At 35.7% G+C, this 144,179-nt stretch overlaps 5 protein-coding genes and 2 long non-coding RNA genes across 7 annotated transcripts in view; 1 reads left to right on the top strand and 6 right to left on the bottom strand.

Annotated features, from left to right (window-relative positions):
• Positions 1–2,105: 2,105 nt before the first annotated feature.
• LOC144436128 (L-threonine ammonia-lyase-like) lies at positions 2,106–12,022 on the bottom strand. Its single transcript, XM_078124829.1, has 12 exons — positions 11,710–12,022; positions 10,496–10,712; positions 8,998–9,068; positions 7,724–7,955; positions 7,188–7,243; positions 6,469–6,631; positions 6,222–6,312; positions 5,696–5,771; positions 4,971–5,096; positions 4,205–4,372; positions 3,683–3,740; positions 2,106–3,547 (listed from the first exon to the last, which is right to left on the bottom strand). Exons 2-12 carry the CDS (start codon positions 10,685–10,687, stop codon positions 3,443–3,445), a joined length of 1,338 nt encoding a protein of 445 aa, XP_077980955.1. The 5' UTR covers positions 10,688–10,712; positions 11,710–12,022; the 3' UTR covers positions 2,106–3,442.
• Positions 12,023–19,118: 7,096 nt separating this feature from the next.
• On the bottom strand, positions 19,119–42,545 carry LOC144437010 (arylsulfatase B-like). The gene is made up of 17 exons (XM_078125878.1): positions 42,466–42,545; positions 30,485–30,576; positions 28,502–28,585; positions 27,996–28,107; positions 27,202–27,253; positions 26,697–26,800; positions 26,101–26,234; positions 25,597–25,670; positions 24,570–24,671; positions 23,576–23,639; positions 23,275–23,372; positions 22,456–22,592; positions 22,220–22,278; positions 21,250–21,367; positions 20,323–20,387; positions 19,541–19,666; positions 19,119–19,291 (listed from the first exon to the last, which is right to left on the bottom strand). The coding sequence occupies exons 1-17, from the start codon at positions 42,543–42,545 to the stop codon at positions 19,119–19,121; spliced, it is 1,674 nt and encodes a 557-aa protein (XP_077982004.1).
• Positions 42,546–46,444: 3,899 nt separating this feature from the next.
• LOC144437009 (arylsulfatase B-like) lies at positions 46,445–55,687 on the bottom strand. Its single transcript, XM_078125876.1, has 17 exons — positions 55,634–55,687; positions 54,756–54,780; positions 53,732–53,794; positions 53,179–53,290; positions 52,544–52,595; positions 52,091–52,194; positions 51,357–51,502; positions 51,072–51,145; positions 50,563–50,664; positions 49,647–49,710; positions 49,109–49,206; positions 48,608–48,747; positions 48,122–48,180; positions 47,680–47,797; positions 47,190–47,254; positions 46,810–46,935; positions 46,445–46,617 (listed from the first exon to the last, which is right to left on the bottom strand). Exons 1-17 carry the CDS (start codon positions 55,685–55,687, stop codon positions 46,445–46,447), a joined length of 1,575 nt encoding a protein of 524 aa, XP_077982002.1.
• A 7,836-nt stretch (positions 55,688–63,523) lies between these two features.
• Positions 63,524–109,057, bottom strand: LOC144437008 (oxysterol-binding protein-related protein 9-like). Its single transcript, XM_078125875.1, has 19 exons — positions 108,949–109,057; positions 95,564–95,614; positions 93,758–93,836; positions 87,711–87,787; positions 82,364–82,540; positions 79,895–79,945; positions 76,720–76,813; positions 74,900–75,016; positions 71,433–71,616; positions 70,544–70,656; positions 69,659–69,818; positions 68,706–68,892; positions 67,795–67,879; positions 67,029–67,139; positions 66,515–66,719; positions 66,047–66,125; positions 65,404–65,495; positions 64,726–64,861; positions 63,524–63,940 (listed from the first exon to the last, which is right to left on the bottom strand). The coding sequence occupies exons 1-19, from the start codon at positions 109,054–109,056 to the stop codon at positions 63,524–63,526; spliced, it is 2,523 nt and encodes an 840-aa protein (XP_077982001.1). The 5' UTR covers position 109,057.
• A 273-nt stretch (positions 109,058–109,330) lies between these two features.
• On the top strand, positions 109,331–121,821 carry LOC144437007 (DEP domain-containing protein 1B-like). Its single transcript, XM_078125874.1, has 9 exons — positions 109,331–109,378; positions 110,494–110,765; positions 111,255–111,479; positions 112,301–112,479; positions 113,489–113,629; positions 118,038–118,204; positions 118,486–118,668; positions 120,640–120,813; positions 121,678–121,821. The coding sequence occupies exons 1-9, from the start codon at positions 109,331–109,333 to the stop codon at positions 121,819–121,821; spliced, it is 1,533 nt and encodes a 510-aa protein (XP_077982000.1).
• A 9,057-nt stretch (positions 121,822–130,878) lies between these two features.
• Positions 130,879–132,063, bottom strand: LOC144436162 (uncharacterized). Its single transcript, XR_013480937.1, has 3 exons — positions 131,989–132,063; positions 131,475–131,573; positions 130,879–130,978 (listed from the first exon to the last, which is right to left on the bottom strand). It is a non-coding gene; the product is annotated as an uncharacterized LOC144436162 (long non-coding RNA).
• Positions 132,064–142,284: 10,221 nt separating this feature from the next.
• LOC144436473 (uncharacterized) overlaps positions 142,285–144,179 on the bottom strand; it is a 10,969-nt gene continuing 9,074 nt past the window's right edge. The window contains exon 3 of the long non-coding RNA XR_013480960.1: positions 142,285–144,179. This exon is cut by the window's right edge and continues 266 nt beyond it. This is a non-coding gene — a long non-coding RNA (uncharacterized LOC144436473).

Genomic DNA, 144,179 nt, shown 5'->3' with positions numbered 1-144,179 from the left:
ATACTTTCTTGCTACATTTTGTATAAATAAAATGAATTGACATGTCATTTATGGAGACATCAAATGCAATGCACACATGAAAACATTGGCACCTGCATGTCTGTGTCTAGTTGCAGTGTGTTTTATACATGTTTTTGTTTTGTTGTTCTTTCAGACAAAATGTAACAAGAAATCTGGCTATCTAAAAGTGTATAATTGGCTTCCGCATGGTTGCATCAAACAGAGCCACTGAACACTAACATGACACAGGTGGTATATTCTTGATAAAACTGGCTTTATTTGTAACATGATAGATTCTGGGTGTCAAGTCCTTTATGTATTTTAAGATGATTTCTGTACTTCAAAAGGGGGTCTTATATATGTACAAGAAAAAGTACATTATGAAGAAATATGTATGTATCAATATCAAAAACATTCCCTGTTGTGTTCCATACATAGTACCACTAGAAAATGAATATGTTAACTCTATAATACTCAAATAGTTTTAAGCAGGATAAAATTTACATGTCTTTTGCAATGAAAAAATAAGTACATGTACATCACTGGAAAATACCCAAGAAAGTGCCTAAAGCACCATCACATCTCTACATGTACTGATAAGTTAATACTCTGAGTGAAGTTCAATGCTATTAATTTATGTGATTTCATAATTGATAATTTAATAATGTGCTAACATGATTCTTAGTGTGTCTAAAAATACCATGTTTTCAGATTCAGATATATTATGTCTGGAGTTAACACTAATAAGTAGATCTGTAGTAGTTTCTAGTTAATTTGCATGTTATCTGTAGTAGTTTCCAGTTAATTTGCATGTTATCTGTAGTAGTTTCCAGGTAATTTGCATGTTATGTGTAGTAGTTTCCAGTTAATTTGCACGTTATGTCTATGTACACCTGTATTCCTGAATTTACTTGCAAATACATGTTGATGCATGTCTATTGGCTATGAGTAGATTTATTGCTTGAATCTGATTGGATGTGACTTAAATGAAGTCATTTCAATATCTTCAGACAACTTCCAAGTACAATAATGATCCATGGAATCTACTGTGTTGTTAGAGAGTAAGAAATCCATATTTGACCCTGACTGAGGACGACATAAGTGTAATTATACCATCAAAAGGGCAAGGTGCCTGTTTCCCTGACAACTAACTTGAATGGAAACTAATAACTCCTGCAGTCGTAGGGAGTATAGCTTCTAGTTTGGATAAAAAAAAATTAATTTTCAATCACAAAGCTTAGTTCTGTTCGCCAATCTAATGAATTATTCATGTACGGTGTACAGTAAAGACTCTTCATTATTTAGTCACTGGATATGTACTACTACACACTATTTACCAAAAACCTTATTTACACCCAAAATATAATGCACAAATGAACATTCCACTTGGAGAAGGATGAAATCTGATAAATAAACAAAATGCTGACTCAGGTACATGCCAATATGTTGCATTAGTCGAGTAGTCTATTCTTGATGCTGTACTAGACACAATTACTACACATCAATATATCTCACACACAAATGTTTATGTATAAACATAACACCCAAAAGTTATTAGCAAAGAAAATTTACAAATTCTTCACACAGGAAAATGAAATCTGACTGAAACGAACAAAACATGCACTCACACAGGTACATAAGCCGGTATCTTAATGTGAGAATCCCATTGGTCCATATCCTTAGTGCATACAACAACTAAGCATGAATGTATTACACACACTTTAGTGATGACCATGAACATTTTATGATCACCATGAAATCTGACTGAAACGAACAAAACATGCACTCACACAGGTACATAAGCCGGTATCTTAATGTGAGAATCCCATTGGTCCATATCCTTAGTGCATACAACAACTAAACATGAATGTATCACACACACTTTAGTGATGACCATGAAATTTTATGATCACCATGAAATCTGACTGAAATGAACAAAACATGTATTCATGCAAGTACAGGCTAACATCTTGTAACCCAATCTCAGCGCTAGACTTCATATTATACATACATATACATGTCTGTCTGTCTGTCTGTCTGTCTGTCTGTCTGTCTGTCTGTCTGTCTCTCTCTCTCTCTCTCTCTCACACACACACACACACACACACACACACACACACACACACACATTCTCCCTCAAGATAAAAGCATTGTGACACACCTGTAGTTCCTTTTCCCGTCTCAAAATTGCATTGGTAGTATGGGAAAAAATGACCCTAACTATCTTTCACTGTAATTTTACCCTACCACGTGTCTGCTAAAGTTACATAATGAAATTATCTATAGTGATATAAAGTCAAACACAAAAATGAAAATCCACAATGTTAATGAAGTTTGAAATGCTGTATCCCCAATCCTAAGAAATACTAGTACTATATTTAAAAGAGTGTGACCATGACCTGCTTGGTTTCACATACCCTAAAACATTGACTTGGCAAATACTGTCGTTAGTACCTAGTAATAACTATTTACAAACATTGTGTAATTATCTATACATCATATCTACATTGATAGTCTACATGCTAACGTAGTATTCAATCATCTCTTCACTCCATCCAACTCAATGGGAAATCGTGAACCAAAAGTTGTTCATGCAAATGATAAACCCTCAACCCCACCCTACTCCCGACTGTTAGAATGATGTAAGCAATGTATAAGTAGCATTCTTAGCTGACAAATGTACCCTATTTTGACATTACATAATTGTCCCTAATTAACACTAACTTATCATAGGGCAGAATTCTGTGATTGATTAACTAACATACGATGTTATTGACTTTGTAGGTGACTTCGGTTGAATTTGGAATTTCACCTCAGGACCTCATTGAGCTAGACGTATAGAGAGATTTGATGCAGGATAGCCCTAGACTACTACATTGACTACATTTACCTTCACTCCACATATGACATAATGTAATCCCCAAATCTGAACTTTTTAAAACATAGACACACAACATTTATATCCTACATAAAGAAGGATATCATGACACATCTGTTTGCAGGAGCTTTCTAACTTTTACAACAATCTGGTATTGTTACTGTTCAGTGACATAGAACATTACGTTGTATTGGATGTTGGTGCTATACAAATTATTTTGACTGATTGATTGATACAGTTAATATAAAAAAAGAAGAATTTCAGTGGGTGAAAAGTCTTTTAGACTAACATTCTTTAATGTGCTCAAAATCTTAAGATCATTATACCTATGTAAATATTATGCTTAAGTCCGTATGTCAAATAGTGAAATACTACAGATATCAGGTAAACCCCGTCTGGGAAATGGGTTTAATTATTTTTATCCCATGCATTCTCTTTGTAAATTCTTCATTGCAGCACATTTCTTGTAAGCAAGATGTATAAAAGCAACGTTCGATGAGAAGACACAGTAACTGTTTTCCATTCACACAGAAATGATCACAAACATACGCGAGTTTCACTTTCCTAGGAGTTATGTGGTCCCCAGGTGACATGTTCGTAGCGGTCTCGGAGTGTTTTCTCTAATTCCTTGCCGTGTTCTTCATCTCTTGTTTCTACCACACATTTCACCTGATGTGAGTAAAAATACAGATAAAGTAAATTATGAAATACATGAACAAATCAGACAAATAACGGACACATAAAATGAGAAATTAATTGAGAATTCGTCTATCACACAGTTTTGGAAATTAAAGTCTCTCTCACCTGTACACTGAATATATCAGTCTTCAACCAGGCTCGCTCATGGAATATATCTTTCAAGCTGGAAGATATGTAAATCACTATTAATATTCATCATATACAGAAAATATCTGCTGACCTCTAACACAGAGTTTAAGTACAGACACAAGCTTACATACATACATACATACATACATACATACATACATACATACATACATACATACATACATACACACACACACACACATACATACATACTTTGGACTACTTTGACATTTGCATTTCTTCAGTGTGTAGAATTAGGTACAAACAGAAAATGAATAAAAAAGAAAAGTGAATTTTACATAATATGCGCACGATTATTGTGGTTCTTTCTATGTTTGTTTTTTCCCTGTCTGCCTGGTAGAAATTCAAGGATAGCAAACAAAGTATTTAATTGAAGGAGCCTACTATACAGGAGAAGACTCGCACATGAATTGACTGATTGATTTACTATTTAGAAATTCGACATTTACCATCTGGACAGGATATAAATGGACTCACCTGACACCTGCCTCTGCAATGATCTTTGTGAGTTCTGCAATTCCCCCAGGCCTGTCACTGACTTGTACAATAAACCTACAGAGTCTACCATCTGCTGCCAAACCACGCTCTATACATCGCCCTAATACAGCTGTATCAATGTTACCACCGCATAGAGGAATGACCACCCTGGAACGAACAGATATCTTGTTACAAATCCTTGTCTCCAGTTTTATCCTGACTCATTTGGTCAAAATTTCAAATTGAGTGAAAGACCAATCAATCTTTACACAATTGCAATTAAAGGATAACCCTCAAGTACTATGAGTTTTATCTTTCATTTGGCGGGGGTGGGGTGGATCTATGACAAAGTTTTGACCAGGAAGAGAAATATAAGGCAGAAATTAAGGAAAGAGCACATGGACGAGAAAACATATTTCAGAAAATAGGTCTTGTGTACTTACAAAGAACTAAAAGCATCAAAACTAAGACTTCTATTTGTTAACTAATTATAAAGTAACAAGAAATTAGTGCAAATGGAGTGTGACTCTTAAATGTACTACTAACACAAAAATTTCTAAGATTTCTAATAACACTTTTAACTAACTGTTTATGAACTATGAATAAACCACCTGTTGCTAGGTTATCCTTGCAGGAGAAGAGTACAGGGTATGACATGGAATTTTTCAAAACAACAGCAAAGCTAATACCTTAGCTATCCTCCACCATATATATACAACATTTACACTTTGAGTAAACCAGTTTGATAAATGCAACATTCACTTACCTTTTTCCTTTTAATTCTGGTAGACGACCTCCAAGTATGGCAGCTAAACCTGTAGCACCAGCACCTTCTACAACAGCTTTCTCTAACTCTATCAGTCTAAGAATTGCTAATGCTATGTAATCCTCACTGTAAATCCAATGCAATGACAGAGGAAATATTAAAGTGAAGTGCAAAAGTGTGTACATTCACAAGTTATATACATGTACACAATACAGTACAAACACAAAAGCACAAACACTTTGATAACATTCAGGCAAGTAATACATCAAAACATACACCATTTAACACCCCTTACAACTGAATCAAGTGCCAGGGTTTCACTCCCTCGTGTTTGGTGTGAGCTGTTGCAGAATTTGTCGACGTCTTGTGAGCTAACAACTTTACAGTAGAGAAATATGGGCACAACAGCCAAATTGCGAATAAGGAAATGAATATAAGGAAACAGGAAACGGGAGCCAACTTCACACATCCTTAAATAGTGCAAATGTACATGTGCATTCTGAGAAATCACCTTCAGTACTAATCTTGTAACCTATATATTATCTATACTTGGTATCACCCTATTGTGTTTTTGCATAGTTGGGTCTAGTCCATTCAATATTAGGTGTGGGCAACATACTTGGGATCATTTGGATGGGTGAAATTATCTAAAAGTTCGAGTCGTGATTAAGAAAGCTGAAGAGTAAATTTCCTACTCAAAAAGAAAGTTGAAGATTTCTTCTTACCTAACAGTGACTACCTTGTCTACTAATGGCCTGGCAGTAGCAAATGCATTCACACCAACTGTAGGAACTGCCAAACCTACAGGAAAAAGAAGAGAGAGGAGATAATGAAAATTTCCAACACAAGTTCCTTGCCCATTGCACTGAATAATAATTGTCAACCACCAGAAGACCACAATTTGGATTTATTATTCATCTCAGGAATGTTGAACTTTATTCTAAATATCAAAACTTGCTGTTGTGGGAGTATTCTTTCTGAAAAAATTACAAATGAACCATAATTCGGAATCAATAGAATCCAGGCATAAAGGCCCATGATTCATTCCCTGACTCTCTCATTAGTGTTATTTTATCAGTGGAGCTATAAGGATCACTCTTTAGTTCAGTATTTTTTCTATAGCTCTTCCATACAACTGTTTTTCCTCACCTACATTTCACCCTATTCTAAAATGTGTCTTTAACACCAAATCCTGCAAAGCTATTTGATATGACTAAGAAATCCACTAATGTAATAGACTGTGAAACCTACCATCAGCCAATGTTGACAGAACTTTTGTGTAAACTGGACTCCCTTCTTCTAAAGCAGCTTTGAAACTTGCACACCGCTCTGATTCCACACCCTATAAGAAACACAATATACCACAAATTTCAAATCAAATTCACTGCACTGAATATTGAAATACTTTATATAAAAAATATTGAAATAATTTATATTAAATTTGAAAAATTTGTTTTCATTTTTTTGGAAACATCTTGAGTTGACTAATTTTACTTACTATAATTTGTATATGTGGGTACAAACTCTTGACTGCTAAGGCTGTTCCAGCAATTAAACCTGCTCCCCCAACTGGTATGACCACCGCATCTATATCTGAAACTTGTTCAACAATCTCTAGTCCCATAGTACCCTGTCCAGCCAGTATGTGTGGATGATCATACCTGAAATACACAAATACGAACAATTACAGTGATTTGAAAATAGTAATTATTATTGTACAAACCGCTGATTATACTGCTGCCTAGTGTTCAACTGTAACTATGGACTATGTCATTCTGATGAGGATCATCAACCAAGACAGATTGAAAACTCAATTCTGAAAACTTTGAACTGTTTGTGTGTTATAACCTTTATAAATCCTTTCTATTCACAGCAGAGTCGAAATATTTCTTGGAAGTGAATGCCAAATTTTTGCAGATGCCAGGGTGTACCACAATGGGCTATTTCAGGATACAAGCATGGAGATCCCAGCTGTTTCTTTTTAAGCTCATTTCATCCATAGTCCATTGTAGTAAACCCCTGACAATGCTAAAATGATGTCAGCGACAATTTGGGATTCACTTCTAAGAAATATTTTGACTCTGTGAGTAGAAATTTCATTAGTGTAAATGTGTTTATCTATCATAAACTAATACAAAAATGTACAAAATTAATTTGTACAAAAAGATGTAACAGTTCATTAAAAAAGTTTGTAAAATCCACCAAAATCATACCTACCCATTGATATACTGTAGGCTTTTTTCTTTGGCAAGTTTCATGGCAATTTTTTTGGACTGTAGAGAGAGAGAGAATTTTTAATTGTTATCTATACTGACATAATCTCCTAAACATACTTTTTTAAATCATGGACTTTACAACCGTGTGTAGTGACAAACGAGGAAATAGATATCAGTCAGGACACTGGCTATATGTGTCATGTCCAACTATTAAAAGCACATGCTTCAGTCCCATGTTCTCATATTAGTATTATCTCATCAACAACAACACCATAAGGATAAGATAGAATTATTCCTTTGTTTCGGGCTTACTTTTTCATCTGCCAGACATCTGTTTTTCACACCATAATCTTAATCCTAATTCGACATGGTCTTTAAATATGAGATAAGCCAAACAGGGAGTACTGTAGTTTGTAAGGTATGCCATGACGGGGCACATCGTTCAACAGAGAGGAGGTCGATGAGGGCGAAACAACAGAATGTTTAGGATTACTGCTGCATGGTTTGATTTCTTTATGTATATACCATGATACCTACCTCACCAAGATCAGCACCATTGACAATAACATTAGCACCATGTTGCTTGCATAAACTGATTTTCATTATTGGAGCTATGATAGGCATCACAACATAGACTGGAATACCAAGATCCTGACCATGATAAGACAAAGCAAGGGCGTGATTCCCAGCAGATGCCGCGATGACTCCTCGTTGTTTTTGTTCTGCAGGCAACATCAATAACGTGTACCTTGCTCCCCTTTCTTTAAAACTGTGGATAAGATACACAGAATTACACTAGTATGCACTTTCATTAAACATAATGTATGTGCCCCAGCCTTCACTTGTAAATGATGTTACTTTCATTTTTGTTTGGAATGAGTCATGAGTGTGTCGAAAGCGTTCTCTTTATCTATCCATAGTGCAGTATTAAATTTAAAGCAGAAATATCTAAGAGTCGCCGAAAGACTGTGCGTATGATACACATTTTCAATTTAGATGCTGGTAGATAAGAAACAGGCTTCCCACAGACCACTCATTACAAATATAAACAATACCATACACAGTGACACACTTGTATATTCAGATTTGACATACTTACAAATTGAAACTAGCAAGAATTTGAGCCTGCTTGCATGGTTCCATATGGTGACATGTGTACACATACATGTACCTATAGCGTGTCAGCATGAGTGCAGTATTGTTTATATTTGTATCGAGTGGTCTGTGGGAAGCCTGTTTCTTATCTATCTAAATTGTTCGTGGGAATATAAAATGTGTATGATATGCACAGTCTTTCAGTGACCCTTCAATATTTCTGCTGTAAAAATTTATGTATGACACATAATAGTTTTGCCATTGCCTGATGACTGTACTTTGTAAAATGTAATAGTGTCAGTTGTAACAAATATTTTTTGAGCATGATTCTAGAAATATTGAACTTGTAACTTTACAATAATTTGTCTGATATGAAAAATATCACCTACATATTTCAAAACTCACATAGCTGCTACTTTTGTAATAACATGTTCTTTACATTATCTTAAAATATACGCCGGGTATTATCACCTTGACAAGTGAATCGACAGCAATCAAATTGTGCTGTCTGATCAACTCTACTCATACTATAAATACTAAATATGTGCCTATACACAGTACACTAGTATATACCAAACATGAGCTTTATAACACATTGCCAACACTTTTGTATGTATCAATGTAATTATTGTGAAACACATAACTTTTTATTTTGATATTGACCTCACAACACAAACACATTTACCTGAATATTATAACTTTCATTTTGCACTCACCTGCCAGTATACTGTAAAAATTCTTTCTTGAAAAATATCTCCACCCCTGTCACTCCTGACATGTGTGATTTCTATATTAGAAATAAAACATATGTATTGATAAATAATGGTAAATAAACAACAAAGGAAGCATTTTTTTCCTTTGCAGTAAAGATAGTAAAGGTCAACGCGATAGCAGCTACCAATACCTTTACTAATAAATCAACAATTTGTTTTACAACAGACAGGTGGAACTATCCGACCTTTGACCTTTGTTGGTAAATTTTGCTATTTTAATTGTTGTCTATGCAGTGATCCATTCCTTTTCACCTCTTAACAATTTAAATGATGCTAACAGTATTATTAGGTCAAAATTCAATTCGAGAAATATACACAAAAAAATATCTGTAATCTTCAGTGTTTTATAGTCACAAGTAGACAGCTCCATTTTGTTTCTATTTTTTTATTTCACTTTTTTTTTGTCACTGAATTAGAGGTTGAAGAGTGAATGTCTATGGTCACTGTCACAAACAATTTTTGAATTTGATAGTACATGTAGTTACATTTGCTGATACAATGACAATAGCCCAGATGGAGATATATTAGAAACACAGTAATATTGTTGATAACAAAGTACCCTCCCCCTAGCCACTACACTGCCTTATAGAGATATATACTTTCATGAAACTTTGAAAGTTATATACACAACTATTTTGGTCATAATTATGCTTCACATGTCACATGTAATTCTGTACAACATATGCTGGACTTGTATGTAGGTGATGATTTACTGTGGCTTTGGACAATATATATTTTGTACATGCAACCTATAATCATTCACAACTTTTGTCATAATTATTGAGCACACATCACATGTAATTCTTTAGAACATGCTCTGCTAAACCAATATATAATATGTGTACAAGGTGACTGATTGCAGCTGTGAACAACAATGGATGTACATGTATTAGTAAGACAACCATGGCACATTTCCATAGCAGTCTGCAGTGGTCTGAGTACCAATGTAAACCAGATCAAAGGTCAAGTGATATAAGCTGTGAATCAACAACAACCTTCTAAGGTTCATGACCTGAAGTATTTGACAAACAAATATTTTACTCAAGGTCACTCTTTCAGCTCTAAAACTTGCTTCCAAATTTCCCCTCCTTTAAAATGTCTTTAGATTCCATGATATGCTATCATAATGACTAAATAAACTACATGTTGCTAGAATCAGAATATAACAATAACAAATTTGCAAGATAAAAACGTCCTTGGTCTAAAAAAAAGTTGATAAAAAGTTGATACTTTGGCAGTGACAGTTCATTCCAAATCTAATCATTCAGAATGTTGTATACCAATCTGTCAACTATAAAGCTTAGAGCTCCTGGATTTACTTTGTACAAGTAAAATCAGATGATATGAAGGATCCACTTTGAAATGTCAGTGTTATCAATTTGTCAGGACCAAGGACATTTTATCTACAGTACCCAAGTTTTTACAATGTCATTCTACTCACCTGGCAAGGGGTTCTCTGTATTCCATTTTTAATTTTATAAGCTGCTGCACTAACATCTTGAAATCGGACAACGACAGGATTCTCGGGATCACAAAATTCATCTTTCAATTCTTCTTCCTCATTCATTATACTTTCTTTGATGGAGAGTCCGTTCATGCTGGATGTCTCAACGGAGTCTTGTGCTGCTGGCATCTTGACTATACAGAACAGTCTTCAACTAACATACATAGAAAGGAGAAATTCCATCTACAAATTATACTACTTACTACGGAAAACCTGCTACTGACAACCTAAGACAAAAACTATTGGTTGATTGCGGTAGATTACAAAAGTGGGTGATAGTTTTGCCTGGTCATGTGGATATTTCTGTAATCAAGATAGTGTAAACACTGAGGTTGAATGTGCAGCACTTGAGGAAAACTTGTTATCAGAGCCTCCAATCTACTGTGAGTGTAGTTACACCATTATCCATTCATAGCTTATGTCAACATGTCACCATGTCATACCAGAAATAGGTTTACTTTCTGTCTCAGCTTGCCAACAATTCATCTATAATTTAATCTCACATTTCATTTGTCTAAGCATGTCAAATAAAATGTATTACAAATAACATTACTTTTTATAGTCTTCCTGATATTGCCAATTATACAAAGAATGGATATTTATTATCTTTGTATTAGAAAAGTCTTATTATCCTCAAAAAAAAAGAAAAGAAAACAAGTTGACTGGTGAAACGAAACGTTTAAAAGTAGTGCCTGAGATCATACATACAAACATGTATTTCATCTTCATAAAATTACTGTCCCATCGTCTTTTCATGTTAACAGTGAAAAATGGCCAACGACCTTCCATATCAGGTAATATCAATTGGTGTCATTCAAGCAAATCTTCAATTGTTACGCTCCATATATCCATGGATGTATTAGTAATACATCCATGATATATCTAACATAAACATTCATGTTATTCAAACTCACACAAAGCTACTATTGCGACACGCAGAACTGCCTCCTTGATCCGCCCAATTCCAGTTCTTGTCGTAAATATTTTCCGCACAGCTGACGACATTTACATCATGAGTGCTAGTGACACAATTCAGTGATCTGTGATGAGTCTGACGGAAATATCATGTGCGGCACCTGTCACACGTTTTCTCTATTTGCTGTGATGCTACTACGAAAGACGAATGTTCAACAGAAAATAATGATACTCACCCAAAACTAAGGATAGATACCCGTTCTTCAAAGGCTTCTGGATTGAATAAGAAATGGCCTTGACTAACACAGCACTGTGCACAGTGGGCGAAATGTCAGCTGATTCTTGCTCAATAACAAACTGAATGCAGCTTGCCAGCGGTGTGACGCAGAGACAGTTTTAACCACTTTCCGTACAAGCTCCCGCCTTGATATTTCCCAGTGTTAAAGATATAAATGATACTGGCGTAAACGTAAAATACGATGGCGTAAAATCGTCGGTAAATAATAGATTTTTCGTTAAAATATAGAGACTGAAACGGCATACACCATAACAACAACACCGGCTTCACAATATGGAAGACACTGTAAGCTGATTGGATAGTGAGTGCCACTCCTGTAATATGATTGGTTTAGAGAGACAACGCCTTTGTAAGGTCACAGCTAGCGGTCACGTAAACCATAGACGTGTCTATGCTGTATGCGTAAACAATACATCGGGCAGTTTTCCAAGTACGTAAAATCACACCCCTTACACCGTATGTATGCATCATAGTTTTCTAAAGAACGAGCAAACATGACAAAAAGGAATCTCACGGCTTATACTTATTACCAAATGTGTGCATGCTCATGATATCCATGTTCTGTTGTGAACTTGTTGTGTTATTCTAGTTTTACATGAACATCGCAATACTTTGCCACGTGTTGCGTGTTTATTGCGTGCTGACACATTGCGTGCTAATACAAGATCTGAAATCTGATGCAATACATTTACATTATATCCATTACGTAACATACAGTGTGAGCGTCACCAAACGTCTCGGCGTTGGCTGTGATGAGGTAGCTAAATGGTCCAAAATTGAACAGTTGCGGGGCAAAGTGCTACATCTAGCACTTCGCCACTTTTTGACAAAGTGCTAGATCTAGCACTTCGTCAGTTTTCGCCGAAGTGCTAGATCTAGCACTTCGCCAGAAAACAACGAAGTGCGGGACTGTAAACAACGAAGCGCCTCCAACGGCTTGATATAACGTGGTCGTTCGCATCCACATACATGCGTCATGTCAGTAGTCCGTGTACGTGGTCGTGTGGCGCATGATCGACTCCAAAACTTATCTTTGGCCGATTGTAACAACGACACGATTTATCTGAAGTTTGTTAAATGTTTGCCGAGTAAAACGGCCGATTGAAAGTTCACGTTGCCGTACGTACGGTTGTGTCCCGGGGGTTGTGTGTTATGTTACAATTTACAAACATGCCTTGTCAATACCTCGCGGTGGATGGACTTGCGCGATCACAGAAACAAGTGTTATTATTTTACCCCTTTCATATACAATTGGCTAAAACACGTCAACGATATTATCGACATTGTATTTTATTCTGATAGAAACATTCTGATATCATACATATCTCGGGAGTGCCCGTGGGTGGGACTGTACTTCAGAATCTGCAATCTTCTCTGTAAACAAGGACTAGCCACTCAGTATTTCTTGTACCATGTCTATTTTAGAGCGGGAAAGCGGATATATCAATCATAACGTCTTGAAATAAATTTGAAAATCACTGAAATCTTTATCCAGTATCCATCTTTCAGTATAATCACCTGTGTGCTTATTTTCATTCTAATCTATGAAGTAGTAGAACAAGAATATTGTGCAAAATCATGTCATAACTCTGGTGATTTACACGAGGTAGAGCGCGCCTCTGGGGACACATTTATTCTATAAAATCTTTAAAATTTCTCCAAACTGTTTGAACGGATAGTTTTATTTTGTTGATCTCTCTGAAATGACAAATCAATATAGGGGTCATTGTGTTTGTTTTTAAACAAACCGACACCCCTTTCTTTCCCCGGATCCTGGATTTGGCAGCCATGCTGGATTCTAAAAAGATGAGTTTGATAATATGCACTTTATTTTCGCAATTTTTCTCGTATAAACCATTTCCTATCGCTATTTCTCGAACGGTCGTCATCTGTATTTCTTACTTTTGTTAATGATATGCAATCCAGTTCACGAAGTGACGTTTATTACTGCTCTACGATCATCGGCGTCACACTACGCTACCCATGGCTATTATTATTATTATTATTATTTCCCACATTGGATATAATTTCTGAGCGAACTGGAATTACATAAGGGACGATATTGAAGTTGGTGATTGTCTAGGAATGCAAAACAATTCCGATAAACAGTAATGTCGTGATGATTTACTTGAGATCTGGCGAAGTCATGGATTATTTATTGTCGTTGTTTTCAGTCAAGAAGTTGGCTGTACCAAGTATATTGAATTTACAAAACAGTAGCGGTTATCTATAGATTTCTATCAAAATATTAACAGCAATGAAGGGTTGAAATTAAAATTGTTCACACGAATATGTTTTCGCACTTATGTTTTCGATAGCAATATTTTTTATCATCTATTAACGATCTGATAATACTGAAAGAAGTGAATCTATTCAATAGAAATACAGTGAACGTGATATAAACTTACACCCAGACTTTATTTTCGTGTTCAACGATCAAGAAAAATCTTCGCTCTCGCATCTCAGACACACACTAACCCCCCCCCCCCCCAAGAAATTCAGTTTTCCTTTATATTATTTCTTTGTCATGCAATGTTACAAATGTCACTGCCATTAAATCTGCAGTATGAAGTCTGTGACGCACGTCGAACTAAATGTTTCTACTTCCTGAAATCTTCGAAGTTTCGAGTGCGGTATGGGAGTGCGTCTAGTATTTGACATGAACATTTGTCAAAATGGAGGTCTACGGTTGTTGGTAGTGGTGTCAAGCTGTTGTCAAGTACAGAGTACGAAACGTGGTACCGAAACGACTACGTGCTATAGTTGGAGTCTGTGACGCACGCCGAACAAAATTAAAATGTTCGTAGTTTCGACTGCGTTATTTGACGTGACAGCTGTCCAAAATGGCGGTCTGCGGTTGTTGGTAGTGGTGTCAAGCCGTTGTAAGGAGTACGAAACGTGGAAGGGAAACGACCACGTGCTGTAGTTTTCGCCGCATAGAACATCGAAAAAGTACAAAACTGAACGTTACTAAAAATTACGAAGTAGAAACTTGTTTGTGCATTGGCAAAACATACGGAAAATCAAACTCTAACACCGGAAGTAACATTTTACACTGAGAGTAATAACATGTCCAATACCGGTATAAGTTATAACATGACATATTTACCGATGACCTAGCACTTTGCCACACTTTGCCACTCTTTGTTGAAGTGCCAGATCTAGCACTTCGCCACTTTTTGACAAAGTGCTAGATCTAGCACTTCGTCAGTTTTCGCTAAAGTGCTAGATCTAGCACTTTGTCAAAAAGTGGCGAAGTGCTAGATCTAGCACTTTGCCCCGCAACTGTTCCGATTTTGAATTCTTTGTTACATGCTGTGATTATACACCCAGAATTACTAGAAACATATTACTATAAACAATGCAGTTTTACAAATTACACAAATAAATGCGAATACACCAAATCATGGCAAAATAAACTTTGTTAATGGAATAAACTATTGAATGAAAGTCAAAGTATTTGACATGGAGTCAAGGACAGAAGAGGAACATATCTTCTTTGGTGTATCTATTAAAAAGGAAAAGCCAGCAGAGATGGGATATTCCTTTACAGCAGGTGAACAAGACACTGAATCCATGCAGAATTATTGGAAGGTAATAAATGAAGACACTCCCAGATATGGACAGCCTTGTCCTGATGAAACTGTACAACTACATGACACTGAAAGACATCCAGACAGTAACAATGGATCTACAAGTACAGGAGTAAATGAACACATGGACCAAGACCTTGGAGAATCCTTTCCTATGAAAATAGGTCAAGATATTTCTGCTTCTTTGCCATTTGTATGCAATGGATGTGGTAAACGTTTTGCTAATCAGAGAAAACATATTATACACTCAAAAGGGAGGCCATTTGTGTGTGGTAAATGTGGTCAAGAGTTTGTTTGTAGGGTTCTTCGACAAAGACATATGGCAACCCACAAGACTAGAAAGACATTTCCTTGCAGAGAATGTGATAAAGTTTTTATATATAGAAGTAAAATGGAAAGTCACATGAAAGTTCATACAAGTGAAAGACCCTTTATATGTGAAGAATGTGGAAAAGGTTTTAAAGAAAGTAATTCTCTCGAGATACACATGAGTATCCACACCAATAGAAAACCATTTGTATGTAAAGAGTGTGGTAAAGGGCTTACACGGAAGTCCCATTTTAAAAACCATATGAGAATACACTCAACAGATCAAATGTTTCCCTGTGAAATATGTGGTAGTAGTTATAATGCGACATTTAATCTGAAGCGACATATCATGATTCACGCAAATGAAAGAAAATTTGTTTGTAAAGAATGCGGCAGGGGCTTTAATGGTGTGAGTGATCTGAAAAGACACGTGAGAATTCACACAAATGAAAAACCGTTTGTATGTGAAGAGTGTGGTAACAAATTTTGTAAGAAATCTGATCTGAAGAGGCACATGATGGTTCACACTAGTGAAAAACCATTTGTATGTGAAGAGTGTGGGCGGGGTTTTGGTCGACATGAGACACTGAAAAATCACATCAGAATCCACGCAAATGTAAGACCATTTGTATGTGAGGAGTGTGGTAAAGGTTATACCCAAAATAGTCATCTTAAAGAACACATGTTAATTCACACACAGGGAAAAGCATTTGTATGTCAAGAGTGTGGTAAAGGTTTCTATAAAGACACTGCTTTAGATAAGCATATGAAAAGACATGAAAAGTGATGGACTGACGAGCACAACCCCTCAGGAGTTCGTGACAAAACAATATTTTTAACGTTAAGAAGTTTTTAGAAGACATTTACAAAGAGGATTCACTCAGAAATAAAAAGAATGTTTTCAAGAATTTGGTGATATTTTTCACAACTGGACTGAAGTTCAGTCAGTGTGTTGTGTGTGAAAAAACAACAGATTGATTGCCTTGGTATTTGCACAGGGTACAGGGTACAAGATGAATACTAGTATATGCAAAGATTTACATGTTTTTTTTAGCACAACTGAACACTATGGTAGTTCAGTAGTGCTATAGGCATGAAAATGTATGTATGTATGTATGTATGTATGGATACATATGTATGTATGTATGTATGTATGTATGTATGTATGTATGGATACATATGTATGTATGTATGTATGTATGTATGTATGTATGTATGTATGTATGTGTGTGTGTGTATGTACATTTAAAAAACAGTATGTGTGTGTATGTATGTATGTGTGTATGTACATTTAAAAAACAGTATGTGTGTATGTATGTATGTATGTATGTATGTATGTATGTATGTATGTATGTATGTATGTATGTATGTGTGGAAATGACAAATTAAAAACCACAAACGATTGCCTTGGTATTTGGTGGGGTTATTGGTATGGGTGTCTAGAAGGGAAATTGTTGAAAGCAAAATCATCACCTAACAGGTGTGTGATTTGAGTCAAAAATGGTTGGGATGGTTCTTTGGGATGTGTAAATGAATGATTGTTCATGACATGGTGATATCAAGAGTGATAGGCTAATTATAGGCCTGTGGCATGTGGTATCCGGTATCCGGTCAAGAGTCTTCAGTCTATAACTACTTAGCAGATTGGGCTGAAATTTAATGGGCATACATCAGGGGGTATATAGATAAAGAAGTATTCATAACATGATGATCACATCATTGATACCATATTCTTTCTAAAAAAATCTCAATTTTGGTCTAAAACTTATACTGGTATCCCAAATACTATCTGATGAATAGGACAGAAATTTGGTTGGGATGTTTCTGGAGGCGTTATTCTGCAGCTTTTGTTAAAAACAAATTGGACACAAAGATAGCAATTTTGGTTGCACAAGTGAATAAACAATTTAAATATGTATGTAATTTTGCCCAGCAAGAATATGTGCCTGGGATTATGATGTGTTATGAAACATTTATTGTCTGGCCTTATTCGTGCAGTGGTCGACGTCATATAAGCCTTGTGATGTTACATAGCAACTATTTGATTTCAGCATCAAGGAAGCAGTTGCCATACAACAGCCCTAGGGTTAATCGACGCCTACTAGCTAGTGCACTAGTGTGTCCTCATAGCCAGGCAATATGTGTGTAATATTCCTCCACTACCCCGTGGTATTTGGTTGGGACATTACTTGGGTGACTATTTGAGAGATTTTTAAAAAATTAATTCTTCAACTCCAAACGTCTACTGAACAAATATATTGAGATGAACGAAGCATCCGCTTCAAGAGAAAACGCTTCAAGAGAAAATTAACGTTAACAGATTCTATTTCCTTTTAGATCTTCACTTTATTGACATGTAAGTATTTCTATAACAAAAACACCTGACACGTTTGAAATCGTGATATATTTATAGCTGCTCACAGAATACAACAATTAAATAAACATGCAGTGCATATAGACCTGCTACTTTGTCAGTATATTTCAGAACAATGTTGACACATTTGTGTTTCACCGTATTTGAATACGGATCGTTAACTACATTTCATAAGCCAATTTTGTTTTCAAAATTGTTGTCAATGGCGTAAACTGAATACCAAGAAGGCAAGCAGTGTAGTGTGTTCAATGTATACTATATATAGCTTGCCTGTTTCCTCTAATTCCAATGTTGATATTGCCTTTACACTGAGGATAAGCCTTGGCGCGAAACGTCTGTAACAAGGCAATGAAAATGTGTGTTTCTGATAACCGCTGATCCTAAACATTTTTTAAACATTAGAAAAAATTGTTTTGCCTTCTTGACCTTCTTGCACGTGTTTTCTTTCCCCAGTGATACCGGTACATATTTCACCAAACCTATAACAGAAGGGGTATTCTAACCGACATTTCATTTGTTTTTGGTTCGAAGCAAAAATAAAAACAATTTAAAAAAATAAAAAAATAAAAAAATCAAATCAAATCAAATCAAATCAAATCAAATCAAATCAAATCAAATCAAATCAAATCAAATCAAATCGGGACCTGTCTACCCTATTGTCTGAGGTCATGTTATCGGTAACACACATTTCTGCCTAAACTTGATTTTCAAGGACTGAATAATACACTTCTATACTTCCTATACCAAGAAAGTGTCAGTTATAACCGGATAATCCATAAATTGTCATTCAACAGTCATGATATGATGTACCATAAAAAGCTAGTTTTCTCAAGAAAACGCGTCATTTTGCATAATACATACTTTTGATACAAATATATACTAGTATATTGATGATAACTCAGATTAATGATAACTTAGGAAAGACATTTATCATTATATGAGAAGTGAGAAACAACTCAGTTTATCACGAAACACAGTCTTTTATATTTTATATATTTAAGTTATTTTTCTTCGCATTGAGCTTAAAATTCATGACCCACTTTTTTTCTAATTATAAAATGTCAGAGAGTTTCAGCACCATCCTGTCCTCCAAACACCACCTGTTTTGGCGGGATCAGCTGCCATATTAGGAGGAGGGTTGAAAGCTGGCATCATTTTGGAGCGTTGGTTGTTTAGACGATCAAGAAGTTCGGTCACTTTCTCAGTCTCTTTTTGGGCCAAGTTCTTTCGTTCGGTCGGATCGTCTGTAAAATATCCAAGTAGAAATTTAGATCAGACAATTACACAAGTTACATATAGTAATATTGCGTCTTGCGGGTGACGTTTGTTGCATCCTCTCCATTGTTGTCATCATCATCACCACCACCACCACCACCACCACCACCACCACCACCGTCATCATCATCATCATCATCATCATCATCATCATCATCATCATCATCATCATCATCATCATCATCATCTTTCATTATAATCATTACAAATGGCATTACCTTTTAAGTTAAACAAATACAAGACATCAGGTTTCGGTGGAAACTCTTGACCTGGCTGACTTGTTGGTATAAATGGAGTTGCAACGACGGTCTGGTTTTCCTTAGTAGCAGGTTTGTACCATGAATCTACAAAATAATAGGAAATGACTACATGTCATACAGTCTACATTGTTTATTTAAATTTTTTAAGTGTGATGTCCCTTTGTTACAACAATCAAATATATAAGTTACTGGCCCTTATCATGTAAAAAAATATTATGTAGACGTTGAAGTAGACAGCAGAGCACAGGGGTCAGGCAGAATAAAAAGCGTTTTTTATGATTTCTCGGTTTCGGATATCATTTTCTTGAATGTTTTTCCCCTATATTTGGAGAGAGGTTTTAAATATTACCACCATAACTATCATTTCCTCTGACTGTCTTTTCGTATTTGCATGTTCTATCAACGTACACAGCGAATCCTAGAACTAACTTATAGGCTGAGCTCGCTCTCTCTCTCTCTCTCTCTCTCTCTCTCTCTCTCTCTCTCTCTCTCTCTCTCTCTCTCTCTCTCTCTCTCTCTCTCTCTCTCTCTCTCTCTCTCTCCCTCCCTCCCTCCCTCCCTCCCTCCCTCCCTCCCTCCCTCCCTCCCTCCCTCCCTCCCTCCTCTCTCTCTCTCTCTCTCTCTCTCTCTCTCTCTCTCTCTCTCTCTCTCTCTCTCTCTCTCTCTCTCTCTCTCTGCCACAGTACGATTTTTTTAAATGTTCACAGAAAGATTTTGTCTTACATGGCACCGTTTCTTACCTTGATTATATATTATGGGATAGAGCATCTGATGGTTCCCCTGAATAAGTTTCCAATCACCTACTCTAAAAACAACAAAGAGGTGTATTGTTGTCATATAAAATTAGTCATATCAAGTAAGATTTAGGTATAGGTAAACAGACATCCTAAATTTAAGTAACTTGGAGAAAAAAGTGAACATTAAGGACTGGGTTGTCGTTGCGAGGAATATTAGTATTATAATCAGTAAACCTAAAACAAGGCATTGCTTGACCCGACAAAAAATGTAGTAGTTTAATGATATTTCACCGCCCGGATCAGAAAGAGTTTTATGAAATCAGCACATCCCAAGATTTTCTGGCATAATAAAAAGAAAATTGGCCTTATTAGTGAATTTCAATCAGATTTTGGTCAAAAATTGTGATATTTTTATATGAAAAGGTGTCAATTTGTATTTTATAAGTTTAATACGATTCCGTTTGAAATGCAATACCTGGATAAATATTAGTACGTTTTGCACTGGTTATGTAAAGTTGAATTTCTTGTATACTTTTCAAAGCTTTTATTACGCAAATTATCAGACTTAAGTTTTGGTTGAAACACAGGGTAAAGGATGAATATAGAGAAAACATGAAAATAATATTAGAAATCCGGAAAACAAAATTAATTATTCGAGAACAAAATTAATTATTCGTTCTTTACCCTGCGGTTGAAGCTGAAAATACCTGCTCCAACAGAATTTTATAATATTAAAGCAAGCTTATTACGAATAATGTCATGGTGGGGAAGTTGTCATATTTTTAACAATAATTTGGAATGTTCTTCATTATTGCAGCATATCAGGAAATATTCTGAAGAACAGATAAATGATGAAAAAATATGTGCAATCATTGACCTAAACTGTTAGTGAGGTTTCTGTACCGGAAGTGACGTAATAGATTTGCTCACCTGATAGCAGCACCTTTCACAGGCACGATGTCATCTATGTTGTAGACGATTTCATCCCTTGGTGATGGTTCATCTTTTGAAATCATATTCCACACGTCCATTCCGTCCATATCTGGGTCTGTTTGAAGATATGGATATTAACAAATTCATTTGTTTCGCCCATCATGTATAGGTCTACTGTCTCCTGCATGATAGTGTAACTCAAAATAAATTAACTGTTTTAACCGAAGAGTACAAAACACTAGAAAATGTAAAAACAAACCTTTAAAATGTATTATTTTTATCCTGTTCTTAGTAAATTAAAACTTGTATAGTGTCCTTTTTGAAAAATGAATAAAACTGAAATTCCTTACGATTGTGAAACACAATATTTACCAACAAAACGACTGACTGGACGATTTTGCAACTGCCTGGTTGATATTTGAATATTCATTCGTCAAGTTCCTATGTAACGGACAAAGTCGTCATGTCTCCATGGAGTCTGAGAGGTATTCTAGAAACTTTAAGATAATAGCTGGCTGAAAATGACTTTTGCCCCCCCCCAAAAAAAACAACAACAACAAACCCCAACAACAACAACAACAACAAAAAAAACAAAAACAACAACAACAACAACAACAACAACAACAATCAAACCAACAACACAAAAAACAAAAACAAACAAACAACAACCTAACTTATGACTTAACATGACTGGTGGCTGAACTGATAGGAAGGTGCAGTCAACAAGTCAGCAATGTAACTTATGACGAAATGGTAATAAGGTTACAGAATATATATCAAATTTACCTTATCACTTTACAGAAGATGTAATTGAGAGGTGTGAAATTAAGTACATGTTATGTGATGTGGGAAAAGTGAGATTCAACACACCACAATATACGTATAACAAAGTAGGCGTGAATTTACCTTTAGGGCTAGATCCCTTTGTTTTATGATCTTGTATATAATTCAACATTTCTCTACTCACCTGGCTTACCACCAGCTAGCGATACAAGGGTTGGATACCAATCACTCATATGCATGAGTCTGTAGAGACAATGAAGAAATTAAACCAAAGTATATATGATTAATTTTGAGAAAAAAATTATCATAATTAGCCAACAAGACAAAAGTGTTACGTTACAGTTAATGACAAGACAGGTGAGTCAATGCTATTGCTTTAACCACAGAAAATTAGAATAGAATTTACAAATACAAACTAACCCATTGTTTGTATAGCCCTTCTTCTCAAGCATCGCACCATGGGCAAACGTAACAACTCTGGAACCTCCTTCGAACAGTGTTGCTTTGGATCCCCGTAAAGGAAAGTTGGAGCCGCCATAATTAGGTGCGCCACCGTCCTGCAGGACACATATAGATACGAATACTTGTTATAAACTGAATTATCCTCTAAGAAATTATATATTACCATCTCAATCCTCAACAGGCACACACTCAAACCCCAATTTAATTTCTCTAACACATAATCTTAGAATTTTAGCCCCGAACTACTTTCTTTGTACTCTTAATTTACGCATCAGTTGTAGACATGTAACTAAGCTGAGACTTGTCTTGGTGTAATTACCTCAAGAAGCTATCTTAGTTTAGAGAGCTTCTTGAGTCGATTAAGCCTCTAGGCTATTATAGATGTACCTTGAATTGTTATGTACTCAAGGTCAATGTTTTATCACTATTTCCCCAAAGACTAGAGACGAAAACAGTCCAATTTGAAACAAGAAAAGAGTCGATTGTGGAACCTGCCTAAGACTAGAACCAAAGCTAGTTTTTTCGTTCTTCACTTCAGCGATCATATGCATATAACCTATTGGCGATGTATGTTAGAAATTATGTCAATTAAGGTGTGTGTGTTTCTGTGTGTGCGTTTTTTAAATAGAAATTATCTCGTTGATTGTTAACCTTCGTAATGGTGAAAATTCTTGGAGCAAAACTCAAATGTATTTCCGAATATTTTCAATGTAATTGTCTAAACAAACAGACGACCCTGTCTATAGCAATATAATGCATGACTTAACAATAACTCACGTCACTCATAAACACAAATAGTGTATTCTCCCACATTCCCTTCTCCTTTAGCTTGTTGGTGATATTCCCGATAATTTCATCCATCATGGAAACCATACCTGGTGTCAGAATACAGGCGTAAATGAATGTCAAACAGAAAAGCTGCACGGTATTGTGAAATTCACCGTACAAATAGTTCACACGATACAATGAACAAAGGGTTAATTGACTATAGTTTATGACGGTATGTTATCATTCGCAGGTCACTTTGTAAGTCGAAAATTAGACAATAATATATGTATTTGATATGAGCTACACTCACCATTGTAAACTCGTCTGTCTCTATTTTTATGATTTGGATATAGTTTTTCATATTTCTCTGGTACCTGAAAATAGACGTATTAATATTAATTGATATTAATTGTATAACAGGCACAGTATGGTTGGTAATAGGGGTAGGTTGAGATGCTATTATATATCCGATATGCGCCCTTGTGTATTAAATGTGGTGTGATATATGACATGTTTGTACATATCACGTGGAATGTTGTAACGTGGTATTACGTTACTAGAGTGGAGTGGAGTGGAGTGGAGTGGAGTGGAGTAGAGTAGACAAGAGTAGAGCAGAGTAGAGTTATTAAAAAGAGTAGACTATAGTATAGTGGACTGACTAGAGTATATTTAATTGTAATAGTAAGCTATATTATAGTGGAGTAGAGTATAATAGAGTGGGGTAGAGAAGAGTATAGTACACTATAATAGAGTGGAGTAGAGAAGAGTATAGTATACTATAATAGAGTGGAATAGAGAAGAGTATATTACACTATAATAGAGTGGAGTAGAATATAGTAGACTATACTAGAGTGTCGAGGATATTAGAGTGGAGTGGCATAGAGCAGAGTAGAGTAGAGCAGACAGAGCAGAGTAGAGTAGAGTAGAGTAGAGTAGAGTAGAGTAGAGTAGAGTAGAGTAGAATAGAGTAGAGTTGAGTTGAATATAATCACTGTGATATATTATTGTTTATCAAATGTTGTGTTACACATATAATGCTATGATATGATATGGGGTTTAACAGCATGCATTAAATTGCATGCATGCATGTATACAGGTCAATTTATATGACCAATACTACGTAATATGACATGATGTGATGTGACGTGTTAGCAATATTGTGACGAAAATAAAGACTCATTTCTGCTTGATATTATCCTGTCAAAACAACAACAACAACAACAACAACAACAACAACAACAACCACCACCACCACCACCACCACCACCACCACCACCACCACCACCACAGAAAAACAAACTTACCTCGAGAAAGAAATGTGGAAGTGCTGCTGAATAGTACATAAACATTGGTGTGTCTGGGTTGTGTTTTTCAATCAGTTTCTCAGCTCGATTGTTGAATAGATACTGAAATATTTAAAGACCAGAGGAACCAAATCAGTTTCAATACTCCAGACCACACTACAAGTGGAGCTGAGCTGTTCTCAATTTCTAACTACAATCAGTATGCAAAACACGAGTACAGTGGATGTTACACATCGAACATCCCTGTGATGTTTCCTCTATTTACAGGATGATACACACACTTGACTTAGAATTGACAAATGATATATAAGGCCACTAAAACGAGAGATACTTTGTCTGAATATTTCACGTTTTATTTACTACGGTAAGAAGGTATAGTAGATAGTCAATTGACTAGCAGAATATATTTCATGTTTCATGCCACAAGTTTTTCAACGACTCAAATAAGACCTCAATTGTGTTGTCTTTTCTTACTTTGGATGTTTGGCAGTGATGTCAATATTTATTTGTTTAGCAGGCAGATAAAAAATACAACATTTAAGGTCAAAAAAATAATTGTTTCTGGTCAGGTCATTTTGTCTTAATGTGGTGCGACGACGCGATTTTTAAAAAAAAATTTATTCTCAGCAAATTTATCACTCAGTCTATAATTTATGGCAGTTACTGTTCTCTTTTATTTAGTAATTTAGAACAAGACTTAGCTGTTAGTGTGTATGTGGGGCAGATGTCATTTGCTTGTTCATGATTGACTCTGCAGTTGCCTTCACTAATGAAGTAGCAAGTAATGTAAGGAATGTTATTTTGTGTTTTCCCCCAGGTCTGTAGACTGCATGGGCTGGACAAACACGAAAAAAGTGGTGCGCACGGTGATCAGAAACAATTATCCTTTATTGGCCTTATAAGTGTGCATTCTAGCATCGTCTGTATTTTTGACGTAAGTAAATACCGTTGTGGAAGGCAAATGACTGAGCTCTAACACCCTACCCACTTTCCCTAGAATCACACAGAAGATACAGGCTCTACTTACACTGGCGTACGTGCTGTTATCGAGTATCATACCAGTGTTGTCCCAGAAATCATATCCATTCAATTTGTCGGAATCTGAAACAACATATTGTACTTTCGTTTAAATGTAGTCAGAAATTGGAGTTTGGGGGTCAATAACTCTTGAACTGTCTGTCTGTCTGTCTGTCTGTCTGTCTGTCTGTCTGTCTGTCTGTCTGTCTGTCTGTCTGTCTGTATGTCTGTCTGTCTGTCTGTCTGCCTGCCTGCCTGCCTGCCTGTACATATCTCTGTCTCTGTCCTTCTCTGTCTGTTTCTCTGCCTCTCTAGTCTGTCTGTGTCTGTGTCTGTCTGTGTCTGTCTGTCTGTCTGTCTGTCTGTCTGTCTCTCTGTTTGTCTGTGTGTGTGTCTGTCGGTCGGTCTGTCTGTCTGTCTGTCTGTATGTCTGTCTGTCTGTCTGTCTGTCTGTCTGTCTGTTTCTCTCTCTTTCTCTCTCAATAAAATCACAGGGAAGTAGACAATGCCATACCTGTTCCTAACAAACCATGGATGTCCTGGTTTTTATGATTATAGTATTCGATATAATTATTCCAGTAACCATAGAATGTATCAAAGCCACGATTCAAAGGTAAATAGTCTTCTTTACACATCCCTAGATTCCATCTTGATAATATTGAAAGTTAATATTCATTATATTCATCTGACATCATTTGTAAATATATATTTGTACTCTGTGATATGTGTACCTATTGTATAGATTTTGTTTTTAAAGAGATTTTAAGAGCGAGGGGGTTCTGAGGTATCTTCTTCCATCAACTCTTTGCTCATGGCTTACAACGACTTTCCTCATGATAATAACATTCTCAACATCAGTCCGTCTTCTTTACATTTCCGTCGTGGTTTAATTTTAAAAATAAGGTCTTCGTTTGTCTGTTGGTCGCAACCTGATATTTTCACTCTCGAAAGATGAAGTATTTATTCAGATACCGAACAAATTTTGATAACGAACGGTGATCATTAATACATGACCTTTGAAAAAAAGAGTTATGGATCACAAAATGCATCATAACCCTGAGATTGGTCTTATCCAATCTTTCAAAAAAAAAGAAAAAAGTACAGACTTACTTTCCAATCATATGTGTTGTGTATCCTAGAGTTTTCAACGTTTCTGGTAACGTGGTAAAATTTAAGGGCAATCCGTAAGGAGATAGCTGCTGTAACACGCTGTGCTGTAGATAGAGGGAAATGAAATTGCCCAGTTTACATAATTATAAATCACTTAGTTGGTAAAGGGGGGGGGGGGGTAAAGCAGTGACCACTACGAGTCAAGGTAGCTTGGACGACAAGCTATCCTACAACACTATAAAGAGTAATGACACAAACTCAGGTACTCAAGGGCGGTCCTTTGTTTTCATTTTCGTCGATTATTTTTCAACATTGCTCATACACTTGGGTAAGGGACGGATTGCATGTCCTTATGCTACATTAGTTCAACTACAACCAATATGGACTTGATACAATGCATGCGGGATGCCCCATTCATCTTCATTGCCATTCATAATTAATAATTCATGTATGAAAATATATGTAAATTTCTATTCCATATATGGTCGTGGTAAATTTTACTAACCTGCATTCCTGTTTTGAAAGCATAATAACCACTCATAAATGCTGCACGACTCCTGCAATGTGATGGGAATGTTTTATTCGCCTGATTTGATTCAGACTGCGATATTTGACTATGCTTTATTGTCTTTTTCTTGCGACATATCTACAGAGAACGGTACGGGTTTTTAGTGGATTTCAGCCACGTGAAATTTTTTTGTCGTGTGCGGCTGCACGTCAAACCAAAACGTTCGTATGACGTTTTATACCTTAGCTTACTGGCAAACCGAAACCTTTTGATATAAGTTGTGAACGTGGGTCAAGTATATACTGATGAACTTCATTATAGTAACATGCAAAAACATAGAAATTAATAGCACCTCAACAAAAGCTGATCGACATCTACATTTTTGTTTAACACAATCCATGGACGACAAAAACATATTTATCAGCTTGGTAGATCAAATGATTTACAAATATTACACATGCACAATCAGTTCAAAGATTTTAACATTGAGCTTTTGATCTGTCTTGGTCGACGATCTTCATCAGAATGACAAATTCAATAGTTACAACTGACCACTAGGTGGCAGTTTGATCTGTCTTGGTCGACGATCCCGAATGACAAATTCCATAGTGACCAACTGACCACTAGATAGGTGGCTGTTACTATAGCATTTCTCATTCTGATGAGGATCGTCGACCAAGACAGATCAAAAGCTCAATGTTAAAATCTTTGAACTGATTGTGTGTTATTATATCTTTGTAAATCACGATCCTTGGAAAAAATTGCAAGTCAGATAGTAATAATTAACTCACGGAGTACAAGTTGGATGTGTGTACGACTGGTTAAAAATCACGCCCCCAGCGGCAAGCCTATCCATGTTTGGCGTCAACATTTCAGGATTATTGTAGCCAACATCATGCCAACCTAGAATAATGAAACAAAAATGTTCAACTTAGCGTCTTTTTATCGATTAATATTATTGTTGTTAATAAAACTGAGGATTGAGAATCGCTCAAATTTTCTCGAAGTCTTCCGGAGATGTACAATCACTCATGACGAATTCGTTTAATAATAAAAACCCAGAGTGGCCATTTCCCGCCATTTTTGCAGTATGCGTCAATGATCACTGTCATTTTATTATACCAAGCTGGGTCATTCAGAGGTCATTACAATTACATACTGTATTATTATCATATTAGAATTAAGTATTCATTTCTTCGAGGCTGTTCAAAATACACAGATGGGTCAAGGTCTTCCTTCCTGAACAAAGTACTTTTTATTCCCAGTGTAAAACTAAGTTGGCAAATTCATCACTAACCTAGATCATCCGCTAGAAAGAAGACTATATGTGGTGGATTATGTCGTTGAGGGCGCACTCCAAATTTGCCACTACCGTTCCCATCTATTGATGACAAAGATGATTATTAACAGAAAAGACACAAATTAACTAGAGAAATGGTATCTTTAATACAGCATACGGCGCATGCACAGATCGGACTTGACGTGGGGATTAATATAATTGCGTCTCAGACCACGTGGTCTGAGATTGTGTTTACCGACTGTGTTTGCAAAACATAAAACCATGATCTTTTTGGGGTTTTTTGAAACTGTATCACTGTAACTTGATGATACCATCATATCATATTGATGTGTCTACACCTTTCAAATGTAAGACAAAAATAAAGTGCATAGATAAATAGGCAGAAAATGAAAAGTTAATGAGAATACAGTTTTGAAATAAAGACAGGGTTATTCTGGCAAGTCCTCGGGCACAATTTACGTTGAACATGTTTGTCAGCGCTACCTATTTTTTTTTCAATCGTGCACGAGAAAGCATAAACTTATAGAGTTGTTCAGTATAAAATGAATTTATTCCTACTGTAGAGTTCCAATTAGACTGTAAGATACGTGGTGTCGGTCCGCCCTCACTGGCCTCCTCACTCCCGGTTGACCGACGTGTGAGGGCGCCCCGTCACGGCGTACCTTACAGACTAGAGTTCAAATCTATACAAACATAAAAATTACTGTCACAGGAAAAGAAAACAAGAGGATGGTCATGGTATCAGACTAGAAACGATGGCTTATACCACAGGGACATGTAGTATTTCTTAGGTTTTTATTTTACTTGTCTACAGGCTCAAAATAATTAGTGTTGTAACTTTCACTACCTGCATCTATGGTATAGTACAGAGCGTACTATTGATACATTTGTAGTACCAGGATTCGTGTGATATTTTCCACAAGAAAAGAACAATCTAACAAATACTACATGTCCCTGTGGCTTCTACCGTAGAATAGAAATCAAGCAAAATATCCGCAGTGGGAAAAGATAAACATGTATTTTACTGCACCTGAAATATTTTCGCTTGGATGAGTGAAGCTGTCACATCGAACTAGGAAATATACAAAATGTATGTACAAATGTCATGAAATTGACATAAAATGTGAAATAAACATAGCTTTGTGTGTCTTCTAATATGATTTACTGGATTAGAATATCGTTAAGTCAGACTGTAATGCCAAAAGGTCTGATGTATTTAAATACAGTTGATATTCGAAGCTCAATTTCGTTCGTTTCAGACACATATTTCGACGTTTTAGATGTATTGGTGTTGGTATAAAGACCTTGAATGTCTATTGGCCACTCTTCAAACATGACAATGTTTTTTAAAAATAAAATAGTAATTATGGCCTTGACCTCTTGATCTTCAAGAGTGATATTTATAGCTTAGAAGTTTTGCTAAACAAAATGGTTATCCAAGCCTGTATGTACACTTAGTCTACCATATTGGATATTATTCGGATTAAAATGCCAATGTTTCGATTCAATTCCAGGTTTTCGTATTACTGTTATCTCATAAGTGGAAACATAATTAAGGATTATACAGTGCCATTGTTTTGTTCTCAGTGAACCAAAAATTTTCTATAGCTCTGCCAAACAACTAAAAGTATAACATTTACCCAATGAAACTAGGTACAGGGTGGAAATTGGCAGAATGTTTTCACCGAAGCGGCTGACCGTCCGTTTCAAGTTACCATTCACCGGCTATGTTTGACACATCTGCATTTGATGTCTGCATGGTGGCACACTAGTGCATTTCATCATAGACGTTGGAGAAAAAAACTGTATTCAATCATTCTACCTACATGTAGTATCTTAAAGTGTAGCACGTATAGTTTCTTAGTGGTTTTGATTGCATCAAACAGATTCAGTGACCGGTAACTTGAAATGAGCTGTACAACAACTTGTGTAAATTGTGTAAAACATAAAAAGAAAACGGATTACTATAATATTACTCACGTATCAGTGTCGTTGCCAGTAAGACTGCAACTGTTGCAAACACGAAGAACATCAAAATGGATACTGTCAAACATCCTCCGTTTCTTATTCTCCTGTTGACAGTCAATAGCGAATTATATTCTGAAAATATTGGGTGTTCTTGTTTGCTCATCTTCTATCTTGGATATTCCCCGTGATCAATCTGAATTTATCAGAGTTTTAGATCAGTCTGTCACAATGTCGCTGTTGTCACCCACTGTCGTTAGATTTATTACACTTGTTGTCTTTGTTGCCTTGAACTTTTTTGAGTCTGTTTCTTTCATAGAACAAACGCGACGTTTGACCTTCAGTTATTCCAGGTAGCACTGGGCAATGTAGCTGTGAGATCGAATGAAAAAAAAGGGATGAGCAAGTGGTGATATTTCGTGGAATTTTAATACTTGTCTTACAATCAAAATCGATTATGGTGCTTCGTAAGAAAGTGAAGGCCAGGACTTGTCCTTTGACATCTGCCTCTTGCACAACTATATCTAAAGTTCAAAGGTCGTTCACTTTGGCAGGACTGTACCTGGACCATCATTTTATTGTAGCATTTCGTTCTAGCAAAGAGTCCCACAAACATCATCGAGTAGATTTTGATAACTAATAATAAACATTTTTTTTTATTTGAAATATCAGAAAGGCAGAGAGTTTTAATTTCATTCCTGCGGACGACTTATAAGCGTTCACTAGATATTTTTGCTGTGTCATATACAAGGCCATCTTTCTTCAACTGGTATCTTTCCCCACGGAAATAATTTTTTTAGAAACGTTTTCTGACAGTTATTTTGTTCATTAAACTCAACCCCATTCCCAGCTAAAATCAGAGGAGGGGATCTAGCGTGTAAAATGTACATATTTTTTAAATAGAACTCAAAATGATAATATATCAAAATTAAGCCAATCTACAATTCAATATGGACGCCGAATAAATTGTTTAACTATATGCTAGAAGAAAATATTTATTATTTCCTTAAAAATAAAGATGGTGAACCCCGAAAGTATTTTATTATTTCAAAAGGACCAGAAACAAATTTTTCTTTTAAATTTTCAGGGAAATTGGTCCCCTGGGCGAATTCTATCTTAACTGGGAACATTGTTGTTACTTTTAAGGGACTGTATTATCAACAGATTATGTATAAGAACACAACACATGCACTAGCTGTAAAATTAGCGTATTATTTGTTATTTTTTCAAATCAAATTGTCATGAAAAAAGACAATAACTGCCAATACGGAATGTGACATACCTGTATTCTTGAAGTCCCTGTTATCCAATTGTTAGTCTTTGCTTCACAGAGTTTTAGAGTTTATAGAAAGTTCAGTCTATATACAGGACTAAGACCAACTTTATAATATAGTGTTTATCATTGTTTGGTCGAGATGTTGAAATAGTACATATACATCTGCCCACTATATTATCCAGACTGTGTCTGATTGGGGTGAAGCGACTTTGCTCCTTTTTATACCTCGCGTATTTGGCGTGTGACCGTGACTTTTTCTTGATTGTTATCTACATGAAGGACTAAATCTGACCTCTAAACCAGCTAATTTTGCGTGCCTTCAGCCCAACAACGGAATAACACGTGTTTTTGTATGTTTACTTGCAATTCTAATTCTATGCCATTCCGTGAGGGGTGACAATTTTATGACTACTCGGGGGGAGGTGTTACTTTTGCACGGATTTGACTCATAAAAGGGATTGTTTTACCAGGACATTCATGACATATAATGTATTATGATCGTTTTTGTTGCAGATAAACGAAATTGATTAAAATGTGAAATTTTGCTAAATGCTGGTTTTTGGTATCAAGTTGATGTCATTCTTAAGGTATTTTCATATTTTTTATTCCTTTGACAGGGGATCGAGGGAAGACACAGAATTATTTTGTCAAAAGTCAAATCAACAATCAAAGCTAGAATTGATGTTTAACACTGAATATCCCATCACAGGATCACAATTTTGATTAAATTATCAGACTTTAGACGATTTTTTTTTGAATGCACGAGAAATGCCAAAGTAGAGATATTACTTGCAGTTACACCTGCATGTAATGATATGATTTGTCCTCGTTAATAATTTGTTTACAAACATATTTGTTTATTGAAGATTACGTTTCCTTCATGTACCATTAAGTGACATACCAGACAAGATTTATTCCTTCACTATATTATCGGTTTTATCAGATGACCCTGTCAGAACGAGGTTAAAGGTTAAAGGGCATTCTGGCAATGGCAGGCAGTGATAAATAAACGTGGTGTGGTTTAGTCCTAACTATTAGATTAGTTCACAAATAGACTGCTTATAGACGTCCACAGTGCGTTTTGCTTGAAAGTTACATTACGTAATTTACGTATTACTAATTGTCATATCGGGGGGTTGGGTTACCTTTCACGTGAATGGTTAAGGCATTTTTTTAAAAACGCGTGAATGGTGAATTGGTGAATATTGCATTATTGGTGAATGATCGTTATCTTCGAACGTGAATGCTTATGAAATAAACGCCTGAATCGTAAATTACATAATTTTGCGTGAATGAAAATTTTTAATTTAATCTCAACAGTCAACTGGACACTAGTGGCGACTTCTAACTCGGTGCTTTTCGAAATGACCTGTTTGGTCTGATAGATGTTTACTTCCTCTGATCTCAACCTTTAAATACGGAATGTTCTATTGGTTCACACGAATGGCCTTGAGAAATCAAAGATCTATCACCAAACCAGGTATCAGACTCCAAGTCTTGTACGGGGGCGGGGGGGGGGGGGGGGGGTAGGATTCCGCGAACGTTATTTTCGACATACAAGTATAAAGCTACGTACGTGTCTTAAATCGATATGCCCCATTCGCAGTTATACGTTATTGACTCTAAAAATCACCACATACCAGTTTATGTTATCATTATATTGTCAGTTTTAACAATGTACTTGAGACAAACGAAGCGAGAATTACAGAACCTTATAGCTAGACTAGCACCAGTCCCTCGACAGATCCTTCGTAAGTTTCATATATATTCTTCAACTGTTTTGAGTTTGGCATTCATTTTTGTGAATGAAAATGTCTTAACTTTTTTCCCCGCGGTTACTAGGACTATATGTGTTCACCCGACTGTTTCGCAATCCCTTACTCAGATCATTGTTTCACATGCAATACATTGTTGTTGTTTTTCAAAGAAATTTTTATTCAAATAAAGAATTATTCTGGTTTCAGTGTACGAGGTCAAAGTGAATGTTTACAACAAAAATGGTTTCCAGACATTACCGCAAAGGTAATAGAATGAAGTGATGAGTCCATGTGAACTACTATACCTGATATTTAAACACGGTCTAGTACAAAGTGGCCCATTTATGTCACCTATATAATTATATGCATTTTAACAACGTATTGCCTGTGACATTGAAGATGAGGGTCAAGGTCAAAGTGTCATTAGAAAGCTTACGGATGTAGGCACTAAAGTAAAGTCTATCTCCCAAGTTTTTTTTTATTTTACTGGGGCAAAATGTTAATTTTATGACAAGATTACATTGAAGGTCAAGGTCAATGCCATTAGAAAGCTTGTCATTGAAAATATAGGTGTAGACACTAATATAAAGTCTATATACTAAGCTTCCGATGTTACTAGGCAAAATGTGAATTTTGTACAACAAAAAAATGGTCGCCATTTTGGCAAGAGTCAAGAAATGAAGGAACGTGCATATGCACAGGATAGCTATACTATTTGATGTTTACTGAATGTTTGGGTGAAATTGAAATGTGTGTATTTGAGATAGAGGTGGATCCGGATGGACACACACACACAGGATCCTATGGCGTGCCCCCCCAGCTTTGCCATTGGGGGCTTATTTAGATGTTATTGAAATAAAGTGATGTGCTTACGTCACCTACAGTGCACAAAATGTAGGCCAGGTCTGATTGAAATTGAATTTATGTATATCAGGAATAGGACTGATAGATATCAGCCATTCCCTTAGCCCTCTACTGGCTTTTCCTAGTGGAAGCAAATAAGGATGGAAACAGTGATAACAATGAGTATAATAATGCTTTATTGAGATTTATAAAAATGTAGTACTTTTCAAAAGCAAAATAACAGTTGAAACATTTACATGTCGATATTAATAATTAACACACATGTCTTCTTATAATTAATATATATATATATATATATATATATATATATATATATATATATATATATATATATATATATATATATATATATATATATATATATATATACAAATATATAATATATAGTTACCCTACAGTAAATAAATGATCAAATATAATACTGTTCCCCAATCAAAGTAAAGTGTAACTGTTACCAAATCAAAGTAAAGTGTAAGTGTTCCCCAATCAAAGTAAAGTGTACCTGTTCCCCAATCAAAGTAAAGTGTAACTGTTTCCTAATCAAAGTAAAGTGTAACTGTTCCCCAATCAAGGTAAAGTGTAACTGTTCCCCAATCAAAGTAAAGTGTAACTGTTCCCCAATCAAGGTAAAGTGTAACTGTTCCCCAATCAAAGTAAAGTGTAACTGTTCCCCAATAAAGGTAAAGTGTACCTGTTCCCTAATCAAAGTAAAGAGTACCCGTTCCCTAATCAAAGTAAAGTGTAACTGTTCCCCAATCAAAGTAAAGTGTAACTGTTCCCCAATCAAAGTAAAGTGTAACTGTTCCCCAATCAAAGTACAGTCTAACTGTTCCCCAATCAAAGTGTACCTGTTCCCCAATCAAAGTAAAGTGTAACTGTTCCCCAATCAAAGTATTAAGTGTAACTGTTCCCCAATCAAAGTAAAGTGTAACTGTTCCCCAATCAAAGTAAAGTGTAACTGTTCCCCAATCAAAGTAAAGTGTAACTGTTCCCCAATCAAAGTGTACCTGTTCCCCAATCAAAGTAAAGTGTAACTGTTCCCCAATCAAAGTATTAAGTGTAACTGTTCCCCAATCAAAGTAAAGTGTAACTGTTCCCCAATCAAAGTAAAGTGTAACTGTTCCCCAATCAAAGTATTAAGTGTAACTGTTCCCCAATCAAAGTAAAGTGTACCCGTTCCCCAATCAAAGTAAAGTGTAACTGTTGCCCAATCAAAGTAAAGTGTAACTGTTCCCCAATCAAAGTAAAGTGTAACTGTTCCCCGATCAAAGTAAAGTGTAACTGTTCCCTAATCAAAGTAAAGTGTACCTGTTCCCTAATCAAAGTAAAGTGTACCTGTTCCCTAATCAAAGTAAAGTGTAACTGTTACCAAATGAAAGTAAAGTGTAACTGTTCCCCAATCAAAGTAAAGTGTAACTCTTCCCCAATCAAAGTAAAGTGTAACTGTAACCAAATCAAAGTAAAGTAAAGTGTAACTGTTTCCCAATCAAAGTAAACTGTACCTGTTCCCTAATCAAAGTAAAGTGTAACTGTTCCCTAATCAAAGTAAAGTGTACCTGTTCCCCAACCAAAGTAAAGTGTAACTGTTCCCTAATCAAAGTAAACTGTACCTGTTCCCTAATCAAAGTAAAGTGTAACTGGTCCCCAAACAAAGTAAAGTGTAACTGTTTCCCAATCAAAGTAAAGTAACTGTTCCCTAATCAAAGTAAAGTGTAACTGTTCCCTAATCAAAGTAAAGTGTACCTGTTCCCCAATCAAAGTAAAGTGTAACTGTTCCCTAATCAAAGTAAACTGTACCTGTTCCCTAATCAAAGTAAAGTGTAACTGGTCCCCAAACAAAGTAAAGTGTAACTGTTCCCTAATCAAAGTAAAGTGTAACTGTTCCCTAATCAAAGTAAACTGTACCTGTTCCCCAATCAAAGTAAAGTGTAACTGTTCCCTAATCAAAGTAAAGTGTAACTGGTCCCCAAACAAAGTAAAGTGTAACTGTTCCCCAACCAAAGTAAAGTGTAACTGTTACCAAATGAAAGTAAAGTGTAACTGTTCCCCAATCAAAGTAAAGTGTAACTGTTACCAAATGAAAGTAAAGTGTAACTGTTCCCCAATCAAAGTAAAGTAACTGTTCCCCAATCAAAGTAAAGTGTAACTGTTCCCTAATCAAAGTAAAGAGTACCTGTTCCCAAATCAAAGTAAAGTGTAACTGTTCCCTAATCAAAGTAAAGTGTAACTGTTCCCAAATCAAAGTAAAGAGTACCTGTTCCCAAATCAAAATAAAGAGTACCTGTCCCCTAATCAAAGTAAAGTGTAACTGTTACCAAATCAAAGTAAAGTACAACTGTTCCCCAATCAAAGTAAAGTGTAACTGTTCCCTAATTAAAGTAAAGTGTAACTGTTCCCCAATCAAAGTAAAGTGTACCTGTTCCCTAATCAAAGTAAAGTGTAACTGTTCCCCAATCAAAGTAAAGCGCAACTGTTCCCCAATCAAAGTAAAGTGTAACTGTTACCAAATGAAAGTAAAGTGTAACTGTTCCCCAATCAAAGTAAAGTGTAACTCTTCCCCAATCAAAGTAAAGTGTAACTGTTCCCCAACCAAAGTAAAGTGTACCTGTTCCCTAATCAAAGTAAAGTGTAACTGTTCCCCAATCAAAGTAAAGTGTAACTGTTCCCCAATCAAAGTAAAGTGTAACTGTTCCCCAATCAAAGTAAAGTAACTGTTCCCCAATCAAAGTAAAGTGTAACTGTTCCCTAATCAAAGTAAAGAGTACCTGTTCCCCAATCAAAGTAAAGTGTAACTGTTCCCCAATCAAAGTAAAGTGTAACTGTTCCCCAGTCAAAGTAAAGTGTAACTGTTCCCCAATCAAAGTACAGTGTAACTGTTCCCCAATCAAAGTAAAGTGTAACTGTTCCCAATCAAAGTAAAGTGGAACTGTTCCCCAATCAAAGTAAAGTGGAACTGTTCCCCAGTCAAAATAAAGTGTAACTGTTCCCCTATCAAAGTAAACTGTACCTGTTTCCCAATCAAAGTAAACTGTACCTGTTTCCCAATCAAAGTAAAGTGTAACTGTTCCCCAATCAAAGTATTAAGTGTAACTGTTCCCCAATCAAAGTAAAGTGTAACTGTTCCCCAATCAAAGTAAAGTGTGACTGTTCCCCAATCAAAGTACAGCGTAACTGTTCCCCAATCAAAGTAAAGTGGAACTGTTCCCCAGTCAAAATAAAGTGTAACTGTTCCCCTATCAAAGTAAACTGTACCTGTTTCCCAATCAAAGTAAACTGTACCTGTTTCCCAATCAAAGTAAAGTGTAACTGTTCCCCAATCAAAGTATTAAGTGTAACTGTTCCCCAATCAAAGTAAAGTGTAACTGTTCCCCAATCAAAGTAAAGTGTGACTGTTCCCCAATCAAAGTACAGCGTAACTGTTCCCCAATCAAAGTAATGTGTAACTGTTACCAAATCAAAGTAAAGAGTACCTGTTCCCAAATCAAAATAAAGTGTACCTGTTCCCCAAAGTAAAGCATAACAGTTCCCCAAGTAAAGTAAAGTGTAACTATTCCCCAAATAAAGTAAAGTATAACAGTTCCCCCAAGTAAAGTGTACCTGTTCCCCAATCAAAGTAAAGTGTAACTGTTCCCCAATCAAAGTAAAGTGGAACTGTTCCCCAATCAAAATAAAGTGTAACAGTTCCCCTATCAAAGTAAAGAGTACCTGTTCCCAAATCAAAGTAAACTGTACCTGTTCCCCAAAGTAAAGCATAACAGTTCCCCAAGTAAAGTAAAGTGTAACTATTCCCCAAATAAAGTAAAGTATAACAGTTCCCCCAAGTAAAGTGTACCTGTTCCCCAATCAAAGTAAAGTACAACAGGTCCCCAAGCTAAATAAAGTGTAACTGTTCCCCAAATAAAGTAAATGTATAACTGTTCCTCAAATAAAGTAAAGTGTAAGTGTTCCCCGATCAAAGTAAAATGTACCTGTTCCCCAATCAAAGTAAAGTTTAAAAGTGTAACAGTTCCCCAAGCAAAGTAAAGTGTACCTGTTCTCCAAATAAAGTAATGTATAACTGTGCCCCAATCAAGTAAAGCGTAACTGTTCCCCAATCAAAGTAAAGTATAACTGTTCCCTAATCAAAGTAAAGTGTAACTGTTCCCCAATCAAAGTAAAGTGTAACTGTTCCCCAATCAAAGTACAGTGTAACTGTTCCCCAATCAAAGCGTAACTATTTCTGAATGAAAGTATTAAAATGTGTAACTGTTCCTCAATCAAAATAAAGTGTAGCTTTTGTGCAAACAAAGTAAAGTACAGCTGTCCCCCTTGAGGTAGTGATAACTGTCTTAAAGTAAAGTACTCCCCCAAAATGAAGTATAAGAGATCCCTCCCATAAAATTAATATAGTTGTCCCTCCATGAAATGAGTGTGTAGTTGTCTCCTCATAAAAGTATATTTGTAGAGTTATTCCCCCTCATGAAAGCAGTACAGGTGTTCCCTCCACAAAAATCAAGTATAGCTGTTCCCCTAATCAATGTATAACTGCCCCCAATAAAAAATGTATGGCTACCCCCCCCATTATATTAAAAATGGTAGACCAAGTTGCTTTTTGTCTTTGCGTAAGCTTAACCACCAAAAGGTGATTTGTGTTAGTCTTTACAGATATGGTTAGGAATATAGTTAAATCTATTAGTTTGGTTAATGGTTAGGGTTAGGGTTAGGTGCCTAGGCTAGAGGTGACCAAAGCATACGCAAAGGGACTGGGCAACAGTCTACCAAATAAATTAAATGAAGATATGTATGGGTTATGCATTCTTCAATTGTAATGAAATGATTATAATACTATTCAAATTCTTGATAAATATGACTAGCAATTCATATTTTATATGTAAATGCCCAGCAAATACTTTCCATAATCAAATAAGTGAGAAAGCATTTATTTAATTTAGAAGTAGTATTAGGATATTACAAAATGGCACTAATTAAGTAACATTATATCACAATTGCTGTACTGAAACTATTTATGTCAGTTGATATAATTGCAGAGTTTAAAGTTGCACCTGCCATTATCATGTTTGCTGGGGATTACATAAATTAGAATAATACCCAATTAATCTCACTTCTTCTGACCCCATCAATTTGTAATATGTTGCTAAGAATATTGTGGTTGTGGTGGCTATGTTTCTCTTGTCCCATTTTATATAAGACTCATTGGACATCCCCAATAAATACACAAATCTGTCAGCCACTTCAGGGTGCAAGCCCCCTAGTAGATATCACATTTTCCCACTAAATTTGCACATCATCTTTCACTGAACAGGTTATCACCATTATTACATCAAATGGATTATCACAGTCTAGTACCAAACTTATCAACTAAGCTGCATCTGGGGTTAATTTTAAGTCTTTTTTTTTACCTCGGTAGGTCCCTCATCAGGTCAAGTCCATGTAAAAGACAATGGCCATGGCAGGTGTTTAGGGCTTTGCTAATAAGTAACCCCAAGAATAATTTAGAGACAGCTTGTGCTGGTTATAAAGGATACCATATTGTAAGTGATTTTCACAAATTATAAAATATCTCAGAATTTACAAATCAATGATTCCTTAACAATTATATTCCCCATAATAGCGTTATATACCAGGTAACCCACAGAGTCTTCAAGCCAGTATGCCTTTTAAAAAGAAATCTCAAATATTTAAACCCCAGTAGCTGTAATCATTTTTCATTGTTTTTTTTGTTTATCAAATATATGTTATTTGAGAGGGGGGACTGCTATACTTACTAACTTGAGGGAACTCACTGGAAACGGTTTATATAATGGCTGAATTTAGTAATTGTTTACTAATAATTGTTAATAATACTGTACTTGGGTATGGATTTGATGACAAATAATAAATACATGCTTCACATGAAAGTTGACAATATGAACAAGAATTAGGAAATATAAGTTGTTCATTTTACACCTTCCGGTTCTTACAAAGACTAGCCCTATGTTCTAGGTCACTCATTTAATATGTCATTGTTAGCGCAATTGCTACATAGTCTTCCAAATGACTTGTTAAAAATTGTTAATTCTTACAAAGACAAGCTGACCAACCCTGAAAGTAACTAGTGGACTTCTTCCTCTTCCTGTACAATATTTACATCTTGTGGTGGATTGCGACAAGTGTTCTAGGTGATATATAATGGTACATTGTAGTCTTGACTACTTCTTCCTTCTGTGTAATGTTTTCTCTGCTGTGGACTGTGATGTGTTCTAGGTGATGGACCCAAGTCTATGACTGTATTTCTGCACCAACTGTAGCTAATATTGGGCATACATGTAGAGTTCACACTTGAGGTGCTCTGGTCAGAGGACGTTGCTGCCTACAATTAAAAAATCATTAACACCTATATATCAATGAATGCAAAATTAAGATATAATAAGCCATGTACATTCTCAAATAATGTGTTCATTAAGGAGAGACATGTCATGAGCAGAAGGGCAGTGGACACCAATTCTGGCAGCTGTGTACCATTGAGGATGCATTTTGTGGTTTTTAATCTGTAAAGAATACTATCTGATAATCAAATCAAAACCAACTGTGGTAGAGAGCAAGTGTTTCTTATAGAAACAATGTGTGTTGATCATGCAAAACTAGATCAAGACTAGCACAGGTTTAGAAAGTAAGAAGGAGATATATGAAAAAATAAGTAAAACAACAATCAGCTCTAAATACCTTTTTCATATAGTTTGTAACATATTTGAATACTGGCAGGTGTCTATTGCACATTTTGATTTTGTTGTGTTGTCTGAGTAGAACGAGAGAGAAATATAGGTAAGCCATATCATGGTAATGCTAAAACAATAAATTGATTATAACCAATCATTGATTACCTGCAGATTACCATTCTGTCTTGGACATTAGTTTATAACTGGTGAACATAATATAGATGAATGATCACCGATTGTCATTCAATATCTTCAAAATATCATGCTATGCAGCTGGTGATTGACACAAGATGAACACTTTGCAAATCTGGACAGAGAGTAAAATCAACTTGCCTTGCAGACAGCATTTTGCAACTCGTGGACAAAGGATGTCACAGTGGTTTGTGAATAAAAAATAAAAGTCTGCAGGGCAGTATGCAAATTATGATCAATACTTTGAGACTGATCATTAACTGTGGCTGGACAACAGGAAACAGTTCCATGAAGTACTAACTTCAGTTCACGTGGAGAAACACATGGATGGCTGCATAGTTAAATGAAACAAAGAAATGGCTACAAATGTTGCCGATATATCCATACTCCATCCTTTGCATTGTGACCAGTGCTTTTCACTTTTCAATGTAAAAATCTAATTTCTTTGACAAAAAATCAACATGAAATTGGCAAAAAAAGATACGGTGAAATAAATATGAATTTCACCAATCATGGAGCAAGTTATCTTGGGTGTGTCAGATGAAAGTTCATGCCATGAACATTGAGACAGATATATATAGGAAATATGACATTATTGTTTCAATACATTGACAGTTGAAATTGACGATATACCGGAAAGAGATGGCAATGTGACAAACTCTTTCACACTGAATTGGGCACATCAGTTCATTTAACACTTCCATAACTTCACCAGTATGGTTACTCCATCAATTTGTATAGCCTGGCCTAATGAACAACATATCTGGATATTAAAGGCATCAGATTTTGATCGATTTGAATAAACATTTTTTTCATTGAAGTTGCTAGAAGTGTACAAAAGAACCCCACATCAAAGAGGCTAGAAAAGAAAATTTTTGACCTACCCATGGTGTACATAGTCACAGCACCCTCTAATCCAATTCAATGCATCATTGATGTACAACAATATTTGTGACCCACAAAACCAAACAACAAATAAATGGACTTGACAAGCAAACCAACTAACCGACTAACCAACAAACCAAACAACTATAAACAAGATAATAAATAACAACCAGTAGACAACAAACCAACCTTGATAACCAAAAAACTCCTTAACAGACCAACCAACTCATCAACCAACCAACAATACAAACCAGAGGGTGATGTGTTTATATAAACTGTGGGTCTGTCAGAACTTATTGATAAAACAGAAATATTACATTTTCTTACTGGACTTCAGGACATCTGATGTATTCAATAATTATATGTTGTTGATCAGGCTGTGCCATAAAGACTGAGGGTTTGACCATACTGTTGAAGTTGTGGAAGGTTTTTGAAGTGTTGTGCATCATTCAGTGTGAAAGAGTTGGTGATATATGTCGTCTTATTCCAATATGTCTTCAAAAGAAACTATCGAAGTATTGCCCCAATAATCCCCTACATCCAATATATATCTGTCTCTATGTTCATGCCATTACCTTTAATCTGACACACTCAAAATAATATGCTACATGACTGGTGAAATTCATTCATTTCACTGTCTTTCCAGCCAATTGCATGTTCATTTGTTCTCAATGGAATTCGATTTTGCAAGGAAAGGTAAAAGGTATTGGTCAAAATGCAAAGAACAGAGGGTGGGTAAATCTACCACATTTGTGGACATTTCTTTGATTCTTTTATTGCATGCAACCCTCCAGGTGTTGCACCATGCACACCAACCTGTATAATAACTATATATGCACATCAACAATTTCCAAACATGAAATTTAAACATTGTCTATTGTTTTTTAGTTTTCATAGATTTGGCAATCTGGACATATTTGCTTGTGTTCCACTGTGTGTGCCTTTGGCAAATTATTAATGTAAGTGAATTAAAAAAATACATTGTACTGTACAACTTAAAGAGCGGTCAACTTCCATATTTAAAGTTGAAAGTTACTAGTATTTCAACCTAAACAGAAGGTCATGGTGAAGACATAACTCCAGGTGATAAACATTACATGTACATATCCTCAATCAGATAATTCTAACATCTAGTGAACTTAAATCAATTTTGTGTATGTGCAATCTGACTGCAGCAAAGCTTTAATGGTTGAGAATTCTAAATAACAATTAGCAGAACTTATCTTGGTTGTCTTAAATCTTCATCTCCTTTCAGGTTGCTGTCAATTTTGTGAAAGATTCATTGATTGTCATTCATTGGTGCATCCATATGTTCTCGCCTGAAAGGAGAAACAAATTAAAAGATTAACGTTAAAAGTGGAACATTAACTAATCAATGACAAATTCTTATAAATATATCTCTCTGAGCTTTTGCATTCCTAAATCCTTCAAAAAATGTTTCTTGATGAAGAATAAAATGCAGTTTGGAGTGATTTGGGTCAGACATTTCTCAAAGCTTACAGGCAGTTGTTGTTCTGTGTTGCCTGCCTGTGTAATTGTATCATGACGATCAGACATACATATAGCTGCCTGAAAATAACTCTTTGTGACAGGATGACCTGCTAACATCAATAGTAGATAAGCTATTATGCAAGTTGGTCTTTTGCAGTCAAGTGAACAAAATCTTCAGACAGCCTACCACATGAAAAAAAGATTGATCAGTCTCTCTAATTACTTCAAGCTAGGTAGTAGGTGGCTATTTGTTCAACTACTATATTACTTTCAGCTTTTGACTGTGTTACATGTTTACCCCTACATCTGAACATTACTTGTCAATGAGAATTGGTCAGATGTAGGGGCAGGTAATAGATCGAACTGAAATACAGAGGACCACTACACCACATTGTTAATTAATCCTGCATGGACTGAAGGGTGAATGCTTGTTCTTAACTAGTACATGTAATAAGCTCACTAAGAAGTAAAAAGCTATCTAAGTAGTAAAGAGCTAACTTAACTAGTAATAAGCTAACATAGCCAGGAACAAGCTTAGATAAAATTCCACTGGCACTGAATAATGGGGTCAATGACAGGGAAGGTGGCTTACTATCACACTGTAACAATTTTTTGAAAACTTTAATGAAATAGTGTAATAATTTGTTTTGACTGAGAGTATAGTGAAAATTAAATGCACCTACTCTCAGGGGTGACTGTGGTGGTGGTGGGGGGGGGGAGAATTAAATAAATTTACTAAATTCTTTTTTTTTTAAAAGATTGAAATACTTTTATTTACCTGTAATTTGGTTTCAAAATGTAAATAAACACGGGCAAATTATTTTAACAATTAAACTGGGGATAATAAAGAATTTGAGGCAAGCGGGTGAGGAAAACTGCTATTGGAAGCTACAACTAGGGACTGAATATAATTTATTCAGCGCAGTGCTAATTTATTCAAAGAATGTTTTGCACAGAACAAATTTGGAAAGCTTCTGAATATGTTTTAGCACAGTCAAAGCTACTTGAAATTTGCTGTAACTGCAGATAATACCAATAAATAAAGTTTCAAATTGAATTAAACAGGTGACAGGGTGAATTGTGTGAGCTGGAGTAGGGAGCAAGGATCGACAACGTCAGCACTCAACCCTGCAGTGACCTGGCCTTTTGTTCACGCCACAAGGGCGGGAAATTTAAAGATGGGCTGAGACACCTGCTCAGTAAAGTCTGTGAAATTTGTTTTCAAAACCTACCAGTTTGGACGGGGATTTCGGTTCGAAATAAGTGGGGAGTTTATTGAAATTCAATAGAAATTCTTTGGGCTAACACTAATATTACAATTGGCACGAAATTACGGTAATGTTCGGTCGTTTATCAAGTTACCAAGATACCAAAATTACAGAATTTTTCAGTGAACACTTTGCGGTTTTCACAACCAGTGGGAGTGTTATACTCAACCACAAATCTAAACAGTGCCCGTAAAACTAAATAGCTAACCCATCTTCGACGTCGATAGACGCGAAAAGCTGTAGGAGAAAAAACTCACTAAAATTCAAAGTCAAATAAACTTTCGTCGGGACTTTACGCCCGTCACAGTCATGACTACGGGAACAAAATAACGCCTGCTCGGACGCGCAAATCGCTCACAGCGCCAGTTTTTACCTCAATTAAAGTAGTCTTACCTAAGGCAATTGCTGTTAGCATGGTTAGCATAATATCTTCGTTCAAATGTAGGTATAAAGATACGGCTATGAGTGTCGTAGGTGGTTGTAGTCAAGACAAGGAGGGTCTAAGAAGACGTACTTGTATTGTAAGCTGCTTGTTGTTGTGATGATGTCGTTGTAGCTTTTTGTATCGTCGTCCTTCTTAATCGTTGAGGACGCCAGTCATGTGTAAGTCACGTGACATACATGATTGACACTGGCAGCCAATACAGTAGGTATGAACACCTAAGTTCTCTAACAACACAGCAAAGTGACTTTTGATACTACTATCTGCAATAGTATAAATGACACTATACCAACGTTATATAAAATGACAATGTTTACGTGACATGCGAAACGTGCGTACGTATATTAAGTTTAGACTGGGGTTAGAATGTACGGCGGGGGGGGGGAATGACAATTCGGATGGTCTTTTTTTCATGGTTTGAACCAAATTAAACCTCAGGAGTAGTCGTTTACCGAGTAAAATATAAAAATTTTCTCGCAGCTTCGCCGCAATAACATTAACTATATTCAGCGATGAGGTGGGTGACAGCCATGCGAATGGGAATGTATATGCTCTCTCTCTCTCTCTCTCTCTCTCTCTCTCTCTCTCTCTCTCTCTCTCTCTCTCTCTCTCTCTCTCTCTCTCTCTCTCTCTCTCTCTCTCTCTCTCTCTCTCTCTCTCTCTCTCTCTCTCTCTCTCTCTCTCTCTCTCTCTCTCTCTCTCTCTCTCTCTCTCTCTCTCTCTGACATTTCATTCTAGACAATCTTAACATTTTCACCGGATATATATAATCATAAGAATAAGCTTTCTGAACAAAGTCAAGTTTAAAGAGTTTAATTCCAAGCTTAAGGTGCATTCTATGTTAAAACAGAGAAAATGGTGTGAAAGACCATAAAAAACATCAATATTTGTAGTCGCAAAAACTTTCAAATGATGATGAAGGATGCTTAAATCAAAAGATGAAGCATATCGGATGCCAGATTAATAATAGAAACCCTTCTTCCATTCATTCATTCATTCATTCAGTGATCTTTCATATACAGCTCCGTTTCAGTGCAGAACACAGTTTTCCCAGTGAGACCTCCGGAATGAAATGCAAAGCCCGTAATATTAATTGTGATTAAATCTAGCACCACCCGGATCTCCAAACACCATCAGACTGGGCAGGGTCTGCCGCCATGTTAGGAGGAGGGTTAAGGGCTGGTACCAACTTCGAGCGCTGGTATTCAAGTCGTTCGAGCAGTTCGGCCACTTTCCCGGGCTCTTCAGCGGCCAAATCGTTACGCTCCGTGGGATCATCTGAGAAGACAGAACATCGTTTAAAAATGAGAGAGACAAATAGAGACAGATAAAGACAGTCATAGACAGACAGAGATGGAGAGACATAAAAAGACAGACAGACACAATGTGTCTGTCTGTGTGACACGGTCATACTTAAGTATTACAATGCACCCATGCAAGTAAGAGGTCCAGAGATAAAAGTCAACCTACCCTTCAGATTAAACAAATACAAGACATCAGGTCTTGGTGGAAACACTTGATCTGGCTCACCCGTTGATATAAATGCTGGCGAAACGAGGGTCTCGCCTTCCTCGGTGGCAGGTTTGTACCATGAATCTACAAGTAACAAGAACATTAGTACGAAGACAGGCTGGGCTATCTAAAGCTGTAACCATGGTAACTAAAATGGTTATTATCTTTGGATACACTCTCTATGAATTTGGCATGTGCCTTGGAGACCATTTTCTTGAAAATGAATTGTTTTCAAATCTGCCAATCCCACAACATAGAAATCAATATGAATCTGAAAATGACGGGATTATAATGAAAATGGTCATGTAAGAAGAGTAGTTACTCTTTGGTACACTTACCATGGTCATAAATAACAGGATAAAACATCTGATGATTGCCCTGTATTAGCTTCCAGTCACCAACTCTGCAACCAGAATATACGAAACATGTTTACATAAATATTGAGACAGTGGTTCGGAAACATTACAGAGGAACACATTTCCCTGGAAAGTTCTGTAAAAACATCCTTCCAAAATTTGAAATGAAGATTCCAGTTCATTTTGAAATAAATAAATACATTTAGGTGTCTGGTTTTGAAGAAGATATATCTTTTATATTACCAAGGAAAACTGTTGTATTAGCGATACATCCACGCATATACACATAATATTCGGCGGCCATATTAGATTCTAAAATAGGCTAATTTTGATATCAAGCAATATGTTTTGGTTGTAGGCAATATTCATTGACTTTTAACAACTTTCCCTACTAGGCCATACTGTAGCAAACTTTTTCTATTATGTTATACCCCTCTTCTGACTTCAGAATGGATATATACGTTCCACTCACCTGATGGCGGCGCCCTTCTCAGGCATAATATCGTCTATGTTGTAGACGATTTCATTTCTTGGTGATCGAAAACCTTCGGAAATCGCATTCCACACGTTCATTCCATCCATATTTGAATCTAAAAGTACAATACATACATGTAAAACTGGGGTATTTTTGAAGCTACAATTCATGAAAAGTTTTCATCCTTTCCAATACAAATAATTTGAATGTACTTTTTCAACGTTATTCTTGTCATTCCAAACAGGCATTTTCGTATACGTAGTGGTAGGGAGTCAAAGTGGACAGCATCGATTTACGGATAAAATGTCACCAACTCCATTTATTTGTAACCAATGCAATGGCAAATGTATATAATATTACTGTGTACTTTTGCTCGTAGTTAATAGTATCACGTGTTTTCCGAAAGTCGCCGATTTGATCCGAAGTTTAATTTGCGTACCTGGGTTACCACCGGCTAGAGTCACAAAGGTTGGATACCAATCTGTCATATGAATCAACCTGTAAATAATGGATAAACTTAATTAATGAACTTGACAATTTATGTATGTATGTATGTATGTATGTATGTATGTATGTATGTATGTATGTATGTATGTATGTATGTATGTGTGTGTGTGTGTGTGTGTGTATGTATGTATGTGTGTGTGTATGTATGTATGTATGCATGCATACATGCATGCATGCGTGTGTGTGTGTGTGTGTGTGTGTGTGTGTGTGTTTATGTATGTATGTATGTATGTATGTATGTATGTATGTATGTATGTATGTATGTATGTATGTATGTATGTAGATAGATGGGTAGGTAGGTACGCATTTATGAAAAGTAATAATTGACATCGATAGCACTGCCAAAAAGTTTTATTAACATATCATAGTCGAGACAGGGTGGTGCAATTCAGACAGACAAAAATGAGTATTCACTAACCTATTGTTTCTGTAGCCCGTCTTCTTTAGCATAGTACCACCACTGGCAAAAGTCACAACTCGAGAGCCAGCTTCAAAAAGTGTCCCCTTAGCTCCTCGTAGGGGATAGCTGGAACCACCCCACTCGGGGGCACCACCATTCTACAATAAGTTAGAAAAAATATGTCCACGTTGTATATCAATATAGTATTTACCCTGTTTATTGTTTATTAATCTTGACGTAAAATATCGACACATGTACTAGTGACAAACACATATTTAGAAATGTTGTGATAAAGAGGGTTGTAACATTGAGTTACTAAATAGTATGGACAGTAGATAAAATATAATGCGACTTTACACATATAGGTTATAGTCACTTGATTGAGTACATTCTCAGCCATTATCCTTATACGTGGTGACATTGAAAAGTGACGTCACATGCTAGATTGTGACATCACGTTATGAGATGATAGATTGTGACAATACTTAGGTAATGCGAATGGCGATTTTAGATACTCACGTCACTCATAAACACAAATAGTGTATTCTCCCACATTCCCTTCTCCTGTAGTTTGTTGGTGATATTCCCGATAATTTCATCCATCATGGAAACCATACCTGTTAGGTGACAATACGTGTCTGTCAGTATGTTTGTTAGCTATTAATTCTTTCATCTAACAAATATGTGATTTCATCTAACCCATTGAAAGTCAAAGTAGGAGATTGTACTGACAACCTTTGTTTAAGAAAACCTTTCTAATGCTTAGAGCTACTTACTGAGTGCAATCCAATTAGATAATTAGTGTGGATATACATATTTCCTATTCCACTCACCTTCACATAAACTCTCTCTTTCCTCGGAATTCAGTGATACATGTAATTGAAATTGGGTCAATAGTTGGGGAAATTTGTTTAAGGACTGTGGTAATCTACCGACATCATAGCAAGAAAACGCCTGCCCAAAACCCCAAACAAACAAACAATCAATCAAATAAACAACACAGAAAAACTATATATGGATGATAGATCAACATTAGCATATTTTTTATGTTACCCACCACTATACAGTCGTCTGTCTTTATTTTTGATATTAGGATATAGATCTTCATATTCCTTGGGTACCTATTCGTAATGAATAAAATGAACATCATTAATTATTTAACTAAGAATGATAGTTATGTATTCAAGATACTTTTCGTTATTTATGTATCGTCAAAGATCATTTCTATCAGAATTGATGGTTGGTAATGAATAGGATGTCTTAATATTAATAGTGAGTAGGAAGTGTACAGCGAAATAATACAATGGCAGTGTTCTCCCTGAACAAGGTAACAGGGGCGCTGCGCCCTCTTGTAAATTCTTGGCGCCCCCTTGTAAGTTTTGACGAAAAAAAAATGAATTGAATATTTTTTCAACAAACGGGGCAAAACGATTTACTTCTCTCGCGGTTTCGCTACGATCTCATGGTCGCCATTTTGGAAAGTCAAATATCTTGGTAAAGAGGCTACTGTCACTGATGTCAAACTTCGTGCGAATCACATTCACGCATACTTTCATCAAACTTGTCATTCATTCTATAGCTTTCAAACAGTCAACATGTCTTTCCTCCGAAGATCAGGAGGTACACGGAATATTTTACACGTCGGCCCTTTTCAGGGCGAACTTGAACTCAGATCGTGGGATTGTTTGCATAGAGTAGTAGATCAGAAAAGAGCACAGCACAACACAACACAACACAACACAACACAACACAGCACAGCACAGCACAGCACAGCACAACACAACACAACACAACACAACACAACACAACACAACTTTTTTTCAAAATTGCAATTAAAAGTAGACCATTCATGATCAGGACTTCAGAAGTTTTGTATTAAAGATGTTAAATCAAATCTCTGGCTAACACCTCGATATATAAATAAACATACAAATAACCAACAGCATCTCAGAATGGTGAAATACAACACTTACCTCAAGAAAGAAATGTGGCAGTGCTGCTGAATAGTACATAAACATTGGTGTTTCTTGGTTGTGTTTTTCAATCAGTTCCACGGCACGATTGTTCAGAAGATACTGTAAAATCAAACAAAAATGATCACATTCTTTCTATATCGTTATGTGAGTAATCTTTACACCTGTAATCACATTTGGGATTTTTGCCTGACAATGCCTAATAAATCATGGAAGTACTCAGAGACGTGGACATGGACGGGTATCTTCGGTCTCACCTCGATATGCAACAACATGACGTCACATATGCAGAACATATTCAGCAGTGAGTCCAAATCTTGCAATGTCAAAAAGTTAAAACCCCTGTATGTGGCTAGTTGTTTTTTTGCCTTTGAAAATGAATTGCAAAACATCTTTATTGAAATCGCAAATTAAATGGTTCATACCATTTAAAGCAGCTCAGTGATCATTTAATATGAATATTCTGACGATTTGTCTGTTGTGTGATGAAAAACGAGATCTATACTTACACTAATATAAGTACTTTTATCAAGCACCGACCCGGTGTTATCCCAAAAATCATATCCCCGGAAACGATTATGTGCTGAAATCATGGCAAAAAAAAACACACAAAAAAAACAATCATTGCTTGTGTCAGACCAGGACTGTTTATTTCACGAGTTTAGTAAAATTGTTACAGGCATAAAACCTCAAGATTTATTTTTAAAATGAGACACTTTTCAAACACAGTAAATGGTCGGTCAATTCTTAGACTAATCCAACAATGTACAAGCCACGACAATAAAGGTACATACCGACTCCCGACTCTTCTAGTAGAACACCTCTGACATCCTGGTTTGTGTGAGTGTAGTATTCGATGTAGTTATTCCAGAAACCATAGAATGTATCATATCCTCGTTTCAAAGGAAGGTAGTCTTCTTTACACATACCTTGATGCCATCTATAAATGTCATAAACAAGACATAGATTCACCAATACTTTATTTTTGTGTAAAAGTAATCTAAGCATTCTACAAAACATAGAGTAATTTCCGAACCTTAATATTTCAAGACGCGTATATGTGTTTCCTGGTAGAAGTTTGTCTTTTGAGTAACAGCATTGAGGCGGTAAGGCTTTATACATGTTGCAACAAGGTATACTTATTAATAGAACAAAACGGAAGTCCCTCTTTGGATTTAAGTCATGTCACAAAGTTGCCAGTATTCATTTAATTCTAACAAAATACATTTCAGTGACCCTTTCATTGGATTTTACAGTACACTACAAGAAAAGGTCAAACTTCACATTTTCTTACTTATATACTTCATAACAGCATTAATAATAAAATAGTTTTTCATGTTTGATCGTATTGATGATAATTACGTGTATACTGAATTTCGCATTCGTAACTTAAGTTTTCGTTTTCATATCTGCCAAAGCTGGATATTAGGCTTGCCATTGTTTGGTCAGGTGACGAAAATATGACTACATAATGAAAGCCAAGTGAATAGTAACAATGAAGGAATGAAATAAAACCACTTTGACGTACTTGCCAAGCATGTGTGTAGAATATCCCAATGCCTTCAGGGCTTCTGGCAAAAGGGTGAAATTCAATGACAAACCATAGGGAGACAGTTGTTGGAGAACCCGATGCTGTAAGTTAATAAAAAGTATCAGAAAGTTGAATATGAACAATGAATGAGGAACAAGTTTCAATTCGGCTTTCTTGGCAACCACGTGTAATGTATTAGTTGTGTAAAATCATTAAATGACACTGGAACTCAAAGTTTACAAAGAGTTCTTTATTCTTGGAGTAGCGTTCCCCTTTCAAAGATACAGAGAATTGTTAACGGGGGGGGGGGGCATTTTGTATTCAATCGGCGTAAAATCAAAGACCTCTCCTGACAACACCGTCTGAGGCGAACTGCGCGAGTAGAAAACTATGCATTGGCCTGTGATGATGATGGTAGCATTTATGGCATGATCAGAAAATTCACATTACCTGCATTCCAGTTCGATGAGAAAAATAGCCAGTATTAAAAGCTGAACGACTCCTAGAAGAAACAAAGTAAACTTTGAATATACACTGAATATTCAAGAATACGGAGAGAATAATTTTCCTGGAATTTTAATTATGTTTGCAGTATTAATTAGTATTATGATATTATGTAATTAATATACTATGGAGATCAATTATACGATATTAATTATGACTATGAGTATAATTACAGTTATAATAATTATTTATCTATAATTATAATTGCAGTTATAACAATTCTTATAAGTTCTTTTTAATTATATAGTTGTATTTAGTTTCTCAGCTTTGAAAGGATTTATATTAAAATTCTTTTCATGAAACAATGTGATGTGTGTTTGAAAAGATAAACTCTAACACATCAGATTTAGAGAGCTCAGCGGAGCTCACATACACAACATTTGCACAATTTATGCACAGTTGAATAATTGTTTAAATTACAATCATATCTTTGGCTAAGAGATAATGTTATCGTTATGAACAGTCTGGGGAGTAAATCTTCCTTGGCAAGAGTCGAGTCGAGGAAAAGGAGGAGCTTAATGGCGGAGCCGAGGAAGAGGCTTGAACACGGGACTACAATTTTCCCTATATTTTCCACTCACGGAGAACATGTCGGATGGGTGTACGCTTGGTCAAAAATGACGCCCTCAGAGGCCAATCTGTCCATATTTGGTGTGAGTATATCTGGGTTATTGTAGCCAACATCATTCCAACCTGGATGGAGAACAAGATGAGGAAGAAAAAATAGTTACATTTTCTCTAATTCCGAAATGTTTTTTCAGTATATTGTGTGCTTGAGAGAGAGAGAGAGAGAGAGAGAGAGAGAGAGAGAGAGAGAGAGAGAGAGAGAGAGAGAGAGAGAGTGTGTGTGTGTGTGTGAGTGTGTGTGGGCGTGTGTGTGTGTGTGTGTGTGTGTGTACGTGTGTGTGTTTAGTTTAGTTAGTTAGTTAGTTAGTTAGTTAGTATGTGTGTGTGTGTGTGTGTGTGTGTGTGTGTGTGTGTGTGTGTGTTTGTTTACTGGTACTGATGAAGAGATGCTCGTTCCTCTTGCAATATTTGGGATAGAAATGTATTTTGTAATATTGATATAGATAGGATTTGAGTAAAATAGTTGATATTTATCAAAAGATAGATGAACATAAAACACTACCTTACCTAAATCATCGGCAAGAAAGAACACTATATGTGGTTGCTTCGGTTGTCGAGGTTGTTTTCCAACTATATTCGAAGAGGCAGGTGAGAAACACAGAAACATGTTTGACAGCAGACAATGATTCGACATAATCGGTATAGTAGTTTGTAAATTATGAACATTGAGATAAACAATGGATAAAGTGGTCATGTGAAAGGGAAAAAGATATTTATTCTAGATGTCTAATGAGTGACACAACTTTAATAAGTTTTTTCTACAAAATGAAGTGAAACAACATAGACCAAGTCCATGTTTGTAACTCCATGAATTGCAAAAAGTAATAAATATGTACTAAAATTTGCTGTAGGTACAGAAAATTTAATTATTTGTCTATGAACAGGGCAATACAAGTAATCACGTCACATGCAGTCAGCTTCTGTTGCTGTTAGCTGTTGAAACGTCACCTACTTTTATAGTAACTTTGTTGGACCGAGAACATTTTACTGTGTATAGAGACTTTGTTAGTTGTGATTACAAGTAGTTACTTTGTGTTTACCAAGTTTGTTCCAAACATCTTACTGTTATCCTGTACTTACCACAGCAAACGTTTTACTTTTTGTTTTACAAGTTACTGTGTTACAAACACAGCCTTGATGTATCTTGTTTCACATTATTTTCTTCAGTAGCAAAATAGATACAGTAATGTTTTTTTACTAATTAAAATCCAAAAGAAATATGATCCCTTTATTATCCATATGGTAACTTTCATTCATTTTTTTCTACACTTGATATATTAATTTATATATATCGTCGTTTTAGTACATAAATAGTTCCTGCCTCTGACAAAGAAACTGAGATACCCTATCAAACTGCGAAACAATAAAATGATTATAGATAACCACACACACACACACACACACACACACACACGCGCGCGCGCGCGCGGGCACACACACACACACACACACACACACACACACGCACACACGCACGCACACACACACACACACATATATATATATATAAACGGATATTGTCTTTACTTACCGTCAGCAGCTATGGTCAAGGCAACCTAGAAGTACGAATGGACAACGAGTTATAAATGTCTATCGTGTACACCCCAACTTTGCGCGCACATTTTAACAAATAATTTTCCAATGCTTACAAAATGAAAATAAATGTGTGCTGTTTTTCCAACAGACGTTAAGCCATCAGAGTTACCTCGGAGAAAATTTAAAAATAGCGGTGCTTGAATTTATTGAGAGAGAAAAGAAGATTTTTGCAACCTAAAACAGATTTGTGAACGAAGTAGTTAATTAGAGATTTACGTCTTGTAGGATTCGATTCTAGATATTCTGCAAGTGAATGTTACATCGACGAGAAATGTAATTATACTGTAAACTTTGCTACAGATCTAGACTTATGTTTGCTTATTTCGCCGGACAACAAATTTAAGACCACAAGAAATAAAGTAATGACTAAATGCATGCTCGTACATAAACACAATGCACCAGTCTGTTAGTGGAAACTAGTCTGATATCGATTATATAGTCTCTGACCACACATACTCAAAAAATGGATTTGACGTACATGTATATATTTGTAGTATTGAATATAACTTTATGTGAAGTGTGAAGTCCCTAATAGGCTTTTGTACTCACATGAAGAAAAAACAATTAAAAATCTACCTACCCCCACCTATTCTTAAATTCAGCATAACCAGAACTAAACAATGTTTTTTGTTTGGCCTTAGGTGAAACCCCACTAGTTCTACCATAGAACCTATTATAAGCGCACAAGTCACGCACTGTGCCCAAAAGCCGATTCTTTTGTAGATGGAGTTTTGTACTATATACTACCAAGTAGGTTAAAAGAGACAGAAGTGTTAGACGAGTACAGCTAGAAAGCAAGCTATAACGACTTACCGTTGCCACAAAAAGCAGAAAGACTGGAGCAAATGTTGGGCACGCCATGACCATGTCTCGCACTCTTCTCATAGAAAATGAGATGTAGTTTTCGAACGGACACTGGCTTTTTATATACACTTGTAGTGGCTGATCACCATCGGCGACACGTTTCAAGTTAATCAAAAATTATTTATAGTTAATTATTAATACATTTGTCATTATGGCGTTTTAAACATGTATTAATTAAAATTCAGATTATTAATTACACAACAGAAATTATTTTATCAATTAAATTTGAACAAAAATTGTGAATTAATGATTATTTTATGTCAGAAGTTAGGCATCCGGACACTAAATTAGCAATATACCAATATGTAAATATCTCATCACATAGAGAATTTAATTGGTATTTAGCAAGACTTGCTTTTAAACTGGTTTTGCTGTAGTAATGATATGGGTGAAGTTATAAGTGTGCTTTTTCTGTCCAGAAGAAAACATTTCCTGTACAGTAATATAAGCATCTGTCGATATAACCTTCTTTCCAAATAAATTTCAGTAGATTTTTATGGCATTTTTCATTTTTCAAATACAAAAAATGGGGGTTTTCAATCAAAATCCATCAAGCAGCCACCCCGCTAAAAATGATAATACTTGTAGAAAACTGTTTATAAAAACATCACCAGATTGAGTCGCAACATTTAGTTCCAGAACAAATTTGTGTCTTGTTAAATTTAACCCCCCCCCCCATGATGTGAATTTGGTGCAGATCTGAGAGAAATAAAAAAAACGGTGAAAACAGGAGAAACGATAATACATTGTTTCTCTCAAATTAGTTATCTCCTGTACAAAGTGTCGGTGACCAGATGATATCACCAAAATATGTACTTGGTGACAATACGGAGCAAACCTTCTGAATTAATAGTTGGAAATGGTAATACGTTTAAACGTATTTGTTGATTGTTATTATAATTCTATTCTGTGAAACATATGAACACAAATGCACTATGACAATGGTTGCACCGGTTCAGTAGTGATATAGTCATGGTAAAATGTGTGTGTGTGTGTGTGTGCGTGTGTGTGTGTGCGTGTGTGCGTGTGTGAATGACTTATGAAGGGAGCAACTGCTAGCTATAGATGGCAGTGTGGAAAGTGTTCAGGTGAAAGAAGACATTTCTAATGCCTTCAGGTATGAGAAGGGATGGACTTTTCATATGAAAATCCACTGGGGTAAAATAACATATCCGAGTTTCCCTCCAAAATTACTACCGGTAGTAATGTTTACCTTATTTCCTGTTTATAGTAAACATTGCTCAAAATCCACAGTACAATCAATGTAACTGCAAAATCAGGACATTGTCACAAAATAACCGAAATTTAAGAGAGAAATGGTCTACTTTTTTCTGAAATATGTGGTATGATTAACATTTGAGTTTGTAGGTCTGCACACACAGTAAGCTTATCCCTTTGGGCTCCTCTCTCTCTCTCTCTCTCTCTCTCTCACACACACACCCCTCCCGCCACGGTAGATAATTGTACATTATGTCACCACAGTACAAAACTGTGTGTGGTAAAATGTGTGTGTGTGTGTGTGTGCATGTGTGAATGACTTATGAAGGGAGCAGCTGCTAGCTATAGATGGCAGTGTGGAAAGTGTTCAGGTGAAAGACATTTCTAATACCTTCAGGTATGAGAAGGGATGGGCTTTTCATATGAAAATCCACTGGGGTAAAATATCATATCCGAGTTTCCCTCCAAAATTACTAGTAATGTTTACCTTATTTCCTGTTTATAGTAAACAGGGCTCAAAATCCACAGTACAATCAATGTAACTGCAAAATCAGGACATTGTCACAAAATAACCGAAATTTAAGAGAGAAATGGTCTACTTTTTTCTGAAATATGTGGTGTGACTAACATTTGAGTTTGTAGGTCTGCACACACAGTAAGCTTATCCCTTTGGGCTCCTCTCTCTCTCTCTCTCTCTCTCTCTCTCTCTCTCTCTCTCTCTCTCTCTCTCTCACACACACACACACACACCCCTCCCGCCACGGTAGATAATTGTACATTATGTCATCACAGTACAAAACTGTGACGTAATAATTTCAGTTGATTAGCCAGTCTTTTGATCAGCTACAATGAGAAAAAGAATGGGTGAATATGTGATCCATTCATTAAACATCAATATACAAAATAAATGACTCTATACAAGGAACTAACGGTAATTAGATTTTAACAAGTCTTCTCTGTTTGAAGACAAACACCCGAACACCACTATATTACTAATGGTCCTCCTATTTCCTGGTAAATTCTACTCATAACATAAAACTTGATAAAGTGTCCGTTGGGATCAAATACAGTTGTACAAGCTGCAACAAGGGGACAATCTAGTTGGGTTATTAACATGTTTGTATATTCAAAGAAGATTAATCAGAGTGACATCATACATTCATTTTTTAAAAAAAAGTCAATTTATTGTCGCAGTGTCTTTGATTGATCTGATTACATACATATGTCGCCATTTGAAAATAAATGGAAGCAAAATTTACATGTTAGATCTAACGTAGCAATGAAATACATGTCTTACAAGTAACAGCTAACAAACATGTCTCGGTGTGTTAATTACATCATCAAACACTGTGGTCCCTTTTTGCGGTAGAGAGTGTTGCAAAACTGGAAAGTTACGTCTAAAAATTACAATGACTTTCCAAAATTTGAGTAACACTGCTTACTCCGTGACATCGTTAACAACAATGGCAGCTCAACCATCGGCAATCTAACACAGACACAAACTAAAATTACAATTGCGGCATGTTGACACACGCTATCAATGGACATTAGTGTAATTACACCCACAGTCGTGTGGCATCTCTGATAGCAAATTTTCCTCAAGTGGCTGCAAATTCCACCTCATTCAGTGTTTACACTATCTTGATTACAGGGTGATTATGATAACCAAGGCATTGCTATTACCAACTTTTATAATCTATCACATACAACAACACTGGTTTTACTTTGTGTCTATTTTAGTTTGCCGATAGCTAGTTTTCCATAGTAATACTAAACTTCAAACATTTCTATGTGTCTCTGAGCTTTGGATATATGAGGGAGTGCGTTATCCAGTAATTTTGGTTGAAGGCAGTCTGTAAAATATATCATAGTGCATTGACGGTATCTCAAACGACAGCAACAGTCCAGAAGTTGAAACTTGAACTTTTTTCATATTTTTTGTTTTTATTTTCGACTTATAAATGGTATGTTGTTATGCTTGCTTGGTAGTGATCAAACTCTAGTAAGCATCGCACACTTTTGTTGGCAATTGGTCCAGATTGTTTACTCATACTGTTTACAAATGGATATCAAGTCGGCATTCATAGTACCATCAATGATTAGGAGACAGGTAATTCAGCTTATTTGAATGACCGATCTGTTTTCAGTAAAGGTTTGGTGTATTCTAAACAGTAAAATTTAGTGATAAGTTACAGCTGCTTAGCTGGGGTTTTACTACAATGGAAATCAAGCTATTGGCACAAACTAAAAATATTGTTGATGCATATTGTTAGATTACAGAAGTGGATGGGTCTTAGTTATGTCCCTGGACCCTGTAATCCAGAGTGTGCAAACACTGAATGAAGTTGAACTGTACATGAAAACTTGCTATCAGAGATGCCACCCTACTGTGAGTGTGATTACATCAGTGTCCATAGATGCAGTGAATTTCAAAATACTGTACACCTCTGTTTGATACAACCATGCAGAAGCTACTACACATGCAACAATGAGATTAATTGTATGAATAGTTTCTTGTAACATTTTGTCTAAATGAAATGAACAGACTTGCCACCATGCCCATGCTGACATCAGGTGTTTATACGTCAAAACATTGGTGTCTCTTGTTGCAGTACGTTCATTTAAATGATTAATTTCATTCAGACAAAATATAGCAATAAATTGACATCTTGCTAATATTGTAGTTATGTGCAGTTTCTTCTTGAGATCTGTGTGGCTGTATCAAACAGAGAAGCTGAAAGTTACTGTAGCTTATTTCAAAATGTTGAAACAAATAGTTTTAGTTTGTGTCTTAGTTTGCCTATAGCTTGGTTTCCATAGTAGTAATTCTGTCTTATGCAATTCAAATGACATCTTCTTTACAAAAACACAACTCTAAAATGTTCAGTTACAGATTACTTTATTTACAAGCATTGGGCATTACTTTTGAAATTGGTCAATTTCAATAATTGTTCTATTATTTTATTCAAAACTTTGCTTTCTGGTTATCGCTCTTCTGACATTGACATTGGATACCTGATTGGCTGAATAATGACAACTGAATTATAAACACTGTAACTATGGTGACAAAGCTAGGCTGATGAAAAAATAACATGTGATACATATCAAGTCATTTGGAGATTGATATAGCCATTTTGAGAGAATGAAGTTTACAGTATCGACGACTCTTGTAAATCGAATATATTACCGAGTTGTACATGTTTTTGTTAAGGGTAGTAAGTAGTTAAAATCTATCTGACTTCCCCAGTTACTTTACTGGAGGGGGGAGGGGGGTTCTCCACCCTCAATAATGGTATAAGGTATGAAAATCTATGCAAGTTTTACTAGATTTCCCTGTTCTGTTACCAGGGTTAATAACCAAAATTCTGTTACGAAATGTGGAAATCTGTGAGTGTTTTACCATATATCACTGCTGTTACCAGGGTTACTGACCAAAATTTTGTTACGAAATGTGGATATCTATGAGTGTTTTACCCATATTTCATTGCTCTGTTTTTATGGTTACCAAAACTTGTAGCACACAGTGACAATGAATACAAATAACTGAAGTAACAGTTGAGTTTGTCAAACTTATTGTCATCATAAATGACGCATGTTGTCTGATTTCATTTTAGGATCATTACATACCTATTCAAGGCTGTTACATTATGTGTAACTTATTTTCAAGTGTGGATACAATTGATACATATCAGGGTATATTTTGTATCTGGGTATAGTTAAGTTAGTTTTATTATAATCTATTGCTTCCTCAATTTGGGTATTTATTGCTGCATCTATTTTAAAGGACAGGTCTATTCAATGACAACTAAGTGAATACATGGTACCATTTCTGATCATAAGGGTAAAGTCTTGTAATGGTTTTTTACAAATCTGAAAGACATCTCAGTTTGTTGAAATTTCTGGTAAAAAACACTAAATGTTTTGTTTCGAATGAGGCAGATGTGTATCCAAAAATACAATATCAGTATGCATGGTATTCATGGTTGAAAAATCACACTTGATAAAGTAAGTATTTAGAACTGAAATCATAGTTTATGGGCTGTAAGAACTATTGTACTGAAGAAACTTAGTATCGTCACAGATTTCATTATGTTCACAGCCCCAGTTGCTGTAAGAAGCGTAAGTGGCAGTATTTTCTCTCTCTCTCTAATTTATGTTGTTTTTCTTACAAATCATGTATGATTGACTTGCGATCAAACCTTACGGAGCCACTTCGGATAACTGGATTAAAATTTAGGGGTGAAATGGTTTTCTTGCAAAGCTATAGAAAAGGTTGGTCCAGAACAGATGAATAATCCTATGTAATCCTTATGGGTCCACTGATATGATAACACTAATGTAAGAACGTGGGATTGAACCTTGGCCTTTAACAACAGTCCATAAATTAAGAATTTGTTGAAAAATGATTAAAGGCACAGACCAGCGTATTGATACAGTTTGAGAACACACATCAAGGGAGTGGCAACAGTACCAATAATGATGAGTCAACAGATAATGCAGCTAATTGTACCATTCTCTATAAACTTTTGGAGTCTTTTTCGGTTTCAAAATCAATCAAAAATAGCCATAATTGGTAGCAACTGGGGCTTTTACATCTATACATCATAACATTACAATCCCATTTCACTTTACAAAGGGTCAAAAAAGGAAACAGTTTTTCACATCATCCGGCAGATAGTGATTAGTCACTCGACGTGAAAACGTCCATACTTTGCAGCAATATTTGTCATATGCGACGTTATCAATTCTTTTCTAAACAATGAAAAGTACGACGAAAAAGAAAAATCCATAACGTTTACATATAATGTATTTGTTCAAATCTGTACATAGTAAATGACAAAAAGGGATAATTTTCAAAGGACCAAGCATTATGGATTGTTAACGAGTGGGGAAAAATAATACGAGACAAACTAACTGTAAATAAATGCATAGCACATTTAGCAATTCTACAATGTTTTAAATCTCAAATATTTTTATTTTATTGAAATAACAGCACCATAACCTGTACTAGAGACAATATGTCTTGTATTTACAAGTGGTCAGAACCTGCATAGTTTAATTAAAACAGTACAGAAATACTATACAGCTAAAATGATGTAGGCTTGGTGTTTCACTCATGGGACATTATGTTTTTTTGACACATATTTCATATTTCAACTCTAGACTAACAATAACAAGAGACACAATAAACACAGCAGGATCCATTGCCCAATCACCTTGAACACTAATAAGCATTGCTATTCTTTCACAGTGCAGTAAAAACTGGCTTCTAATGAAAACATTACACATGGATTTGATGATTTCTAATGGCTGCAATTATTTATTTTCTAACTGATAATCAACACTTCAACTTGACTACTTCTACATCCCCACTGTGTGTAGCACCTATGTAATTGTTTCTTTTGCATTTGAAGTTGTCTGAGGGTGTGTATTAAATGTCATGTCACATGAATGAAACACCAAGCCTACATCATTTTAGCTGTAAATCTCCAAAATTTACAATACTTATCTTCTCGTCTGGACATTACATATATTTCTAGAACACCAGTCTTTATATATATTTTTTCGGAAATCTTGTCTAAGTCTGATAATGGTGGCGATGGGGCAAAGGGTTTAAACAGTCATTTCAAGGCACAGCGGTTGCAACTATGACCTTTGGTGGGGATAGACTCTGAAAATACAGCTGACTGTATCATTGTGATAGTCTACTTTTCCTTGGAAATCTTCTTCATAAGCATTTCATTGTAAAACTTAATGCACGTTTAGCTAGTTCAAATAGTTATATTTCAAACTGGATTTTATTTTTAGGAATTCACTAATTTTGTTTACTACATATTGTGTTGACTGCTGTTTTTGCACGGTCGTGTGATAGATATCCATGGCAACAATTGAAATCGTCATTTTTTTTCTCAAACTCATATTACCATAAAGCTTCCTAAAATAAACTAACTGGAATATGGTGTATATGCACAACAAACAGGACAAAGAGTATGTACTACTACATAGTTGCGACTACTGCACCTTTGAACTGATGGTTATACAGGTATTTTGTACAAACTGCAGAACTGCAGTGATTCTCATTCACTGAAGTCTCTCTTAAAATATACTTTGTAGAATTGAATATTAGGTTCTTACAAACATGAGTCCATATCCCATATGCAATGTTCAAACTGAATGGGTTTGAGAAGTTGCAGCTCAAAGCAGTTCTGTGTTGTGAAAGGGCACTGTCCCAAGGTTGATTTGATGTGTGAGGGCGCTATCTACATGCATGTGTTGATTCACCCTATGAGGGCGCTACCACAGTATGAATCAATAACATACATGTGCTTGCTTCATAGAACTGCTTGGAGGTGTAACAAATCAAAACTTTCATGACCTATCAAAGTGTTTTTGCTGATCATCATGTGTAGGTAAAATCAGTGAATACCTCTGTCATGTTACTGGCATTGTCCATCAAATGATCTTTTTCAGTTCTGATAATTTCCATCCCCTCAGCTACCGTAAGTTTATCAGATCTTAACATAGACACTGTGGAATGCATTGCACTCATATAAATCTTACGTAACCTGTATATTACAGAGAGCTTCATGTATATACCACTCGTCAAATTATCATGTCTTCTTAGCCTAACAAGTCGTTAATCTGATCTTGCGCTGATGATGGCGGGGACACTTGGACTGTAGCAGCTGAGTCTACTGCAGTTACTGATGGGTCTTGCGATTTGGGCTGCAACTCTGATGCTGCAGTTGGCTGACTTTGAACTTGAGGTTGTGATGGTGGTTGTGGGTGTGTCTGTGGAGGAAGCATTTGGACTTGTGGTGGTGTCTGTGACCTAGTTGGTTCAAGTTGAGTTGATGATGATGTTGTTGTTGCTGTCTGTTGTTGTTGTTGTTGTTGTTGTTGTTGTTGTTGCTGTTGCTGCTGCTGTTGTTGTTCTAACTGCAACTCTATTTCTCTTTGCGCTTGTTCCAGTTTCTCTTCTAGTCTCATCTGCAGTGGTCTTTTGTAAATGAAGTTGTCACCTTCTTCATAGAAATTCTACAAAAGCAAAAACAAAGACGTCTTGGTTGGCAGTGGTGGAAGAATGTTTGTCAAGATGAACACATTGTTGGCATTAACTAAAAACTGACAAAAACTTGATGTGTCCTTTTTATTGCACCTTAAACTGTGAACTCAAATACTGAACTGTCAAGGGGGGGGGGGGGGGCAAGAGGGAAGGGTCTGTAGCATTATACATTTCATAAGGAAAGCACAGTGTATTTTAACTGAATTAAAAACTTCAATCAATTCCTATACTCACATATATTAGTAACATTTAACATGACCCCTGCTGTGATAGGTAAAAATACAGTCAAAACTAGGGAGTCCATATTAACTGATTCTTAACCACATCATATTTGTAACCCCCTAGCTTGATTTTGATTTGTCTATGCCACATGGGCGGTCCACTAACTGCAGTTTCATATGTCTACGCCTGTGCGTACAAATCCAGCATGTGAAATTCCAAACATTGCTGCAGAGAATGTGCCACTGGAGATAGACAAAAACTAAAACTATTGTTATTGCATGTGGTAGGTACACAGACGGTTCACAATGGTGCCTTGGTTATGTGGATTAACTATCCTGTAATCAAGATATTGAAACAACAAATTGAGTGTGCTGCCACTTCAGAAAAAAATTGCTTGGCCTATCAGAAACGCCACCCCACTGTGAGGGTAATTCCACCTTATGCCAACATGTTGCAGTAATAGTTTTAATTTTTGTCAGCATTAGCTTCCGGCAGCTGATCTGCCATTGTTGTAACATTTGTCATGTAAACCAACCTTGGTAATCCATTTTGTCCCGTTCAACTCTCTCTCCTTCCTTTCAGATCGTTGTCGTTCTTCTAGTTTATGTTTTCCGGCGGTGGCAGCATCCATATTCTTCATTTTTAAATTGTAAGTTACATCCTTCCAGAGCCTGAAATACAGTACATAAATTGTAAGTTACATCCCATTAGATTTTCAATTTGGTGGAACGATGTTCTTTAAATCTCACACAATGTTTTTTTGCTAGGAATTACACAAACAAAATACAGGCACTGATAGAAGCATGTACATGAAATCTTACATTTCATACAAATGTACCATATGCCTCTAGTATGTATCACCTTTGTATCAAGTTTGAATGAAATTGGTGTGTCAATGTAGGTGGACATATGTGTGCGAGGTGCGGACACAGAGGCACACACATACAAACACAGACAGACAGACACAGACATGCAAACACAGACACAGATACACAAACCTACAGACAGACACACATGAACGCACACACACACACACACCCACATCCTCACACTCACACTCACACAGAGATACAGACACACACAAACACACATACAAGGAACATAATTGTAGACCCTCCAGGGCCTAACTGCTAAGGACATAACATGCCACTATTTTATATGTGATGGCCTTTTCATCTTTGAAGTGTAGGATGATTTTCATTGTAATACATACCTCCTGGATTCAAATTCATCTTGTTGGTCGACTGGCTTCACTCTCTTCTTAAACGTCTTCATTGTAAGTGTGTCAATAAACACCTCAGTTTGCTGAAACAAACAAGATAGTACAAATGACATCATACACCAAGCCAAGTTGAAAAAAATACGGACTACAAACTCTGGACAGCGCATGTCTACATCACTGGTTCTGCTGTGTTTGAAATATGAGTCAAAACGTTCAAAATTACCATTACTTTCCCCTATGTCTTTGATATTACATGCACTGATACAATCATGTTATTCTCCAATGATTTTCTTCATTGTCAGAAAAATATTGGGAATAACATCTATTATATTCATATGTACACATATAGTTCTAAACCACCTTGAACATCACTTACCAAAAAATTCTACAAAAGTTTTCGTTTGCAACTGGTAACACTATTATTTAAAAATCACTTATTTGAAGTACATGCAATAAGTGGTGACAAAAGACACAGTAATGACTACATATTTTCATTTCTTCTTTTTATAAATTTTTGTCTTTGGCGAATTTTCATGGTTTACTGTACTATTGACAGGAGACTCGGAGTCGCACCTGAAATTTGAATACAAGACATTAAACACCTGGGCCTCATAGCCCACTGCTGATAACTTACCCCATTTGCCCATTTGGAAGTCATGACACCATTCCATTCACCGGTAATAGTCAGGAATGGCTTACGATCTGATACATGCCTGAAAGAAAATGATATTTGAATGGTTATATATTATTCCCGACTGTTTGTTTGTTCAGTTAAGGAAAACATGAGTGCCCTAAGGGGCCCTGTGGCTAACAGTTACTAGACTTGTAGTGACATAACCCTTAGGTCAAAAAGTATTGTCAGGTCATAAATTTGCCTAAAAAGTCTGATGGTCAATTTAACACCTTTTAACATGTGACGATTTTTGATTGGCTCCAACCAGATCTGGGTGGAAGATGCTAGGAAAGGCAGGGATTGATACAGACATGACATGGCCAGTGTGTGAGGGCACCCTAACACAACAACCATACAGACTACATCAAATTCTGTTCTTGCTTGGTCTATACACTCCATATGTGGTATAAATTTAAAAATTTGACTTACGACACTTCTGATGTGATTCGATGTTTACTGCCCCCGTAGAAAGGTTTTGTATGGAAGACGACAGTGGAGGCAAAGCCAGTCTTAGCACATGATATACTGCATTTACCACCCATCTCAAACCATGGAACTGTTAATATCGATCGACCATAACCGTTGGGGAATGTCAACAGGTACTCTTCATCGTGTTTTAAATCTGATAACACGGCTAGGTGGGCGGCAAAAAAGTGAGAAGTATTAGATACATGATAACAAGACATCAGGATGTCAAAACTTTTAGCTGAAGGTCAACGAACCCTAAAAATAGAGGCGTGAAATCTGGTACAATTTGCATAGATTTGCATACTTCATGAGTTTTGGTGAGAATATGGAGTGTGGTAAATCTGTGAAGTTTCAACTTCTCAAAAGTGACTTGTATAAAAAGAGCTTTCTGATTGGTCAATAAGTTAAAGGATAATGGCATATTTTGGTTGTGTGAGGGCGGGCTACAAATATGATGGCTATGTCAGACACTTACCTTGTCCTATCATCTCCACTCCAATTGAAAGCCCTAGAAACTTGGATTTTGTCCAAATATGTGCATTTACTGACACACCCTTGTTGTAATTTTCGGCGTAAAATGCAGAAACTGTCAACAACAAAAAATGAAATAGGATGAGACATTTAAAGAGGTTGATTGTCTGTGATGGCTACCAAGCTAAACAGCTTTCATTAATTCATTCTATAATAGTGCAAAGTCATCCAGCTCTCAATGATAGAGTTCCAGGACACCACCGTGACTTTCTGCAAATTTACATATTTTATGGAGTACTACTATCTTAAGGACGATCGTACAATGTCACACAAGTTCAACAAGCAAACTTCATTCATGGCAGGGTGGATGGGGGTGGAGGGTGGGGTCTGGCATCAATACGATTGCTGAACTTCTTTTTCGCAATTCTCACCAAAATATTGGAACTTTCACGCCTTAAATAACGAAATCTTGTGTTTACAACTGAGATGTTGATAAGGTGATAAAAATTTATTTCTAATGTCAAATACAGTGCTGGGTTTCCAGTCAATATTTTAATGTGTTTACCATCATCTCTGTAAATGGGTTCATAAGGTTGATGTTTACCATCATGTTTTTACATTGCATCAATCATAGTAGTGTGACCGCTGCAATTTTGATCATGGTTAACATCATATATAAAAGTGTGATCTACACTTGTGAATGTTCTTATGTTCAGCAATGATACTAGTTACAAAATTAAATAAAGTTCTTCAGTGGTTGGTCTACTTACTTGGCGGATGATGTGATACTTGCTCAGCAAGAAAGGCAACCTGGTCTTTCACAGCCCATGGTACTGGTCCATCAGTGACTACATCCTAGTATTTTACAAGGGAAGGAAATTGACTACGGATTAACAACTTTTTAGGAAACACATACAGCTTTGTATCCATGACTATGATGGTTACCGGCTCTCTGTGTCATAGTGGTTAGAGCTCATGATTAGCAGTCGGGAGGTCATGGGTTGAAATCCCACTGGAGAGAGGGGATTTTTCTGTGACTGACCCAACGAGTGTTTTACAGACTCAATGGGGTAGGTTGTATCACTCAGCCGTGACTCACTCTCAAGATAGTACAAGTAATGACTCGAACAGTCGGGAACAATTACTCACATGATAAAATGAGATAAAACGCATTGGTTTCAATCAGTACAGAGTTGGCATTGATTCAAACTTATGCAGAAGTGATGGATGAGACTTGCTAGTAAAATGAATTGCAATTATGGTACATATATTACTCTCTGGTAATTGATACTTCGGTTTACTTAGATTGACACAAACTAAAACTTTTGCCACAACATGTTGATACAACAGTGATAAGCCATTGAATGGATGTTAGTTTAATTCATACTCTCAGTACGGTGGCGTCTCTGAAAGTTACATAAACTTGCAGTGTAGTGTTTTGGGACTTCCAATGTTCACACCATCTTGATCACAGGGTGATTAGAATCACACAACAGAGGAACCACTATCACCCACTTGTGTTATCTACCACATTGAAGAACAATAGTTTTAGTTTGTGTCTATCTTAGTAAACTGAAGGCTGGATTACCAGAGTAGTAACAACAGAAGCTGTCAACAATATGTCACATACATTTTCCTTTATCTGGTTTTATTTTACATCATTTTGAAACTTAGTACTTACCTCTTGTTTGGGTTCTTTGTACTCTGTTCCTGGATCTGTCATATCATAGAAACACTGGAAAGTTTCACCAATGATTGGATTATAAGGTTTTTTAGCAACTGAACCTTTCTTGCCAGCATGAAAAGCTGATAAAAACCATTTAGTAACCTGTACAATACGATCCTTAGGGTCTTCTAAATCTGGTATACTGTGGAGCACAATGAGGAGAAATGTCAGGAATTGTTCATTTTTAGAAAACTTGATGAAAATAGTTGCAACCTTACACTCATATTTCAAGCACCACAGAATTGGTGATACTATGGGTGTTCTTGAATATGTTCATCAGGTCGATAAAACATAGTAATAGTTTTTGTATCACTACCAAGGGTTCTCATTATGCATGTGTAACATTTCACCTACACGTAATCTAGTCTAGATGCCAAAGTGGTCTTGAATCATCGAGGTTTGAGATTCGATGGAGGACAGCACTAGACTACACCCGTTTGGGTCAAACACCTTTGTCAAACTGTCCATTTGCTGGTTTTACCATTAAGTGGCAACACCATGAACAGACACGAGGGAGCAGACCAATTATATAATTTCTACAACCATGTCATTAACACTACACCATCATAGTGGCAGAGCCAGTAACTGGACAGTTTGATAAAGCCTGTCAACAGGTGAAATGTAAGTAACAAGAACCCTTGGTGGTGATACAAGAAATACTAGATTTGTTTGTCATGCCATAGAACAAACAGAAGATATATACTTTATTTCTCATTTGAATCTATACACTGCTTATATTGTCGCGTCAGTGCAGAAAGGTTGTATCTGCTATGCCATTGTATAGGCAGATATGACCTTACTGCGCTGATGCGATGATATACAGCCAGGTATAACATGAATAACAAGGTCAAAATCAAAAAAAGAAAGATATTAAGACTGTGTGTAAATATTTAGTGATGATTGCTCACCTTGAAAATAAATCTGGATGTGCAAAAAAATCTGCAAACATTTCTAACAACGACCTCCTTTCCAATATAAATGTAGGTAGTACAACTTTTGTAAGGTCCATACCTATCCTAACTTGGGATAGTAAATGAGTAATAACACTACCATGTTTACCACAATCCACTGAAATGATAAAAATGAAGTCTTAGTAATTAGTACTGGTATCTCTCATTGGGTTTGTTATACAATTAATGGTGCATATAAATTATAATGTATGTCTGTGTATCTGTGTACATGTGTTTGTCTGTGCGTGTGTGTGTATATTGGTCTGTCTGTATATCAGTCATTCTTTCTTCTGACTGTCCCCTTGTCCGATGTCTGTCAGTCAGGCAATCTATCTGTCACACACACACACACACACACACACACACACACACACACACACACACACACACACACACACACACACACGCCCCCCCCCCCCCCCCCCCCCACACACACACACACACACACACACACTCACTTTTCGCTAGTGTTTGCAATCAGTTAGAAAAGAACAGCTGATAATATTAACCAACACTTGGTGACTGCACTTTGACCTTTTAAAAGTCTATCAAATAGATACCCACTGATAGTAAATTTGAGTTACACTCTACAAAGCTTGGCAATGGCAGCTATATAAATACTGAGTACTGGCAACTATTACTAACTCTTATATTTCTATCACTGAGGTATCTATAAGGCATTCCACCTATCATAAATCATACTGACCAGAGGGTCAAAGTCCACAACCATTGAGCAAATAACGGTCATTATGACAACAAATTTGAACTCTTACACAGGACTGAACACTTAATGTACATTATGACTATGTTTTTTTGGTTGTCATGACAACAGGTCATACTCACGTTCTTCGTCATCTTCATCCTCATCATACATTTTAGTTGCTGTCACTGGATCGGGTGATTTCACTTCTATGTTTTTGTCTAGTTCTTGAACTGGTGAATCCCTCGCAGAGTCCCTACACATGAAATGAACAAATTGGAACCTGTCAGTAAACAGCACCCTCTGGAGACACAAGGTTAAACACATAAAAGCAGATGCTCCACTCATGCCACTCTGTACTTGTAGCTAGGTGATATTATTAGAGGCGGTAAAGTGTGATCACAGACACTGGTAACTGAGAATGATTTTTTTTGTTGAATTTTTGGTTATGACACCACTATCTATAATTACAATATCAAGGTCAATTTAACACTTTTGATCATAAAATCATAGACAAATAACAAATAAGTGTAAAAAGTTAAGGGTCTACTTTGTATTTTGTAATTATATATTTTGGAGTACATGTGTATTTTAAAAAGTCCAGATATTGTATTTTGTTTAAATTCAAAAATGTGTTTACAGCATACAGGGACTGAACTCAATTAGTGACTAGTCCTGGTATCATGTAATCATTATATTTTATTGCATCTTATATGTCTATATTATTGGCAATAAATAACCACACACACACACACACACACACACACACACACACACACACACACACACACACACACACACACACACACACACACACGCACACAGTCGCACATACACACACATACATACACACATACTACATGCATACATACATGTATACATACACACATACATACATACACACATACATATGTCCATACATACATACATACATACATACATACATACATACATACATACATACATACATACATACATACATACATACATACATACATACATACATACATATATAAACATAGATTTTCCTACCATTGAGAAGACTCTTCATACAATAAGTATTCATCAGCATCATAGAAATCGTCCTCCTCATCACTACTGGAATAAGACAGTGCCGGTACTTGGGATGATAAATGTGTTGTCACTCTATTAGGAGTTACTGGAGGACTGAGTCTATGTGATGGTGATTTTGATTTAATTGGATCACTGGCAGCACCTAACAAAACACAAAATAACAACATAAAAAGTAATTGCAATAATTTTGATGGAGTTGTTTTGGATATCAATATTATAGAAAATATGCTATTGGCAAACTAAGAGAAACTCAAACTAAAACTGTTGTTGTTGCAAGAGAGGTAGATTTAACACAAGTGGATGATTGTGATAATATGCTTTAATGTAGATGTAATCATCATGTAATCAAGATAGTGTAAACACAGTCTGTAAGGTACACCGTGACAGGGCGCCCTCACACATCAGTCAACCCCTCTCACGGAGAGAGGAGGCCAGATGGACACAAATATTAACCTATAAAGTAGGTCAAACTTTATGATTTGTTACTTTAAGTATTTTTTGAATGACTGCCAGCATCATCTGTTGACCTCTGACCTATGAGATACAAAATGGCTGCATTCATGAGTTCAGTATCTGGACATTGATCGTGGTAGCGTAAGTGTACCACGTCAGTCACAACAGCACTTACATGTATAATCTGAAAATTTACACAGCAGTCAAAAAAATAGATACTTATATAAGGGTTGGTCAAATATAAACTCTGTGTTGATACAACACAACTATGACATCACTGTGATTAATTACACAATTACAACTATACTGTACATAACAGAATGCACACACATTACATGCATGATGTTTGACAAGTTATTTACTAAGGGTGGCGGTAAGTACACAGTCATACATTACATGATAATGCTTGTAGATGATCTGGGCTATCAGGGTTACAGGCCAAATCTATGACTAGCATAGAATCTAGGTTACTATAAGCTGATCAAAACTACCTTAGTTCCCTAACCACTAGTTTTCCTGGGTTCCCACTATAATCATGGTTTCCATATTAAATTCAAGGTATGGAAATCTATGCTACTTTTACAAGGACCACCCCTCCTGTCTCTCCACGTTATTTGGACTTTTCACTACAACTATGGTACAAAGGTAGAAAAATCTATGTCAGATTTACAAGATCCCCCCCCCCCCCCCTCCCCCTCTGTTCCAGAGGCTCTAGTCTAGATGCCATCCAGATGTCAACGCGATGCCAAGATTCAATGAAGGGTAGCACTAGACAATAGAGGCATCCAAAACTTAGCAAAGACACTATAGCTGATGGTACAATGCAACATAACTCTTTGTACATCTAGGTCCACATTACAATAAACACACCAGATAGATACATATGTGTACACAACAGACACACAATACAGCATGTGTTCATCTTGTGGTATGATGATGACCCCTATCACTGTATCAAGGTTATTATACAATATTTTTGCATAATAGTCAACAATTACATAACATTATGCATACATACTTACATGCATACATACATGGTACATACATACATACATACATACATACATACATACATACATACATACATACATACATACATACATACATGGTACATACATACATACATACATACATACATACATACATACATACATACATACATACGTACGTACGTATATACATACAAACATACATACATACATACATACATACATACATACATACATACATACATACATACATACATACATACGTAAGTACGTATATACATACATACAAACATACATACATACATACATACATACATACATACATACATACATACATACATACATTACATACGTAAGTACGTATATACTCACACATACAAGTACACTGTGAATACATACATGTACATATTACAATATCAAAGATATGATCTGTTCTTTGATAAATATGTCACCACATTTTCATTGTGGAGTTGGTGACATTTGATACACAATCAAATTAAATTACAACTAAATGATAACTGAAAGAGGTGAATATAAGACATAATAAACACTCTAATTTCTAGTGGTATTATGATGGTCAAGTGATTAAGAGTGGCTGGCTTGAAATCTATGGTACAAGATTAGTATCATAGTTGTGGCATGGGGTTTATAAATAATCATAAAATGCATTATGTGAAAAAGTGCTATAATATAAAAATTGACACTATAAGTCTATCACAGAATAATACATTCAATCCTAATTACAAGGTTCAAGCTAATTATATATTTACAAGCAGGAAATACAAGCAAGGAAACATTCATACCAAAAAAAAAAAATTCAAATTGAAATGTGCCGTGCTGCCATCAACTTGTCTTAAATCATATCAGCTTTACACATCTTAGTAATAATATATATCTACTGCAACACACATGATCACAAATACTTTGCGCTAATATGGAGGTAAATATGCCAGTACATAAAAAATAGTTGCATGTATACAGTAAAAGTATGTTGAAGCCTAACCTGTCTACTGGCTGTATGTTGAGAATCTAGTGACTGCACTACACTCATTCACTATACAACCTGAAGTGGTTATAACAGGACAAGCTGGATAGTAACTAGTTTGGTCTTGATGCCAACGTGGTTTCTAACTAAACGTGAGTGGAGGTGTAAATGGTAACAATACTGTGTAGGAACTAGACTAGATATGTAGTAACCGAGTGGTGAAGTCAGTGAGTACCAGTATACAGCTTAGGCTGGCATGGTGTAGCGTGTTAATAGCTGACATCTACATCAAAACATCATTTCAATTACATAATACTACTACATGTACATCCAATTCAATAATGTGACAGACACAAATATGCAAAAATTAACAAACGCCATTAAAAGTATTTACATATTACCTGCGTCCATTTCATCCTCTACAAGGTGCATATATCGTGTACAGATTGCAAATGAAATGGACACACTTAGTACATCAGTCATATTATGTCAATATTCGCATTAATGACCACAATATAATATAGATCTTTTTTTGAGTCATCATACAATGTAGAAACAATGGTTTAATTTTGTCTGTAGAGTCAACAATAGATCACTTTGCTATTTTCAGAATCACTTTACCATGGTTAATTCACTGTACAGTGAATATTAATGAGAATATCAAATGTATTTGCATAAAACCGGCTTATAGACCCAAAAATAAAACAAGCCATAATAATAATTATCATGTGAAATTTCCTTTTTGCTCTACTCTACGGTGATTTTCTGCTTAGTTAACAAAGCTATATTTGTTCATTCTGTAACATATTTGTACACATTTAATTTAAACTGTTACTACCACTTTCAAATCTGTTTTCTTCATTTTGATTAAAAATACCATATTATGTTTTGTGTAATAAACTAACCAGGAAGTAAACCTGTTACATTTACAACAACAAATGATAAGAGAATCAGTAAACAGACAAAAAACCCACAAAAACAAAACCCAGTCAACATACCTGCCCCAATACTCTGTATAGGTACATTTGGCGTAATGACATCATTGACAGCATGCCCATCTCCAATCTTAACGTCTTCCATGCACTCAATAGCTTCCTCTATACTATTACTTGATCCTGTCAAAAAAAAAATCCAAAATAATCTGGGATCAGAAATATGGAAATAATACATCTAACAGTTACTTAGACAGTTTGTACTCGGGATGTCATATTTACAACTGGGCTACAAAGCTTTTTACAGTGTGGGCTTCAAAAAAAAAAAAAACTCACTCATTCAACATTTTGCTCATAAAGCTGTTCTTACTCATTCCTTATCACATAAAATACAACTTAAAGCAATGACGCTATATCTTTCCACTTCACAACATAAATTAATAAAAGTTACCACTGATAACGAGAAGTATATTTCAATGACATAAAAATGTGATCCTATTGTACGAATAATTGAATGTCATGTGATGTCATAAAAAAAACCTATTGGATAATTCTATGTACTAAATATATCATTACTGCATGAAATGACGTTACAACATTCTTACAACAGTTTTGTTTGTTGCTGACAGGGTTGGTGTTATGACAGCATGGGGCATGTTAACTACTGTAGTTCATTTAATTTGATGAAATAGCTATAAATAGCATTACATATTTTGATAGTTATAAATGGCAACATAAAACATGATTAGCAGGTACATGTATTTGAATATTGATACTGACTCTACTGTTGACTGTTTTTAATTACTTGGATAAAGAAACTGCAAGCTAGCAGCAAGGTTTCCAACAAGAGATAATACAAATAGTATAGAGACAGAGAACTAAGGATGAAACACTGTACTAGTCTCTTGATCTGATGATTTTGATCACATGGTAATCAATATTATTTTGTGACCTTTGACTGCACAGAATCAATTAGCATTTCTGACCTTTGACCTCACACGAACCAATCTTATTTTCTGACCTTTGACCTCACAGACCAATCTTATCATTTTCTAACCTTTGACCTCACAGACCAATCTTATCATTTTCTAACCTTTGACCTCAGAGGAAACCAATCTTATTTTCTGACCTTTGACCTTACATACCAATCTTATCATTTTCTGATCTTTGACCTACCAGGAACCAATCTTATTATTTTCTGACCTTTGATCTCACAATAACCATATTACCAATTTACGACCTTTGACCTCAATGTAAAGTAATCCAAATCACCATCTTCTGACCACTGACCTTACATTAACCACATTATCATTTTCTGACCTTTGACCTCACAGTGATCCAAATCATCATCTTCAGACCTCTGACCTCACAGTGATCCAAATCATCTTCTGACCTTTGACCTCACAGTGATCCAAATCATCATCTTCTGACCTTTGACCTCAGTGATCAAAATCATCATCTTCTGACCTTTGACCTCAGTGATCCAAAATCATCATCTTCTGATCTCTGACCTCAGTGATCCAAAATCATCATCTTCAGACCTCTGAATCACAGTGATCCAAAATCATCATCATCTTCTGACCTTTGACCTCAGTGATCCAAAATCATCATCTTCTGACCTTTGACCTCAGTGATCCAAAATCATCATCTTCTGACCTCTGACCTCACAGTGATCCAAAATCATCATCTTCAGACCTCTGAATCACAGTGATCCAAAATCATCATCTTCAGACCTCTGACCTCACAGTGATCCAAATCATCATTTTCAGACCTCTGACCTCACAGTGATCCAAAATCATCATCTTCTGACCTTTGACCTTACATTAACTATATTATAATTTTCTGACCGATGACTCCCACACTGACTGATATTATCATTTTCTTACCTGATGATTTTGACCTTGCAGTATTCTTCTCTGCATAATTGTCTTCCTCGTAATTGTCGATGTTTATTACTCCATTCATAGGGTTGACTGCATTCTGAGATAAAAAGCACTGGTAAAAGTGATGAGAGTTTATCACATGTTGAACAAGATCTTCCTGTTTCAGACACTGAGTGGTCAATTTCATTCACTTTCAAAGTGTTACACAGTAAACTGTGTGGTCAATTTCATTCACTTTCAAAGTGTTACACAGTGAACTGTGTGGTCAATTTCATTCACTTTCAAAGTGTTACACAGTGAACTGTGTGGTCAATTTCGTTCACTTTCAAAGTGTTACACAGGGAATGGAGTGGTCAATTTCATTCATTTTTAAAGTTTTTAAATTTTTAGCTCAAATCAGCATACAAAATCTACAAACACAATACACTGTATAATTACATGCTACAAGTATAGACTCCACTGGTCTGGGCTAAACGTTACAGGAACAAACGAGACAATCGGAGTGTTAACATCATAACAGAAGTAGCTAATAAGTATACATGAAGAAGATAGGTAATCAAGACTGGCACTTTTAGATTTTTTAGTAACCAAAAAATTATATCATTTTGTAATTTTCATGTCAAATCTGAAAACCAGGTGACACCTACCAGTTGTTAGACCATGACTCAATGTGTTCCAGTCACTGGAACACACATGTAATTAATTTAAATACTTACAAAATTTCAATCTAAAACCATAAAGTTACAGACACTGCCCCTTTAAATTTCATCAAAATATTCAACCCCATTCCTCTATTTTGATTATATATCATACGCTGATAAATTTCCAAAATTGAAAATTTGATGACACGCTTGTTTTCCTGTCTAGTTCAACATATTGATGTGAGCAGAAGGTGGTAAAAAATAAACCAGTGTACACACTGAATACAGCTGTATATACCTGAAATGACATTGATTTTCTTGTAACTAACATGTATCATGTATTGATTTTCTTGTAACTAACATGTATCATGTATGTAATATTAAATTGATGATTTTGATCTTTCACCTTTAAAATGGAGTATTTTGACATTTACGCAGCTGCTGAAATGTGAAATCAATATAATTTATAATAGCATAGAGATATCACTATTTCAGTGTTACTTTGAAATAGAGCATGAAATATTGACCATTCCTAAATCATACTCAGTGCTACATTTACACTATGAGATAGGACATGGTGTTCAGCCCTAACCAGTTGTCTCCGAGAGCTGGCTATAGTAATAGGGTGGTATGGCATAATATTAATACACTGAAATTGACAATTGACAACTCACATTCAGTGCTACACTGAAATAAACATGAAATTGTCCATTGACAACTCACATTCAGTGCTACACTGAAATAAACATGAAATTGTCCATTGACAACTCACATTCAGTGCTACACTGAAATAAACATGAAACTGTCCATTGACAACTCACATTCAGTGCTACAATGAAATAAACATGAAATTGTCCATTGACAACTCACATTCAGTGCTACAATGAAATAAACATGAAATTGTCCATTGACAACTCACATTCAGTGCTACATTGAAATAAACATGAAATTGTCCATTGACAACTCACATTCAGTGCTACACTGAAATAAACATGAAATTGTCCATTGACAACTCGCATTCAGTGCTACATTTGAAATAAACATGAAACTGACAGTTCACATTCAGTGCTACACTGAAATAAACATGAAATTGTCCATTGACAACTCACATTCAGTGCTACATTTGAAATAAACATGAAACTGACAGTTCACATTCAGTGCTACACTGAAATAAACATGAAATTGTCCATTGACAACTCGCATTCAGTGCTACATTTGAAATAAACATGAAATTGACAACTCACATTCAGTGCTACACTGAAATAAACATGAAATTGTCCATTGACAACTCACATTCAGTGCTACATTTGAAATAAACATGAAATTGACAATTGACAAGTCACATTCAGTGCTACATTGAAATAAACATGAAAATGACAACTAGCATGCATGTACATGTACATCCATATGCCACTCACAACAATAAGGTTGTCATCCACAGAAATACACAGGAATACAACAACTGGGCACTGTACACATTGCATGTGCCTAATGATGACGACAGCAAAACTACATCTATTAGAGTTGATGGTATGATGTAGTTCTTATATAAGTGCTGATGTGCTGGGGTTCAGGAAATGACGTTTCATATGCACATGCAATGAATAGGACCTGTAAGTTGTCCAGGCTACGAACACAATATTCTATTATAATAATACTATTTACATGTTAGTACATGAATCTCCTAGTTACTGGTATCATCAACCAAGCAGGGTACAGAATCAACTTTCTCATTTTGTAGGCTGATGGTTTTTTTCAAGTTAATATTTCTAACAATTGAATAGAATAAATTTCGGTTCTTGAAGACGAGAAACTTGGCAATAAATGTTTCATTGTCAGAACAGATAATTTAGCTATTTCTGTACCCTAAACAAGTGCTAATTCAGAGCTCTGCTTTGACTATTCGCTATTCCTTGTCCAATGAGAACATTGCTACCTGCACGTACATGTACATACTACTATGGTCTACATAGCAGCTAGCAGTAGTAGTTAGTGTTACAACCCACAAAGAGTTGACTAGCCCATACCACTCTATGCCTATCATAGCTCGCAGTCAATGCTACCATCCATACAGGGTTGACTACAGCAACTAGCAGTCAGTGCTACCACCCATACAGGGTTGACTACAGCAACTAGCAGTCAGTGCTACCACCCATACAAGGTTGACTACAGCAGCTAGCAGTCAGTGCTACCATCCATACAGGGTTGACTACAGCAACTAGCAGTCAGTGCTACCACCCATACAAGGTTGACTACAGCAGCTAGCAGTCAGTGCTACCACCCATACAGGGTTGACTACAACAACTAGCAGTCAGTGCTACCACCCATACAGGGTTGACTACAGCAACTAGCAGTCAGTGCTACCACCCATACAGGGTTGACTACAGCAACTAGCAGTCAGTGCTACCATCCATACAAGGTTGACTACAGCAGCTAGCAGTCAGTGCTACCACCCATACAGGGTTGACTACAGCAGCTAGCAATGCAGTGGTGAACTATAGCAAGTATTCTTTAGACATTACCGGCTGTCCACATACCTTTGCAAGTTGTAATAGTACTATAGATTGCTTGATAGATTCCAATAAATTCTAAAATACAAAAAGAAAAACAGAAAATATTCAGTAACTCATCATCACACAATACATTACCAGCTTTGTATGTCTGTACAACACTGAGAAATAATAAAACATATTTCAACCACTTACACATACAAATGAAAATGCACTTTAATAGTCACACCACAAAATCACTTGTCACAGCTGTGTGCTGAATAACACAGTGAAGGATTATGTATATATATGTAACATTTCATTTGAATATGAATACACCTTATTTAATACATTGAAAGATATCTTCTGACTAACATAATTATTTCATTCAGAGCATAGATGGTACTATACACACGTTGGCCTAGAGGACGAGTTTCCTTTTAAATACACATGAAATGTGCATATTCCATATTTAATAGAGCAAATGGCCTGACATACATACCCCCTGGGGAGGGGGCATGTCATATAGCAATACATAGGAAGTCATCCCCATCCTTGGACATAATATACCCCTTAGGGGGCATGTCATATAGCAATGCATAGAAAGTCACTCCATCCCTGGACACCATATACGCCTGGGGGGTGGGGGCATGTTATATTGTAATGCATGGGAAGTCACCCCATCCATGGACTATCCAATAACTTCATAATGCATTCATATATTCATCACAATATCCATTCAATCTGCCCTTACAAAACATGTAAAATAAAGTGGCCACATGGATGATGACTGGGTATTTATTTCAGATTTTTAATAATCAAACAATTTTATCATGCATCCTACTACATTGACAAAGTCTGTTTTTGTAACTCAATAATTGCAAAAAGTGGGAACAATAGCAAACATTTTACACATTTGTTAATATTTTGCCATTTATTGAGTTACAAACAAGGACTTGGCATATGTTATTTCACATTGATTTTTTCAAGTAGGAAACCATGATAAAATTGTTTCATAAATTAAAAATCTTAAATAAATACCCAATTTCCACTTTAAGTTACATTTAATTAATTACAAATTACGTTTTTCTTTCCTTTTTACATGTATATCGTAAAAAGTATATCAAAAATGTTAAGGGTGGCAAAGTAGGTTTTCAAATGAAAATGTTCACTTACAGAGGCAAACCATTTTTTTGGAAGTGAAGCATCCAAATTTGTTAGGTACTCGGAATTGGGACCATATTCTTCTTTGCTTTAGTAAATTATACTGTCAAAACTATTGTGAATGAACACTAGCTAACTGTTAGTCCTTTTCAATCATAGTTTTATTCTGATACAACATACAGCATCCAAAAGAGAGAACTGTATATCCCACAATTCTTTACAATTTAAATTTCATTCTTTGAAGACAACAAATCATGTTCATACTCAGATTAATTTAGCAAAGTTTGTATTTTTTGTTTTTCGTTTACGTCAAAGTATGATAGACTAATTTTTTAGTATATTTTTTGTACTATTATTATGTGGATTTGTATGTGCCATTGCTTTTTAGCACAACAAACCTCTACATTGATTTCTGTACCTTAGGCCGAGGTGGGTGCGGTCCTCTAAATAAAGCCCATTATTATTACATTTCCAAAAACTGGTTAATTTCACAGGATAAACAAGTGATTTATAAAAGTGGGAGATTTACGACAACCATGATACAAACTTGTTTGGCATTAACAACCATAATATGTAGAATGATGAGCCCAGTTTGACACTAACCTTGACCTTGTATAGGTTCAAATCAATTTTGTGTGTATTAATCATAAATTCATATCAATAACAGTGAGGACATAACAGCTGAAATTATGACTGCAACATTCACCAGAATTTTAATTTTGAGTTTCACAATGATGCTGGGAACTAAATGCGCTGGGTTAATATTCATTGGATTTCTTGTATATATGTCAATATCTCTATAATCTTTGACTGTCTACCTGGTATTCTCATAAAAAATATCACGATGAGATAATGAACATCAATTGACTGATTTATGGCTTGTCTGCATACCCATAGTCTAGTAACTGGATTTACAGGCCAATGTCTGGAGACAACTTCCAAATAAACTGTGAACCCTGTATATCCTATATACATACAATGGTTTGACCCATCCAATAGAAAACAATAGGAATGATACAAATGTGTAACATTGATGGGGTGAACTTTATATCTATAACTTTATATCTTTCTATCTTACTATTTTATACTTACTGCAGCCAAACGTTTCATCCCTTCATTAGTTCATATATTCTGTATCTGGAACAACTTCCAGATAAAATATAAATACTATATACCCTATGTCCTTACAATGGTTTGACCCATCCAATAGAAAACAATAGGAACAGTACAATGTGTAACATCGATAGGGGTAAACTTGATAAATGTACTTACTACAACTGAACTATTCTGTGCTTCGAACATTCTGTATCCAGAGACAATTTCCAGATAAAGATGTTATCTACATGTACTTACTGCAGCTGAAGTTTTCAGTCCTTCATATCTCCTCTTTTCTTCTTCACTTTCACACTTGTCAATCTTACTAACAAGTTCGCTTTCCTGCGTTATTAAAATTTGGAGGTATGCATCGGCTTCTACAAGTTTCTTGTCAAAATCTTCAAGTGTTGGAATATAGCTATCAGATATATCACACTGTAAATGAAACAAGAAAAACAACTTACAGTAAACAAACAAACATGCCATGTAGCATTGTAGCTAGTTCTCATTGATCCTTGTGGCTATTATTTCTGACTTGTATGTTTTGTGGTTGCTATGATTAAACAGAATCCGAGTAAACAGAAACAGAAGCAGAATTTAATCTCAACAGTGAGTGGCACAGGAGTGTTGTTCCTGCTCAACTACTAGCAGTATCATGTGTGTCATCAGTCTTTCTTGCTAAGGTTAGGGAACCTCGATAACAGGGGGAGGAAAGGGATAAAAAAAGGGCAGTACTTCCTGAAGGCTTTATGCAAATTTATGCTTTGGAACCTAGGTAAAATGACTGGGGAACTCCGATAGATTTTACCTATTTACCAAACTGAGTAAAAACACTGGTTATTGTTACTGACAGTGTGATTTTACATACAAACTGAAAAAAAAGAATTAACAAGTTGACAAATATATAAAAACTAATTTTCTTATATGTGAAAACATTCTCTATAGGTAAAGTCAGGAAAACAAAAGAAAAATCTGGAAAAAATTACTCTTGTAATGAATTTGTTACCTTATAACAAATTTTTTTTTTCACCCATTTCTTACACAGAACAAAACAGCTGTAGTATTTTTCATCCAAATTTACAGAATAAATGTTGTAATACTCTCCAAGTAGAAAATAAGTTCAAGGAACAAGGACTGATAAAAATATATACTAGTCCATACCTCTAGGCCTATATTTTAGATATAGCAATTTAATATGTCAACTTTCTCAAAGTTTAATTGTTCAGAATGTACACAACAATCCTTTTAAAATGAATTTCTTTCTTATTTATTTATTTATTTTGGTTTGTATTTTGTTATCAGTAACTAAACTTCAGTAGTTTAGTTTTATTTCTATTTTGTTCTTTTCAATTTATTGTATCTTTAATAATTCCCAATATGTTATGTGTACTCAATAAATAAATAAATAAATAAATAAATAAATAAATAAATAAATAAATACATAATACATACATACATACATACATACATACATACATACATACATACACATACATACATACACACATATACATACATACATACATACATACATACACACACACATACATACACACATATACATACATACATACATACATACATACATACATACATACATACATACATACATACACACATATACATACATACATACATACATACATACACATACATACATACATACATACACACATTTACATACATACATACATACATACATACATACATACATACATACATACATACACACACATATACATACATACATACATACATACATACATACATACATACACAAATAAATAAATAAACAAATAAATATTTTAGATTCATTTAGATTTTTTTTTACGTTTAGTGTTTGTCTAATCCTGTTTCTTTACAGATCCATTTCTGTTTTTCAATTTCCAATTATTTTAGTATTTTCCAGTTTATCAATGTACCAACTTATGTTATGTCTGTATGTCAACAATTCATTTTCTTTGATTTTATGAGCTTCTGATTTACAACAAATTCCTGTAAACTTATATCAACAATGAATCTATATACCTAGTCAGAAATATATGAGTTTGAAATTTACATAATTTTGATTAAAATTCAGGAAGTGGATCAAATTGGACATTGTGTAATGTTTACCATGTAAACAAGGATTTATGACCTAAACACATGTATAATAGTTTATCATATTAACATCAAATTACACCATGATATCGATAAGGATGGTGATCAGACTTTGATCAAATCTGGAAGTGTGGGAGAGTACAGTCAAAAGTAGACTGTTGACAGTCGTTCGTGCCTTTTTTGCTACGTTTTATCAGAAACTAAAGTTGTTGCCTCGCTCCGATCCGGAGCAGTACTATAACCGCATACTGATAAGCGAGTGCTGGAGGCATGAGTTTGTCCCTTTGGCACTCACAGTTCGTGCCTTCGGCAATCTGTGGCAATCGCAGTTCTTATCAGTATGCATTAGTATTCAGTGCTACGGAGCGAGGCGACGAATTTTGTTTTAGATGAAAAGTAGCAAAAAAGGCCTGAACAACTGTCGACAGTCTAAGTCAGAAGCATCAGTCTCGACACAAAAATTTAAAGATCACAGATTCAATCCGAGATTCTCACATCAGTGTTATCATATCAGTGGAGTGATATGGATCACATAGGATCATTCTTTTCTTCTGGTCCAACTTTTTTTCTATATATTCTACCAAATAATTGTTTTTCACACATAAATTTAGTCTGTAAGATACAGACATTCAGTGTCAAGCTATCAGCCAGCACTCACCATTGTATCTTAGATTACTGTCCAACATAATAAATTTGACTTCTTATCTAAACTTAGGCCTTCAACAATGAGAATTCTGAACTTTGTGCACTTCACAATCAAGTTTAAAACAAAGTCCAATATCTGCAGCTAAAACAATGACATTCCTACCACTAATTTATTATAATAGAGAGGTGGTACTTTTCTGGATGGGTACGTTGTTGTCGGATGCACAGGCACTCGAATCAATGTGTATGATTTTAAAAAGAAATATATAGTATAAATGTATATTCATATACATCCCCCCCCCCCCCCCCCCCCCAAATCATACAGATTGATTCGAGTGCCTGTGGTCAGATGTGAATGTCAGGTGTGATGACCAATATATGAATGTCTTTCTACATATTTTATCTGTCTTTTTTACAAGAGTCCTCTAAAACTTGGCAAAAACCAAAACAAACACACAATGATGTAAGTTTGACCTTTTAACTCGTTAACATGTTGTTTCGTGTACATGTGTTTTTGATACTCAGGGTCATCCAAACATAAAATCTACCTGAGTCCTTGCGTCTTTTTACACTTCAAAATTATGGATTTGAATGAAAGGGAAGATGTAATTTATTTTCAGATTCTCCACTCACTTACTCATCTGAACTAAACATATACTACACATATAAGCAAACATATACTACACTATTGGTTGACCTGGTAAAACTCTGTAAATTTTTAGTCAGTATTGCATGGAAACCTTTTAAATTGAGTGAAGGTATAAATTGTAACAATATTGTATAGGAACTAGACTAAGTTTTGTTATGAGCATACAGTTTTCCCTTTCTGGTTTTTGATCTTTTAAACTAAGTTCCCCAAAAGTTTGGTGACACAATATATTTAAACTTTTATGTCTGACCTTGTAAGAAAACACAACAACAGACACGATCCTCTTTCTATCAGGATCATGAGGTCATTTGTTTGTCACAAAAAATGAAAAGATGGAAAAAAACAGGATTAAGTCAAGGTGTCATGTATAATGCCAAGTCAAGGTATTTCTGCATAATGCTGGTAGAGTTTTTAAATTTGTGTCACATCTTAGTACCGAGGTCAATTTATATTTTTGTTTGTTGCTTGAAAAGAAGGAAATAGGTTTTCATCTCAAATCATAGAGCACAGAAACCAATTCTTTATACTAAACCAGTCGACAAAAAGAGATTATGGTGATATCAAACCAAACAATGACAGTATACAGATACATTAATTTAAAAAAACAAAACGTGTCAGATGGTACATTTGTACATTTGTACTTTTTACATGTCTGGGGTTGGTTTACATAATTTTTTTATCAGTTTTTCCTTATTTCTGTTCAGAAACTTTTCCGTGGTGATTTTGTGAATGTATTATGTTTGTATACATGTAATTATATGCGATAAAGATATTTTTTGAATGTGTGACGTATCAGTGACAGGTTGTGTTTTTCTTTGTCAGGTGAGATGTCACTGGGAACAAAGTTGAAATGAGCAATTCAATGTTTATAAAAATCTACACATACAGATTAGCTGTTTATCTTAAATCTGACGTCCATATCATGCCGTAATTACAGTATGGAAAGGTTGTCTGCAATGTACATTTCACTGAATTATGTGATTGGTTGTAAATTTCACTGAACTGTATTATTTGTTGTACATTTCACTACGTATCAATAAATATGAATTTGCATAATTAATTTACTGCAATCTAACCTTCAGAAATGATATGTACACCACAGAAAAGTTATCATGTTAGGATTGTTTCACCATAAAACCACTCTGACAAAATTCACTAAGATATACATTTCACTAAATGAAACGATTGGTTGTACATTTCATTAGTGTAAATAAAACATAAATTTGCATATAATTAATCTGCTGTAATCTGATGATCATTAATGCCTTTGTTAAGAGTAAAGTATTAGATGGTTACATTAATTTACTTAAAATGTACATTTCATTAAACTAAATGATTGCTTGTACATTTCATTATGTAGAATTACAAATATGAACTTGCATAATTAATTTGCTGCAATCTGACCCTTATCAATGACTTTTTAAGAGTAAAATATACACGTTATGCTAAATTTATTTAACATGTACATTTCACTAAACTAAATAACTGGTTGTTCATATCACTATATATATTTGAAAATATGGATTTATATATTAATTTGCAGAAAATAATATCCCGCAAATGAAGGTACTAATACGATATTGTGATATTTATAGACATGCTAGGGATACCATAACAATGCCCGATATTGTGATGAGTATACAGTCCGTTGATATGTAAATAATAAATGTAGGCAAAGGTGTGTGGCGATACCTGAACTATGATATCACATTTAGGTGGAGTTACAAATTCATCACTAATTTTTTACAGATGACATACCCTTCCTCCCAGCAGCTGAGGTATGATAATGCTCTCAAGTGAAGTTATTTTTTGACAGGGTGGAAATGTTTGGATTTGGAAATGACGACGTGATGATGGTTGGTATACGAGGTAAAACAAAAATATGTACGCACTCGATAGAACTATGCCTCACTTCCCTAATTTAAATAGCAATGATAAGAAATATACACCCTACCTTTATATGTAGTCACGATAAGGGTTAAAATATGGGAAATTGGCACGAAAAAGGAAATAGACATCATCATGAAATATACACACATTTATAATTATGACACTTGTTGAATGAAATGGCATCAGTGAAACAGACATATTTATTTGAGATACTGGTATGATTTCAAGGGTAACGTTTATCTTCTGGTGTTCCATCGTATCAGTTACAAAACATTGACATAATTAATAATTACTGGTATTAGATTATACATGTAAACTTACCCTTTGTGGCTGTGAATGTCTGACAATGGTCTCCTCCAGTCCATTCACCCATTTTCTTCGTTCTTCGGCATCGCGAGCTGTAATGGCATAAGATGAAGGATGACTTTGAAGGTGATGATGCTCAGCGTGAAAACTATGATTGCTGCTACGAGACTTCTTTTTACCCTTACGGAACCTACGACTACCACGTCGCCACATCTTATAGATGAATATATTTTTCTTTGACATTACTACTCCAGTCCTGCACACACACACACATTCAGAGTCCTATATATAACAAGTGGCCTGGTGTTGCCAAATATAGCCGGTAGACAATGCCGAGCTGAATGCATTAATCAAAACAGCTGGTAGTGATGATGCCGTGTATTAAACCACTGTGGCTGGGTGTACCTGTAGACCACCATGACTAATATTGTGTGCTAAATGATCAGCTTTGCCACGCGATATCAAGCATGGATCACACACACCCAAAACACTCCAAACATGGGGTCAAAGTTCACTTTGGGTCAACACTGTGGCAACATAACTATGTCCACTGTGAGCAGACAATCTGATCAGCAATGAACCTATTATGAACATCCAAACAACAAATGTGTGGACATACTTAAATATATAAAAGATCATTATCAATGCTAATTTATTATCAATAAATTAAATATTAAATCATTTTCATAAATCTTTTTTTTTAGTGATATAAATAAAATTAAAAAAAATTGTTAAAAAAAAAAAAAAAAAATCTTTATCAAGGTTGAATTGAGTGACTGATTTTTTAGTTTCCGACCTTCTGATCTTTGAAATTACAAACAACCTCAAAAGTAATTTCAAATATTCTTGTTTTTCATGATTTCATCAATAATTACGTACAAGTTGGGTCGAAAAAAAAGAGTGAATTGTTTCTGGTCAGGACATTTTGTCTAAATTGGTGCGATGACGTGAATTTTTTTTTTACTCTCAAACCTGTCACTCAGTCTACTATTTATGACAGTTACTGTTCTTTTTATTTAGTACTTTAGAACAAGTGTGTATATGGGGCAGATGTCATTTGCTTGTTCATGCTTAGCTCTGCAGTTGTCTTCACTGAAGTAGGGAAGGTTATTTTTGTGTTTCAGACTTCTCTCTGCCATCAATTTCTTTTTTCGTGGTGTATGTATTTTTTATTTGGTGTGTGTGTATGTGTGTGTGTGTGTGTGTGTGTGTGTGTGTGTGTGTGTGTGTGTGTGTGTGACATATCCAGATGTGGATGGGTTCTTACTTCAAATATTAATTCTTTAGACAATGGGTATTTTAATTTATAACATTTTGATACACTGGTTCTGTTTTCAACAGCTCTCTCTATCTTCAGTTTAATTGACAATGGTTAAGAAACTCAATATCAATCATCTACATCTTGCTTCAGGTGAGTATCACTGAGATGACGCTGTCAAGATCACCAAACAGAATTGAAACCCCAATGCTTGAATCCCATACTCTTGGATTACAACTATCTTATCAATGGATCATTAGATAGGATTATTCTTTTGTTGGGGGGGGGGGGGGGGGTTGCCAGACAACTGTACATGTATGTTACACCTAAATCTAAACCTGACACTGGCCTTCAAAAGAATAATCAAAATTTGATTTGTGATTTTTTTCAAAATTTAAGTTGATACAATGCATGTAATTTCCAAGATGTTCTTTCAATAATGATAAATTTGAATTATTTCATATTCGCTTGTTGATTTCTGATTTAGCAGATGGTGTACAGGTACTGATAACCAATCAGCACACCATTATTTGTCAGACAATAGCTGTAGCATCATCATCATCATCATCATCATCATATTCATTCCTTCATGCACCATTCAAACTCATCTATAGCTTACCACTCCAAAATTACCCCCAAAACAATGTCAGCTTTCATGCCCTTAAAGTCAATGCGAATGCTGCACAGCTTACAAATTCCATGCACAGTTGTTACACATTCATAAGATGCATATAAAATTACAATCAACATGAAATTAATTCACACATGGTAAATGATTTACCCGTTAAAATAAAGAATGAGGTGCCTGTATTGGAGTGACACAATGATGAACCAGTGAAATGATGAAGAGGCAAAAGGAAAAGAGAAAAGAGAGAGAACTATATCAGGACAACTGAATATGGATAAAAAGAAAAGAGAAAGATATACACAAGGTATATAGAACTGATGTTTATATCTAGTGATGGTTCTTTTACAGTTTTGTTTCATGCAGTTTACAGGTATTAGAAGCTTAAAAGGTATCTCATTATGGAGAGGAAAGGAGGCAGAGAAGAAGGGAAATACCAAATAGCAAATGCTTTACTGCTTAAGTTAGGACTGAAATTACATCTACATCTAACAACATTTAGTTTAAATAGAAGATAGGTATTAATATAAAGACCTAATGAGTCAGAAGCTGTATTGATATGGGTGCAAAAATAAACCCTGATTTTGGACACCTACAGGACTCCGACAGGAGATCACCTTCAACCATCCTGACTTAGGACACTTACAGGAGGTGACAGGTCTCCTGAAAAAAATCCTGAATATACATGTATTCAATATGTGGACACTCATGAGTCTGTACCATACACAGTTCTAGAAGTACAAAAACTCCTATCTGAGGTAGGACCTAGAAATGTATTTAGGGCAGTATTATATTAAAGTCCACATACATAAACTGGGCTGGACTCTACATAGAAATACTCTAGGCTAATTTATAAAGAGCATTATATCTGAACATATGACTATATATTCTTAATGGTTCTTTCTTAATCTATTTACACATCACATGTTAAGCTTACGTTCAAATGGTTTATTTTAGTACAAATATCAGCATAGTAAGATACATACATGCACCATAAATAGTCAAATATGACACAATATTCAATCAAATATACTTTGAGATAAATAGTGTTTGTTTCAATTCAATGAATCAACAATCATAAATCTATGTTAATTGTGGAAATCTACAAGATGGAGGCATATGTATTAAAGTTTGGAGGATGCATGAAAACAGGAGAAGAGACATTCTGACCATAGAGGGCACTGTCATTAGTCACTTACATTGTATTTCCAACACAAAAACAGTCTGCATGTACAATGTATATGTTGATGTATACACATTGTGTACAATTTTGAAGCTTACTGGACATGATTTTTGTCATTTACAATTGTTCAATAATAACATGCATTTGACAAAAGATTACTATTGGATACCAATCAACTGCAATATGCATGTTTCTCTAATAATCTTGAGTCAAAACTACTGTAATTTTTATTTCTCCAAAGGATGTCTCCGTATGTAGAGTCAAGCTGAATCAGTGACTGTAAATGTATCATTTTGCATTTATTAAATTACAGAATAGGTAGGCGCATCAAGCTGAATCAGTGACTGCAAATGTATCATTTGCATTTATCAAATTACAGAATAGGTATGCCCCAATCTGATTAAAATCTGATGTGGTGAAAGCGGCTAGATGTCCTTATTAACCTCTATTCATCGTGTTGTGACGTATGTTTTGTTCGGAGTGATCGCCGCCTTCCCATGTGGAATTTGGGAAGGCGGCAATCACTCGGTACAAAAACAAATGACACAAAACAATGGAAACAGAGGTAAATAATTTACATTTAGACACTTTCACCACATTGGATTTTAATCAGATTGAGGTAGGCCCTTGCTCATAAAACACTGTTGCAGCTAAAGATATAAAGCAATATTTGTACCACTATCACTGTATCAGCATTTGTGCAAACTTTCGTAGTAAGTTATGTAACTGGAGTAGAGTATACATGTATTTGGAGGAGGTTTATTACATACAATGATTTACGATTACTTAGTCAACTTGAAGTCTTGAGGACCAGCTGATGTTATCACATTATTTCAGCAGGATCATTTTCAATTTTTGAATTTCGCTTGCTCTCCTCAAGTCTAACAAGAGAGCATTGATCACCAAGTATTAGCATGAATATCCCTACATAGAACCTAATTGGTCGAATATATAATTCAATATATTTAAATTTCAATTAGGTCACATCATGAATCCATAACTATGTGTCATTGTGAAAGGTTTCGTGGGCAACAAGTAACCAAGTTTGCAATGTGAAAACTTCTCCTTTGTCCTTTTGAAATAAGAAAAGATCTTTGTTGGTTCACAATCTTGTTGTCAAGGAAACTATTAACAATCTTTCATTTTCGCATAGAGTTATCACAATATTTGGTGGCCATTTTGGATTCTAAAATGGCTTGATTTTGAGATCATTTTGACTTTACATACAAAATTATATACACTGACCCCTGAATTTTTTTTCCTTGTTTTTAACTGAGAATGCATGTTGAGGTTTTCCTGTCTAAAGTAACAGCAAAGGTTTAAGATATTTATTTTCAAGGCACATTCAACGTTAAAATCACAAGTCATAGGTCATTCTGCAACCTTTATAAAAACGATACTATCAATCAGTAGACCTACTTGGTTCAAATTTTACGGCCTGTGAAACAAGCTGACCAAACAACATGAATAGTTATAACCAGATGACTCACTTGGCTTGGAAAATTTGTATTTCAGTAGCAGTAGCAAGTATATATAGATAATAGAGTACAATGACTTCAAAATCTGTGTAAGAAAATGTGTCTTACACATGTAGTTTGAGGCACCAGATTATTAAAGTCAAAATTCTGATTCACAAACCTTGATATACTACAAAATCACAGCAACCACTTTCAGTTGAAATTGAACATTATCTTACTCGACAAATCTTACTAATGTCAGACGAACACTTACGCATAAAAACAAGAATTACAGTTATACCGAACTATTCACTGGAAATCTATATTGAGCTTGATTTTGAAAAGAAATTCACATTCTAGTTACAGTTATAGATGCACTATCTACTACTGGAACATTTCTTTTTTTTGAAATGTTTTTTTGTGAGACATAATGATGTGCTCTAGTTCTAATACCATACACCTTACACATGCATGGTACTGAATCACCTGTGGGTTACAGTCTGTAACATATTTGTGTAGTTGCAACATAGAATATGACACAATACATCCAATCAAATTGATTTTTGCATCTGAACCTCCCCCTATGAACTGAAACATTTATAAACATTGTTTCCTCTTTGGGCCTGTGGCCTCATTGTTCTGAAATAAACTGATTGATTGATCAATTATGGACATAATTGACCTCTAATTTACATATAAACATGTACAATATCTAATTATTGGTATTTTAAAGTGGCCATATGGATGAGATGTGGCTATTTATTTTGGATTTTTTAATTTATAAAACAATTCTATCATGGCTTTCTAATTGAAAAATCAATGTGAAACAACATAGACAAAGTCTGTGTTTGTAACTCAATACATTGCAAGAAACTAAAAAAATATGTAAAAATGTTTGTTATCGTTTACACATACATTAATCTTTTGCAATTTATTGAGTTACAAACACAGACTTGGCATATATTGTTTCACATTGATTTTTCAAGTAGAAAGCCATGATAGAATTGTTTTATAAATTAAAAAATCCACAATAAATACCCAATTCTCATCCATATGGCCACTTTAACATTTTTGACAAAATAATGCTCCACTTACAGTGTAGTAGTCACTAATATGACAGTTAGCAATGATAGCAATACGAGTACAGTACTTGTACTAATTCAACTGTTTAAAGTTCATCTATTATTCTAGTACAAGCACTGTCAACACTCAACTACACAGTCGATTCATTTTATCTCTGAATAATCAATTCCCTGATGAATATATCAGTTTTCTTACCTTCCAAATCAGACATGATTATGAAACCACAACAGCAGAAGTGATCCCTTCGCATTTGCAGTTGTAGATTTCATATGTCAATTTCTACGACTGCTATTAATGTCTGTGAAACAACACATACATCTGGTACGGTTTCAATATCATACAATTCTACGCAGGCACACTTTCAGCTCCTTAAAATGACTCAATCTAGACAGCGATATTCTCGACTGCAAACACTTGAATACTAAGTACAAAGACTTTCAAGATAAAGAAACTCACCTTGAAAGTGGAATGTTTTCTGGTCACAAGTTATGGTAAAGGTAGAATCGTCTTCATCATCAATGCCAATCAGAGCTCCCTGCAGGTATAGACATATATACGTCATTAATGGCAATGAACACATACAGATCAATACAACATGTACTTTCAAAGTTGAAAACACATTCCTATTGCCATCACAACACCTGATAGTCTTCTACAAAAAAAAATTTAATGAAAGACCCAGGTCTAAATTTATTGGTAATTGCCACAATTATGATTAAAAAATTTAGGTATAAATAAAGTCATCTGGCAGGTATAGGAAAAGATGATCCAGAAGAAAAGAATGATTCTGTGTTAATCCCCCACGGCTCTATTGATAAGATAATACTAATGCAGAAATCTGGGATTACATCCCTGGCCATTTAATTTAAAGTCCCAGTTCCTATATGCAATATTTCGGTTACTGAAGTTCCGGCCATTTTGCACAAATATGTTGTATGTATTGCAAGAGAATGATCCAGATTTGCAAAGTGAAAGCTTAAATTTGGTCATGGACGCTGATCATATGATATATGGCAATGCATGAAGCCATGAACAAAATGAGCATTACATTACAGTAGTGGGTAGGGCATATATTTATTACTGGTAGTTGTTAACAAAACAGTATACAACAAGAAAACATGGAAATGAGAGGTACATGTAGCTTCATGTCAGCTATCTATAAAGTTTACGTTAGTTTGGCCTTCACTTCTGGCTACAAAAAAGTGTCCCTTGTGGCCAAACCATGAAATCTTTTTTTTTTTCAATAACAAAAAAAAATGTTGTACAAGTTGTGGTTTATCATGGAGAATACTTCATAGATTGTCTCTTGTCTCGATATTAGTAAAGACAAAGTCTTCATAGAAGACAAAATATTATTATTATTTATATTATTATTTTACTTTCAAACAAGGTTACCCTCACAGTTGTTGGAATCGGGTATTAATTATTAGCTCAGAAATGAGACATTTGGAAAACTAAAGGTATAATAATAATAATCTTTTATGTTTAAATTATACTAGATAGTATATAAACACTTGTCTCCCAAGAAGTCCAGTGAGGGTCATCCCTCATGGGTTCAGTGTTAATGCAGGAGGAAACCAGAGTACCCGGGGAAAACCTGTGTTGTTCATTTGAGTCAAACTGAACGACACTCTTCTTACAGCTTGGTATTTTTAATCAAACCCTGAATGGGTTCAAACATTGACTGCAGTGGTAAGAGGCAAGTGGTTTAACCACTCGGACACCAGCAATTGAGAATTTGCACAGCATAAACATTATCCATATGCACATCTGTTCATAATTAGTTCATTTTTAACAAGTTATTCTTCTTAATATGATCAAAAGGCCATAAAATTACTTTTGGCACAGACCTATTAGTATCACATTACTTCTTGTTGTGAACTCAACTCCATGCATATAATGCTTGCTGCCACTATTCGATGGCATTAATATCCATCAAAAAACAATTACACATCCTACCAGGTACCTAGTCGTACATTTGTACACCCAGACTAAACCTTCACATACAACATATAGCATGTACATAATACAAGGTACCCATTCAGTGTGCCCTCTAATGATAGCTAAGTTTGTTTTTGTGAGTCAAAATGAGAAGAACTGGGGTTTCTTGTGAGACATAGAAGTCCAGACATCTTATCAGGTGTTATTTATGTATTTCATCTGTCCTGTTTTACACCACACCACACCACACCACACCACACCACACCACACCACACCACACCCCACCATACAACATGGTACATGTACATGTATGTCACTTACCTTCAATCGTACACAACCTCGTCTTGATCCTCTCATCATTTTTTCCTTTGACTGGAAAAAGGCAAGAAAAAAAGACACCAAATTATCATACACCCATGCATACACATAGATAATACATGTACAGAAAGACCAACAAGTCCTTATGGTACATGCATGTATTTATGAATTGATTACACAGAGATTCATCATTTTTACTACGGGTAATAACTTATTAATACATGTACATGTATCTACCCTCATGGACATTGTGAGAGCTCCCTCAAAGTCAAAGCATAAATGTTTAGGCTGTACATATGAATGTACAATGTCAATATACAATATAATGCAACTGACTATTAAACATTTCACTATAGAGTTCACGCTCTGAAGAAAGGATTTCAAAACTCTCAACTAAGACTGAACTTTTACAAAGATAATTTCAAGAGTACTGCACAATAAAGAAATTATTATTTGTACTAGAACGTACTTGACATAATGGCATTTGTTGTTGCCTCTAGGTTAAAATAATATATATTTTATTTTGAAACTCAGGATAGACAAACAATAAGCATTTCGACTGGCAGATGTACAATACACGTATATCAAAATTTGTAGACCTATTGCCTGGGGTGAGGGTGGGGTTTGAGTGGTGGAGGACTGATATGATAGTATTAAGGTATCTACGGTACGTGTACATATGTACCACATTTTGATACTCTTTTGTTCAACTCATGTAGACTTTTGACTCTTGTATTTTTAAGCATTATGTAGCAGTTAGACATCCTATTTGAATTCAATGTATGAAGACTTGAGACTAGTTGAGAAAATCCGACATGTCGGATTCCTTGACACACACCTGGTGACATCACAAGGCCCTGTGATTATGACGTGCATACATTGAGTAACTGACTGTAGTATGCTCACCAAATTGCCTCATCGAACTTGGCCGAAATATGTACAGTACCACTTCAAAAGACAGCCTTGCAGTCACTTATTGGTACATATCACTATTATATGTAAATACTGCTACATAAAACTCTCTGTACAATACATGTACATGTACATAGGATTGATGAGTTCGTAGTACAAACAAGCATCAGTCCAACTACAGTGATATGGTACGATAAACTTTTCAACACAGATGGACTTGAATATGGCATAACTTGAGTTTGAATAAAAGGACAAAAGTCCAAGTCTGGTAAAAACTTCTGCTTTATTTGAATCCCGACGTTTTAACTGTGCACAGACAGTCTTTTTCAAGGGCTATAAAATACTGGCGAGCAGGTGTCTATCAAGTATATGTATTGTCAATATTCCTTTCACTAAATATGACACACAAGTACAGAATACATATTGAATATACAGACATCAATAACTAGATACATAAAAAATCAATTCATGTATTTCATCATACATATATCATGACTTGGGACCACACTTTGAATGATGACACACATTACAGATACATGTATGTACACGTATCTGTATAAAATACACGTAATTGAAAAATATGTGATTAATTGACGTCATCTACAATGTCTAAATGAAAAAATATTTCATATTAATTGCTATGCTAATGGTGGCCGTATGCAAAAATAAATGCCTGTGATAGAAAGTGACATGTTATAAAAAATGATGTACATTCAGTGTAATTTCTGTCACAGAAATACAGATTTGTACATGGCCATAGACGTTTCTCTCCAACATCTTTGAGCTGACAGACAAAATAACACTTTCAAGTTGAATGAAACATTACTAAGAATATTATTAATTTTATAACACATATCTAGTACAAGTTACAGCTAAAATGATGGACTAGTATCATTGTATGCTTGGCGTTTCACTTATATGGGACATTACATTTTTGACACATACAGAGATAGACATATTTCAACTCTAGACTAACAATAACAGAGACACAATAAACACAGCAGGACCCTTTACCCAATCATATTGAAGTTGAACAGTGATACAGGTAAAACACTGAGGGATCGCGAAACGACTGTGCATATCATATACATTTTATATTCCCCAAGAACAATTTTAGATAGATAAGAAACAGGCTTCCCACAGACCACTCATTACAAATATAAACAACACCACACTCCTGCCAACAAGCAGGCACTGTATGTGCACACACATATCACTTGTAACTTTGAATCAATACACTTGTATGTGTCAAAATCTAAGCCTGCAATGTGATGACTTTCAATAGCTTGTTTGTTCCAAGGATGATATGTGTGTGTGTCTGTGTATCAGTAGGGGTTGGATGATGTTGTTTATATTTGTATTGAGTGATCTGTGGGAAGCCTGTTTCTGAGGGTGTCTAAAAAATGTCATGTTACATGAGTGAAACACCAAACTAACATCATTTTAGCTGTAAGTATTCCCAGAAACAAATCCTGTAAATAATTTATGAATAAAACCACATGACAGCCCAACGAACACAAGTGAGCTTGAGATGCAACAATATTCAAAATACAAAATGTAGTAATACATTTTTTGTAAGATGGAAAACTAATGTACCTATGTGCATGTCTGAGTATCCGTAAACATATTTTGTATATATACATAACTACATAACAGATCAAATAACACATGGCGTCATGCGAACTTGAAATAAAACAATATTCGAAATTAACTTATAACTGCAAGGCAAACCAAATAATAAAAGCCTGCTTGAAATAAACAAATCTCTCAAAAAATACAATGTACATGTAAACCATCTCACCATACTGTCCAACAGATTAGTCTGTAGTCACAAAGCTTGGCACAATTGCGAGACTAATGTTAAATATGGCTTCTAAGGACACCACTAGCACTATACATGTACATCACAAATTTGATTATATCCGCACATATGTGACTGGTATGCCAGCATTTTCTACACTGACTGTGGTAACTTTGGTTATTACATTTTTTTACTTAATAAAGATACATAATATAATGTATTAGTATTTCTGATTACATAATTAATTGAAAAAAAATAATTTTGTATGTCTACATGTTTGATCAAGTTATGTCTGGTATGTACATTGTAATTTGAAATAATGTTTAATAATAATATCAAAATTCAATATGGACAAACAATAGAAAGGTATCCATAGCTACATGTAAACCCTGACACAGACAGACATACATACTGACACAGACACACATACCGACACACATGCATACACACACACATGTGCGTGCGCACGCATGCAAGCACATGCACACACACAGAGAGCAAGAGAGAATTTCAATAATACCGTAATGTTTCATTCTTTCTTCTAAATTCTTACAAGTACATTTATACAAATGTCCACAGTTGTCGCTTTCAACATTACCAATGAAATGCAATTTGAGTTTTTCACCCGGATGTCAAAGTTTGATTTCTATGCAAGAATGAATGTCCATGGACTCTATGTTAACAACACAAAAAGGTTTGTATTACCCCCAACCACTTTCTCACTCATAGTCAATCAGTCATACTCCTCCAAACTCAATATGCAATTTATTTTCACTTAGTGACACTACCTTGCTTTGATGCCTTCACACCATCAACCATCAGTTTGGTATTTGCTAGCAAGTTAAAAACACTGCCCAGTGCAGCGTACTAAGTGCTTTAATCATGTTAATGGCCAATACCTGTGTATTTCAGGAATTCTATACACTAAAAGTGCATGTGTGTATGCAATAGCATACATTAGGACAGACTTCCATTAGTGTAATATTTTATGAGCACATAGTCAAAATAGTCATTTATGAGAAGAAATTTTAAACTCTGAATGAAATTTTCTGAAATATCTTCTTCTCTAGTTTAGTATATGACATGAATTAGGTATGGAGTTATGTCCATAAATAAATACATTTATGAGATGACATTGATAATATTGGGTTGGATCATTTGGCAATCATACACATATAAATAAGCTAAAAATATAGGGTATGGAGAGAATAAAAATTATGAAAAATATCATTCCAGTTTAGGACTTTAAAGGGTAATGTTTTAAACCAATGTCATCACATTTAGTAGATTTCCTAATAATGTGAATCAAGCCAATGTTTTCACGAATATAATAATACCTGAAAAACATAACCTATTTTCAAAAATGCATATTTCATATTTCTTGTCTGTATATTCTTATTACTGTAGTCCAACATTAGGAGATAGAAAATTTGTAATACTCTATAAAATAGCAGTTCCCTAGGTGCTCTATGAGTACGTCCCACAGTCATGCCCCATAAAAAGTGTCATCCGACCCTTACATTGTACTTATAATAGCCACGACCACAGGTGCTCGTGACATTGCTATATCGTAAGAGACCTACGACAGTGAGGTCATCATGCCGAAAACAACGAGCTAATGACTGACATATTTCTCTTTGATATAGCAACTTCATGAGAACCTGTGTCCATGACCACCCTTTACCTGTACTTGGGCATACAAATTACAAATAAACATGTCAACAAGAATTATGCTTACCCTCGTCTCCAGTCCCCTTAAAAACTTCCCTTATTTCACAGAAGAAATAGCACAAAAATTTGCACTATGGAAATATTTGACCACCACTTGTACACATCAAATTTATGAAAAACAAATGTTTCATCTGTACTGCTGCCTTGCCGATACCATATGTACAAGTGCATAAAATAAATATGTATTCCTCAGTTCATATTTGCACTCTCACTGGTACAATATAAATATGTACATTTCATTTCATGTACCAAAATGAACGCTTGGTTGCTAATAACATCAATCATTTCTATATATCAACAATCTTATTATAGTGAATAAATCATAATTTAATTATGCAAATTTTGACTGTCAATCAAAACTGAATTGGGAGCTGATTAAAATCAATTAATCAAATTTGGTTTTTGGGTATGGTCTGGTTTTTATTTTTAATTATATGTTATTGATTTATAGTCAATTTGGTTATTTGATTCATGTTAGCGAATACAATTACTTCAACATCTTGCATGATACATGTACATGTAATGCAGGGGTAAGTATTAAAGCTAAAAAGTGAGTTTGACACCATGGTTTTATAATGAAATTGAAAGTAAAAATACAGTGTTTCTGGTATGGCTGCCTGGGTTTAATAATGGACAACAGAAAGTGGGACAGGTGGGTAAAATAACATACATTTCCAAACACTGTACATAACATGATTGTCAGCAGACAACCGAGGTACATGTAAAGTGACTTGGAAACTCAGGTATATTACCTTTTATTACCACCCTTGGCAAAAACACTAGTAAGGAAACCTGGTAAAATGACTGGGGAAGTTAGAACTCAGTTTGATTTTACATATTTACAAGTTACCACTCTTAGCAAACACACTGTTAGGAACCCTGGTAAAATGACTGGGGAATAGATTTTAACTACCCAAATACTTACCAACTTTTAGTAAAGTTTTACAAAAACACTGGTAGGGAACTGGGCAATCTGATTAAAATCCAATGTGGTGAAAGCATCTAAATGCTTTATTTACCCCTATTTCCATCATTTTGTGTCGTTTGCTTTTGTACTGAGTGATCGCCACCTTCCCACAAGGGAACTGGGGAACTCGGGTAGATTTTATCTACTTACTACCCTTAACAAAAATACTGATACTGATAGAGAACCCTGGACTGAAACTTGGGTAGATTATACACATACCTGTACCTCTAGACTCTCTCACAGTCCTCGGAACTTCGCTTTACTAAAATCGACGCTAAATAAATTATTTTGTATGTACCGATACCATCTACATAACGTACTCCATCGTACTCGAACAACCTTGTACTGTGCGCCCTCATCGACCACATAGAGATATATGTTCGTTGACGTGTGACTGCGACGCTCCGTGTTATCGCGAAGTCCGGGGCTTTGCGATAACACGGAGCGTCGCAGTCACACGTCAACGAATGGTATGATCTCTATCATGGTCGATGAGGGCGCACAGTACAAGGATATTCGAGTACGGTACATACAAAATAATTCGTTTAGCTTTAATTTTAGTAAAGCGAAGCTCCGAGGGCTGTAAGAGAGTCTACTGTACCTCTTACCACACACCCATAACAAAAACACTGAAAGTTGTGTAGAAAGTCTAAATTCAGTGGGAGTGGCAAAGATGACAATTCTGTTATCAACCTGGTCTTATGTACATGTATTCTAATAACTCAATCTGTACATTATTTCAAAGTCTTTGTCATTGTGCATGTGGTTGACACCAAAGACAGGTTGGAGTACACAGTATGACAGTTCAGATTAAGATTGGAAATAATTGTGAAAAAATAGTTTAACAGAGTTTTAGAAAAAAGTTCCTCTAGAACAAAGAATGTGTTAGTTTTGTCACTGTTTAACCCGGACTATCCAGGATGCTAGACACACTGGTGGAAACCTAATGTGATGAAAACATTGTCATAAACCACAGCCTCTTTTACGGCACCGTCTAAGAAATAGTGTCGCGGAAGAAACATCAGCTTTGCTTTGCGAGAATGGATGAAAATCATTCATACAATAATTGATATACATTTCCCCCAAGGATAAATGTTTATGTGGCATATTATACGAAAACAGCTCATTTAATTTTACTGTTCACTGGCTCTGTTTGATACAACCACGCAGAAACATAAGAAACTGTATTTCTTGCTACATTGTATCTAAATGAAATAAGTCATGTAAAAGTACTGTAACTTAGATGCAGACACGTGGGTTCCATTGCTTCTGTATTTGATGTCTGCATAGTGGCACATTAGTTTATTTCATTTTCATAGACAAAATGTTGCAAGTGATGTGCAGTTTCATAATGGTTCTACGTGGTTGTATCGAACAGATCCAGGGAACGCTAACATGAAATGAGCTGTACAACCTCGAATGAGAATGTACTCTGCCCTACTCACATCAGACAGATTACCACACATTGTACGATCCTCATATACAAATACCCATATTGGGGCAGTGAATAACTATACGCATGTACAACAAGTATATAATTTAATACACCCTAAGATCTTCAATTCTTCCTACAATGCTTGAGCTTGTTATCAAGTCCTTTTGACTGCGTAGATAAAATGACATTTTAAAACATACCATGAGGGAGGACCAACATTTCCAATATCTTCAAACTGAAATGTCAAATTATACAGCATCCCTACACACGTAGATAAATATACAAGATTACAACGAAAAGCCTCAAATCGTTGTTCTAATAATAACTAATTGATTGCCAAGTATCAAATATCAATACATGACATATGATAACATGATACTCAAAGAACAACGGTATCAACAAATATTGTAATTTTTCATCCTTTTTGTTCGTTTTCATAGCTTTATTTTTTTGTAAACTTACACATAGGAAATTAGTCAATTATATTTTGTAGATGCAATATAAATTTCATCCAATATTTATGAGGGTATAATTGTTGTGATATACCTCAACAAATACAATTAATGATCCTGCTGTAGGTGAAGGTATCAAGACATGCCAAAGAAATCGGATCTCCGTACTTATACATAGCCTGCAACCAACAATTGTTATAAAGGTAGTTCACCTCCTTACAAGACAGCATGGAATATGACTAAGACACGACCAGACAACATTGGGATGATGAGTCACAGACTCAATGCAGACAAGCTAAAAAACAACACAGTTGTCAATTTCAATACGTTTTTATGTCTATCAAACAAAGTCACTGAGTGCATGTACCAAGTACATTATAACGAGTACCAAATACTCAATGTACCACGACAACGAATTGCCTGAAAATCATACAGTTACTCAAATCACTGGAGATCTCCACTGTTTATGTTCAAATCTATCAAAACCATGCCATACTAAAACATGCTTCTTCTTTTTTCTGAAAAAATCTTACGACTTCACTATGAACTTTTCAAGGAAATCAACAATCTGTTATTTTTTCGAAGACTTAATACAGCATTTGGCCATAATTTTTGGATTTTAAAAATGGGGTTTTTAAACATCATCACGCTACATGTACTAAAATAATTTGACTGGTGACCCCTGAGTTTTTTTTCGTGATTTTAACTGAGAATGAGTTTGGGGTTTTCTAGTCTTGGTTACCCAGCCCCTTGCCGTTGAGGGCTCCACCCACCACCCCACCCTCAATGGTAGGAGGCTGGGTAACCAAGACTAGGGGGTTTTCATGAACAAAGGAACAGCAAGGCACATTCATGTACTATACATTAATTAAAGGGGAACAGGGAAGCCATTAGACTGTATGACAGAATATAAGTGTGAGAGCTCTATAAACCGGTAGATCTAACTACAGGGTAATATGCATCACATGGGATGATAACAAATAAATTATCTAAAGATAAATAAAACACAAAGGGTATGTAAACAACTGTACTAGAACTGTCAAGTCTTATAATGCATATAAATCATTGGATGCAGTACTTCTCACTGTACACCAGGGACTGCTGAAGACCAGAAGTCCACTTCCTATCAAAGTACATGTACAACTATTTTTTATTTTTTTTATTTTTTTTTTACAAAAATCTAATAAACTATATAAATAAGTGCCACTTTAATATTTCTTTAAAGCCATTTGTACAAAAGAACCAAGATATTTTATATAAAAATAATATACTGAATCAGAGGACAGTACGATATGAGTTGAGTTCAAGGGTCAACACCTAACGTCTGTAAATGTCAGGATGCCTGAAACCATACAAGTGAATTCTTATCCATTTTAAAAATGTATAAACTTTGCCTAAGTAAAAAAGAAGAAAAAAGAGGACCCCTTTTTTACTGACACCACTAATATTAAAATCTCTCTCAAAAAGTGCAAATACTACTGAAGATGTACAACAATCTAAACTAAAATGGCTAAATCCACGATATTGAATTTTTATATCTAGAAGTACGTTATAAAAGAAATTACACTGAGATGTCATTAACAACATTCTAAAATTACTAGAAGAGACACCAAAAACTTTATGAACAATACCTTAGTGACAGACATACCAAAAGACCAAAAAATGACACAAAACAAAGTTCAAAAATATAAAGACTGGACACAAAATAAAATGAGGATTTGTTTGTTTTGAAATATTATTACCTAACTGCCAATCATTGCTTCCCTGTGTTCAAATACATCATTAATTTATGATTAAGTTTGTGACATACCTAATTAGGAAGTGCTTGAGTATGCTGATTAATTCTGATTAACTCTGATTTAGAACATATATACTCTGATTGTTCTACATCATGACAACGTGCATCTATGCATGTCATCACAACAACCTGTTTCTACATCACTGGTTCTGCTGTGTTCGAAATATGAGTCAAAACCTTCAAAATTACCATTACTTTCCCTGATTTTTCTTTGATATTACGGTATTGGCACTGGTATAATTATGTTATACTCCAATATTTTTCTTCATTCAGGTGGAAAATACTCGTGACCTAAGGGTTGTCACTACTTGTACTTGTCTCTCCACTCGTAGTGACAAAGGCCCCTTAATGTAGGTCACTCATATTTTTCTTTGGCTGAACAAATAAAAATATTGGGACTAACTTATAATTCTATTATATAAATGCTGACTAGATACAATATAGATATATGAGCTGTATGAAACCAGCTACAGTAGCAGATTTTAATCAGAATCGTAATTCAATAATGAGGATGATTTAGTTCATTGTGAAAGTGAGCTCAGTGCAACTATAGTAACAGATTTGTTGTTGGGATCATAGACATTGGAGAAGAAAGGTCTATGTTGGGATTAAATTCCATGAAAAAAAAGGACAAATTCTTGGAGTTTACAACTGTGTGGTTTTTGCCAACTTGGTCACAAAATGTGTGTGCATGTTAACTTTCTGTATGTTGGCATGTATAATGAGTGTTTGCAGTGATGTAGAAAACTATATGGCAAATTTTTAATCTGGTAATATTTAACAGGTAAAATCTGGCACAGACTTTCATACCTTGTACATAATTTTAATGGGGAACCCTGGTAACAGAGGAGGAAATCTGTTAAAATTTGCATATAGATTACATTGTTCCACAATTTTGGTGGGGAATCCTTGTAAAATACATACATGGGGACTCTTGAGGCAGTTTTACATCTGCAGATACATGTGTACATGTACATGTACAACAGTGTATATGTACTTAACACTTAACATTGCCTGCAGATTATTCTTTTTCTATATGTTGTCTATTCACATTGATGACTTGTATTAAGGGCCGGTGGTCTAAATTACTGAATAAATCATATCATATCAACTTAACAAAAAACACGGCATAACTTGAAGTACAATGACCATTATAATTTGTGTTCATATCATTGGTAGTAGAATTCTTACACATTTCCAGAAAGTGTACTTCATTTTACAAAGACAGAACAGAGATGATTGCTACATGTAAATGTGCTATTAAGAAAACAGAAACATACCAGTGTTGTCATCCATTTTGGACACGATAACACTCCTTACTCGAGTCGGCCCTTTGTCATGGTTAGAATTTTATGACATATAGTACATATGGTAAACCACAGACCCTCGTGGAGGGTCTATGGACGGACATACAATCATGTAACTTGTTTGTAATGCATGTACTGGTAATGTAGGTTAGTTTTGCTTTCTATTTTCCAACTCAACATGCATATTTCAGTTTTCACACCATTCTGCACAATTCTACTAATTTCTTTATATTATACTTCATTCAATGAACCCATTGTTTCAACAGAGTTCACTGTCCATGGGTCTGTACACTGATACATGTATAGAAATAGATTTATAGATCACAGTCCATCCAATTTATCAGTTACAATTTATCTGGATGATATAACAGTAACGTCCAATATGTCACCTAGTATTACTTTGTACCTTGACATCTCTATGGCAACCCTTCCTTACAAACCACTGAAGCATAGTAGCATTCCTACTTTATCATACATGTATAGTGAAGCCCTTTTTAGTATAACGATTTCACAGATAAAAGATTGCTACTAGTTTTCCATCTAACATTTCTGTACATTTTTGAAGGCCAAGCCAATTCATTGCTGAATTAGATAACATGCTCTTTAACAGAGGGAATATTTTTGTGTGGATCAATATGATGAAAAGTAGTTTTCCCTCAGGGTCCGTCACCACATACAAAGCCTGCCAGTAGACTTGCATGACTAATGCTACTACAGTATTTCTGCTATCGTAACTGGCATTTTGATTTTTTGAATTCCAATTCTTTGTGTAGTTTCAATTTTAACAAATGACAGAACTGAGCCAAAAGCTTTTTTTGATACCCAACATGATTAGCTTCATGTAGAAAACTTGTCCACAAATCAAAACCTGGAAGGAATCCGACCACTAAGTACGCATTTTGTATTTCCCTTTCCTTTGTTTGTATTGGTGTCTTTTTCTAAAATTATTTTAGTAATTTTGGTGTACATGTAGTGTGTTTTTGATATGTCAGGTGTAATAGCACTGGTAAGCTATCTTATACATTCAGGACACTGGTTATGATACTAGAATACATGTTAGTCTAGTTCCTATACAACGTGTTACAATTACTGTGTTCATATAAAAATGATGACGTTATCGCATCTCCATGTGATTTTAGTTTCAGACTGGAGAGGTGGAGTTCGTTTTAATGAGCAACTGTCTAAAAGAACTAACCAATTGCAACTGCCTGTCAATTTGTGATGGATTACTACAGTAATGACATGCGTCGTTTATCCTTAGGGGGTAGCACAGATTTCTGTGCTAAAATAACGACTTTCCCTATATGTGAATAATGACGATCGTAGTAATCGCACTGTGTCATATAGGAACTAGACTATATACATGTATGCATGTGATATTTATGTTTTAGTGAACAAATTTACATATACTTGTATATGTACATGTAGTAATAATCTTTGATATTATCCAAGAGTATATGGTATACTTCTCTGCACTCAAAGAATAAATTTTCACTACTTGAGACCAGTTGTACTTATTCACTGTATGATACATAATAGTAATTCAATAAATTGTATCTCAACAAAGAAACAATGATCAATTCTTACCTCAAGAAATTTGCTAATCTGTCGTCTACAATGTACATTGCAGAAAAAGACAAAATTTAAGTGTCTTTTTGAGATATTCATTTACATTTTAACGACTATTTGCTGTGATATTTAAAACCATGTGTGATCGCAGTCTTTAACCGGACTGACACCCTATATACTTACTGGGTATAATTTACATAGTGTTACAGAAACCATGGATCTATCTCAATAATACTAGATCCATGCAGAAACCAAGTCATCAGGGTTCAATGTTACCACATAAAAGGTTATGTTTAAAATTCAGGATATACCTCCTGAACAACAAAACAGACAATGGAATTAGAAGGGGGTGTTGCCCACAGTCCATGGTTTTCATTACTACCTTGTACATGTGTTGTACTCCACATGGAAGACTTTTGAACTTTTGTGGGACACACCCCCTTTGACCTTTTAACCTTGTTTTGATTATTAACCTAATTAGCATAACTGGGCCAGACTTGACAGTGTGTAAGTACAGCTATCTTTTAGTTGTACTCACAAAATAAGCACAGTTCAACTATTACAATCGATGACTGACTACTACTTAGTACTAGTAAAATATTGGGTTGAAGCATTTGATCAATTTTGATTTGTTATACTGTAGTCTTATTAGTTTTCTCAAAATCACAGGGTACAAGATTTCCCCCTGTAATCCATGGACAAATCAAAGGTGTTGGGGTCATTTGCCTTTCAATTTATATACCGTTCAATACCATACACCGTCACTCTCATTTTCTGCGTGAAAATAACTTGGAAACATCTTTCACAAAATCAATTACTTGGTGAATTCCTCCAAGCTTGGTGCGATCATAATAGTGTGTTACTGTTAGGAGTCACATGAAAATATGTTGATGGCTCCTACATTGTATGCTTTTCTACTCTTTGACACTTACTATCAAGTCATATCACAGACGATGTTTACTACATTTCCACATAGACAGTGGAGGGGAGACTCCCCTCCACTGTCTATGATTTCCACTGCCCTACATCCCTAATCACATGATCTGTGTAAACCTTGTAAACTCAGTCTCCAAGGTAATGCTGAAATCACGCCAGTTGATGACAACTTCATACATGTAGGCAGAAGAGGGGAGCATGAAGAAATTATCATATGAGGTGTCAAATCGGACATTTCTTTTAAAATCTTAATTACAAGAAATTAACTATTGTTTAATAAACGTCTTTTGATGGTCGATAACTGGGGAAAACGTAAGTTCATAGGTCATAAAATTATGTCAATGACTTATTCTGCATGTGAGCTGCGTTCAGCGACAGTAAAATCATAGACGGCTTTCTTCAAAACTGACGAACTTTTCCACATAATTTTCACGACATCTAACATATGGTAGACAATCAATATGTTTGGATAGTACTTACGGTATAATATGAAAGAAGTCCGGTTTGTGGATCTAACACAAACCATCGATATTGCCACCCCTTCATAACATTAGTCCACTTACTCAACGGGCCCTCCATTGCTGCCATTTTGTCGTGCGCTGTGGAGCATGGGAAAAAATCTCAGGCCCTCTCTATGGGCGCCCTCATGCGACATCTTCTTGAAAATGCCCGCATCCCCGTTAACCAATCAACTAGCGCAACAGAATCACGTGACTAGTATTTTCCAATCAAGAACTACCCGGGGTTTTTAAATCACAAGAATGAAAAATGGCGACCTAGAGAGAGGAAGTGTGGATTGTTTTCGTTGGATTTTTGTGTGCAACGCATTGCATTTGGTTGAAACGCATTTGAAATTACAAACATGGACCCAACTGTGCCTACAATAGGTCCCTTCAGAGCTACACGGCTGGTAAGTTTGTCCACATAATGTAAAGAAACGGTGTTTCACTAGGGACCGATCGTGTCACTGCTTGTTCAAACAATGAATACCCGGACCTCATAAATGTATAGAATGGCTTCTATTTTGATATGATTGTATATTCGTTAGCTACAACAATAACAAAACACCTATTCTCTTTCCCCATCTCCCATGCTTTTTATGTATCGACAACACTTAATGTTTTTCATGTTCTTTTGTTGATACTGGTCTTTTCCCCTACTTTAGTCTTTATATTCGTTTATCATTATTTTCAAATTTCATTTCAATGTTTGTATTCAATATTCATGCATAAATCAAAGCAGCATGATGAAGCCGCTAGCCTTGAGTTTGTTAATCTAGAAATAATATAATAGTAAATGAGAAGCTCTGTATGTTTCTTGATGGGTCAAGTGTGTACTGTTATTGAATGTCAAAATCTATACATACAATTCTTTCATTTATCTTTGCTACTGGGTTGGTGGAGGGTCTATGAGTATGATTTCATCTATGCATGGATGTAGTCCGACTCTCAACAAAAGGAATCCTGGCACTGTGAATATACACTTAGTTAATTAAACGGTGACAATAGAGGTGTAAATTCACGTGATTTTTGCACACATTCTTTTTTAAGTGTCAAAAACTTCATTAAAGTGCTTGTCAACAAGTTGTGTGTTTTGGATGCTGATAGTTTAGATAATGATGCTTACATTAGTAATTAAAACTATGCAGATGATGTGGTAAAAATTATACAACTTACAAGAAAAAACCACGAAAAATATAGTTTGTATAATTCCTAGAGGGTTGTAAGCAGAACATGTATCAGTCGTACTGTATTCCCAGCTACTGGGGGTAGTTTATATAAATTCACTTTTCATTGGTGGAGTTTATAGTAAAAGCCACCGTCAAGGTTTATGTACCAGATTGTAGGAGACATAATTCATTATGGGTCTGATTGTCTGGGAATTGAAAAAGAACAAAGACAAAAAATATGGGAGGTAAAATCATGTAAATAAACTGACAAATAAATATATTGCAACCATAACAGTATATACTAAATATGCAGGGTAAAAAAATATTAATTTGATATGTTTCCTTTTCCGCTCTAGTGGAATGATCTGATCCAGACTTTCCGTTCTGGGGTGCCTCTGAAGAAACACAGATGGAGAATGCGCCTGTATGACAACTGCTTTGCAGCATCAGATGCCGTCGATTGGCTTCATCACCATCTCAGAGCGAACATCAATTTTGGACCCGATGTGACACGAGAACAAACCATAAGACTACTCCAGAAATTTTTAAAAGGTGGTGTCATTCAACAAGTGAAAAGGAAAGACAATGACAAGGATGCAATATTTGAAGAGAATGGACATCTTTACAGGTACATTGTCTGGACTGTTTAAGTTATCACAGGTTTACATTTCAGTGTAGTTTGCAACAAATACTTAGGACCAGTATGATAGCCAAATTTTGTTGTTGTGAGTCAAAATGAGAAACACTGGACATTTCTTGTGAGTCACCACATAGTAAGAGATAGGAGAACGCCAAATTTTGGTACGTCACTCGAAATTGTGTGTTTCAGTGGCTTAGAGGGCACACTGCTTAGGACCATCTTTATGGATGATACAACTCAGAAGTTTAAGAACTGTGTATTTTACATATACTGCTGTCTTGAATGATGTGAAGTAATTTTTAGTAACACTTTCATCTAAAAAAAATCATTTGTTTTCAGACCTGACGTACATGTAGTTGGTATTGTCCTCAACATGTGCCAAATTTCCGGTGTAAAGAAAAGGCACTACCCATATCGTTCCCAAATTCTGTCTCTAAATCTTATTGGCCTTTATTAATTCTTCTGTTCTTATCACAGATTTACAAGAACTTCACCAATCAAGTCACTCAAACCTTCAGCACTGTCAAGTAGAACCAATCTTCACAAATTTCAAGTTGGTCAACAACCACTGCTTCATTTTGAAAACAGTCCCAGGAAGATAGGAAAGGAAATAGGTGGCGTACTACCAGAGTGTAAACTAGTACACAAAACACTTACACAATTGGACATAGAAGATGCCTGGAAAACAATGGCATTGGCAAGGTATGTATGAGTGGGGAGAATCAAAATAATGCAATTTTGTAAACCAAGTATCTAAAGTTCATGTATTTGTCATAGAAATATGAACATACAATTACAACCATTCACTAAATGCTTTTCCACCGTTTATGAGACTGGGTAATTTTAATTCGTGAAGGAGAGTGTGTTCAGCAAACTCTGAGGAAATATAGCCCATAGAACTGATGTTGGAATGCATTGTGCCAAGATGTTAAGACAGATACAGTGTTACTGTAGCTAAGTCTCATGGCTAAACAAAATAGTGATAGAGTTGCTGAAAATGTGTACTAGCATAGAATATATTATTTGATTAATTATTTTTCATTGTATTCTAAGATGTCATTGGGTTGACTTAAACAACATGTACATGTATGTACAAATTTTAATGTACAGTGACATGTACATGTATGATCATAGACCCTACAGGTCTATGATATGATGTACTCTACAAAGCCCGAAGGGAAAGCCCTGCGATAAGACCACAGATGTTCATACAAATCCTTGTCAAAAATCTTAGTAAAAATCTACATCTGACTTAGTCAGATGTGGAAATCATATTGTTTATAAATCACTATCCTTGATTTGAATTCTCTTTCTGAAAACAACAGCTGTAAATAATTTTTTAATTTTTTGTAACGTCTTGTATGTTTCAGAGCTGTAATTCCCAGCTATAAATAATTTTTTCATTTTTTGTAACGTCTAGTATGTTTCAGAGCTGTAATTTCCTGCTATAAATAATTTTTTAATTTTTGTAACGTCTAGTATGTTTTTTAAAAATCATCCCAACTACTTTGTTTATCCTGCAGTTTACAGAGGATACTTTGCTTGTCATCACTGGATGAATTGATTAGTGACGATAAAGTTACAGCCAAACACATCATTCATAATGCCACTCGTGTCACAAAGAGTGGTGTAGTGGTCATACCAGATAAAAATGAAGACTTGCCGTACTGGGTTCTGTCAGCCATGAGATGCCTTGCCTATTGTAAGTAACAATGGTTTATTATCAAAACTTTCATGAACCATAAGGGCACATTGTTACTAATGTATTGTATGTACATTTGTAGATATTACATTGTAAACACACAGTTCTTAATCTGCAATATTTTCATATTTGGAATTCAATAAAGGCACTTTGTTATTACTCTCTGTACCGTTACATGTAACACAAAGTTCTTTATGTACAAGATTTTCATATTCAGAAATCCATAAGGGCACATTGATTTTCATATTTGGAATTCAATAAAGGCACTTTGTTATTACTCTGTGTACCGTTACATGTAACAAAAAGTTCTCTCTGCAAAATGTTCATATTCAGAAATCCATAAGGGCACATTGTTAGTATGCTATCTACCGTTACATGATGTAGCCCATTGTGGAGGGTCTATGGTGTAACACATTGTTCTTAATCTGCGAGACTTTCATATTCCCTAAGGTGCACTGTTACTACTGTATGTACATGTACCGTTACGTGCAACACAGTTCTTTATCTGTGAGACTTTCACATTCCATAAGGACGCACTGTTACTACTCTGTGTACACACACTATCAGCTTTGTACATTTTGTTCCGTCAATGACTTTTATTAATATTGTATTGTACTTGCAGTGTTTGTATAGCTTAGGGTAAAATGATTGTTTAAAAATTGTACAAGTATTCTTGCGGTTTTCATTCTCTGGCATTTTAGGTTTTTCTTAATTTAGAAAGGAAGAAGCAAAACTGTAATTTTCTTTGTAATTTTGTCTTTTGTGAATGATAAATATTAAAGTGGTATATATTTCAAGTGATAAGTCATATTACACAGTTACTCAAATAATAGTTTACAATTTTGAACACAGACATTTGGAGCAAGGACTCGTCAAATATTGACATAACAGTATTAGCATTTGCCAGTGGTGGGGTGGTCTGAGCAACTTACATGTACTGTCAGTTGCCTTGTTAAAGAAGTAAGCCTTTTCTAACTTTGAGATTCTTTTTCTTTTTTTTCTTATTCAGGGCCAAACAGGATAGAAGATGGACTTCCAAGCTATCCAGGATTTGAAAGAGATGTCTTCAAGACAATCAGTGATTATTTTCAAAATTTACCAGAGCCACTCCTAACGTATCAGTTTTATGATCTCTTTACCAATGTACTCGGTAAGGTTTTAGTTCTCTGAATACAGAGACAAACATTTTATAATGTATTTCGATAAACTTCAGACTCGTAGATTTGACAGGATAGTTAGTTATAAATGTTTACATTGGTCTGTCAGACTTCTTTCTTATTGTGAAAGATGAATTGAATGGCAACTTTGAAGAGATGAAATGCAATATTGTGATGAAAGAATTGCAATCAATGTACATAATATGCTAGTTCATACATATATACAAACCTCACATGAAACTTGTTCATGGAATGGTTGTGTGACACATGACATGTGACACATGTATGAAGATATAAATATATGAAGTACTAGATTCAAACATGTTTTGAAATATTTACAGAATTACCTTAGGACAGTTGATTGTATTTAACACTTGTGTTTGTCCATTGTCAGTCCACTTTTTAACATGGATGTGGGTATTATCTGGATATGTGGAATGGGGCAGTATCATCATTTTAAGTGAGGGATTATAAGGCATGTCTTTTTTACATTGTAAAAGTACCAGTGTTTTACAATACTAACTGCATGTTTACCATTTTCTTTCCCGAACAATAAATATCACAATTCATCAACATTCCATTTCCTGCCCTTTCCCCTGTCCTTTCCCTCCCTCCATTGCATTCTCAACACCCAACGTTTTGCATCCACGACAAACAAAAAACATTCATACACAAACACAACACAGTTATGGCTGAGAGAAGAGACCGGGGTTTGCCAGCTGTCGACGTCAGTCAATCAAGCTCTACTGTAATTTCCCCCATATCCACAAACGCTGGTCTGTCGTCTTTCCAGTCAGTTGAGAATCTGATGTTGGATTTGACCATGGCCGGCAGAGGCAACTCTCCACCTCATCCCGCAAGTATTCAAGGACGGCGGAGTGTACGCAAGTTTGTGCAACACCCTAGAGGTTATAGGTCAGATAATCTCAATGAGTGTTCCTTCAGTATTACTCGAGGTGTCCAGCAATACGAAAAGACCTGGTACGCATCGGAAGACAATCTGGGAATTGTCCCAGAAGAAAACTTGCATGCCACATTGAAAGAAATGGAAAAGGTGGTTATACAGGAGAATGTGGTGCAGCGGAGAGGGAATGTTATGTATGAGACTAGTTTGTGGACTGCCAGTAACAAACCTAGAATTTATGTGGATGAACGAGAAAGACGGAAGTATATTCAACAACAGAAGCCTGATCCAACATATGATGAAGAGAATAGGGCCCCTCCTGAAATGACCCAAGCCAAATATGAGAAACCAGCTAACCATACTGCCAGAACTTCAAACATTAAAAACTCCCAGAAATTCAGATCAACCACAGATGTACGAAGATCGTCATCAAGGATGAAAAGTTCTGGTTTACTCAAGAAATTTGCATCACTCACAAACATCAGTAGTCATGAAGATTCCGAGAAGAATAGCAAGCAATCCAATTTGACAGGTTCTAAGAGATTTGGCTCTGCCTCACAACTGTTTGAGAAAATCTTCAAGAATCCAACTAAACAGAGACGCAGTGATTTCTCAAAGGCTGTGCCAAAAGATGTGGATATCGCATTACTGGATGTACCACGTGGAGCAGCTGGGGTGGCTTCCAGCAGCACCCCAGAAAACAACAGGAACGATTCCCAATCCTTCAGTTCAACGTACAGCACAACTCCAAGCTCTGCCGGCAGTTTCAAAAGCGTGTCAAGTTCAAGAGACAGGTTCATCTCCAGCAGCTGTTATGACCTGTCTTCTATTCACTTTAGCACACCAGGTCACGCATACCCACCCCCTCTCAAAGCTACGGCATCGCTAGCCAATCTCTCAAATGGCAGCGCTTCCAGCTGTAACAGCAGCATGTATACTACCCCGCCATGTGAACCTCATCTGTGCCGAACCCAAAGCCTGACTGCAGCCAACCTAGCAGGTTACACGGCTGCTGCCAGTGGTACAGCCATTGCTCAAGCTACAATGAAGAGGTCTGATAGCGCCACAAGTAAGAAATATAGAAATTCTACTGTAGCTTCTACTTGAGTATCGCACAAGATTTCTTCATTTGAGACTCACACAAAATTTGATGCGAGTGAAGGAATCTTCTGTGATTGCATCTTATGTGAGTGGCACTTACTCTTAATCATTGCAGAACATACACACTACACTTGTCACCCATCTTGTATGCTGACTTCTTGTATACAGACAACATTCTCTCTTGCGACATGCGATATCTCTTACACCTTTCACACCCAATTCCTTCAACTTATCCTTGTCCTCTCGAACTCCATATTTTTTTTTTACTCTCAATCATTTTTCTTTTCAGTTTTGAAATGTTATGCATGATAAATGTATGCGCCTGTTGTAAAAACACACATACACACACGTTTTTTGTTTTGCTTTTCACTCTATGTTCCACTTATGTATGCATCTTTATTTCCCCATCATAAAAACTGCTTGCAAGCCTTACATCACTAAATACAATAATACACATAGTATAACCATTAAAGAAACTCTTAACACTTGAAGCCTTTACCTTGAACTTCCTGTGGTATAATATTAACTATAGCTGTGTCACTTTGTGTGGTGTTCTAACATCTCCTTATAAAGGGCAAACATTTACCAATAATAGTTTGTGTTATGCCAAATACTATACTCATCCTAGTATAAAATACCCTATCCTTGGTTACCCATAACATATTCAAGGTAAACTTTAGGTATTACTCTGGTAATCATGGCTTTGGTTTACTAAGATATAAACTAAAACTAATCTCACAATATGTTGATACAACAGTGATAAGCTATTGAATGGATGGATAGTTTCATTAGGGTGGCTCTCTGAAAGCAGTGGCTATAAACTTCAGTGTACTGTTTTAGGACTTCTGATATGTTTATACTGCCTTGATCACAGGTTGATTAGATTCCCCAACACAGGAACAGCTATCACTTGCATAATCTACCAACGTCGTAGACCACAGGCCTCTTTTACAGTAGCGTCCAAAGCATACCCGCTTATCTCGTTGCTTTGGCAGAAGTATGTGCTCTGGCCTGCGAGAATGGTAATCTACCACATCGAGCAACATTAGTTTCAGTTTTTGTCTCTCTTGGTAAACTGAAGCCTTGATTACCAGAGTTGTAAAAATTCACGCTTTAAAGTGGTAACTTATAGTACTATGGGTATGTCAACGTGTGTACTGAGCAAAGGGTTTAGCAAATAACACCAAAATTGCTGAAAATTATTTTAACCAATTTTACAAACTGGAAATCCGACAGCAGTACCACATGAACTTTAAACTAGAATCTCTAGTCCTTGTTTAATTGCTGCCACTAGATGGCACCATGACAGATCTAAATTGTTGCAACTGATGTTACACTTGAACTGTTGATTACTAGGATGAATATGGTAGGTATAACTTGTCGAATATTTAGAGCATCTAAAAGGCACTCAGAGTGATGTGTTCAATGTAGTTCTAGATTTGCTGTGACATTTTTGAAAGGAATTCAAAATTCAGTAATGATGCACTGTGTTAGATTGAAAGATTTGTCGTCATAGTTGTTGATGCTCCTGAGTCCTGTTGATCACTTGCTGCAGCCTTGTTTCACGTTACCGTCAAGCATATCTGTTCTTTACAAACAGAAACAAACAAGAAACTGTACATGCTAAACTTCAGCAAGATTGCAATTCAGGGGTGAACAAATCATTTTGTGCACTGGTGGTCCCTGGACTAGTGCCTTAAAAAATCCAGTGGTCCTGCTGAAAGAATTAGTGGTCCCAGGTTCCGCTAATGTGAAACATTAGTTCATTTCATTTAGACAAAATGTCACATGAAACTGTATTCAATCAAACCTTGCTATAATTGTAAAATCTAGCATGTGCAATTTTCTTACTGGTCTCTGCGTGGTTGTATCAAACACAGTCAGTGAACACTAACATGGAACAGGCTGTAAAACACATTATATGCATAGCAAGCAATTCTTGGTTCCTGCAATAACATTTTACCTCACTCATTTACAGTAAGTTCTTTTTTTTTTTTGAGTGATAGTAACAAGACCCAGGAGGAAATCAGCTATTATCGTTATTTCCTGGCTACCGTGTTTTAAATAAATTCTACTTCTACTATGCTAGAGGGTCAAAATCAAACAAGATGGTTGATTTATCCTCAAGGCATGTATAGAGTAATATGTAACACATGGAGTGAAACCACTGACAGCCATCATGGTGTTAATGTTATCCAAGAAATCAAACTGAGTTATTTTGATGATGTGCCAATGTGAGAAAATTCTCTCAGGTAACAAAAGTTAAGGGAGTGATCACAATTACAAATCTTTCCGTCTAACATTTTGTATGATGTAACAATATAAGCACCAGTTTGGATACCATGCTACCTAGATGGCCATAGTACTAACTTTGTGATTACTGTTGTCTTCCCTAGGTCTGTATTCAGGGGATAGATCTTGTGCACAGGAAGCTCTGCAGCTGTGCTGTATGATGTTGCCGCCTAGCAACAGGAAGAAACTTCACTTGCTGCTGAGAATGATGTCTAAGATGGAAAATAATGACAAATTAAACCTGCATGACTCGATATCAACAAGGCAGCTGGTAAGTCAGTCAGTCAGTCAGTCAGTCAGTCAGAATAGAGATACATGTACAAGAGAAATGTGATGTTTAATAAGGCTGAATGAGAAGATGTATCCTACTGTACAGTGAATCTACAAAGTTTGCAAAGTCAATAAGGTGGGTAGGAATATGGGATGCTCAGTTCTCGTTTGTTTACCGTGTGGATTTTCTGCTTCATGCCTGTATGTTGTGTGTGTGTAGTGCCTTAACTTTATCATTGATACTGAAAACTTCTCTCTCGTTTTTTTTACCCTACGAAACAGATTCTCCAGACGTTTTCTAGGAGCATATTGAGTTGTTTAGAGGAATTAGGACTCGACGAAATCCTGGCCATGAGACTTGTGACGTACATGATGGATAACTACGTCGAGATTCTCAAAGTACCGGAACAGTTGAAAGTAGATGTCGAAAACAGAATAGCCTACCTCAGGAGGGGAAAGGTACTTGTAAGTGGAGATTTATTGACGTGATATTCCTGCTAAGACACCCTGGTGATATCTCAGAAATTTCAGCTAGCTGCAGACAAGCATGCTTTGTTTACACAACTAGTACTCTCTCTCTTCTTATTCTCCGGGTGAATTTCTTGAATAATTTCTTGTATGCTAACATTTATCTTTAATCAATCTTGTTTTTCTTTCAAGCTCCACAGCTCATGTCTGTCTTTCAAACCAAATGTATTTCAATTGTGTTTTTATTCTGTTTGCATTATGCTTCTATCTGCCAAAGAATTACTTGTGTAATTAATAGACTCTGTATGTCTTTCTTTGTCGGAAAGTATTCATCCATCTATTTTGATTTGCATAACTAATGTTTTACCCTTATCTTATTCCATACAACTTTGACATACATGCTTATGTGTTTGTTGCACAAAGACACACACAGACACACGTTCAGTGATGCATACTTTTGATAATGTAGATACATACATACATACATACATACATACATACATGGATATTCATGCACATACACATGTGTACACACACATACATCATGTGTATCATACATACATACATACATACATACATACATACATACATACATACATGGATATTCATGCACATAAACATGTGTACACACACATACATCATGTGTATCATGTATGTATACATACATACATACATACATACATACATACATACATACATACATACATACACACTTCTTGTTAAAGCATGCTAGTCAGTCAGTTACATTTTGATAATTTATAAATTAGAATTACGTTACATTCATGACATCATTAATTTGATCATGATTAAAATATATTATTGGTCGCATATTCATTACAATTTGCTCCATTACGCCAGGGTTCATCAAGAAATCACGTCCATACTAATCTCTCACACAATCATTTAGCCTTTGTTTGCATGTACTTTACATAGTAATTTATCACATTACATAGAGATTACACAGATGCATGACATCATTTTCAGAACTATTTTGCTGGCTTGCTATTATAGTACATTGGCCATTCATCAAATCATTTTGCATGTCATTGGTTACACTCTATTGCCACTAATCAGTTAGTTGTATGAGGGCATGCTGCATAAATGGAAATCGCGTGTGGACTGGTGAATTCATCTAGCTTTGAACTATCACAAATGCATAGATAAATATACCATTCATTGCATCTTGATCACTTCCCATGGTTCAATTCATATCCAATCCAGAACCTATGACACTGAGAAACGTTAACTGCTAAAAAATAACATCTCACTTTTCTTAACGGAAGGTTGTGCAGTGCAAAGTTGCAAAGGTACATTTTTCGTGGGCTTTAAAACATTCAGAATGTGTTTATGACTGTTCCAGTTACACCTTACTTTTTAGCCACCGAGGGTGGGGGCTATTGCAATGGGCTCTGTCCGTCTGTCTCTCCATAATACAGCACTTATCAGACATGCAATATTCGATTTCTTTCAAGTGTGGCACAAAGATGACATATCATATATATGCATATCATTTGTTTTTAAATATATGCAAATTTGACAGAATGGCTGCCATATTTGTAGATAAAATTCAATATTTGGTGCATAATTTTAAAAACTGTAATACACAGACACTCCATTGAGGTGTCTATCCCTATATTATCAGATGCAAGCTATCTTTTGAGACCTTACCCTTTAACCTTGATTCACTCAAGGAAATATAGTCATTGTGGTACTCTGGACATTAAAACATGTATTGTTAATGTTAATGTACCCTAATAGTCGATCTGCTAGACCTTAGATGTTCTGCCGATAAAATATGACACACGGCCGAACATCGCTATCAAGGATGGAACATCCAAGGTTCGGGCAAGCCCTCACTGCGAACTTTGTTCAATTATAGTATCGAAAGAAAGCCCGAACGTCTAGCAGCAAGACTAGTACCCTAATTACTAAGTTTTGCATGATTTCTCCCCTTGCCATTCTGTATAGATAAAGTATAGTTCAGATGATGAAAATTCCTGGGCATTCTGTGAACAATTGTCAAAAGAAGAATATGAGAAACAGAAAATGAGCAGCTCACAACAAGCCGTAGCAGACTTACTAGAAAATATCATTAAGGACAGACAAATGGTGGTGAAAGAAAAGAGAAAGAAGTTGAAACAGGTAATGTGAAATGGTAGACTGTAAGAGATCAGCTCTAAACAGGCTTCTCTTAGTGTTGGCTGATGCAAGACATGTATCTTACAGACAGGTGTAATAGTTATTATACCATGCACAAGCCAAAAATATGGGATATATACTCTGGTTGTTCTATGTTATGACAACGCGTGCCTACGTCACTGGTTCTGCTGTGTTCAAAATATGAGTCAAAATGATCAACATGGCTATTACTTTGCCCTATTTTTCTTTGATATTACTTGCACTGATATAATTATGTTATTCAATATTTTTCTTTCATTCAGCCGGAAAATACTTGTGACCTAAGGGTTGCCACTATGAGTCTGGTGACTCATAGCAACAAAGGCCCCCTTACTTCACTCGTATTTTCCTTGGCTGAACGAATAAAAAAATATTGGGGAATAACATCTAAATGTAAACATCTCCATATTACCTTTCTGATTGACTTAGAAATTGTAGAGAACTCAATGACATGCATACATATAACTAATTATTTGGCTGATAGTTTTGGTGTGTGTGTCTGTATATATTTCAAAACGGTAGTGACAAAGTTAACTCATATCATCATCACAAGTGTTTCTTGATAGTTCTTGGGGGTACCACAGTGCATGTACACTGGTGTAAAGAAGCTAGGAACTTGTACAACAGACAGGGTTAGATATTTTACAACATACATTATATTATGTGTTTGCTATCATTGGGAACTCTGGTAAGGAGGTGCTATAGTGAATCATGCATGTAGCTTTTCATTGATTGTATTGTGGTTTTTATGGAGAACCCCTGAAACATACCTTAGTCACACAAGTTTATTTTTAGTGACACTGATAGAATTTTTTCTTTGCACTACAGTTTCAGAAAGTGTATCCTGACATCTATGCAAAACGTCTACCAACAACTGCAAGTGAAGCTGAACTCTTCCCAGAGAAACCCAAAATAAAGCAGCCCATGTTGAGTGTTAGGAAACCATTCTCCAAACTGAAGAGTATGCGGTAATGACTCACTGTGCCCTCTACAATGCTATATGGAATTTGTTGATCTGGAAACACGCAATCTAACTACAGATGCAGCAGAGGCAATATATTGTTTTTTTACTGGTGCTCATACGAAAGGGATCCTCGGATAACAAGTTTTGGAAGCATTCTGTGAATTCGAGTTTATCAGATTTAGTTTGGACCATACTGAGGGTTGCTTTCTTATGGTCCATCAAGATCTTCAAATGCCATGTAAATGTGCAACCCACTATGTAGACGATGACTGAGGTGACAGAATTAATAATGAAATCAAATGCAGACCGTCTCTTTCTATATTTCGGTCAAACTAATTACTTGATTACTAAAACTGGAATATGTTTCAACTTGGCTATCTTTTCAGACAAAATGAAATATAATGAAAATACCATTCTCTACTTTCAGTATATCATCCCAAAAATTCAGTCAAAAAAGTCAATTCAGAGAGAAGAGATCCATACTGTGGTTTGTTGGGAAATTGAGAAAACAAAAAAAATTAGTAATCCACTGTAGTTATGACACAACTTGACACTAGAGGGCGCTATTAGAATATCAAATTTGACTAGGTTAGACCAGTCAGGGTTGGTCCGTCCAATCAGTAAGGTGATAGGGTGTTATTTTATTTAATTTATCAGTACTCGCATATAGTGTGTCATATATCATGTTTGGCAATCCATTTGAGGTTCACTCGTGGTATTGCCACAAAATTTTATTCTATTTTAAACTTTTTACTTGGACAATGAGGCTAATTTTTGTTAGAAACTGTAATGTTGCATGTATATTTGATTGATGCCAACACTTTTTGTGTGTTCAATAGTCAATGAGTATCTAGACAGTATGTTATGTCGCTCCGCTCTCACTGGCCTGTGAGGGCGCCCTACCACAGCATACCTTGCAGACTATTTAGTATCAAAACAACTTGGTCTCTTACTAGTTTTGTACTGCTCAGAAAAAAACAAAGTTTTCATTTTTACCATGTATAAAGTATTATGTATATAGACTTTAATGACATCTCACTTTTCAACATGATTGGTTTACAGTATTTTTTTTTAATGTACCATACATACAGAGTGATAAACTTCAGTTTGTTACATAATCCAGGTTTTTTATAACATGTATTTATGTTCCAGATTTCTTTATATCACCTTTTAACAGTTACAACCCTTATAATAAGATATTGAATGGATGTTGGTTTAATTATAGTCTCTGACTGTCTCAGTAGGGTGGCTGTCTGAAAGCTAGTTCCATAAACTTCCAGTGTACTGTTTTGGGACTTCCAATATTTATACTATCTTGGTCACAGGGTGAATATATTTGCATAAAAGAGGAAATGCTATCACCCACTTGTGTAATATACCACATCAAACAACAATAGTTTTAGTTTGTGTCTATCTTAGTAAAACCCAAGCCTTGACATAAACCTGGTGGAGGGTCGATGGTGTGGATTACCAGTGTAATGTTTCACAGCTGTGTTCACAACCATAGGCTGCCATTATTGTATAGTGCTAGACAGTATTGCAAAGCTGACATAGCCAAGTCTCTGGCTTAGTCATGTCATTGTTAATATGTCATACCAGACTTGTTACACCTTGATGTACAGGTATTTTCCAAGGTTATGTATAGGTGTTAGTTTTATGGTGTCATGCAAATCTCCATGTAATCTCTGTGCAGTATCAATGTCCTTCATATTTATCAAAATCAGACTGTCTTTTTTTGACCAAAACTACTGCTCAAGGTTTTTTTGCCAAACAAGCGAAGAGACACCCATTTATCATCCTGTGTAGTATCTGTCTTTCATATTGACAAGTACATATCTGTTTGTACAAAGTTGAAAAACAATTGTAATCGTGTGCAGAGTATCATACACTACTTCAACAAGAATGTTACTGCAGCTTACTCAGATTTGGAGATCAAAATCATTGCTAAACTTGAGTTACCAGGACACCACCTGTGATCTTGTGCCCTGTCTTTGATGTGCATCGTCGATAAGACTGTCTCTTCCTGCTAAAAGATTCTTGTACTGTGATCAAGATCATAGGCTAAACAGAAAACCAATACCCCAAAATAGACTGAACCTTCCACCTACATCCATAATCATTTCTATTTGATATCTTTACTTGTTATGTAATATAACTATGTTTGTGGATACTCTTTCATATATAAATATTTACTTCAGTAATATATTATACAAAACTGGAGTCTGTAAACACCAATGACAGTCATCATTGCCAAGCGTTGTCTTTTATATTCAAAACTTATTACAAATGTAAGATAAAGCGTTCTTAGTCCAGGAAAATTAAAATTCTGATGTATCAGGAAAAACCCTTATATGAACTGAGTTTTTTATGTTAATAGTAGTTGTGTATTCAAAGCCTGAAGGGTTTGTCAAACAATTATGAACATGACTAAAAGTTACTAAATCACAGTCAGTTCATTGTTTTGTCCATGTGGTCTTTACAGTTATTACTCGTTTTCGATATCAAATTTATTATAAAGGTATAGGATCAAAGTCAAATGATATCTGGATTTGGTATAAATGTATCTGTAACCAATATAAAAAATAATGGTATAAACAAAAAAGCTATGATAGTATAAACCGAGCCGTATTATTTACATATGTTTTTATTCTCATTTTTGAAACAAATAATTTAAATACTCGTTTTAACCTTTAATATTGGTTGTTATTCACTGTTTGTTTTTTAGGGGGGGGGTGTTGTTGTTATATTCACTGTGGGGGGGGGGGGGAATAATGTTCCCAGTATTTCATCATACGCAATCTTACATAGCCAATGACCTCATTTGCACAATAATGTGTGTATGGAAAACTTTATTTCTAGAGAGAAAAAGGGACTACATATTTCACATCAACATTGTTAGATTTTGAGACTTAGTCTGTTGGCTGCTGTGTTGACCATTTTAATGACTTTTGCTTTACTTCTGTAATAAAATGTCCACTGTCACAGACATAGGCAGTCAAGTTTTATTGCGCAATTTAGTAATACAGTGCTTCAGTTTACTTAATATCTGTGTGTTGTTAACTACTGTAATAAATGACTGTGATGAGTTCAGGCATTGTGAAATTAAAGAGGTCAACTGTGAAGTACACCTTCAGATTTTTAACTGTGATAATTCATAATGTAAAAATACACTTGATGCTGGTAATCTTATCAATTGCATACCTCTTCATTTGTAAGAAATATTGTAATATACTGTTTTTATCAACTCTACATTGTGTTTGTTTTTTCTTAGGAGATCCTGTGCTACATAATCTTTTAGAATATGGCATGTCAGACTCCGCATTGGCATACCTGTGGCAATGCTAATGAGGACCGCTTGGTACAAAAAGACGCTTACGTATCTTATTGTCTACATGCTATAAAGAATCCTCGGTTTTCATTGTGTTTTAGGGAATGCATTTCACACTAATAGGCGGATAACAACAGCTTCACTTTTAATAGTGTGTTATATTTTATTTTAGAACCACTGTACAAACATGCATTTTACTCCTTTACTGTATGAGTGAAAAATAAAATTTATCATCTCGGACATGCTTCATATTTGGAAGTGTTTGAGTGATATGTGCCATGTCAAATATCTTGGTGTCTCTCTCATTTTTGTACTATTACATTTGCTAAAGGGGCATAAGCTGAGTTTATAAGTGAGACAAAGGTTCTTGGAACCTTGTGTTAATATTGTTCATTTATATTGTGTAACCTTTACCTTTGTATATATAGTAAAGACAAAAGTATTTCACCTCCATGTGTGAGGGGGTGCAAACTGGTCAAACAGTTGGGGACACAAAACACCTCAGACCACCACATAAGCTTTTTACTCAAGTTAAAATACTTACAAAAAATTTCAATTAAACAATTCAAGTCTAATGATAATGTCGATGCAATGATTCCACTTTAACAAATTCAAAAAAAAAAAGAGGACACATTTCGGATGTGGATGCCCAATCAGTAGACCCCCTGTTTGGTGACGCAGGCATGTGAATGTTTTAATGGGAATAACTACTGTCTGGGATCTGATGCCAATAGATGCACGTCTGGATGATGTGTTATTCTTGGATGTGTATTCAAATTGGCACAGTTTGGAATAAAATGCCATATTAACTGAGGCCAATGTACAAAAAGTGGATATATAATGTATATTAAATACACATTAAAATGTATTCAGGAGCACCTCATAGTGTCGTCACATAGCGTAGAGGTACCTGAATGTGCATAAACTCAGACCACTAAAAGTTAGTTGTCTGAGGATATATATATATATATATATATATATATATATATATATATATATATATATATATATATATATATATATATATATATATATATATATATATATATATATATATATATATATAGTTTTGGTAGTACTGGAACTCTTTCTTGGTTGATACTCACCGAGTTATATATATATATATATATATATATATATATATATATATATATATATATATATATATATATATATATATATATATATAAATAATTGACTGGATGTAGATAAAACCACATAAAAGTGCTCAATACTGGTAGTAGAGCGAATTATATACAGGTTTTGAAAATTTGAACCAAATTATATGCTATAGACCCTACAGAACTATTTCGTGAGGTGCGTATTCCTCACTCATCAGGGGTAGAAATGATGAGTGAGGAATACGCACCTCACGAAATAGTTCTGTAGGGTCTATAGCATATAATTTGGTTCAAATTTTCAAAACCTGTATATATATATATATATATATATATATATATATATATATATATATATATATATATATATATATATATATATATATATATATATATATATGAATACCTGATGAGAGCTCAACCAGTCACAAGAAACAATTCCACATGTTTATAGCTAGTTGTGGTGGCATTTCAATATAAAGTAACCAAGAACCATCCAGAGTTATATTATATTATATTATATATTACGTGGCGTCCGTACATAAACCTCGGGACGCAAGGGATGAACGTATTCAGTTATTCATGGCGCGAAATTTCGTTATGTAAATGACGTTTTTATTCAAAATTTTGAAGAAGAAAAATGTTTTGGTGACCTCTAAATATAGTCACATCAAACCGTACAATAATGAAGACAAACTTTAGTTTTTAATTTTTTTTCTGGATATGTCTGATTTAGACTGACGAATGTTGCGACTCAAATCTTACATGATCACTGCACAAGCTAGACGTAACGTTTTTCCGTTAATTGCGTGCAAACGTGGTTTTGAAACCAACGTCTTGCTTAGTGTCGATTGTCTTTAAAATGTTTTGTGACATATTATGGGAACCCTTGTTAATTTCTTCTCGTCCACATCAGACAATTAGATGTTATTCAAAAAATATACTTAGGTGCTCAACACCCCTGGAAAATGGCCAAAATCAATACGAATACCCCTGGAAAACCGACGAAAAACCCCTGGAAAGTCCTGGAATTTTGTTTTGCTTTAAGTGTACGAACCCTGTATATAATCCCGACATACAGGGACTATATTACATTTACATGTAAGAAGGTACAACCACAACTTGCAACTGAAAGTATCTGCACACTAAAATTTCTTTTCATTTTACATCTATAATTCTTCAATATAGAGAATAGATTAGTTTATGCATGGGTACTCTGTAAAGATACATCATGTAATTTATGGTTTGTGATTGCCCCGTGTTCTTTTCAAGCAAATTACACGTGTTCAACCTTCCATCGCCATGCCTGTACTTTATTCTACATTATGCACACAACTTCTCCCACCGACATACTATTTTTAGACATGTTTTTTGTTCCAAACTAATTCATCGCTAAGCGGTTATAAAAACTTTTGTCCAAGTCAATTGAGGTTGTGAATGAAAGCGTTTTCGCACACGTAACCAAGAATAAATAAACACGACATACTCTTTTCTATTGTGTTGTATTCCTAATTTATTCATGACGCCATGTTTAATTACAGGTATGAAACAATCATCTTGTCTATTGTTATAAACTGTATCAAACAATACAGGGGTCGTATTCTTAATTAAACCCCAGACCACTTTGGTCTGAGATTAAACGGTTGACTTGGCACAGCTGAACACATAGTCACTCGAACATTTATTTGGATTGTAAATTCATGTAGCCCCTCTACTTATGGTTGGCACACGATAGTCAATATGACTTGATAATATTTAAAAACATTTCCCTCGGTGGATCACAATAGCGATTTGGGTTGGCTTTACACAGATGTTCACACACTCATCATAATAAGATCACCGATCACCACTATTAAAATACTATGTCCGCTCTGTAAGGATCTGTTTACGGGTCAAAAACTACCGTATCTGGAAATCAGACAACCAACCAATAATTATCGGTTGACACAGCGGACAACGAGAGACACCGAGACTATGTAATTGCTAGAAGTTCTGAGTAACACTGTCTTTATGATCTAATGGAGGAACTGACTCTGTTTACCTTGTATTTCCACTATATTTGACGTTTTTGTGAACGATTACGCTATTTTCGGTGATTGTGGGTTTTTTCACTTCCCTAGTTATGCTGGAGCATAGACCCTTGGCCCCCACCAACTTGGTGGAGGGTCTATGGCTGGAGTTACAGGAAATGTACATCACTATGAATTTCGGCAGTTTTTTGTCAATATATGTATCAATGCCACTACATATCTACCAAATATTCTGAGAAGTGTGAGTATAGCGTGCGATAGGAAAACATGTAAATATAATCATTGGTTTATAATACCCAACACAATAAACTTAATATACACTTTGTGATCAGAAGGTAAAGTCAGAAGTACTAGATTTCTATCTTATGGTCAATCACTTTCAATTATGATAAGAAAAGAATAATATTTTATTTATAAATATATAAAGCTTATATCAGAGTATATGAAAAAAAAAAGAATCTAGCCATGGTAGTATACCTCCATGATCTAACTAATCATGGATGTTGGATGTCTGAGATTTAATGTGAATCTCGTAAATTGTTGAGTAAAGGAAAAAATTATGATTTACACACGACATAATTGCGTACAAGCACAGACCCTAAGTACACTCCAGTAGGCTATGGTTTAAAGACAGAAAATGGACGTAAAAGAAAAAATAGTTGTCAAGCACGCAGCTATTACGTCTGCTCTACGGGTAAAGTACAAGAAACTACAGGTGCGAGCTTACAGCTAACTCCCGTACGTGGTAAGGTCAAAGTGTCATAACAGAGAAACGACATAATACAAGTTCAGTGGATCTCTGACGATCGAGCTAGACCACACTCTCACTTTCTTCGTGGATTTCAGCGAGATTAGTAGAGGTCAGAGACACAATGCCTGGCGTTCCGGTGTAACGTCTAGAAATCGGATCCGTAGGTGTCACTCTTCCCATCTGACCACTTGTTACTTTACGTTGCCGCATAGGAGAGTTGGTTGGCGAATTACCGATTGGACTTTGTCTGTGGTGAGAAAAGAACAGAAAAAAACTAACATTGAAGTGTAGGATTAAACATTGCCTTGTTTTTAGCACCCCGAATTGTTATTCACGTTAAACATACATTGAATTCACGTTAAACATACAAATGTTAAAGTCTTGAAGACACGCCTGTGATGTATATCACGATACAACGTATGAAAGGACAATTTGCAGAATAATGACATTGTTGCCGAAAGAGGGCGTGCTACATGCACAGTGATTACGCGCGTGTTTTCAAGGGTTGATTGTTCAAAGTTAATTACGTATTTAAAAGAGCGAATATGAAGAAAACAATTTGTAGTAAGCTGGAATGATTAGTCGAAATGCTTTACGATGGTACTAAGCGATTAATGTACATTAAGTTTGCTTATTTATTTACTGGTTACAATTTAAAACTGAGATTGTGATTCTGAATTGCATCTTTCTACCTGTCACTTGCTGGCCTGGATTTCATCGTTATAACACTCGTAGAGTCTTTAGTAGATTCTGTGCCATACCCTGACGACAAGGTGGACGGTTCTGGAGACGGAGAAATTCTGTTTGTAGACTTCCTAGAAGGGTTATTAGTAGGATATATCGACGTAGAAGTGGGAGTTGTCGCCTTCAATGAATTATTTGGTACATTGATAGACGTGGTGGAAGCCTTCCTCTCACCGGTGTTCGGCAAAGGTGATACTTTGTTAGATCGTTGACCATTGGTGTTGAAGTACCTCGACATGGAAATTCCTCTCCCTGGAGTTGAAGTTTGTCCGTCGGAGCTGTCGAGTGACGTTGACACAGGGTCAGAGTAACGAGATCTCATAGTTGCTAGGTCTTGTTCTGGTCCATTTACTGTAGTCGGAAACAAATAAAGTCGTTAACGTTAGACATACACTGATAGTCACTTAGAACTATGAACTAGCAAAATATGTTATGAGTACGTACCCAGAACAAAACATTATGGCATGGGGAGCATACAAGCCATTAAAACCACTATGACCAGCATAGGATTTAAACATTCACATAGCAATATCTATCCTACCAGGTGCCCAATTATACAGGTGGGTTGACAGGGGCACTGCTACCAGGGTTTAAACCTTTCCCATGGACTTGAATTACAATTCAGAATCCAAAGGCAGTGTTGGAAAGGCCATCTGCATTCCAATAAGTCATAAGTACTTAACATGTTATAGAAGACTGTGCCAACATTGTCACTAAAAGTGAAGAAGTTTAAAATCTCCATTTTGGACAATATGTATATTACAACTTTAAATACCTGATACGGTCGGTGTATTGTCTAAATTAAGTTGATGTTTCTTCATTGGGTTAGGTAATAATGTTGAGTCATTCCAGGCAGCTTTCTTGTCGTTCTTCTTTTTCATCCATTGCCTCTTCACAACGGGTGCTGAGTAAACGTAGAAGGTATGATCAGCTACTTTGGAGGTCCTTCTCGGCCTGAAGAAGGACGGTGGTGGATATGCATCAATGCCGTCGAACGAAGCGTCGAATTCATCGGGTCCAAGTTGTGACTCGGGTAGCTTGATTCCGAGTCTTTTCAGTTGGGCAATATCTTCTGATGCGATGGTTGCATTGTAGTCTATTAATAATTGACAACACTCTACGTGTCCCCTCGATGAAGCTAGATGTAGTGCTGAGTGCTCGTTGTCGTCTAGTCGATCAATCCACGTCTGTCTCCTAGAGAGAGAGAGAGAGAGAGAGAGAGAGAGAGAGAGAGAGAGAGAGAGAGAGAGAGAGAGAGAGAGAGAGAGAGAGAGAGAGAGAGAGAGAGAGAGAGAGAGAGAGAGAGAGAGAGAGAGAGAGAGAGAGAGAGAGAGTGAGAGAGTGAGAGAGAGAGAGAGAGAGTGAGAGTGAGAGTGAGAGAGAGAGAGTGAGAGTGAGAGAGAGAGAGTGAGAGAGAGAGTGAGAGTGAGAGAGAGAATGAGAGTGAGAGTGAGAGAGTGAGAGAGAGAGTGAGAGAGAGAGAGAAATTGTTAATATAACGTTCATCATTGTCACTATAAATGTATCGTCAATATTTAAAGTAAATATTTGGTTGAGACATTCCTTATTTCATAATTACAACGACAGTTTGGAAATAATTTCATCTGCCTATGCTAGAATTCACGGTAATTAAATTCGATAGCTATCAGTATAGAGTGACTAATTAGCAAAAAATAGTATGGTTACTTACTCTACTATTTTCTTGGCTATTGTCATCATTGATATCACTGCTACCAGTAACGATACCACTCTGACATGTCCTCCTTCAGACGCATAGTGTAGAGGTGTTCTATCGAAATAATTGAGAAGACAAAACTTTAACTTGATGAATACATCAATTGAACATACAAGGTGAGGACTAGAGAGAGAGAGAGAGAGAGAGAGAGAGAGAGAGAGAGAGAGAGAGAGAGAGAGAGAGAGAGAGAGAGAGAGAGAGAGAGAGAGAGAGAGAGAGAGAGAGAGAGAGAGAGAGAGAGAGAGAGAGAGAGGACAATGCTAATACAGTGATAAAAGTTTTATTGTATAAATACTAGTAGTTAATTGTATAGTAGTAAACCAAAATTTTCCATCGCTCACCCACGTAGTATATACAACAGACCACCCCTCTTGACAAATCAACGTAAAACATGCCTGTATGTAACGGGTCCCAGAACAAGATTCGAACGATGGTATAGTTGTGGCAGAAAAAATAGGACTCTTAGTACCTTCCAATTTTATCAGTAATCATGAGACTTAACGCTCCGTTCCTGATGAGGAGTTTCACAACTTTCACGTTTCCGTTAGTAGAGGCAACGAATATCGGTGTATGACCTCGTGAGTCACGTAGATCGATGTTTAAGCCGGCCTTGATAAAGAATTCACACAGCTCCTCGTCGTTTCTCGATGCTGCGTAGTGGAGAGCACCCCAACCCTAAAAAGATGACGGAAATATCACGAAGGGTTATTTATTATAGACTCAGGCCACTATTGAATAAGGTCCGAGTTACAGAATGGGTTATCATTGTCGGACACTTATTCATAAACATTGATTGATTGATTGATTGATTGATTGATTGATTGATTGATTGATTGATTGATTGATTGATTGATTGATTGGTTGATTGATTGATTGATTGATTGATTGACTGACTGACTCTCTGACTGACTGACTGATTGATTGATTGATTGATTGATTGATTGATTGCAAACAAACCGCAGGAGTACACTGGCATTTCATTTTACACTATATAACTTGAATGTATTTCGCTGAGGCTATTTAAGCTAAATAATTATATTAATCGTCTTCACTATCGGAATTCACGCTTAAGAGATCAATTTGTTTCAAAATCAAAGTACGTCTTCTTGGAATTTAGCCAAATGACAATTTGTTCCAGGTCCAACTTTGAGGATTCATCATCTTGTTTTCAAGGAAGACAACAATCTTTCATTTTCCCCATGGAGTTAACACAGCATTCGGCAAACATTTTCAAATCTAAAATTGATTAATTTGATATCATTTTGACTTTTTAAAAACAAATTCATGGCGATATTAAATGAGCTGTTATAACCACACAACTTCTAATTTTTTGAGCGCATCCCTTTGGTGGGAATGTTAAACTATACATTTACAGCATTGACTGTGCTCATCGACTCTACATGCTACTTTGTTGTTATTCACTCACCAACTTGTCAACATCATGTACGGATTTTTCATTAGCGGCTACTAATGATTGACAGGTACTTCGATTACCACAGCAAGCTGCAAGCAACAATGGAGTGAGCCCTCTCGTGTTCTTAATTGTCAAGTCACACCCCTGTCATAAGAAGAAAGTTGAGAATCAGTATGTTTTTTCCCATCTGTTTGTCAAGTTACAATGTTGTCGATTTGAATAATGTCAATATTCAAGCTGGCTGACAGATATGACGTTCAACGTGAGGGGAAAATGTATATGTTTATTCTTGCAGAATTATTCTTGAATTCACTATTGACTGGTGTATTGTAATACAAGTCAAATAGTATCGGAAAAAACAACAACTGCGATATATCAAGCAAGCACACGACATCCAAGTGAAATTCTAATCTATTATTAGATCTAGAGATAATACAATTCGTTTTTGACGCAATTTCAAACTATGAATTCGTGTTTAAGAAAGCAATGTCATTCAGATGGCACGTGACTTTGGCACTTGGTGTTTGAAAAAAAACCCATAGCAAATGCAAAATATTTCGTACACGTAATAAGCCTAGTGTACTGCATACATGATGCAGAACAATCGAATGAACGGAGATGAAGTTAGTGTCGTGCAAACATATCACGTTTGCTTCGCTTTATTTGAGTTCAACAAACTTGTTTCTTTCCTTTATTAAACCTGTTTCTACAACATGTAGTACAGTGTTTACCTTGTCAATCAATAATTTGACTACATCCGTAAAGTTTAAATGGATAGCGTAGTGGATAGCGGTCTGTCCCATCTTGTCGGCACGGTCCAAGTCCAAGTTCTTAGATCCTAGCAATATCTCGGACACACAAGGCACCTATTAATTTGTGAATGGTGGGGAAAAGAGACAATAAATCTAATGAACGGTTATTGAGGGGCAGTGGTAAGTTACCATGACAACACAGGCTGCATTTTAGTGATTCTATACGGATTCCAGGAGAGATATCTAGAAACCTTGGGATATTCGTGAATAATTTACTGAGAAGAAGAAACACCACGCCTAAAAGAGTAAGAGGCTAAATGGTGAGAAGTGGTAAATGTGTGACACAACTCATTCCCTTGACTCTAAAATGGTTTGAAGTATTAAAGAGAAGTTATACAGATTTCAGGAGCATCATCTGAAACCTCGACCAACCAATTATTAGCTATAGTAACTTGAAATGACAGGGATGACTTACCGAGCCTTCTACAACGGCCCAATGGAGGGGCAGACGCCCAAGGTTATCTTCCAACGACGACGCTCCCCAATTCAGTAACGTTCGGATCAAATCTAAATTTTCCTTTAGGATAAAACACAATATTATGATGATGACTTAGACTCGTGGTGGAAATCAACAAACAACTCAGTGACAATGCCTTAGGGGAGATACTACTAAAGAAAAGACCCTGTGTACTAATATAATTTATTCAGAAATGGGACTATCATTTGTATGTTCCACCGGGGAAAACTCAATGAATGCACAACATATATATGTCTAAAATGTAAAATGAGCTGGTCGATCGAAAGAAAGACAGTAAGTTGCATTGATGTCACGTTTCTACCCCTTTGACAGACATACACTAAGCGAAATGCTAAGTCCCTCAATGAGAAAGTTAAATTTGATGGCCTATTCTGGTAAGGTGAATCTCATTAGTTGCACTCGTTAGTGAAATTCATCGCAAAGAACATAGATCTTGGATAGGAAGTTTATACACACGACCTTGCATATATTTGAAGAACTTTGAAGATGTTCACCACGTATTATGATTATTGTATATAAAGTTAATGTACCTTGCCAGCAGCCAAATGTAGAGGTGTTATACCGTATTCATCCTGTGTGTTGGCGGTCCTTGGATCGGCTTCCAATAATGCCTTAGCACATGCAGAGTCCTGGGAGGAAAGTGTCAGATATATTATACTCGACTCGAATGGCGATACTAAAATATTTCATATACATTGGTTTGGAACCCAGAACGACAGCAGTAAATTTACATATATATGAAGGAAATAAATGTACATTTTAACGAAATCGAACTGACTCCTACATTAATTGCTTTTAATCCGAGATCATACGAGTACCCGATGAATGATAATAGCATATATATTCTTACTAGAAAGAAAGGAAAAAGAGACCACTATCATTTTGTTAATTTGTCTCCACTGTGCTTATTTCCCCCATGTGCATTCTAAATTGATAACGATGTTGATCTTAGGCTACAGTGTGATGTACTTCATTCTAGTTCTATCACTCTTACCGAATTACTGGCTGTGAGATGTAGGGCGATTCGTCCTTCTTTTGTGGTTGCATTGACCTTTGCACCCGCTGATAGCAAGAAATTTACCTATCAATGAAATAAAAAATAGAATTTGTTGATACATTTGATCGAAGACCAACGGGCCAGATAGATAGATAGATAGATAGATAGATAGATAGATAGATAGATAGATAGATAGATAGATAGATAGATAGATAGATATATAGATAGATAGATAGATAGATTTAGATAGATAGATAGATAGATAGATGCATGCTAACACACACATGTTGACAGATACGTAAATAAACGAACGGACGGACGGACAGACAGACAAACAGACAGACAGACAGACAGACAGACATACATACATAATGATACATACATACATACATACATACATACATACAGCCAGACAGACAGACAGACAGACAGACAGACAGACAATTAATTAGCAAGAATGCGTCAGTAACTACAAACCTTCTTTACGTCATCACTTTCTACAGCTGACATCAATGCTGTAAGTGAGTCTTCAGAACCAGCAAAGTTGACATCGGCACCGCAATGCATCAACATCTTTAACACCACTCTATCGCTATAGAACGCAGCAACTGATATAAGGGATCTCCCATTTTTATCCGTTATATCCACGTTAAATTCCTTCTCTAAAATACGATGCAGTCGTTGATGATCGTTGTCTCGACAGATCTTAAACAGGCGCTCATCTCTACTCTGGATAATTATGTAGATAAATTTAAAAAAAAGTATAATTACACATGGTTATCAGATGATAAAAATAAACTTTCATTTGGAAGTTAAATTACACATTACGAGCTGAGTTTGGTTCAATAACAACACGTGGGCAGCGGGCAGTTTCAACATAATTCATAAACACGCTTGTCTCGATAAGAATAGCAACAACTTTACACCGGAACTGATGATGATGATGATGATGATGATGATGATGATGATGATGATGATGATGATGATGATGATGATGATGATGATGGTGGTGATGATGATGATGATGATGGTGGTGGTGGTGGTGGTGGTGGTGGTGGTTGTGGTTGTGGTGGTGGTGATGACGACGTCAATGATGACGATGATGATGTATACTTACATGGTCAGTTTCAGTCTTCTCATTTACAAGTATAACTTCAGTTTCTTCGTCACTGTCTTCGACAGCCTCGTCTATCCGAATAAGGATCAAGTTCTTTTGTCTTGCCTAGAACAATAGAGAGGACAATTTCTTCGTTGTTTTGTATGCCACAAACAAATGACTAGATAATTACATGTTTGATGAAAGATCTGTGACAGCGCAGTCTATCTTTAGACTGAAGAGTATTTTTGTCACAATCGGATGGCGGCCATGTTGAAAAGTGGCCGTATTGGATTTTCGGGTGACTAACGCGTGACGACCATTGCTAGTACATGTACATGTACTATGATCTCAGACCACTATATATAGAATGCCAAGCTTGCATCACAAAGTGAAGGAATGGCCAAAAACCGAATTATGCGGTACTGCTAAATCCCCTTTCAAATCATTATTTCACTCATGAAACTATCCACAAAATGTTGGAAGGATAGTTCCAAATAGGCGTTATATACACTTTAATGCGGAATCTAATAGCATTATAGTTATGAATATAGTGTGGCATATTATATTACGTGCTGTCGTTTTCTCTGTCCCTTACCTGTCCAATATAGATAAAACACTTGAAATTCTTTTTGTGGCATGGCATGGCATTGTATATATATATGGACTTGATATAATACTAATATATATACACCAGATAGGTTCAGTTTAAATAAAAAATATTGACATTGTTCTGTCTGAGACAGTGGGTAAATTTGCCTACCTTAGTTATATTGTATCTGTTGTGACATTCTGGTGAACAAAAATACACTTCCTGACCATCGTACTTGCTGTTGAACTTGGCGATCATCATACACATACTGCATCGTTCCACTGTAAATAAAATCGAAAACAACATAAATATTAACAATTTGAGCTTAATTCTACACTTTTTAGTTTTAGATGTTGGCAACCATGGCAACCATGGCATGTGAAGTATGAATTATTACATTTGGTGTATAACTGTGTACTCTGACGTTGGGGGTGTCATCACTTTTCAATTAGATGTACGTCGTGTTTATGTCAATATAAAATATTCAACGTATTTTAAGTGTAGGTACAAGACAGGTGGTAAATACATACTAGAAAGTAATGAGTTACAATGGTAGTATATCACGGTCTAAAAATTCGGATATCGAGGTACATGTGTATTGTGTCTCAAATTCAACCGAGAGATGTTGATGGCGAATATCGTATGACCAGTCACTGTCTGTACCTATTAGTTTTGTTGCAGGTACTTTAATTAGGTTCAGCCTAGTTAAGATACTAGTACTCCAACTGTGTTGAACAATGCAGCTGCATGCACCGATCGAAAGGTCTTGTAAAGTCAATGATCGATTTTTCATCTTATTGTCAGTGGAGAAGCAGTACTTGCAACTTAGAGTTATCGAATGACGTCACTGTGTAATCTACTCAATGTACTTTGCATAGACACTAATAGACAAAAATCGCCATTCGAGATACGTTAATTAAAAAAAATTGTCCCAGAGAGCTATCTTTTTTTTAGTGATTTACAGAAATACCACACTGACAGGTAGCTTCGTATAATATCCAGGCTTATCACTGTATAATAAATAACCTTCCTATTATAAAAAAAACACCCCAAAAACAGTTACGCAACTCGTTGTACTAACTAATGATTTCTCACGTTTTCTCGCTCTTCTGGTATAAACGTTCGCTGTTAGTGTTAGTTGCACGTCACGGTTCTGTTTTATACAAGTTGTCGCCACGTAATTATTTTTCGTTGTTATTGCCAACCGGTTTGCTTTATAATTATCGCGTAATCATGTTATAACTCCGGCATGTTATAAACACGACTATGCAAATTAGTTCAATCAGGGTGGTATAATTCGTTGATACCGCCATTGTTCAGCGAATTTCTAACAACAAAAATCACTCAAAAATTAATTATACTCCCAGTTTCGGATTCAGATAAAAGAACAGTGGATAACAATGGATAACAAAGTGTTGCGAGTCTCCAGTGTTTTGAGGTCTATCGCACTACCAGCTTTGCAATTTTCGTGTGGTTGAATGTCGCACTTGAAGAAGTGGGTTAGAGTAACTGCAGTCCGTCATCATCGTGTCTAAAGCTAAGCCTCTCACAAATTTGTAAGCTCCCAGTAGCAGCAAACTTTAATCAAATATTTTTGCCAGAGCATGTTATCCTTATTACAAAGATAGCTACATCTACGTGCAATCTCAAAACTTAATTATAAACTTACCACTGACAAAATTATATCTATGAAGTACACTTCATAATCTAAATCTTAATTTCTCATCAAACTAAGTTATGCAACCTGAGTCTCTCTACATATATACATAGATAGAAGTTGTTGTTCTACTTACTAGCGGTGATTTCCCTGCAATATGCAGCTACACAATGTACTTATAACCCCGAGGCCCGTACAGACAGCTACTGTGTCTTTCAACAAAGTGTAAGCCCAACTTTTCAATACTATGCAGCCACGCATAGCAACGAATACCAATTACAAAAAAGTCGTCTCAATAAATAAACACGATAAATGAGAAGAGATCGGAGAACAACTATTCGACATGGTTTTGTCTTTAATGCCGTTATATACACAGATGTGCCCCACAGGACCGTATCTATGGAAAACCCAAATACCCTGAGAAGGTAACTTTCGTGGGACAAAAGTTTCTAGTGCCACCTTAATGATGATAAACATTGCAGGAAAATAAAAGACCTCTTGTATAATATACATATAAATAGTCAAAGAATTTAACACCAATACAACGATTACGTAATGTATATAGCGTGTTTTTGGATCAAGAGTCTTAGATGGTAAGAAAGTCGAGTAAAGCGAGGGGGAGAGGGGGGAGAGAAAAGCGTGAGGTGTGCGAGCCCATAATGGGATTTTCTAAATTTATGGAGTTGGCCTCGCGTTTTCTCTCTTTGATGATAGCCAGACAATTGATCCATGAATCTCAATAAAATCGTGAAATGGTGATGAATGTGAATTGGGTAATTGGTGACAATTACCTGTTCACTAAGAACCGTGGAGTCATAGAACAGTACCAACATGATGCATACTTTAAGATGTGATTGTAGAATTGTGTTTGTTGTTGTTATTATCGTTGTTTTTAACTTTTTTTTTAAATTGCCATTTTATCACAAGGATATCACCATGAGCTTATCTTAGCTTCGAATCGTCTCTCTTCATTTAATTTGATTGTCGGGATATCGATTCGATTCGGCCTCGAGGCCATAACTTCAGAACGGTCTACCCGAGACTCTTATCCACTTTTTGGAAGTTTTAATTAAAGTTTAGAACCAGATATTCAATTATTATTCCGAATTGAAACATCTTTTTGTTCACCGCCATCTCGTTTTCAAACAGATAGAGAAATCATGGGCGATACTTCCATGGGCAAATGATCATAGTTTCAATCGATTTTTATCAAAGTAGAAGGACCTTTCTGGCCATCTTGTCAATGCAGACTGTCAAAGGATTGGTGTTAGGGGGCGTAGCCATGGCAAACATTTTTTTTAGCCAGTATCAAACAAACTTTATCCACTGAGTAGTGTGAAACTAAAAAAAGCAAACATTTCAATTTTCCAAAATCTTAACTCGCGTTACTACCAAGACAAAATCGACTACTGTAACAAAGCTGTTACGTAAGAAAACAAAAGAGTCGGATACAAAGTCGATAACTTACCTATACTTTTCATGTTAAAAAAAGGTGATTGTCTTCGCTGAGCAACGTTATAATAAAAAGCAACTTCTACCATGTGTCCGAATAATCGGGCATTCGAACGGAGGGACGCAAGCGTCCCTCCGAAATTTAAGGGGACATGATTTTTCCCCTGTCCATTTCGACGTAGATCTGTTCACAGTTAGTTGGATACCAGCTTCGCAGGTTGTTACAAACAATATTGGCAGGGTTTTACAACCGGTGGCGTTCTTTTATTTGGATCGAAACGTCACGCTATTTACGTATTTGCTCACGTCACCAGATTTGCATGACAATACTTCAAACAAAAGCCCAACAACTTCGACAGGATGGGATTAAGATACCTGTCTTGCGACGCATCGTGATTAGCGCCCTCTTCAGTTGAAATTGCTCTTAAGTTATGAGCTGTTAGGCCAAAAAAATATATCTGGTTCTGGTCAGCGCGCGCGTGCCCTGAATACCCTCGCGTCAATCCTTTTTTCCCCGATAATTTTTGAATTCCCGTTCCTTATTTATTCCTGATATCAGGAGAACAAGCAGCTGAAATCTACCCTACATGCCAAGACTGCTTAAATACAAAGCCTAAACTGCTTCGAAGAAAAGGGAGTTTTTCAAGAGATAAATATGATAGAACAGAGTATGTAAAGTGTCAAAAAGATGTGTATTCACTATTTTGCAAAAAAAAAAAGGAAAAAACAAAATTCGCGTGGTCGCACCACTTTAGAAAGTTTACCCTGACCAGAACCAGAAATTATTTTTTTGGCCTTAGTTATTGGAGATTTCGACACAGGCTGTTTCTCGATAGGAGAAAATACAACATATATATGGACTTAATATTTGTTAGCTAAACTTGAAGTTGATGTACATAACAAACAAGACATTGTTTGTAATCAAAACCCCTGGTCCAAATAATACCAACCTTGACTGAGTCTTACGAATCGACGATGAAACACAGAAAAAATGTGACTGAAAGTGTATTTAATAATTATGGTGTTTACCTATTAAATCTCAATAAGCTAAATACAGCACAGACTTAACATTAAAAAAAACGTTCAGCAAAGGGAAAACAACTATGTACGCTCACATACAACAACAAGAAACAAAATAAACTTGGAAGTCTTGGGACTGAGTGAGTAATGGATGTCTAATGTAAGAGGGCATTGAACCCATAGCTTTGTGGGTTTTTTTCAATTTACTATGTGGTAGTAAGGGACCGGGAGGATGTGTGTGAATAATTACTTCATAAAGTGAGAGGACATTGTGATGGTAAGATTTCGTTATGTTTCTATGTACGTACTCTGTCATACAAATCAACAAGGTCGTAATTGGCCGGGCTGCAGGCTTTAGGCATCACGGTTTATGAAAGAGTATTTAGACTACACTATTTTAGAAGTATACACGCCCGTGTGTGTGTGTGTGTGTGTGTGTGTGTGTGTGTGTGTGTGTGTGTGTGTGTGTGTGTGTGTGTGTGTGTGTGTGTGTGTGTATGTATGTGTGTGTGTGTATATATATATATATATATATATATATATATATATATATATATATATATATAGATACGCACACATACACACACACACGTACGTACGTACATACATACATACATACATACATACATTCATACATACATACATACATACATACATACGTATGCACACACACACGCACACACGCATGCACACACGTACACATACACACACGCATACATACATACATACATACACACACGCATACACACATACACACATACATACATACATACATACATACATACATACATACATACATACACACATACACACATACACACATACATACATACATACATACATACATACATACATACATACATACATACATACATACATACATACAAACATACAGACAGACAGACAGACAGACAGACAGACAGACAGACAGACAGACAGACAGACACGTTTGTTTGTATATTATTTTCATGTAGATATTTTTGTTTGTAACATGATACTTTGGCTCCCTCGGGTGAGATGTATAATCCAGTTACTTACTTACTTATTACTAACTCAGGCGTCACGAAGGCTAAAGTCAGTCGACTATAAATGTTCGACCATTTTGACGTGATGCAAATCCGGAATCAATACACCGAGTCAGTCCTGGTCATAACCATTCTATCAATTACAGTCAATGACAGTCCACTAGTTATGAACGGTCTACTAATTACAGTCAATGACAAAATTCAAACATCACGAGGAGGTGATAGCATTTATTGCCTATTACTTGTATTACACACTCACAATATCAATTTGAGAAAACGTTAACTCAATACAAGTCACTGTGACTTTCTTCCAACATTATTTAATTGTTGTCTGTACTGTGTCGTGTTAACTTGATCGGAACATCATAAATATATACTACCAAACCAGAGTGATTATATAGTTTCATTTAGGCTGTATGATGTTACTACCAAACCAGAGTTACTATAGAGTTTCAATTAGCCGCACGGTATCTGTGTTTGTTTCGAATTACATAAACAAAGTACAGACGCGTACACACATGAAATGTTATATTTTATCACACTATGAACACAAACAAACAGTTCTGTGCTTGAATCTTCCTTATTTTATCTGACAGTAATGTTCATATTTCATATTTCATATTTTGGGCGCTGTCAGTGTCTGTATTTTGTTTTATGTAATTGATGACAAAAGAATTGTGTGTGAGCTGCCTATTAAATGAAACGCTATAGTCTTTCTTGTTTGGTAGTATCACACTTTATTACACATACAGCTAATACAGGAAGCGTTCACCAGAAGACTGTGTATTACATGTACACATACATGTATGATGTAAGTTGATATTGTTTTAACTTGATAGACAACTATATTTTACTGCTGTACACAATATGACGATTGTTACTGAGGAGAGTCTTGTTTTGCATCAATCCAGTTGAACTCAGAAACCCTTCGATTACCACCCTGCTGTGTTAAGCAGTAACAGTTCTGTTGTTTACATCAAGTAAAACAACCTTAACTTGCCAAATGATCGCTTTCTCATCATATTAGATAATATGTACGTCACCCAAAATGGTGAAGACTACCTATTTTGGCTGTTGTATCAAAAGACCCAGTAGTTGTAACTGAAACATTTTTATTTAGGTTTTTGTACTTGTATTGTTGGAGTATGTATGATCAACGAGTGATCAAACCATGCCCGTTCAACATTCGGCAAATTGAATATTTCTTTACAGTCGTGTAAATGGTCCGGAATGTTTATTCGCACATTTGTACTAACCTCCAAACCAGTGAACCATCAACTGCTGGCAGAGAGGTATTTTTTTAAAAATCTACAATTAAAGCCAAGTAAGGTGAAACTAATATGAATATTGTCTGCCTCAACAATGCTCTTACCAAATCACTGATGCATATGTACATTGTAACAACGTATGTATGTTGTACTTTGTCAGGGCATGTGGGCGGCCAGATTAAAATGTAATAACAACTCTAATTCATGTTTTGTTGTACCAGATGTTAAATTGTAGGAATGACTAATGTAAGTAAGATTTGTGTTGAATCAGACAGCTTCCATTATAATTTGGAAGATTGATCCATTTTCAGTAAAGGCATGCGGTGTTTTGTTTTTCAACGGGCAAACATTAACAAAAAATAGTGAAAGGTTACAGCTACTGTGGTTTTAACCGTGAGAGCGGAGGACAGAATACGTTTTGAAGTTAAGTACAGAAATTAAACCATATGAATATTACATTGCAATGATTTAAACAGATTTGGAAGACGTGTTATTGAATCGTGAATTTTCCAATAAAGTCTGTAATCTATAAGAAATACTCAATTGTGCATGATGAAATGTTCCAATGCAAAGAGGTAATTGCAGCGTTTATTGTCAAAGTTCAAATATTACGCAAAACCTGAAGGAAATCGTTGATTATCGCTACGTATACGGCACATATTGCTCTGCTAATTCTTCTTGCGGTGTTCAACTCACTTTCGGACATTGTCCTTTGGTTGCACAAGTAGTATCTTAGCCCATCTGTGACCGCAAGGGGGCGTGCTTCGCAATAAGAGTCAAGACTTGAGCCATAGCCCCACCACCGTAGACCCTCCACCATTGGCGTACAGTCTATGCTTTAGCCATGGT

The sequence above is a fragment of the Glandiceps talaboti genome, chromosome 6, assembly GCF_964340395.1.
Source record: "Glandiceps talaboti chromosome 6, keGlaTala1.1, whole genome shotgun sequence".
NCBI lineage: Eukaryota > Metazoa > Hemichordata > Enteropneusta > Spengelidae > Glandiceps > Glandiceps talaboti.
The sequence above is the reverse complement of the archived record's forward strand: the minus strand, read 5'-3'. Positions and strand labels throughout refer to the sequence as shown.

Excerpts from the sequence above, each read along its gene's own strand:
- LOC144436128 (XM_078124829.1), bottom strand. The coding sequence starts at position 10,687 with ATGCCAGCAGCACAAGACTCCGTTGAGACATCCAGCATGAACGGACTC. Across the intron at positions 6,632-7,187 it reads AGCCTACAGTATATCAATGG|GTATGATCATCCACACATAC; the intron begins GTAGGTATGATT and ends TGTGTATTTCAG. Across the intron at positions 5,097-5,695 it reads GACAAGGTAGTCACTGTTAG|TGAGGATTACATAGCATTAG; the intron begins GTAAGAAGAAAT and ends TTGGATTTACAG.
- LOC144437010 (XM_078125878.1), bottom strand. The coding sequence starts at position 42,545 with ATGGTCAAACCCTCAGTCTTTATGGCACAGCCTGATCAACAACATATA. Across the intron at positions 28,586-30,484 it reads ACTGGCAACGACACTGATAC|ATGGGAACGGTAGTGGCAAA; the intron begins GTGAGTAATATT and ends TGTCATCAATAG. Across the intron at positions 24,672-25,596 it reads ATAACAGCACGTACGCCAGT|TATCTATTCAACAATCGAGC; the intron begins GTAAGTAGAGCC and ends TAAATATTTCAG.
- LOC144437009 (XM_078125876.1), bottom strand. The coding sequence starts at position 55,687 with ATGGTCATGGCGTGCCCAACATTTGCTCCAGTCTTTCTGCTTTTTGTG. Across the intron at positions 51,146-51,356 it reads ACTAGAAGAGTCGGGAGTCG|CACATAATCGTTTCCGGGGA; the intron begins GTATGTACCTTT and ends CCATGATTTCAG. Across the intron at positions 48,181-48,607 it reads ACGGGCTACAGAAACAATAG|GTTGATTCATATGACAGATT; the intron begins GTTAGTGAATAC and ends CATTATTTACAG.
- LOC144437008 (XM_078125875.1), bottom strand. The coding sequence starts at position 109,056 with ATGGCAGCAATGGAGGGCCCGTTGAGTAAGTGGACTAATGTTATGAAG. Across the intron at positions 87,788-93,757 it reads GAAAACATTCCACTTTCAAG|CTCGCGATGCCGAAGAACGA; the intron begins GTGAGTTTCTTT and ends ATGCCATTACAG. Across the intron at positions 71,617-74,899 it reads TATACAGAGTATTGGGGCAG|GTGCTGCCAGTGATCCAATT; the intron begins GTATGTTGACTG and ends GTGTTTTGTTAG.
- LOC144437007 (XM_078125874.1), top strand. The coding sequence starts at position 109,331 with ATGGACCCAACTGTGCCTACAATAGGTCCCTTCAGAGCTACACGGCTG. Across the intron at positions 113,630-118,037 it reads TCTCTTTACCAATGTACTCG|GTCTGTATTCAGGGGATAGA; the intron begins GTAAGGTTTTAG and ends TGTCTTCCCTAG. Across the intron at positions 118,205-118,485 it reads CGATATCAACAAGGCAGCTG|ATTCTCCAGACGTTTTCTAG; the intron begins GTAAGTCAGTCA and ends CCTACGAAACAG.